Here is a 116182-nt window from a genome sequence, read left to right as displayed (position 1 = left end):
ACTTCTTTTTCTATCACTGCATAGTGTGTCTCTGTACCTGACAAAGTTCTTGACATGTAGAATATTGGTCTTGGAAACCATCAGGCTGCTCTTGAAAAACAACAGTGCTCAAGCCTTCTGTCGAGGCGTCCGCTGCTATCATCATAGGTGTTGTAGGGTTGTAATGTGCCAAGACGTCTGGAGAAATAAGCATCTCTTTAATTTAACTGGAATGCTTGTTCTTGGTGGGCAGCAGAAGTTGTCTTAGTGGATCAATTATTCTTGCTAAGTGAGGTAATTGGTAATGGGTGAGGTAATGGGTGGTTGTTGGTCGGCACAGACTCGGTGGGCGGAAGGGCCTGTTTCAGTGCTGCTGTATCTCTCTCTATCACAATGTGTCCCAAAAAACGAATCGAAGTCTTGGAAAATTCACACTTCTCGTTCAAAGTTAATTCCGCTTCTTGAGGTCTCTGTAGAACCTCTCAAACCCTTTGGTCGTGTTCCTCCACTGACTGTCCATGTATCAGAATATTATCCATGTGGTATATCACTCCTCTGAGCTCTTCTAGGATATTGGACATTGATCGTTGAAAAATCTCTGGTGCGGAGGTTATTCTGAACGGTAACCTACTACAATGAAACCACCCAAAGTGTGTCATAACTGTAGTCAATAGCCTTGAGGTCTCATCTAGGGGTACTTGCCAAAACCCACTATTGGCATCGAGTTTTGTAAACATGGTACTCTGGGAGATATTTGCCAAACTGCCATCCACAGTGGACATTGGGTGAATCTCACTCGCTATTGCTTTGTTGAGCTGTGTTAAGTCCACACATATTCGCAGAGTTCCATATTGGCTTCGGGACAGGAAGCTGGCTGAGCACCAGTCTATTGGTTGTGTTACTGGAGAGATAACATTCTTGTCATCTCCTCCAATTCTTGGACTTAGGTTAATAAGGGATGAAGTATTCTTCTTGTTGTGAAAATACACACTGGCCTGACTCCTTCCTTCAGAGTGATCCTGTACTCCGCCTGTAGTTTTCCAAGCCCTGTGAAAAGCTTTGGGAATTCTGTTTGAAAGGAATTGTTTACCTTTGTTTGCTTGACTTCGTCTATCTTCTGAATCAACTGCAGTTTCAAGCATGTATTCCTACTCAGTAAGGAGAATTCTGATTGTGTAAGACATATAAGGTGTCTACCAGTTGTCTCCCTCTATGCTGAACAGATGCTTTGAGTTTGCCTTTTACTCACAGTTGTGTCCTGCCTGGACCATGCAACTGTATATCTGCCAGTTGTAGGTAATGTCTCCTAACCCAAGGCTCTTGGTCAGACAATACTGTGACGCTAGCCTCTGTGTCAAGCTTAAAATTCGTGAGGTGTCCATTCATGTAGATGTCTGCTGTCCAGAAATCTTGGTCTGGATTACTGATTTCTCCCAAGAACTCTCTCGATGCTTTCTCTTGTGGTATTGCTGTACTTAATTCACTGCTGTTTGCGTGAAGGTTCTGTTTTGTACCTTTAAATGAAGAAATGTTGCTGTGGCACATCTTCTCATAGTGTCCAGTTTTCCCACAATTAAAACACTCAGCTTTACTTGCTGGGCACTGCTCTCGTCTGTGGGTCTTCCTGGCTCCACAACATTGGCATGGTTTTCCTGTGTCAGGCACTTTTTTTTGTGTTCTCCTGGCTTTGGCTTAACAAATTGCATGGGCATTGGACTCCTTCTCATCCACGGCTTGTCTTCAGCTCGTAGAATGTCCCTATTCTGTCTGTGAACTTCAGTCTGTAACAAATTTGAATGGTTTTTTCCAGTGTAAGGCCTTCCTTGGATTGTAACAGGTCTAACAGGGAGACATCCCCAATGTCTTTGATTAGTTCTGCCTTTAATTTACTGTATTCACAACCTTCTGCCAATCTATACAGATCATCAATATAAGAGTCTACAGATTCACCAATCTAATGCACCTGCTTATTAAATTTGGCTCTTTCCAAGATTTTATTGCTGTGAAGGTTAAAATATTTTTCAAAAGCTCAAAGTACCTCTATAAAATTATCGGAAACCTCATAGATCCCTTGTCGGACAATTACATCTTCCGCATTCACACCTACTGAATATAAAAGGGTGATGACCTGTTCAACCTCTGACTTTGCACAGACCAATTTTAAACCTGATTGGGTCCTTCTAGATCTTGAAAACTTTCTGGCATTTCAAATTTTAAATCCATCTTACTTTCTTTGCGTTAGTAAGGCTTTCTAGTGTGTTCCCCTTTGTTTTTAAAATCTTGCAGACTTGAATGGAGGTCTTTTGAGGATTTCCGCACTTTCTGACCTTTCCCGCACTTTCTCTCTGTGATCTGGTTGAGCAATGGTTGCTGATTCCACCCGACTCCTGGGTCGTCTCTTTGCCCAAGATCACCTTCGCTTCTTATGGTTTAGATCCAGTGCACAGTTAACCGTTACTGGCCCCATACAAAACCTTTCACCCAATCCTGGACCATCACCCAGCGCTGAAATTTGGACCCGATCGCTGTACTTGGATGTCCCGTTGCAGACCTCCACACTTCTGTGCTGCAGTTTGTGAGGGTGCAGGGCTTTATCACCGACTGTGTCGTCTGTGGCACCGGAGCAGCTCCTGAGCTCGTTGCAGTCCCTGCCTAGATCTGCTGTTTTCCTGGTGCTTCTCCATGAGGTAGGGCGATCTTCAAATTTTAATGGTCATTTTAACCACTGTTTAATTGCTGTTTTACTGTTGTTTTACCATTGCTTTACCGCTGCCACCAGGTTGCATGTTGTTGTATCAGTACTGTTGCAGGGTGTTCTTGAGAATATCTTAGGCTCAGGTAAAGGTTAACTCCAAACTGTTTATTATTTACATTCTACTATATACGCACCCCTCAAGTCACCTAAGCTAGCAGCCTCTGTGCTGCTCCTTCTTCTTCTTCAGCCTATCTCATATCCTGGTTACATCATCACTCTTACAGTGGGGGGGGGGGGGGGGGTGGTTCTCTGCATTAATCCTTTACATCCTGTCACACCAACTTGCTTTGTTGAATGATAATTTTCTTTAATCCACTGACTGGAGACCTGAATTTATATTTTTTTTAAATTTTAAAAAAGAACAGATAAAAAAGATGACTTTGCTAGCAGCTTAAGATTGGCACCTAATTTGCAACACTGTATCCTACATTGCAAGGCCTGTGAGGAGGGAGACAAAATGTCTGCTCATCTCAGCAAGAACCAAGACTCAGGAAGTTTAAGGGAACTCCTTGTTCTTTTTTCTTTTAGCAAGAGGAAATGCTACTAACTACTATGCTCGAATCACTGAGTGTCTGTCATGTTACAAGCCCCTCCCCATCTGTGGTTTTAAGCTTGTGTTTCTCTGCAGCAGCAGGGAGAAGCATCTGGATCTGACACATTCAGACCCAAGTGGAGGGCTCTCTCTCTCTCTCTCTCTCTCTCCATTCCAGCTTGCAAACTTCAAATCCTGCCTGTTGATTAACCACCTTTGCATAATCCAGCTACAATCAGAAACCCCACTGCAGGAAATCATCTGCATCGTTGTCTTCAAGAGACTCACCAAACCAGTCATCTACCTCTTCCAACTAAAAGCCTCAGGACCACTAAATTCAACTAGAAGCTAGCCAAATCAACAAACCCCCACAGACAGCATACCCATCTTTCTATGGATTCTAACTCAACCAATCTACCTTTCCCCGCTCTGTAACCTATTTGTGTATGTGTGTGTGTGTGTAAACCTCTAGTGTGTGTGTGTCTGAGTGAAAGTTGGCACATAGTTTATTATTTTCATGAGATCAGTTTAGGTACAATTAAGTTAACTTCTTTCTTTGTTAAATTCAAGACAACCTGTCCAATTGGTTCTTGTTATGATCATAGCAAGTGTTATGAGGTTTCTATTTTTTGTTAAAACTTGAGAAACTATATTTTTAAAACTGAAAAGGATTTCATGGACACTGAATCATCTCGAGATTGCTGAACTTTCTGGGTGTTTGCTTTTAAAAGGAAAGTCAATAAAAGGTTGACCAGTAAACAGGTTATTACTGGAAGGCACAATTTCAAGTAAACATAGCAGGGGGTTGTGTTGTGACAAGACAGGATTTATGATTACCATAGGACTTGCATGGAAAAAAGTTGGTTTCATTTTGAACTGTTAAAAGCCAGCTGGTTTTGGACAAAAGAGGCAGTTGGAGTTTGTTTATGGACTTGCAAGATGATCAGAAGAAAATCCAGACCACTGTTATCTCTTTTTGAAGGATCCTTGCTCTTGAAAAGCAAATCCTGTATGAAGTTGTACTGTTGCCTTGTGCATTTTGAAGAAATCCTGAATGTTTACAGAAACCTTGCATCTTTGAAAGAACTTTGCATTGAATGTGTGAGAACTGAAATCTTTGTTGCTTCTGATAGAAGTCCTATATGAAGCCTCTGTAGTTGAATTTCTTTGAATGCCTACCCAAACAGAATGTTCATCAACATTTCCTGGAAGGATTCCTAGCGGCAGCCACCTATTCAACTTTGGGACACCTCACCAGAACAAAGAACTTCATCTCTTCTCTTCAGTGTAAGTGTTTTTTATTCCTTCTATTTCTTTGTAACAGCTGTAAACAAAAATCCATTTTTTCCCAGTTAACTGGCTGTGTATGTCAGTGTGTATTTGAGGGCTAGGATAAAAATAAGGGGCTTTAATATTTCAATTTGCATATATATTTACTTCATTGTTGGTTAAGAATTGGTTTATAATAAACGGATAATTTTGTTTATTAAAGAAAGCAGGTTGGTGTGCTTTATTCTGGGGACAAAAAGAGTATTTAATTGACTGTTTCGGTAAGTAGGAAAATTTATTGATATGTTGTGACATGTGGAGAAGTGGGACTGAATTAACAGTACGCTCCCCCCGCCTCCATCGTAACACAAGTAACTAATCAAATACCTACTGAATTGGCCAGTACATACACTTTAAGAAAGAATTAAACCTGTTGTGGTCAAACAGGGAGAGGGAAGCCCTTCGATCACTCCTCACTTGAACATAACAATTCTTATACTACAATTACCTCACTATTTCATCTCAGTGTTTACCTTTCAACAAATCCCAACAGCTGATTTTTATTACTCACTGCCGCACCCCCTTTACCTACAGAGCTACACCACCTCTACCTTGTCTGAACATTCTATACCACCGTCTGCTGTACTAGATGGGAATCTGTTAGAAACGTCCGTACCCTTTTATAATATGGTGCATTGGCTGGCTTGCAAAAGATTTCTTAATTTGAGTATTGATGGAAATAGAGATATTTTGTCGAAGCTTTTTGGCTTACACTCATCAGGAATTGTCCTGATGAGTGCAAGACAAAAAAAACTTCGACAAAATGTCTCTATTTTCAGCAGTACTCAAGTTCTGTACTACCAAACAATTATTTCCTAATTTATCGTGACTTCCATATTGCATATATTAAAAGTTGCAATCATTAAAGAGTTAATATGATTAGACTTATCTTTTCCACATATAGTTACCATATATCAGCTTGAGGGCATATTCAAAATGATTATCTTTTGTGCCCTTTTTTCTTGTTCAAAGGCCGTCGCGATAGGAGCTGATTTAAACAAACATACTCAGAAAGATAAGGTTCATTTGAGGACTGTGCGAGTCAAAAGAAGAATGATTCTGCACGGGCTGTGCGTTCTGAGCCTCATGGCAGCTACACTTTCCCTTTCACCTGAGGAAGAAGCTGGGAATTTTCTGGACACGTTTAGTGCAACAGCTGAGGATCTAGTCTACAATTCTTCACTGGCATCATGGGAATATAACACTAATATCTCCGATGAAAATGCTGAGAAAATGGTGAGTACTTTGACAACTATGGCTTTAAGCTCTGGACATGAATAACCCACTGGAATATCTGTTTTATTCACTGAGGGCAAAGTGGCAGATTCAAGAGGTATCTGTGCAGATATCAATAATGAACTTTGCTATGTACCTGCCTCATTGTATTCTACACCTCACCTCCTCCCTCAAAGCACTGACTTATGCTGTTGTCTAGTCCCACCAATGCCCACACTAGTGGTCTTCCTTCATGTGCGAACATCGGCAGGCTATTTGAAAATGGTTTGCATCATAGCCTGATCCTGCCTTTACCCAATGTCGACACGAGTGCACTTTCTAACAGATATCACTGAATAATTGCAAAGCCTCTCAAGTTGACATGCTCTAACAGGGATCAAAGCTGGGATCTTCTACCCCTGGTTCTAACCTGGACAGTCCAGTTATCAACAGGGCGGCATAGTGGCGCAGTGGTTAGCACCGCAGCCTCACAGCTCCAGGGACCCGGCTTCGATTCCGGGTACTGCCTGTGTGGAGTGTGCAAGTTCTCCCTGTGTCTGCGTGGGTTTTCTCCGGGTGCTCCTGTTTCCTCCCACAAGCCAAAAGACTTGCAGGTTGATAGGTAAATTGGCCATTATAAATTGTCACTAGTATAGGTAGGTGGTAGGGAAATATAGGGACAGGTGGGGATGTTTGGTAGGAATATGGGATTAGTGTAGGATTAGTATAAATGGGTGGTTGATGTTCGGCACAGACTCGGTGGGCCGAAGGGCCTGTTTCAGTGCTGTATCTCTAATCTAAACAGAGCCACCAGGGTAACAAGATGAGACTTGTCCTCTGAAGTGACCTAGTAAGCAACTCAGTTGTATCAAATTGCTACTACCTGATCAGGGTAAAGGGATGTCCAATAAATGCCAGCAAAGCCCACATCCCGAGGATGGAGTTGAGATACAGATCTCAAGATCTAACTGAATGCTGGAGCTCACTCGGGGTACTGAATGGCTCCCTGCTGCTTCATAATTCTTAAATAACAACAACTTGTAATTACATAGCACCTTTAATGTAATAAAACGTTATATAAGGTTGACAGCCAGAACCAGACTGTTTCCAGTGGTTGAGAAATCTAGAACGCGGGGCTATAGATGCAAGAGATATAAAACAGTGAGTAAGAAAAATATCTTTATATGGAGAGTGGTAACACCAAGAAATTCACTTCCAGGCTTAGTGGTTGAGGCAGAAACTGTCAACATTCAAAATCAGAATGGGTAGATGGTTGAAGGAAAAGGGGAACAGGGCAGGTAAATGTAGTTCAGGTTATTTGCTCAGGTGGAGGGTAAACACAACACTGACTGGTTGGGCCGAATGGCCTGTTCCTGTGCTGTAACTCCTATGTTTTTCAATGTATGTTTCCCTAACCATTGAGCACTGTGACCTGCTGCATAATGCTACTATTGTGCTTTGACCCCGATCCATATTTAAAAGTACACTACCTTGACCATAATGCACTCACCATGCTACTCCTTTAGATTTGCAAAAACCTGGAGGTAAATTTTGGTCTTCAGTGGCTGGTCATTAATTGGACAGAGCAATGACATTTGTTATTGAACCCGCCTGATATTCATTCCATTCTCGTTGGGAACAGTTGGAAGGCCTGTAGCTGTTGGCCTGGTTAGTAGGAAGCAGAATAAAAGGCTGACAGTCACTCCCACCCTTGGACAGGCTGCTGTCAGCAAAACATCATCCACGCTCAGCAATTTCAAATCTTGATAGTGTAATGCAAAGTGTCATAAAATGTCCTTTGAGTGAGTGCTGAAATACATTTCCGCAATACATAGCTATTGAGGATAAAATGACAGTGTCGATTGGCCACAATGCAACGATTACAGAATGATACTGGGGTTAAAAGGTTTGGAGGATAGGCTGCATAGACTAGGATTGCATTCCCTTAAGTATAGACTATGTTGAGGTCTCAACTATTCAGTGTATTCGTTAATGACTTAGATGACAGAATAGAAAGCCCAATATCCAAATTTGCTGATGACCCAAAGATAGGTGGCATTGTATGAACCAGAGATGGAAGTATAAAATTATGAAAGGATATTGATAGATTAACTGAATGGGTGAAACTGTCGCAAACAGATTTCAATGTAGACAAACGTGAACTCGTTCACGTTGGACCTAAAAAGGATAGAACAGGGTCCTTTCTAAATGGTGAAAAGCTAGAAACAGTGGAGCTCCAAAGAGACTAGGGGGTCCAGGAACATAGATTAAAATGTCAGGAACAGATACAGAATATAATCACAAAGGCGAATGAAATGCTGGCTTTTATATCTAGAGGAATAGAACACAAGAGGTAGAAGTCATGCTTCAGCTCTACAAAGCCCTGGTGAGACCAAATCTGTCATACGATGAGCAGTTCTGGGCACCACACCTTAGGAAGGATATATTGTCCTTGGAGGGAGTGCAGCAAAGATTTATTATAATGATACCTTGGCTCCAAGGGTTAAGTTACAAGGTGAGATTAAGCAAATTAGGGAGGCGTTCCCTGGAATTTAGACGGTTAAGGGGTGTTTTGATTGATGTTTTTAAGATATTAACGGGAACAGAGAGGGTAGATTGAGAGAAACTAGTTCCACTGGTTGGGGAGTCTAGGGCTGGGAGGCAAAAATTAGAGCCAGACTTTTCAGGAGTGAAATTAGGAAGCATTTCTTCATGCAAAGGTTGAAAGAAGTTTGGAACTCCCCTCTACAAATGACAATAGATGTGAGATAAATTTAAATTTTAAGATTGTGTTATGGCCAGGTGGTAAGGGGGTGTGGGTGTTTCCCACTGTTCAACTTCCAATTGACCGCAGCAAGTGTTTTTGTCACTAGGGTTTTTACCCCTTTTGCTTTATTTGTCAAAGAAACAGACAGCAACAGGTTTTCTTGTAGGTTTAAAACAGAAAATTAACTATTTATTGAGAAATATTAATTCCCAAAATTGTCGCAAACGCACCCGCACATGCATTCACACTCTCTCACATGCACACATGAGTAGATAAATAGAGAGGAAAAAGGGTAAGTGGTTTGAAGTGAGGTAGATTTTCGGGGTTCACTATAAACCTGTTGAATCGTCTGAGTGGTCAATTTCTCTTTAAAAGTTGCAGGCCTGGGTTGTTTGTAGATTTCTCTGGTGGTTGAGACTTCAATCTGGAGACAGTGATCACTTTCAGTTCTCTGCTGCACAAATTGAAATGTACAATTCACAGCAGGGCACCTTCTTTGGCTTTTGCTGGATCTCTCAGCTGTCGGCTGGACAGGCTTTTGGTGATGTTGTTCTGATTCTCTCCCTCTCTCTTCAGTGAGATATTTGTTGAGGTCACATGTTGCCTCTGTTGGGAGATGTAGAGCCTCCTCCCTGTTGGTGGCCGACAGTGGATTAGGATGTGGCTACTTCATACCTTGTTTGTTTCAGAAGAACCCATTCAATTCTAAAGTGCCTTTTGATGGGATCAGGATGGGTGTAATTGACACCTCTTTGCTTGGAATATATATTTTTGTCTTTAACAGACAGTAAGACAGTTTGAATATACAAGGCCAGGTCGTTTGACCTTTGGTGGCCATTTTGCAGCACACTGTCCACTTTTTAAAGGGAAAATTCAATTTTTATAACTCTTCAGTTTGGGTTCTGTATTTTCCATCACCGCAGTACACATGAGCATGCAAACCGAGATTAATAAGATGTTTTTAACCAAAGGTACTAAGGGATATGGGGCAAAGATCCCATGGAGTTGGAGTTAGAATGCAGAGCAGCCATGATCTCATTGAATGATGGAACAACTCGAGGGGCTAAATGGATTCCTCCTGTTTCTATGTTCTTATCAGGTTGTGATCAGGTTGAGATGTTTAAGGTGATTAAAGGATTTGATTGGGTAGATAGAGAGAAACTATTTCCATGCTGAGAGGAGCATAATAAATTCGAGCCAGGCCATTCAGGAAGCACGTCTTCACACAAAGGGTCTCTGGAACTCTCTTCCTCCAAAAGGCTGCTGAGGCTGCAGGTCAACTAAAAATGTCAAAACTAAGCCTTTTGTAAGGGTACTTATTAAGAGATACGGGACCAAGGGAGATAAATGGAGTCAAGATACAGATCAACCATGATCTAATTGAATGGAGGAACAGGATCCAAGGGCTGAATGGCCTCATCCTGTTCCTATGTAACAGCAAGAAAATATCATTCAGAATGTTCTCGTTTCCCCCTCCAATTAGCTCCTCATGCTAATATTCTGAATCCAGCAATTCACAATTCAGTTCCATGGTACTTCACTCAAATGGCGATATCCATCTGTGCACCTGAGCAATGTGGATTGTTTGGGCCGTAGATCAGTAACAACTGTCACTGATCATACCATCATGCACCATTCACAAAGTTGGGCTTTAGCATGGATCAGTGGGAAATGTCCCAAGCATGACCCGCAACCCGGAGAGGCTAAAGTTTGCAATACCTTGTACATCCTGGCCTAGATGGTTGAATACCATATGCCTCAGAGCATTTACCAACTCTGCTATTCGAACTCAGAATTTTCGGCATCCACCTAGATTCATATATAAAATGGCATGTTCACATGCACTACCAATCTATCCTGTCACATGTCCCATGTCCTGTGTTCTATGTCCCATGTCACATCCTGTACTGGATGAGCAGAAATTTCCTCCAATTAAATATTGGGAAGACTGAAGCCATTGTCATTGTTTCCTGTCACAAGCTCCATTTCCTAGCAATCGGCTCCATCCGTCTCCCCGGCAACTGTCTGAGGTTGAACCAGACCTTGGTTGCCCATTTAAGACGGAGATGAGGAGAAATTCTTTCTCTCAGAAGGTCGTGAGTCTTTGGAATTCTCTTCCTCAGAAGGCGGTGGAAACAGAGTCTTTGAATATTTTTAAGGCAGAGGTAGATAGATTCCTGATAAGCAAGGGGGTGGAAGGTTATCAGGGGTAGGTGATAATGTGGAGTAATCAGATCAGCCATGAACTTATTGGATAGCGGAGCAGGCTTGACGGGTCGAGTGGCCTACTCCTGCTCCTAATTTGTATATTCTTATGTTCATATGTTCACAACCTTCAGCATCTTGCTTGACTCTAAGATGAGTTTCTGACCCCATATCTGCTCTAACACCCTAACCGCCTCTTTCTACCCCTGTAGCATCACCTGACTCCACCCCTGCTTCAGCTCATCTGCTGCTGAGTCCTCATTCATGCCTTTGTGACTTGACTATTGCAATGTCCTCCTGGCTAGTCTCCCACATTCTACCCTCCATAAACTCGAACGCATTCAAAACTCTGCTGCCTGTTTCCCAGCTCGTATCTCGTAGTCCTGTTCACCCATCACCCCCGTGCTCACTGACGTGCATTGGTTCCTGAACGTCTCAAGTTTTCAATTCTCATCCTTGTTTTCAAGTTTCTCTATCACCTCGTCCTTCCCTATCTTTGTAACCTTCTCCAGCCCCGCAACCCGCTGAGATCTCAGCGTTCCTCTAATTCCAGGCTCTTGAGCATCCCTGATTTTAATGGCTCCAGTATTGGTGGCCGTGCCCTCAGCTGCCCGGACCCTAAACTCTGAAATTCCCTCTCTAAACCTCTCTGCCCCTCTACCTCGCTTTCCTCCTTTAAACCCTACCTCTTTGACCAATCTATTGGTCATTTGTCCTGAAAACACTTCTTCACAGAATCGCAGAATCACAGAATAATACAGTGCAGAAGAGGCCCTTCAGCCCATCGAGTCTGCACCGATGCATTAAAACACCTGACCTGTCTACCTGATCCCATTTGCCAGCACTTGGCCCATAGCCTTGAATGTTATGACGTGCCAAGTACTCATCCAGGTACTTTTTAAAGGATGTGAGGCAAATCGCCTCTACCACCCTACCAGGCAGGGATTTCCAGACCGTCACCACCCTCTGGGTAAAAAAGTTATTCCTCAAATCCCCCTTAAACCTCCCGCCCCTCACCTTCAAGTGACCCCTCGTAACTGACCCTTCCTATCTGAACACCTGCTCCCTATCCACCCTGTCCATGCCCCTCATAATCTTGTACACCTCGATCGGGTCACCCTTCAGTCTTCTCTGCTCCAGTGAAAGCAACCCAATCCTATTCAATCTCTCTTCATAGCTTAAATGTTCCATCCCAGGCAACATCCTGGTGAATCGCCTCTGCACCCCCTCCAGTGCAATCACATCCTTCCTATAATGTGGCGACCAGAATTGCACACAGTACTCCAGCTGTGGCCTTACCAAAGTTCTGTACAACTCCAACATGACCTCCCTGCTTTTGTAATCTATGTCTCGATTGATAAAGACAAGTGTCCCATATGCCTTTTTCACCACCCTATTAACCTGCCCTTCTGCCTTCAGAGATCTATGGACAAACACACCAAGGTCCCTTTGTTCCTCGGAACTTCCCAGTGTCAGGCCATTCATTGAATACTTCCGTGTCACATTACTCCTTCCAAAGTATATCACCTCACACTTTTCAGCGTTAAATTCCATCTGCCACTTTTCTGCCCATTTGACCAACCTGTCCATATCTTCCTGTAACCTAAGACACTCCACCTCGCTGTTAACCACTCGGCCAATCTTTGTGTCATCCGCGAACTTCCTGATCCTACCCCCCACATAGTCATCTATGTCGTTTATATAAATGACAAACAATAGGGGACCCAGCACAGATCCCTGTGGTACGCCACTGGACACTGGCTCCCAGTCACTAAAACAGCCGTCTGTCATCACTCTCTGTCTCCTACAGCTAAGCCAATTTTGAATCCACCTTATCAAGTTACCTTGTATCCCATGTGCATTTGCTTTCTTGATAAGTCCCCCATGTGGGACCTTGTCAAAGGCTTTGCTGAAATCCATGTAAACTACATCAACTGCACTACCCTCATCTACACATCTGGTCACATGCTCAAAAAATTCAATCAAATTTGTTAGGCATGACCTCCCTCTGACAAAGCCATGCTGACTATTCCTAATCAAATTTTGCCTCTCCAAGTGGTGATAGATTCTCTCCTTCAGAATTTTCTCTAATAGTTTCCCTACCACTGACGTGAGACTCACTGGTCTATAGTTCCCTGGCTTATCTCTACAACCTTTCTTAAATCTTTCTTAAATAGTGAGACCACATTAGCTGTTCTCCAGTCCTCTGGCACCTCCCCCGTGGCCAGAGAGGAATTAAAAATTAGAGTCAGAGCCCCTGCAATCTCCACCCTCGCCTCCCACAGCATCCTGGGACACAAATCGTCCGGACCAGGAGATTTGTCCACTTTTACGCCTTCCAAAACCTCCAATACCTTGTCACTCCCTATGACAGTTTGCTCAAGAATCTCACAGTCTCTCTCTCTAGGTTCCATATCTACATCCTCTTTCTCTTGGGTGAAGACAGATGTGAAGTATTCGTTCAACATCCTACCAACGTCCTCTGGTTCCACCCACAAATTTCCCCCTTGGTCCCTAATGGGTCCTACTCTTTCCCTGGTTATCCTCTTCCCATTGATATACTTATAGAATATCTTGGGATTTTCCCTACTTTTACCAGCCAGAACTTTCTCATATCCCCTCTTTGCTCTCCTAATTGCTTTCTTAAGCTCCATCCTAACACTTTCTGTACTCCACTAATGCTTCCGTTGATTTGCTCTCCTTGTATTTGCTAAAAGCCTCTCTTTTCCTTCTCATCGTACCCTGAATGTTTCTGGTCATACATGGTTCTCTGGGCTTGTTGCTCCTACCTATTACCCTAGAGGGAACATGTTGGGCCTGTACCCTCCCCATTTCCTTTTTGAATGCCCCCACTGCTCTTCTGTAGATTTCCCGACAAGTAACTCTTTCCAGTCTACCTTGGCCAGATCCTGCCTTATTTTACTAAAATTCGCTCTCCCCCCAATCCAAAACCTTTTTTTGCAACTTGTCTATTTCTTTCTCCATAACAAGCTTAAATTGTACCATGTTGTGGTCGCTATCAACAAAATGCTCCCCCACCAACACATCAACCACCTGTCCGCCTTCATTCCCCAGAATTAGGTCCAGCACTGCACCCTCCCTTGTTGGATCCTCTACATATTGAGCTAAAAAGTTCTCCTGTATACATTTTAAGAACTCCACTCCATCTAAGCCCTTAACACAATGACTATCCCAATTAATGTTGGGAAAGTTGAAATCAACTCATATAATTACCCTATTATTTTTACACACCTCTGCAAATTGAGCACATATTTGCTCCTCAATTTCCCGCTGACTATCTGGGGGTGTCTAATAAACACTTAGCAATGTGGCTGTCCCTTTTTTATTCCTAAACTCTACCCATAAAGCTTCATTTGATGCCCCCTCCAAGAAATCATCTCTCCTTACTGCAGTAACTGACTCCTTAACTAATATTGCAATGCCCCCTCCTCTTTTACCCCCTTCTCTGTCTCGCCTGAAGATTCTTGTGGCTTGACATCAATTTTTGTCTAATTATGCTCCTGTGAAGCACGATGGGGCAATTTACTACATCATAGGCACTATAAAAATGCACGTTTCTGTCCAACAGTAACCAGCACTCCACATGAAACTAATGCTAAGTAAGAGCTCTAGAGTACCCAGCGAGCGTTGGCATTGAATATGAATACACTGCATATCTGTCACTGGTCAAAAATTTGATCCAAATCTTTCTGCACTGTTTCTCTAGAATATAGTGGGTGGTAAGTGGTCCGCATTTTACCAAAAAGCCTCTGATGATGCCAGCAAGTTTAACATCAATGACATAAAGGACAAAAAAATCAAACTGCAACTAAAGATGCTTCAGGACAAAGGATCTGGGATTTTACCTGCAGCAGAATACACCCGTGTAAGTAAATGCGCTGACTCTGCTAGACACTGAATCACTGATATGGTAAAGAGTACTTTGGTCTGTTAATGAGATTGTTGGAAGTGTTTGGAGATACAAGCTAGCGCGAAACATTAATCACCTTCAACTACTTGAGATAAAACCGTTATCTACTCCTAGCAGTTGCTTGATAGTTGAATTAATTATAATAATGATTAAATACTGATTTATTTCACTTGTTAACCAATACCCACGCAACACAGTTTCTAACTTGATGGATGGAGAGGGTGGGGAGTTGGTGCAGGAAGGGTGCAGAACAGGGTAAAGGGAGGTTGACAATGGCTGGGTTGTGTGTGCATCTTAGCGATTTAAATATTTTTCTTCCCTTTTCCTGCTCAGCATCCGGCCAAATAGGTGGTCAGGCAGTGGGTGGAAAACCAATGACAGGGGGCCAAGCTGGGGACTGCCCCCTGCAATCGGGATGGGAGGGGGGGAGGGATCAGAGCTGGAGATCGGAGCTGGGGGAGAGAGCAAAGCGCGATAGGGAGTGGGAAGGCAAAAAGCTTCCTTTAACGGCTGACCAGAGAACTCCTGCTGCTCCTGGCCCACAAGGAGTGCTGGAAAAGGTTCTTGCATTCTGAAGCTGGCAGATTTCACTGACGGGTTTTCTGATCCCTGGGAAACTCACAGTTACAATTGCAATGGGGGAGCCTCATTTAAATATGTTAATGAAGTGTTGCCTCTTCGCGGCAAGACACACACACCATGAAATTCCCGTCATGAAACAGGTGTGTACACAATGTGTTGGGGACCTGTTCCACGTTATTACATTTTTAAACCAATTCCCCACCCCCCGACTCTTTCCTGTCTCCGGTGGGTGGGGATGGCAGTTAATATCGAGTCCATATGGAGACCTCAGTGCTTGAGGAAATCGCAGCCTCTGGTTAATGTGACATTTTCCTGGGCAGTGGGAGAAATGCTCAACATCACAGCTCAACGTCTTGTCATTATTCTGATTACAGCTGAACCAAATTCAGAATGAAATGGCCACTATCTACAGCACTGGAATAGTCTGCGATCCAGACCAACCCTTTCACTGTATGGAGCTGGAGCCAGGTATCTGATAGAATTCTCAGCTCCTTCTCACCCATTGTACACACACATATCACACACATTATACATATACACATAATACGCACACACATCAAACACACACACATCATACATACACACACATTATACACATTGTACACACACATATCAAACACACACATATTATACACATCATGCTTCAACACGACATACACACACTTATCATACAGACACACATCATACACTCACACGTCATACACACACATCATACACATCATACACACACATCATACGCTTACAAACACATCATACACATACAAACATCATACACATCATACACACACATTTAAGGGGGAGGTGGTATTGTGGTATTGTCACTGGATTAGTTACCCAGAGACACAAGGTATTGCTCTGGGGAATCCCACCATGCCAGAAGGTGGAATTTGAATTCAGGTAATAAATCTGGAACTAAAAAGCTAGTCTAATGATGGCCATGAAACCATTGTCGATTGTTGTAAAAACCCATCTGGTTCACTAATGTCCTTTAGGGAAGGAAATTTGCTGTCCTTACCTGGTCTGGCCGACATGTGACTCCAGACCCACAGCAATGTGGTCGACTCATAAATGGCCTCTGAAATGGCCCAGCAAGCCACTCAGTTGTACCTAACCGCTACAAGGTCAAGAAGGAATAGCACTGTGGGTGTACCTACCCCACATGGCCTGCAGCAATTAAAGAAGGCAGCTCACCATCACTTTCTCAAGGGCAATTAGGGATGGGCCATAAATGCTGGCTTAGCCAGCGATGCCCACATCCCACGAATGAATAAAAATAAATCATGCACACCCAGGCACATGAACGTCATACACACACCACACACACACCTGCTGTGGAACGGACAGTTCAAATGTTGCAATATGAGGGCTAAATTACTCCTTGCAGAGCACATCTTCAGATGCTATATGGCACCTAAGGCTCCATTATGGCAGGCAGGAATTATGTACGAATTTCCAGCCAGTGGGTGAGGACGGACAAGGAGCATCTTTACCGATGAGAGAAGGAGACATGAAGCCTTTGCATGTACAAGTAAGGAGCCAAGCTTCTACTCCAGTTCCCCGATTCTGTAGGTTTTTCCCCGAGGCAACCGGCACCATCACACTCAGGGAAACCAACTTTAATGTAGTAAAATGTTGCAACACAATTCACAGGAGAATTTTAAACTAAATGTGACTGAGTCATGTAAGGACTGATTAGGAAATTAACTAAAATCCTGCACAATGAGGTAGGTTTCAAGAAGTGTATTAAAGGACCGAAGAGAGGTAGAGAGCCAAAGAGGTTTAGGGAAGGAATTCCAGAGCTTGGGGCCTCGGTAGCTGAAGGCACGAGACTTAACAGTGAAGCCTCAGAACCCCTGACAAGCAGACAGAATCTCAGCTTAACATGATTCAATGATGGCATTGTAATAATGCAGCACTCCCTCAACACAGACCACGGACAGTGCAGCACTCTCTCAGTACTGACCTTCTGACAGTGCAGCACTCCCTCAGTACTGACCTTCTGACAGTGCAGCACTCCCTCAGTACTGACCTTCTGACAGTGCAGCACCCCCTCAGTACTGACCTTCTGACAGTGCAGCACCCCCTCAGTACTGTCCTTTTGACAGTGCAGCACTCCCTCAGTACTGACCTTCTGACAGTGCAGCACCCCCTCAGTACTGACCTTCTGACAGTGCAGCACCCCCTCAGTACTGTCCTTCTGACAGTGCAGCACTCCCTCAGTACTGACCTTCTGACAGTGCAGCACTCCCTCAGTACTAACCCTCAGACAATGCCGCACATTGCCTCAGTACTGACCTTCTGACAGTGCAGCACCCCCTCAGTACTGTCCTTCTGACAGTGCAGCACCCCCTCAGTACTGACCTTCTGACAGTGCAGCACCCCCTCAGTACTGACCTTCTGACAGTGCAGCACTCCCTCAGTACTGACCTTCTGACAGTGCAGCACTCCCTCAGTACTAACCCTCAGACAATGCCGCACATTGCCTCAGTACTGACCTTCTGACAGTGCAGCACTCCCTCAGTACTAACCCTCAGACAATGAAGCACCCCCTCAGTACTGACCTTCTGACAGTGCAGCACTCCCTCAGTACTGACCTTCTGACAGTGCAGCACCCCCTCAGTACTGACCTTCTGACATAGCAGCACTCCCTCAGTACTGACCACTGACAGTGCACATTGCCTCAGTACTGACCCTCTGACAGTGCAGCACTCCCTCAGTACTGTCCTTCTGACAGTGTAGCACTCCCTCAGTACTGACCCTCAGACATTGCAGAACTCCCTCAGTACTGACCCTCTGACAGTGCAACACTCCCTCAGTACTGACCCTCTGACAGTGCAGCACTCCCTCTGTACTGACCCTCCAACAGTGCAGCACTCCCTCTGTACTGACCCTCAGACATTGCAGAACTCCCTCAGTACTGACACTCCGACAGTGCAGCACTCCCTCAGTACTGACCTTCTGACAGTGCAGCACTCCCTCAGTACTAACCCTCAGACAATGCCGCACATTGCCTCAGTACTGACCTTCTGACAGTGCAGCACTCCCTCAGTACTAACCCTCAGACAATGAAGCACCCCCTCAGTACTGACCTTCTGACAGTGCAGCACTCCCTCAGTACTGACCTTCTGACAGTGCAGCACCCCCTCAGTACTGACCTTCTGACAGTGCAGCACTCCCTCAGTACTGACCACTGACAGTGCACATTGCCTCAGTACTGACCCTCTGACAGTGCAGCACTCCCTCAGTACTGACCCTCTGACAGTGCAGCACTCACTCAGTACTGACCCTCTGACAGTGCAGCACTCCCTCTGTACTGACCCTCTGACAGTGCAGCACTCCCTCAGTACTGACCCTCTGACAGTGCAGCACTCCCTCAGTACTGACCCTCCAACAGTGCAGTACTCCCTCAGTGCAGACCCTCAGACATTGCAGAACTCCCTCAGTACTGACCCTCTGACAGTGCAGCACTCCCTCAGTACTGACCCTCCAACAGTGCAGCACTCCCTCAGTACTGACCCTCCAACAGTGCAGCACTCCCTCTGTACTGACCCTCTGACAGTGCAGCACTCGCTCAGTACTGACCCTCCGACAGTGCAGCACTCCCTCAGTACTGGCCTTCAGACAGTGCAGCACTCCCTCAGTATTGACCTTCAGACAGTGCAGCACTCCCTCAGTACTAACCTTCAGACAGTGCAGCACTCCCTCAGTACTGATCCTCTGACAGTGCAGCACTCCCTCTGTACTGACCCTCTGACAGTGCAGCACTCCCTCAGTACTGACACTCCGACAGTGCAGCACTCCCTCAGTATTGACCTTCAGACAGTACAGCACTCCCTCTGTGCAGACCCTCAGACAGTGCAGCACAGTCTCATTACGTGCTTAATCCCAGTGGGTTATGGGTGAGATGGCTTCACCTCAGAACCTTCTGATTCAGAGGAAGTTATGTTGGCTGGAGCTGCAGTGGCATCTCATAGTCACTCATTCATTACATGCTGCCGAAATCTCTGGAGGTCCCGGAATCAATGTGATATGATTCAGCAGTATTGAAGAGCAGAGCTCCAGAGATCTCTAATAGAGGCAAGTCTGTCACAAATAGATTGACCATCCTCAGACCAGACCAACAATCATAGATTTGGCCATGGTTTTTACTGTGAAGGAAAGTTGAGGGCTAGTCTTTCCTTTGACGATGACCTTTGCAGACTGTTCCTAATTGTGTTCTTTTTATTCAGGGTTGACTGTTCTGATGGCTGAAAGCAAGGATTACAATGAGAGGCTGTGGGCCTGGGAAGGTTGGCGAGTTAACGTGGGAAAAAAGCTCCGACCCCTCTATGAAGGATATACAGATTTGAAGAACAAGGCAGCAAGACTGAATGGTAACTCAGATAACTAAACAATATTTCAGAGTGTGGGCATTTGCATGAGCAATCTGTTATTATAAATTGGCTTGTTTGCTCTGAAGGTTATGAAGACTACGGTGATTATTGGAGGGGAAACTATGAAACTGATGATGTTGGAGAGTATGGCTACCGTCGGGCTGACCTCCTGACAGATGTGGAAAGTCTGCTCAACGAGGTTAAACTTATTTCTTGTATTCATCACATTTTCTGTCTGCACTTTTCACCTGATGTGTGCGATTCTGAAAACTTGTGGTTGTCCTGTTGGCTGCCTGTTTCTTCCAAGCTGTAGGAATATTTAAACAAACAGGTATTTTATCACATACTGAAATAATGAATTGAATACATTGGAAGAAATGGTACCATCCCATCCGCTCCACCACCATGGAGTAGAATTCTGGCTGAAATCTGCCAGAGGGACATCACCACATCCACCACTAGCCTTCTGCTGCTTTTACAGAATGCAGGAAATCCCAATCTGGGGGTGGGGGAGGCACACACCTGCTCTCCCATCCCCCATATCTCAGCTGAAGTTTGGGTTGGACCTGGGCTACTCTGAGAATCCTACCAGACAGACTCAGTAGTATCGACGGGCAGGATTTTCCCTCCGGGGTGGGAAACAGTTATTGGCCCGAATTTTCCCAGGGGTGGCCCTTAATTGGCCTGGAGACGGGTTCGATGTCCAATTAAGGTTGACGGGCAGGCTGTCGAAGTTGGAGGGTAAGTAAGAGAGACGGCACTTCAAAATGGAGGTGCCTTCTCTCCAACCTTCCTAAACTTAAAACAAAGCAATGAATCTTGCAGCCAGGCCACCCCAATGGGGGAGCCCCTCTACAGGGTGACCTGTGGCTGCTCTTACGCCCAGGTCGGGAGGGAGGTCTCTTGGCCTGCCTGGATTGCTGGCTCCCTGACCTGCCAACAGAGGGCACCTCCGGGCACCTAAACTGGCCCCCACTGCCTGCAAGGACATACAGTTCGAATGGAAAATCCCTGTCGGCCTCCTTTAATTGGCTTCAATAGGCTCTTAATGAGCTGTGCCAAGTACCCACCACATGTGGGTGGGTAGCCCCGCTGCCCCCACCATTCCTCATCCCCCTATCCCGCCTCTGTAAGAATGGCCTGGGGGCAGAGTGGAGCTGGGGAACAGGCACGCAGGCTGGCGGGGCTATTTTCGTTGCCCGCTTGCCCACCTCTGATTCCAGCCCCAGCAGGGAATGAAAATCCAGCTCTATATCCCCAACAGTCAGGACTAGATCCCATTCTGGGCTTATAATTGTGAAAGACAAATGTGAATTAGTCCCAGAAGGAATGATTGGCACTGCTATGGGTATCAGATACAGTGCCAACTAAAACTGAAGCTGCCTCGCCATCTTTTAAACAGCAGCCTGAGTGGCCCCTTGCTCTTACCCACCGGACATAGCAGGGTGCCACTCTGCAAGTACAATGAGCCAGCAGGGTAGGTGATCCTGACACACTGCTCCAGGAATGGGCACCCGTCCCTCATAATTAAATTGACAAATCCCAGAGATTTGGGACAGCGTCAGGGTCAGGTCATAGTAGCGGTTGGAGGTTCCGACTCCTTGGACACCAGGCAGTGTGAGTGTCCCGTGGGGCATCTTCGTTGAGAAACTTTTGCATAGAATGTTTCTGGGTGGATTGGTTCAAAAGATCCTTACATATGTGACAAAGATTAAAAAATCAAACTGTTACTGTTAATTCTACCAATTGTTACAAAGTTATCTTTAAGCAAGATTACCCCACTCCTATATATTTTACTTATTAAAAATAGAGGCAGTTAACACTTATACAGTTAGTCCATGAGTTCTGTGATGGGAGGCAGCCATGACTATCACAGGACATGCACTGAAATAAAAACAAGAAATGCTGGAAATACTCAGCAGGTCAGGTAGCATCTGTGGAGAGAGAAGCAGAGTTAACGTTTCAGGTCAGTGACCCTTCTTCAGAACATGGCATGCACGGTACTGATATGCATTTTTACTTAATTGAATGCGAAAAACTGGGACATGAGTGAGGAATTTGAAACCAACACAGCATTTGTTATATCCAGGCAGTTTACTTGTTAGAAGTAAAATGCTGATACAATTACAAACCGAAAAGAAAATTCTTCCATTTATCAAATGGATCCAATTACACGAAACCGACAGTGCTGCAGCAGTTGGAACCAGTTAGTATCTGAGTAATTGCACCATTGACATTGTACACACTATGGACATGAAATTGCCTTGTGTCGTGCCCGGCCCTCTCCGTGTGCCCCCACACCACTGGCCAGTTCCTGCGTGGCCCATGCCATGTTCCACAAGGATAAGGGCACAGTCACGTGTGTCCCCTGCACATTCCAGAAAGTTCTGATTCAGTGCTGTCCCGACATTGCACAGCACAACTGGCTGATCTGATGCCAGGATCCCAAATTTGGAAACGATTATCCAGCTGAGAGAGACGAGGAATAAGGCAGGAAGCTGTCATCATCCTCAACGTTCTCAGTGGTGTTGGATGCCACGGGCTCTGTCACAGCCGGCCTCATGATGCCGAGAACCATCTCCTCCACAGGGTTCGGGGGATGCAGGTGTACTTGTCCAGTAGCTCTGCTCTGCTCCCTTCTATTGTGTGTTACTTCATCCTGCAAGAGAGAGAGAGGGCAGAATGTAAGTGATTGTGTAGCACTGAACGGACAGAGGGCATTCTGAAGGGGGAGGGTGAACAGCCAGAGGTTGTGGTACACATCGGTACCAATGACATAGGCAGGAAGAGTGATGAGGTCCTGCAGGGGGAGTTTAGGGATTTAGGTAGAAAGTTAAAAGTTAGGACCTCTAGGGTTGTAATCTCGGGATTACTCCCTGTGCCACGTGCCAGTGAGGCGAGAAATAGGAAGATAGTGCAGCTAAACACGTGGCTAAGCAGCTGGTGTAGAAGGGAGGGTTTCAGATATCTGGAACATTGGGATCTCTTCAGGGACAGATGGGACCTGTACTAGAAGGACGGGTTGCATCTAAACTGGAAGGGCACTAATATCCTGGCTGCAAGGTTTTCTAGCGTCACTTGGGAGGGTTTAAACTAGTGTGGCAGGGGGTGGGAACCAGAGCAGTAGGACAGCTAGTGAAGTAAATGAGGAGGACATAGTAAATAAGGCCAGTAGGACTAAGAGGAAGAGCAGGCAGGGAGATGTTGCGGAGCACAGCGGGACTGGTGGTCTGAAGTGCATTTGTTTCAATGCGAGAAGTATAACAGGTAAGGCAGATGAACTTAGAGCTTGGATTAGTACTTGGAAATATGATGTTGTTGCTATTACTGAGACTTGGTTGAGGGAAGGGCAGGATTGGCAGCTAAATGTTCCAGGCTTTACAAGCTTCAGGCGGGATAGAGGGGGATGTAAAAGGGGTGGGGGAGTTGCATTACTGGTTAAGGAGAATATCACAGCTGTACTGCGGGAGGACACCTCAGAGGGGGCAATATGGGTGGAGCTCAGGAATAGGAAGGGTGCAGTCACGATGTTGGGGTTTACTACAGGCCTCCCAACAGCCAGCGGGAGGTAGAGGAGCAGATATGTAGACAGATTTTGGAAAGATGTAAGGTAACAGGGTTGTAGTGGTGGGTGATTTTAACTTCCCCAATATTGACTGGGACTCACTTAGTGCTCGGGGCTTGGATGAGGCAGAATTTGTGAGGAGCATCCAGGAGGGCTTCTTGAAACAGTATGTAGATAGTCCAACTAGGGATGGGGCCATTCTGGACCTGGTATTGGGGAATGAGCCCGGCCAGGTGGTCGAAGTTTCAGTGGGGGAGCATTTCGGGAGCAGTGACCATAATTCCATAAGTTTTAAGGTACTTGTGGATAAGAATAAGAGTAGTCCTCGGGTGAAGATGCTAAATTGGGGGAAGGCTAATTATAACAATATTAGGCAGGAACTGAAGAATTTAGATTGGGGGCGGCTGTTTGAGGGTAAATCAACATCTGACATGTGGGAGTCTTTCAAACGTCAGCTGATTAGAATCCAGGACCAGCATGTTCCTGTGAGGAAGAAAGACAAGTTTGGCAAGTTTCGGGAAGCTTGGATAACACGGGATATTGTGAGCCTTGTCAAAAAGAAAAAGGAAGCATTTGTAAGGGCTGGAAGGCTAGGAACAGATGAAGCACTTGAGGAATATAAAGACAGTAGGAACGAACTTAAGCAAGGAGTTAGGAGGGCTAAAAGGGGTCATGAAAAGTCATTGGTAAACAGGATTAAGGAAAATCCCAAGGCTTTTTATACATATATAAAGAGCAAGAGGGTAACCAGGGAAAGGGTTGGCCCACTCAAGGACAGAGATGGGAATCTATGTGTGGAGCCAGAGGAAATGGGCGAGGTGCTAAATGAGGACTTTGCATCAGTATTCACCAAGGAGAAGGACTTGGTGGATGATGAGCCTAGGAAGGGAGTGCAGATAGTCTCAGTCATCTCATTATCAAAAAGGAGGAGGTGTTGGGTGTCTTGCAAAGCATTAAGGTAGATAAGTCCCCAGGGCCTGATGGGATCTACCCTAGAATACTGAGGGAGGCAAGGGAAGAAATTGCTGGGGCCTTGACAGAAATCTTTGCATCCTCAATGGCTACAGGTGAGGTCCCAGAGGACTGGAGAATAGCCAATGTTGTGCCTTTGTTTAAGAAGGGTGGCAAGGATAATCCAGGAAACTATAGGCCGGTGAGCCTTACGTCAGTGGTAGGGAAACTATTAGAGAGGATTCTTCGGGACAGGATTTACTCCCATTTGGAAACAAACAAACTTATTAGCGAGAGACAGCATGGTTTTGTGAAGGGGAGGTCATGTCTTACTAATTTGATTGAGTTTTTTGAGGAAGTGACGAAGATGATTGATGAGGGAAGGGTGGTGGATGTTATCTATCTGGACTTTAGTAAAGCCTTTGACAAGGTCCCGCATGGCAGACTGGTGCAAAAGGTGAAGTCACACGGGATAAGAGGTGAGCTGGCAAGATGGATACAGAACTGGCTCAGTCACAGAAGACAGAGGGTAACAGTGGATGGGTGTTTTTCTGAATGAGGGATATGACTAGTGGTGTTCCGTAGGGATCAGTGCTGGGACCTTTGCTGTTTGTAGTATATATAAATGATTTGGGCGGCACAGTGGCGCAGTGGTTAGCACTGCAGCCTCACAGCTCCAGGGACCCGGGTTCGATTCTGGGTACTGCCTGTGTGGAGTTTGCAAGTTCTCCCTGTGTCTGCGTGGGTTTTCTCCGGGTGCTCCGGTTTCCTCCCACAAGCCAAAAGACTTGCAGGTTGGTCGGTAAATTGGCCATTATAAATTGTCACTAGTATAGGTAGGTGGTAGGGAAATATAGGGACAGGTGGGGATGTTTGGTAGGAATATGGGATTAGTGTAGGATTAGTATAAATGGGTGGTTGATGGTCGGCACAGACTCGGTGGGCCAAAGGGCCTGTTTCCGTGCTGTATCTCTAATCTAATCTAAAAAAAAAATGTAGCTGGTCTGATTAGTAAGTTTGCGGACGACACAAAGGTTGGTGGAGTTGCGGATAATGATGAGGATTGTCAGAGGATACAGCAGGATATAGATCGGTTGGAGACTTGGGCGGAGAAATGGCAGAGGGAGTTTAATCCGGACAAATGTGAGGTAATGCATTTTGGAAGGTCTAATGCAGGTGGGAGGTATACAGTAAATGGCAGAACCCTTAGGAGTATTGACAGGCAGAGAGCTCTGGGCGTACAGGTCCACAGGTCACTGAAAGTGGCAATGCAGGTGGATAAGGTAGTCAAGAAGGCATACGGCATGCTTGCCTTCATCGGTCGGAGCATAGAGTATAAAAATTGGCAAATCATGTTGCAGCTGTACAGAACCTTAGTTAGGCCACACTTACAATATTGCGTGCAATTCTGTCCACACTCCCAGAAGGACGTGGAGGCTTTGGAGAGGGTACAGAGGAGGTTTACCAGGATGTTGCCTGGTCTGGAGGGCATTAGCTATGAGGAGAGGTTGGATAAACTCGGATTGTTTTCACTGGAACGACGGAGGTGGAGGGGCGACATGATAGAGGTTTACAAAGTTATGAGTGGCATGGACAGAGTGGATAGTGAGAAGCTTTTGCCCAGGGTGGAAGAGTCAGTTACTAGGGGACATAGGTTTAAGGTGCGAGGGGCAAAGTTTAGAGGGGATGTGCGAGGCAAGTTTTTTACACAGAGGGTGGTGAGTGCCTGGAACTTGCTGCCAGGGGAGGTGGTGGAAGCAGATATGATAGCGACGTTTAAGAGACATCTTGACAAATACATGAATAGGATGGGAATAGAGGGATATGGGCCCCGGAAGTGCAGAAGCTGTTAGTTTCGGCAGGCATCAAGATTGGCGCAGGCTTGGAGGGCCGAATGGCCTGTTCCTGTGCTGTACTGTTCTTTGTTCTTTGTGTTTAGGTGATGTGCCTGCCATTGCTGTACAGCTGGAGGTATGTGGAGGCAGTGACGGATGGGTGTGAGGCTGGCTGCATTGGTAGCTGTGTGAGGGTGAGGTAGAGTATCTGGATAATAGGCCTGAGTTCTGAGCGCCAGGGGCTGTTGCTGGGTGAGAGATGGTGGTGTGGTACATTGAGCAGGGTGAGAGACTGGTATTGTGGTGGGTAGGAGATGTCACATGAAGATGCATTCACTGACCTTGACCATCCATGTGAGTTCATTAGACTTCTTGTGGCACTGCTGCTAGATCCTCATGTCCAGACTCCAGGAGTTGACCTCCCTGGCCACCTGCTGCCACTCCCTTCTTACAAGGTCCTTGAGGGTCCCCTGGCCTCCCGCAGATACATGACGTCACTCCTCCTGCTCACCTGCACCACTAATACCTCCAGCACCACTTTCCCCTCTCTGCCATGGTGCTCACTTTACACTAATTTACAATGCAGCAATATTGTTAAGGACAGCTTCCCTTTAAGATACAGTCTGCCTTTAGGATGAGCAGGCTGGTTGTTCCATGTGGTCGGCTGTCCGCAGAGGCCACGAGCAGCATTCCGGAGCAGACAGCATTGCGAGACCAATTCAAACCACAATCATTCAGATGAAGTGGGTACACAAAATTTGCATGTTACCCATCATGATCTGAACCAACAGGTCACGAATCACTAACCCTGTGCCCAAAAACAGGGGCTTTCCAACCTCGACCTCATTATCCTGGTCCTTGCCTCATCCTTTCACTGCAGTCTCCTCCACTCCTATACCTCCTGCCAAATGCTCAATTCCTCTGGCCCTTCTTCCCATATGGCCAGTGGAGCTTTTAGACAAGTTGGTTCTGCACTTTAAAAATCTCCTCGAAGCCCATCTCTTTGACTGAGCTTTTGGTTGTTCCTGCCAATCTCTTCTTGACTGGCTCCTCGCCCATTTTATGCCTATTTGTAGAGAGCCTTTGGCCATTTTCTAATCAAAGGTTCTACAGAAATGCAAATTACAACTGTAAGGTCTATTTTCATTTGTTTTCAGTAAATTATCATTTTCGGGAGATATGCCAAAATAATCCATGAATAATTGCCTATCAATTGCAAAATAAAGTACCACATCTGCAGTTCCACATCTGTCTAGGAGTGAGAGGCTCTGAGGTGAAGAGTGCTGGTAGCACAATTGCCCTATTTACACGAGGGAGCTGTTTCTGCACTCAATTACCTTTTAGTATATGTAAATAGCAGACCCTCTGTCCCATGGGGGTCCTATGTGCTAACGCACACACTCCAGTTAAATGCATTGGTTAGCAGAATCCTGCCAGCTTCCCACCATGCTGGCATTTTTCTGCTCCTTTAACCTGCCTCCCAGACAGATATCCGCCCACTCTGACATGCTAAAATTCTCCTCATGGTGTCTGATAAACTCATGCCAGAATTCCAAATGTAGGTGAAAGAGAAAGACTTGCAAAGTTTGCTGCTAAACTTTGACAGATGTGTGTTTAGTAAAGATACATTTACCCGCATTGCATGCAAGACATTTTCTACTAGATTAATGCATGTGACTAAAGCAATAGCGTCGTAGCTACACCTGGGGCTAGTCAGTGATTTCCATTGGGCAACACTGGGCTACACTTATTTCATAGAATGCTGCAAGGAGCTAGCATTCCTGATATCTGCAATATAATCAAGCCTCACGTATAGGACTAATTTAGTCCCGGCGCGGGCTGAGAAGGCAGTGGGAACCCTGCCTCAGTCTTTCACAGCCCCCCTCCAGCTCGATTCTACCAACGCTCAGACCCTTAAATGGGGATCCCGTCTCCAAGAGCTGCTGGCCAATCAGAGGGTGGCAGCTCAGTAGTATCGGCAGCGCCACTGAGTGCAGTGGCCACTGCTGGTGCTGTACCAGGCCCGGGAGAAGGCCCAGCACTGGAGACCCAGATTTAAGCGTAAGTGAGGTAGGGTCGCCGGGGCCAGTCCGGCAGGTCATAGCGGTGGGCCAGGGGCTCTCCATGGGCCACAGATTACCCAGGGAAGAGGGGCCCCCTCAAGCCCACAGGGAAGTTGCCTCATTTCACTGGGCAACCTCCCTGCTTGGGGGAGGCCACCCCCCTCCCCCCACCCCTCGCACCACCACCTCTGGCTTAATTCCAGCGGCGGTGTGAAGAGGGCCTTCATTGGCTAATAATAGGCCTCTTATGGGTCTCAATTGGCCTCTGGGCAGGAAGGCAGCCTTCAGCCTTTCCTCCCCCTGACTTAATCGCATTCCAAGGGAAAGCTAATGGGCCCTCTGCACCCCCTCCCCCCCACCACCACCTCCTGTCGCAATTCTATGGGTCCCCCACCTCATAGCCTGTCCCAATAAATCCAACCCATAGTGTGCATTTCCTGTGAACATCCCAGTTCTATACGGTCACCCATATTATATCAGATAATATCACAGGAGATCTGCTAGTGTATTATATCGTTGTCTCAACTAATCAGTGCCTAAGTCAAAAATATTGATGCAATGCTGAATCAGTTTATATATTTTACTGGATAACCAACCTGGTACTCGATAAATGTAATATTACCGACAATTTGTTCCCATGACATCATTAGATAATGCCTCTGTACAAGGAACTGCATGCGTATGTAAGAGCGAAACTCCGGGATACCTTTGGACCAGAACATATCAGTTCAACAGGATGTCTCCCTGCTCATTTATTAGGTAAGATCATTTGCTATCCCTCTCCACACCTAGGAGTTGTCGGGTTCCTTTAATCTTGTTGAATTAAGAGTAAACTAGCCTATAGTAGCAGCAGGCGGATTAGCTGATATTCTGATATACTTTCCCCATTTACAACCTGCTGAAGACTCACACAGGATACTTTGCCAGAATTTGGTTTAGAATTCTTTGTATTGAATTCTAAGGAACAATTAGATTTAGAACAAACTTGCATTCAGTGCTGCCTGGATGGGGCACTGCCTCAAACCAATCAGCAATCACTGCTTTTTTTGCTATATATAAATGACTTGGATCTTGGAATAATGTGTGATACTCTTGGCAGATGCGATAACAAGACAGTTAGCTGTGTAGCGTCAGCTGTGGCTCTGTGATGGTGCACTGGCTTTTGAGTCTTAAGATTGTGGGTTCATTCCCCCCCACCCCGCCCCCGACCCTGTCCAGAGATTTAAATGCAAATCCATGCAAATAGTTCAGTGCAGGACTGAGGGAGTGCTGCACTATTCAAGGTGTTAAACTGTAAAGTAGTCAGCCCTGTTAGATGGATGTAAAAGTTTCCATGGTACTAATCAAGGAAAAGCAGAGGAGTCATAGAGTTATACAGCACAGAAACAGGCCCTTCGGTGTGCCGGCCATCAAACATCTATCTAGTTTAATCCCATTTTCCAGCACTTGGCCCATATCCCTGTTTGCTATGGTATTTCAAGTGCTCATCTAAATACTTCCTAAATGCTGTAAGTGTTCCTGCCTCTACCACCCCTTCAAGCAGTGTGTTCCAGATTCCAAACACCCTCTGGGTAAAAACATTTTTCCTCAAATCCCCTCTAAACCACCTTACTTTAAATCTATGCCCCCTGGTTATTGACCCCTCCGCTAAGGGAAAATGTTTCTTCCTATCTACTTTATCAATGCCCCTCATAATTTTGTACACCCCAATCAGGTCTCCCCTCAACCTTCTCTGCTCTAAGGAAAACAACCCTAGCCTCTCCCTTGTGTTCTGGCCAATGCCTAGCCCTCAGCCAATGTTATTAAAACACATATTATCTGGTCAGTATGTGGAATCTTATGTCAAAATGTGATTTCCAAATTTTAACAACAACTACATTTTGAAAAAAATGACTCAATTGTCTGTAAAGCACTTTGCAACGTCTTGATGTCATGAAACGTGCTATATAAATGCAATAAAAACAGAAAGTGCTGGAAATACTCAGCAGGTCTGGCAGCATCTCTGGAGAGAGAAGCAAAGTTAACGTTTCAGGTCTATGAACATCAGTTCTGTTGAAAGGTCACTGACCTGAAACGTTAACTTTGCTTCTCTCTCCACAGATGCTGCCAGACCTGCTGAGTATTTTCAGCACTTTTTGTTTTTATTTCAGATTTCCAGCATTTTCAGTATTTTGCTATATAAATGCAAGTCTCTACTTTTTCTTGAATGCATGCCTTGCAGTGAAGGGATGTGAAGGCCTGGCAAGTATAGACAGTTAGGGCTGGATTTTGTGTTGGAAGTGGGCCAGGCCGAAAAGGCAATCCTCCATTTTTTTAAAAATGTAACTTTCAGGAGCTGGGATCTCCGTCCCTTTAAAGATGGGGATACCACCTCCAAGAGCTGCCAGCCTACCAGAGGGCCAGCAGCTCAGCTGTATCGACAGCACCACTAGGAGTGGTGGTCATTGATGATACTGCAAAGGCCTCAGATCCAGGCCCAGCACTGGAACCCTGGACCCATGATGAGTCAGGCAGGGTCACTGAAGCCAGTCTGGATGGCCCTGGCGCAGGGTGGGTGTTCGTGCAGTCCAGCGGGAGGGTGTTCCCAGGGATAAAGTGGTTCCCAACGGGGTTCCTCCATGGGCCAAGGATTGCCCATGGAGGGCGTACCCCCCCCAAACTCACAGGGACTGCATTTCGTGTTACAATGTGCCCTCCCCACATGGTGGAGACCACCCCCCTGCCACTGCTAAGATTCCAGCAGCGACGGGAAGGGGCACTTAATTGGCAGTTACTAGACCACTTAAAGGCCTCAATTGGCCTCTGGGTGGGAAGGCCATCGTCAGCCTATCCCTCCCCCCGGGAACATCGCTTAGCGACAAGGAGGCAACGAGCCCTCTGCCCCCAACAACTGTCATGATACTCCATGCCCTTACTACCTCTGACCCTGCCTCAGGGGGCCTACATAAAATCCCGGCCTAAATGTGGGACTAGTTGAAAGGTAATCTTTTTGTGGTGTGCAATCTTAATGTATGATATTCTTACATAATCTTAACCTTCCCAGGCCCCTTACAGTCTCTAGCCTTTCCTGTATCTGTTCCTGGGTCTTGTAAATATTGTATGTAATGTGCAACTGACTTGGCATAATGCACTGACGTCCTCGGGACTTTCCAATCTAAATTCTATTTCATCTTCAGGTGACATGTGGGGAAGATTTTGGGGAAACCTATATCCTTGGTCAATTCCGTACCCATCACAGGCAGACATCGATGTGACATCTGAAATGGTCAAACAGGTATGTTGACTGCGAAACCCTTCCTAAACTAGGGATGTTATTGGATTTAGTTAAACTATATCAAATACAGTTACCTGAATAGGGTCAGTTGAAAGAATAAAAATACCAATTTTAATTTTTTAAAAAGCTTACATTCTAATAAAGCCTTGGAGTTTTGTAAATAAAAGAGAATGCTGTAAAAGCATGGAGCAGGAAAAGGTCATTCAGCCCTTGTGCCCTGCAGAAGAGACAACGGGGAATACATGAACAGAATGCAGTGTGCAACTCATATGCTGGTATCTAGTTTGGTTAACCTGCTGTGCATGGATACCTATCACCATGTCTGATAGCCTCTAAACCAAAATTCCAGATGGAGTTTTGTTGATACTAAGTGCATGCTCTCTTCCCATAGGGGACACCGCCATTCGCCGAAGTTCAGAGGATGCAGTTGCAAACTAACAGCAGCCAAGGTTTAGGGACTCACCAAGCTGCTGTTGGAGTTTAACCAGCTAAAACTGTGCAGCCCACAAACATAGAGCAGTGGTGGGCTTCCCACTGCTTGTCCAATAAGACCGTGCTGCCTATTAGGACAGTAACTGGCAGGGCTATCTGGATTCAAGGATCCCAGTGTTTAGTGACAGTTTTACCTTTCCAATGGTGCAGACTGTCGGGTCGGGTCATCCCTGGGGTACTGCGGATGTGGCTGCCACATATATCGTTGTCTTTTTACTCAGTCTGTCATGTACCACCAAATTGTATCAGAACTGCAGGCAGTGTGGCTGTTCAACCACAGTGTTGAAATTATAACGTTAATCCTCCTGTATTTAGTTCAATTTTGTTAAAGCTGTTTGTTTCCTAACACTGCATATTCCTTTCATCATTGACATATTCAACTAAGCAGTTTTACCAAACCTGTTAAATGATTCCAGATCCTTGTTCTCTGATATGGGGTGGCACAGTGGCGCAGTGGTTAGCACCGCAGCCTCACAGCTCCAGCGACCTGGGTTCAATTCTGGGTACTGCCTGTGTGGAGTTTGCAAGTTCTCCCTGTGTCTCCCTGTGTCTGCTTGGGTTTTCGCCGGGTGCTCCAGTTTCCTCCCACAGCCAAAAGATTTGCAGGTTGATAGGTAAATTGGCCATTATAAATTGCCCCTAGTATAGGTAGGGGAATATAGGGACAGGTGAGGATGTGGTAGGAATATGGGATGAGTGTAGGATAAGTATAAATGGGTGGTTAATGGTCAGCACAGACTCGGTGGGCTGAAGGGCCTGTTTCAGTGCTGTATCTCTAAATCTAAAATTAAAAAAATCATGTTCACATTTCTACAATAAACAGCCTTGTGTAGCCAATGACTGACTATGGAGACGAGACAGGTTTTTTAATGCCTTGTTACAGTTTTATGAATACTTCCCTTTTCATTGTAGGGGTGGCAGCCAAAAAAAATGTTTGAGAAGGCAGATGCATTCTTTCAATCTTTGGGCCTTCAGCCTATGAATGCTAATTTCTGGAAGAATTCCATGATCGAAAAACCCACAGATGGCCGTAAAGTTGTCTGTCATCCAACTGCTTGGGATATGGGTAATCGAGTGGACTTCAGGTACAGATTGTGTTGAACTGAAACTGCAATAAACTGGAAAAATACTGAGTTCTTGAGCTTACTTTGTGAATATTAACATGCAAATGCTTAACACGTTTCTATTAAATTCCATAGGTTTACGTTAGGCCAAAACCCATCTAAATAAACAGATTTTTTATTTCATGTTGTCAGGTACATATTACAAGCTTCCACTCTGGTGCAGAGTGTGGTAAATATTGGCAAAACCAATCCCATTGTCTTAGGAATGTGGGAAATAGGAGCAGGAGTAGGCCATTCGGCCCCTCGAGCCTGCTCTGCCATTCAATTAGATCATGGCTGATCTTCTACCTCAATGCCATTTTCCCACACTATCCCCATATCCCATAATATCTTTAATATCTAGAAATCTATCGATCCCTGTCTTGAAGATACTCAATGACTGAGCTTCCAAAGTCCTCTGGGGTAGAAAATTCCAAAGATTCGCCACCTTCTGTGTGAAGAAATTCCTCCGCATCTCAGTCCTAAATGGCCTATCTCTTATTCTGAGACTGTGTCCCCTGGTTCTGGACACCCCCCAGCCAGGGGAAACATCCTTCCTGTATCCAACCTGTTGAGCCCTGGAAGAATTTTATATGTCTCAATGAGATCACCTCTCATTCTTCTAAACTCTAGAGAATACAGGCCCAGTCTCCTCAATCTCCCCTCATAGGAAAATCCCACCATCCCAGGGATCAGCCTGATGAATCTTTGATCCATGGTGCTAACCCCATTCCCTAGCCACCGACACCATCCGTCCCTCTGGCCACTGCCCGAGGCCGAACCAAACAGTCCACAGCCTTGGTGTTATATTTGACCTTGAGATGAGCTTTTGATGCCATATCTGCTCCATCACCAAGGTTGCTTATTTTCACGTCTGTAACATTGCTAGTCTCTGCCCTGCCTCACCTCATCTGCTGCTGAAACCCTCATCCATACACCTTTGTTGCCTCGAGACTCAACTATTCCAATGCTATCCTCGATGCCAACCATCTTCCACCCTCTGTAAACCTGAGAATATCCAAAACTCTGCTGCCCGTGTCCTAACTCACACCAAGTACCGTTCACCTACCACCCCTGTGCTCACTGACCTACATTGGCTCCCGGCCCAACAAACCCCTTGATTTTCAAACTCTCATCTTGGTTTTCAAAGACTTTCAATGACATTGTCCTTCTGTGAAACCTCCTCTAGCTCTACACCCGCCCCGCCGAGATCACTACACTCCTCCCATTCTGGACTCTTGCGCATCCCTGATTTTAATTATGCCACCGTTGGTAACTTAGTAGCTCAGTCATTCAGCTGACAAGATAATTACAGTTAGGAAACCAACATTTGCCACCATGTGTCTACCGTAATGTTATGTATACCTGCAACATATGAGTGGACATTTTGCGGTCAGCAAGTGAGGCAGAGTTGGTAGATGATGTCACTCTGCCAATGCTCACCCTTCCACTGATGCCAGCACAATGGGGAGTGGCATGGATGCTAGAGGGACCTGTCCCTACCTCTGTCAGACAAGCAGAGACCCAACAGAGACAGGTCCTCTCCCACCCGGCAGTCCTACCTGACCTACACATTATAAGTGCCCCTCTAGATCAAAGAATTTTGGGCCCTATGTGTTTCAATCCTGTCTCTAAATTTACTGAGTTCACTGGGGTGAGTTCTATTTTAACACAGATGTGAAAGTGAGGTGTTCCATTTTTGGTGTGGGATAACCGATTATCAGTTCGTCATACCAAAAATGAACCATTTACCACCCAGTGAGGAAGGGGCAATGATTAAGGCCATGGTAGACACCAAAAATAGCATCATGGAGGAGATTCTACAACAATAAACAGGAATGGGGAGAAAAATTCAAACTAAAATGCTATAATAAATATCTTTTTTTTTAACTGCAGGATTAAAATGTGCACTAAAGTTGCCATGGAAGACTTCTTAACTGTCCACCATGAAATGGGCCATATACAGTATGACATGGAATATGCAAACCTAACCTACTTATTGCGAGATGGGGCCAATGAAGGCTTCCATGAAGGTGTAGGGGAGATCATGTCACTCTCAGCAGCTACTCCCAAACATCTGAAGTCATTGGGTCTTCTTCCAGATTCTTTTGTTGAAAATAATGGTGGGTACCTAACCTGGCTTCTTTTAGGTATTTGAAATTATATCCAGTCATGCTATTTTTATGGTTAAAGTGAACATTACTGTGAGGAGAGTCCTGATAATGTAAATTATCTGCCCATTTATGTCCCTGCATTTGCCTGTACCTTGATGGGAAACTATCACTTGACCTTGCAAAGCTGGTGAAGAGATGCCTAGCTGACATCAATGACCAATCTGCAGTGAGCAAATCTCACTGAGATAATGCCAATTGGCTTCTTCTTGGTCCCCACTTCAATTCATGAGTTTCATAGGAACTTAGGAACAGGAGGAGACCACTTTCCCCTCGAGCCTGTTCCACCATTCAATTAGATCATGGCTAATCTACAACCTAACTCCACATATGTGCCTTTGCCCCGTATCCTGTTATACCATTAGATAACAAAAAAAACCTTTTAATCTCAGATTTAAAATTAACAATCAATCCAGCATCAATTGCCATTTGTGAAAGAAAGTTTCAACTTTGACCACCCTTAACATGTAGAAATGTTTCTTAATTTCACTCTGGAAAGGTCTGCCTCTAACGTTTAGATTACACCTCCCAGTTCTAGACTTTCCAACCGGTGGAAATAGTTTCTCCCAATCTACTCCATCGGTTCCCCTTAATAACTTGAGAAGTTGTTGCAAATGTTCAATGCAAACTGGGTTTTGCTGTGTTCCCTTCATCTCAATTTTCAGTGAAATTTGAGGCATAAGAATAATTCAAGTAAACAAGGTAAGAGATTTCATTGCTGTCCATTCTGACTGTGCTACACCATTGGTGCTGTGGGGGACTTATAAAGCAAATCTCCATAGTTTCACATATCACAGATCCATCTGATTCTGCCTGGGATGGGAACTTCACAGTGTTTGGAATTCTGGTAGATTAGTGGCTGAAAATAATAAACTTTGAAAGGCAACTCTTCCAATGTAAGACTCAGGTTAATGTTCTGAAACCAAAAGTAATAAGAGGCTAAAATAAAGACATTTAAAAAAATCGAAATCATACTTAGAATAGTGAATATGCGGGAAATTATATAAAAGTAAACTCGGCATGCTAAGTATGGAGTTAGGAGAGAAATGTAGGAAAAGGGCAGGTATGGTGAGCAATATCTAAAATGTTTTGTTATTTAAGATTCTTAATGCGTATGTTTTGAGATATGGTGTTAAAATTACAGTAATGGAGCTATTTAGGACATCTTAGTTTGTGTTTCAGCAACATCATAATGAGTGAGCTGAATACCTCAGTAAAGCTTCAGAAAATATTTTTCCAATATTATTGATTCTAATGTTGTTCCTTCTAACAAAATTGTATTACTCCCAGTCTGCCATCACTCCAACACTCTGCCGTCACTTTGACAGTCCCCTATTACTTCCACAGTCCTCTTTGTAAAAGTAACAATTGCCAAGGAGTTATAACAATTGTGATACCTTCTACCCTAGAAATTGACATCAATTTCCTATTGAAGCAAGCACTGACTATTGTTGGCACTCTGCCTTTTACATTCATGTTGGAACAGTGGAGGTGGAAAATGTTCAGAGGAGAAATACCCAAAGATCAGTGGATGAAAAAATTTTGGGAAATGAAGTAAGTGTTCACCCAGTTCAACACTGAACTCAAGTATTCTGATTAAGATTCTAATTGAGAAAAATAACCAATGTATGTTTCTGACTTTAGATTGTATTCCTCTGCTTAAATCAAAGAAAATATCGATCGTTCTGGTCAACATGAAAATGCTGCAGAGATGGGCTTTTGGTTTAGTTTTTCGACCTTTCTGTTCATAAAGCATTAAATTAAGAATTGTTTTGTAGTGCAACCTGGAAAGACTGAGGTTGGAGCATGCTGAGGTTAGAGAGTCTTGTTCATTATAATGTCCTTCAGGATAGCTGGTGGGAAATATTTGTCTGTTCAGCTGTCAGTCGCAGCTCAGTGAGTTGCACTGTTATCTGTGAGTCAGAAGGACATGGGCGTAAGTCCCACACCGGAGACTAGAGCACAATATTAGACTGACACTCCCAGTGCGGTACTGAGGAAGGTGCCATCTTTTGGATGGGATTTAAAACTGACTTCTCAGGCGAATGTAAAAGATCCTTTGACACTATTTTGAAGAAGAACAGGGGAATTATCCCCCATGTCCTGGCCAATATTTATTCCTCAACCAACATCACTACAGAAACAGATTATTTGGTCATTATCCTGTTGCTGTTCTTGGGAGCTTGCTGTGCACAAATTAGCTGCCATGCTTCCCTACATTACAACAGTGGCTACATTTCAAAAAGTGAATACACTTAACTGTAAAGTGCTTTGGGACATCCCGAGGTGGTAAAAGGTGCTATAGAAATGCAAGTTCTTTCATTCCCCCAATGGCAGGGCTTACTGCTACCTTTTTGTATTATCATCACTCTTGTACTGACTCTCAACCTTATTGTTTTTCATCAATGTGCTGAATAAATTGAAGCAATTCATTCTTTTTTCAAATCCAGGAAGAGTAATGCAGACCTAGGTTTTAACTGCTAGCAGTTTCCTGGCATGAAACCACACTGGCCAATTAATTTCCCATTCACAAGCAGCAGAATGAGACATGGACAATATTAGGGACCAATCCTCAATAAAATCACCTGCCACACATTTCCTGATCATTATAACCTTAATAACTATGTTGTTATGGTTACTGATTTCATCAAATTTAAAATGCTTGTCCTCATCTCCAAGGCTCAGCCTCACTCTATTTGCATCATCTCCTCTGCCCTTGTAGCCCTATGTCCATCCTCCACTCATCCAGTTTTCCAGATCATTCTCTCCTTTCTTCCCACCAACCTTTGCTGGCAGAGCCTTCATCCTTCGTAATCATTGGAATTGCTTCCCTAAGCACATCTCACTGTCCAGTTCACTCTCAACCTACGGGCACCTCCTCAAAGCCCACTTTTTGCGTTCAATTACCAGTCTGAGTTTGGTTCAATGTCCATCCCTTTTAGTTAGTTATTTTACTCCTTTTCTCTGCAAATCACCTTGGGACATTTTCCTAAATTTTGCTACATCATCGTTTGATTATAATTTAATTCTACTGTTCTTCGAAAACCACCTTTTTCGTGCTAAAGTGCAAAGATCTGAATTCATATCTTTAATATTTATTTTGCATACATCACTTTTAAAATACACTGTTCTGGTAGAAATGGCTCCTTTTTTTGCTTTTTAGGTGAAACCTTTTATTTTAATAGAAAGACCTGCATTTATATGATTGCAGAATGTCCCAGAGCACTTTATAGTGAATGACATACTTTTGTAATGTAGTCACTGTTGTAATGTAGGAAATGCAACAGAGTGTGATAAAGTAATGTTTTCACTGATGTTGGCTGCTAAGCGATAACAACACTTGCATTTAAATAGCATCTTTAATGTAGAAAAACATTGAGGGATAAATATTGGCTAGGACACTGGGGAGAGCTTCCCCTGCTCATCTTCAAAATAATGCCCTATGGGATCTCTTATGTCCACCTGAGAGGACAGGTGGGGCATTGGCTTAATTTATTTATTTAGAGATACAGCACTGAAACAGGCCCTTCGGCCCACCGAGTCTGTGCCGACCATCGGCCACCCATTTATACTAATCCTACATTAATCCCATATTCCTACCACATCCCCTCAATTCCCCTACCACTTACACTAGGGGCAATTTACAATGGCCAATTCACCTATCATCCTGCAAGTCTTTGGCTGTGGGAGGAAACCGGAGCACCCGGCGGAAACCCACGCAGTCACAGGGAGAACTTGCAAACTCCACACAGACAGTACCCAGAATCGAACCCAGGTTACTGGAGCTGTGAGGCTGCGGTGCTAACCACTGTGATGCCCTTTTTTTCTCTCATTTTTCAGCCCACTGAGTCTATGCCTACCAACAACCACCCATTTATACTAATCCAACATTAATCCCATATTCCTACCATATCCCCACCTTCCCTCAATTCCCCTACCTATACTAGGGGCAATTTACAATAGCCAATTTACCTATCAACCTGCAAGTCTTTGGCTGTGGGAGGAAACCGGAACACCCGGCGGAAACCCACACGGTCACAGGGAGAACTTGCAAACTCTGCACAGGCAGTACCCGGAATCGAACCCGGGTCGCTGGAGCTGTGAGGCTGCAATGCTAACCACTGCGCCATCGTGCCATCCTGTGTCTTAGCCGAAAGATGACACCTCTGACAGTGCAGCATTCCCTCTGTTCTGCTCTAGAGGTCGTTCCCCACATCCACGGAGAGTTCAGATGATACGAAACAGATGGCCGTCCGGCAGGGTAGGAAGAAACAGGCAGTGCAGGACTCCTCCAGGACTGTGGCACTCTCAAACCAGTTATCAGCACTGAATATCAGATTTGGTGACAACATCTTGGGGAAATGCAGTCTGGAGCATATCCATGGCACTGTGAAGCAAAAGACAGCACAAAGTGGGGACAGAGCAAAATGTAGGAATGCAGTTATCATTGGGGATTCAATAGTAAGGAGGACAAGCAGATGTTTCTGTAAACGTCAATGTGAGTCCCTCATGGGATGTTGCCTCCCAGTGCCAGGGGAAAGGACATCACTGAGAGGCTGCAGGACATTCTGCAGCAGGGGGTGGGGGTAGGGGTGGGGGGGGGTGGTGGGTGGTGGTGCGGGGAGGGGTAGCAGCCAGAAGTTATGGTCTATGTGGGAAACAATGATATAGGAAGGAAAAAGATTGAGGTTCTGCAGTCAGACTTTCAGGAGCTCAAGAGAAAATTAAAGAACAGTACTTCAAAGGCAGTAATCTCTAGATTACTCGCAGTACCATGTGCTAGCGTATAATGGAATAGCAGGACAAGGCAGGTTAATGCAGGGCTGGAGAAATGGTGCGTGGAGGAGGACTTCAGATTCCTGGGGCATTGGGACCAGTTCTGAGGCAGGAGGGACCTGTTCAAGATGCACGGCTCACAGCTCAACATAGCTGGCACCAATGCCCTCATAAAGGGTTTAACTAGTGCTGTGGGGGAGGGGTTAAACTAATTTAGCAGTGGGTGGGCACCAGGATGAAAGATTAGAGGAGAAAGAAGATGCACAGAAGACTGGAAGAGACAAAAAGCATTAGAATAAAATGTAATTCAGAAATAGGAAGGATTAGACAGGGACAAATGGGAGGCAGCCTAAAGTGTAACTGCACTGAATGTGGTAAATAAACTTGGTAAGCTGAAGGTAGAAATCACCACATGGGAATATGATATAGTGGCAATAACAGAGGCCTGACCTAAAGAAGGTGAGGATGGGGAACTTAATATTCCTGTCTACAAGATATTCAAGGAAGATAGGGAAGGAAGAAAAGATGTGGGCTGGCTGTATTGATCAGAATTGTTAGAGCCCTGGACAGGGATGATACACTGAGCATTCAAGGCCAGACTCTATTTAGTTAGAATTAAGGAGCAATAGAGGAACTGTTTTGCTACTGGTTCTATACTATAGGCCATCAAATGCTGGGAAAGAGATGGTAGAGAAAATGTTCAGGCAAAATACAGAAAGATGCAAGCAGGAGAATAGTCATAATATGGGACCTCAATTCTCCTAACATAGACTGGGACAGGAACCGTGTAAAAGGCAAGGAGAGGGAGGAATTCCCAAAATGTGTTTTAGAGAACCCATGAGGGGGGAAGGAAGGGCATTCAAAACTATTGGGATGACTAAAAATATAGAGATTAAAATGAAACATATAAAGGGGACTTGTGACAAATGTAAGTTTCATATTACAGTGGTAAAGCAAACAGAATACAGAAAGTACAGAGGAAATGTAAAAGAGGGAATTAGATAGACAAAGAGAGGGTATGCGATTGGATTACTGGCTAATATAAAGGGAACCCTAAAGTCTTTTATAAACATTTAAATAGTCAAAAGGTAGTCAATGGAATGGTTGTTCCCATAGGGACCAAAAAGAAACTACTCTTATGGAGGCAGAGGGGATGGCTGAGGTACTAAATGGATACTTTTAATCTTCCTTCACTAGATTCGAGGATACTGCCAATTTGGCAGTAAAGGAGGAGGTATAGAGATATTGGATAGGATAAAAATAGATAAAGAGGTGGCACTTAAAAGATTGGCAATCATCCATGTGGAAGTCACCTAGGGTGAAGTGCATCCTAGGTTATTGAGGGAAGTAAGGATGGAGATAGTGAAGGCTCTGACCACAATCTTTCAATCCTGCTTGGATATAGGAGTGATTCCAGAGGACTGCAGGTTTGCAACTGTTATACCAGTGTTTAAAAGAGGGGTGAGGGATAAACCGGCAACAACAGTGCAGTCAGCCTAACATCATGAATGGGGAAACATTTAGAGACCATGAGCTATAAATCCAGCTCCATAGTGCCCCGTTTTTGGTGCTGCAGGTGCCTTTTGTGTCCAAAATGATCTATGCAACATGCACACACAATTCTGCTTCTACTTCCTCTTTTAACTGTGGCCTGCACCCGTGGCAGCCAGCATCGGTGCTGGTTAGCTCCAGGAAAACTAACACTAAGCAGCACTGAAAGAATGAAAAAGAAGTTAGCACTCACTTTAATCATTGCTGCTCCTGGTCTCAAGATGTCTGGCCTCATTCCTGACTCCCACCTCCAGGCACCCCAACCCAACCCAGTCTCTCCCCTTGCCCTAGCCTTGACCCCGATCTCCAATTCCCCATCACTTCCTGAATTGCACTCTGAGGCCCAGCCAATAGTATTGCAGACCACTGCCATGTTCATTCCCAATCTCCTAGCTCACAGTAGGTTGGCACAGTGGTGCAGTGGCTAGCACCACAGCTCCAAAGATCTGGGTTCAGTTCTGGGTACTGTCTGTGTGGAGTTTGCAAGTTCTCCCTATGACTGTGTGGGTTTCTGCTGGGTGCTCTGGTTTCCTCCCACAGTCAAAGACTTGCAGGTTGATAGGTAGATTGTAAATTGCCCCTAGTGTAGGTAGGTGGTAGGAGAATTGTGGGGATGTGGTAGGGAATATGGGGTTAATGTAGGATTAATATAAATGGGTGGCTGTTGGTTGGCACAGACTTGGTGGGTCGAAGGGCCTGTTTCAGTGCTGTATCTCTCTATGACTATGACTCACTCTGAGGCCTAAATGTACCTCCTCCAGCACCCTGTGATCTTACTCAATTGCTTACCTGAACAGTGATGTACAAACCTGTGCAGGCTCTGACTGCTGCACATTCCACATGATAATGAGGCCTGAGACTGAAAATTCTGGGCTCCTTGGACCTCTCTGTTTGGGCATGTGCTGTTAGCACTCTGTGGGTGGAGAGTCCTAAAACAGATGCTGCTGGCTACTTCGTCCAATGATTGCAAAAAATATTATTTGTCACTTGGAAAAACATGGGTTAATACTTGACAGCAACATTCCCTGTATGCTGTGTGGCCGCACAGAAATCCGAAGGTTCCGGCACAGACTATGCACAGTTTGGCTCTTTTAAGTTACCATGCATACGTGGCCACGCAACACAAATTAAAGGGGTCGTGTAACAAAATAAATCACTCGCACACTCCAAAAATATAATTAGAGGGAATGTTGCATGACAGCCAGCATAGTCTATTAATGGAAAATCATGTTTGACCAGCTTGATTGAGTACTTTGATGAAGTAATGGAAAAGGTTGATGAAAATAGTGTCATTGTGATCATATGGATTTTTATAATGCGTTTGATAAAGTACCACATAATACACTTGCTAGCAACATTAAAGCCTATAGGATTAAAGGAGCAGTGGCAGCGAAGATATGAAATTGACTAAAGGACAGAAAGTGGAGAGTAAGGGTATATGGTTATTTCTCAGACTGGAGGGAAGTATTCCGTGATGTTCCCAAGGGTCGGCCTTAGAACCTCTGCTCGTTTTGATGTATTAATAACCTTGATTTGGAATGCAGGGCATAATTTCAAAGTTTTCATATAAGACAAAACTTGAAAATGAAGTAAACAGTGGGGAGGATAGTAACAGAATTCAGGAGGACATAAACAGGCTCATAAAATAGGCAGAAACTTAGCAGATAAAATTTAATGAGAAGTGAGAAGTGATGCATTTTAGTAGGAAAAATGAGGAGTGGCAATATAAACTATGCCTTTTTATCCAGAGGAATAGAATACAAGAACACGGAGTCTTGCTTCAGCTGTACAAAGCCCTGGTTAATTCACATCTGTGAACAATCTGGGCACCACACATTAGGAAGGACATTGGCCTTGGAGGCAGTGCAGAGTAGATTTGCCAGAATGATATCTGGACTCCAAAGGTTAAGTTACAAGGAGAGATTAAGCAAACTAGGGTTGTGTTCCCTGAAATTTAGAAGATTAAGGGGTTATTTGATTGAAGTTCTCAAGATATTAAGGGAAACTGGTAGGATAGATTGGGAGAAATTAATTCCATGAGTTGGGCAGTCGAGGACTAGGAGACATCGCCTAAAAGTGAGAGCCAGACCTTTCAGGAGTGAAATTAGAAAATATGTCTTCATGCAAAGGGTGGTAGAAATTTGGAATTCTTTTCTGCACACGGCAACTGATTCTGGATCAGTTGTTAATTTTAAATCTGAGATTGATAGATTAATACAAAGGTATTAATGGTATGAGACAAAGGCAGGTATATAGAGTTAGGTCAAAATCAGCCATGATCACATTGAATGGTGGAGCAGGCCAAGGGTCTAAATGGCCTCCTCCTGTTGCTATGCTCCTCAACCTAATGGTACAATTTAAAAGGGCGGGTGCAGGAATAGAGAAACCTGAGATGTATGCACACAAATTTTTGAAGGTGGCAGGACAAGTTGAGATGCTGTTAAAAAAGCAGCTGTGATCCTGGGCTTTATAAATGGAGGCATAGATTCCAAAAGCAAGGAGGTTATGCTAAACCTTATAAAACACTAGTTCGACCCCAGCTGGAGTATTGTGTTCAATTCTGGGCATCACACTTTAACATGGATGTCAAGGCCTTGGTGAGGGCACAGGGGGGATTTATTAGAATGGTACCAGCAACAGGGGTCTTCAGTTATGTGGAGAGACTGGAGAGGCTGGGCTTGATCTTACAGCAAAGAAGATTAGGAGAACATTTAAATAGAGGTGTTCACAATCATGAAGGGTTTTGCCAGAGTAAATAATAACCTGTTTCCACTGGCAGGGGAGTCAGTAACCAGAGAATGCAGATTTAAGATAACTGGCCAAAAAACGGAGAGGAGATGAGGAGTTTTTTTCTAATACAGTGAGTTGTTATGATCTGGACACACAGCCTGAAAGGTTGGTGGTAGTAGATTCAATAATAACTTTCAAAAGGGGAAAAAAATTGCAAGACTCTGGGGAAAGAGCAAGGGAGTGGGAATAATTGGATAGCTCTTTCAAAGTGCCAGCACAGGCATGATGGGCTGAATGGTCTCCATCTGTGCTGTATCATTCTAGAAGGGTGATTAATCTTTATAGTTCATTCAACAGTTAAGAACTATTATGATTTGTACTTTTCTTCAGACGAGAGATTATTGGTGTTGTCGAACCTCTCCCCCATGATGAGACCTACTGTGATCCAGCTGCTCTGTACCATATTTCCAATGACTATTCCTTCATAAGGTATATATACAACTTTCAATACTCTCACAACACTGCTCATTGACGTAAGGTTTTCTTGATGCTTGCAACTTTTGCGACAGTGTCATTTGAAGAGTCCCGAAAGTTTTTGGTCTTGTTATTGCTTGCCTTTGATGTCTGCATCAATGCAAATGTGAGTATTAAAGTTCACGTTTACCCAAATATTTCTCAAGATTTGTTCATTTGTTTTTCCTTTTTTGCCTGATATTGGTTGTTGGGTGAGAGTTTCCCAGACTGTTGATGTATATATTCCACTATGGTGTGAATGTATCTCTTTGGGAGAAATGCCTTGTATGAAAGAACTCGAATTTCCAATCAGTGGAAGAGGCAGTTAAGATCCATCAATTTTGAAACCTGAAATTCCCAACATTTAGGAACACACTCCTGACAGTTTGTCATTTTTAACTTCCTCTTGTCTGTTTCACGGGCCAACCTATGAAAATTTAGTTCCTAGCCAGGCCCATAGCCCTATGGCAATGCCAGAAGCAGCCTCGAAGGGATCTGAGGTGAGCACTACCCTCAATTCCTCCTACTACAGTATCCTAAGGCCTTTCCTCTTCCCAATACCCATAATTAGTTTGTCAAAGTAATGAGAGGCCAGCTTCCTGGGGAATACTCCTCCTGGAATACTGACATGAGCTACCTTGCTTGTGGTGGGTCATTCCTGCCAAATATAGGTGAGAAAACTTGAATTCTGATTCATGTTGGTGGATTGTTAATGCAGCATACTTATTGATTGGAATGTTTCTATTCTGCTAACTACAGCTTTTGTAAAGAGCAGAATGATGTGTGTTAGTTACTGCATGACTTACTTACAGTATAAAATGAAAGACTCCCTGCCATTCTCTTTAGGTACTACACAAGAACATTTTACCAGTTCCAGTTCCAAGCAGCGCTCTGTAAAATTGCTGGCCATACTGGTGAACTGCACAAGTGTGATATCACCAACGCCACAGACGCAGGCAAGAAACTCAGGCAAGTTTTCAATCCCTTGGGTGGCCTGGTATAGAGGAACTAACGTGGGGGTACTCAATTCACAGGAAATACCAGACAATGTATCAAAGTTACTTCTCAAAGCAAACAGTGCATGCTTTACACCTTATCCCATCTACTTACTTGCAGAAGAATTAATATAATGCCAGATATCAGTTGTATATTCAAGGTTTTGTTTTTAGCGTATACCTCCCGTTACAGTTTTTTAAACAATTCTTCTATGGGATGTGGGCGTCACTGGCAAGACCAGCATTTGTTACCCATCCTTAATTGCCCTTGACAATTGAGTGACTTGCTGGGCCACTTCGGCGGGCTGTTCAGTGTCAACTGTGGGTCTGGAGTCACATGTAGGCCAGACCAAGTAAGGACAGCAGATTTCCTTCCCTGAAGGACATGAACCAGATGGGTTTTTAACGACTACCGATGGTAGTTCATGGCACCTTTACTGATAGTAGTTTTCAATTGCAGATTTTTATTAAGTAATTTTAAATTCTACCAGCTGCGGTGGTGGGATTTAAACGCGTTTCCCCAAGGCATTAACCTAGGCCTCTGGATTACTAGTTCAGTGACAATACCATCACGCCACCATCACCCCTTTGTATGTGATAATTCACGATGCAGAGAGAGTTTTTGAAGTTATAGTCCTTTTCCTTTTGAAGTATAATCACTGCTGTAATATAGGAAACACAGCAGCCAGTTTACTCACAGCACAATTTCACAAACAGCTGTGTGATAATGACCAGATAGTCTATTTTTGTGATGTTGATTGAAGGATAAATATTGGCCAGGAGACCAGGAAGAACTCCCCTGCTCTTCTTTAATATAATGCAATAGGATCTGTACGTCCACGTGAGAAGATAGACAGGGCCTTGGTTTAATATCTTATCCAACAGTGCAGCACACCAGCAGTAATGCACTGGAAAGTCAGCCCTGACATCTGAGCTTAAGTCTCTGGAGTGGAACCTAAATCCACACCTTGTGACTTCAGAAGCAAGTGAGCCACGACTGACACACTCCTCCTTTAAAAGCATCCTTAAAACCTCCCATGACCAGGCTTTGAGTCCCCCAACTACTTTCTCCTCTTTGGCTCAGAGTCAACGGTCTTTTTGATTTTGCTGCTGTGCATCATGGGATGTTTTCCTACGTTAAAGGCGCATATAAATGTAAGTTGTTGTTGTTATCTCCACAAAGTATGGTTACATCTGAGACAAAGCAAACATCTATGTGTGAGAAATAATTCATGACACTATTCTTTACCATGTTCAGCACATCAATTGTCAGATTAGAAGCCCCTGGACAGGGGCAATTCAGTCCTTTAGTTCTCGATACTTCCGTTTTGCAGGAAGGATGAGCTATCGCCATGGGCAACCACATGCTGCCATTAAGCAGAGCAGCTCTTTGTAAAATTATGATTCACTCAGATAAAGACCTAGTTGATACTATAATGTAGTTTTCTCTCTCATACAGTGACATGCTTAAATTAGGGAAATCTGAACCCTGGACCAGAGCGCTTTGGCAAGTAACTGGAGAAACCAGAATGAATGCCTCACCTCTGCTAAATTATTTTGCACCTTTGTATACCTGGCTGAAGAATAATAATGTGGCGAATGGGAGAATGGTCGGTTGGGACCCTAACTGGAGTCCATGTAAGTAAAGTGCCTATTTATCCAGCAATTCTTCAGATAGTTATCAAATTTTCATGGTTCATGGATAATTTTGTGCGGTATGTACTTGTTAATGTTATGAATATGAGCAATCTGAGGAAATGCTGATCTGGAACAAATGCAACTCTTTCCCAAGCATCTTCTTCTTCAGATAAGGAACAGAAGGATACAGGGATAGTGTGGGACAATGGATTTGAGGTAAAAGATTACATTGAATGGCAGAGCAGTTGCGAGAGGTCAAATGGCCTACTCCTGTTTCTACTTATTTTTTTATTGTGCTGAATGAGAGAAATTTACAGGGGCTATGAGGAAAAGGGCGTGGAACTAATTGGATATCTCTTTCAAAGAGCCAGCACAGGCTCAATGGGCCAAAAGGCCTCCTTCTATGCTGCATGATTCTATGGCCCTGTTACTATCTGAGAGGAGGGGAGCCTTTTTTGTGGTCGTCAAATCCTGCCAAATTTGACGGCAGGACCTGATTCGCACTTTTTGTCTCCATTTCCCGGTTGCAGCCAGTTAGAAAGAGAGGCTGGCTATCTGTCCAGTGGGTAGGCCTGCAACACCAAGCCACAGCTGGGGTGCAGAGTAGAGAGGAGGGAGGGATCAGAAGCGTCGGGGGTAAATCAGAAGGGCCGGTGGTGGAGGAAAATGGACATGTTGGGTAGGGGGTGTGGAGGAGGCAGGGGCCTTAGGGGAGAGATCAGAAAGGGCCTCGGGGCTGATCGGAGGCCATGGGGATCCTTAGATCTGAGGCCCACAGCATCATTATGTGGAAGCTTAGAGCGAGAACAAACAGAGTTGTTATCTCTGGGTTGTTGCCCGTGCCACGTGATAGCGAAGCGAGGAATAGGGAGAGAGAGGAGTTGAACACGTGGCTGCAGGGATGGTGCAGGAGGGAGGGTTTTGGTTTCCTGGATAATTGGGGCTCTTTCTGGGGTAGGTGGGACCTCTACAAACAGGATGGTCTTCACCTGAACCAGAGGGGTACCAATATCCTGGGGGGGAGATTTGCTAGTGCTCTTCGGGGGGGTTTAAACTAATTCAGCAGGGGAATGGGAACCTAAATTGTAGTGCCAGTGTACAGGATGTTGAGAGTAGTGAGGTCAGGGATAAGGTTACAAGGACGCAAGAGGGCACTGGCAAGCAAGAACCTGGTTTAAAGTGTGTCTACTTCAACGCCAGGAGCATCCGGAATAAGGTGGGTGAGCTTGCAGCATGGGTTGGTACCTGGGATCTCGATGTCGTGGCCATTTCGGAGACATGGGTAGAGCAGGGGCAGGAATGGATGTTGCAGGTTCCGGGATTTAGATGTTTCAGTAAGAACAGAGAAGATGGTAAAAGAGGGGGGGGGGGGTGTGGCATTGTTAATCAAGGAGAGTATTACAGCGACAGAAAGGACATTTGAGGACTCGTCTACTGAGGTAGTATGGGCCGAGGTTAGAAACGGGAGAGGTGAGGTTACCCTGTTGGGAGTCTTTTATAGACCTCCAAATAGTTCCAGAGATGTAGAGGAAAGGATAGCGAAGATTATTCTCGACAGGGGCGAGAGTAACAGGGTAGTTGTTATGGGGGACTTTAACTTTCCAAATATCGACTGGAAATACTATAGTTCGAGTACTTTAGATGGGTCAGTTTTTGTCCAGTGTGTGCAGGAGGGTTTTCTGACACAGTATGTAGACAGGCCAACCAGGGGCGATGCCACATTGGATTTGGTACTGGGTAATGAACCCGGCCAGGTGTTAGATTTAGATGTAGGTGAGCACTTTGGTGATAGTGACCACAATTCGGTTAAATTTACCTTAGCGATGGGCAGGGACAGGTATATACCGCAGGGCAAAAATTATAGCTGGGGGAAAGGAAATTACGATGCGATTAGGCAAGATTTAGGATGCGTAGGATGGGGAAGGAAACTGCAGGGGATGGGAACAATCGAAATGTGGAGCTTATTCAAGGAGCAGCTACTGCGTGTCCTTGATAAGTATGTACCTGTGAGGCAGGGAGGAAGTTGTCGAGCGAGGGAGCCGTGGTTTACTAAAGAAGTTGAAGCGCTTGTCAAGAGGAAGAAGAAGGCTTATGTTAGGATGAAACGTGAAGGCTCAGTTAGGGCGCTTGAGAGTTACAAGCTAGCCAGGAAGGATCTAAAGGGAGAGCTAAGAAGAGCAAGGAGAGGACACGAGAAGTCATTGGCGGATAGGATCAGGGAAAACCCTAAGGCTTTCTATAGGTATATCAGGAATAAAAGAATGACTAGAGTTAGATTAGGGCCAATCAAGGATAGTAGTGGGAAGTTGTGTGTGGAATCAGAGGAGGTAGGGGAAGTGTTAAATGAATATTTTGCGTCAGTATTTACAGTAGAGAAAGAAAATGTTGTCGAGGAGAATACTGAGATTCAGGCTACTAGGCTAGATGGGATTGAGGTTCACAAGGAGGAGGTGTTATCAATTTTGGAAAGTGTGAAAATAGATAAGTCCCCTGGGCCAGATGGGATTTACCCTAGGATTCTCTGGGAAGCTAGGGAGGAGATTGCAGAGCCTTTGTCCTTGATCTTTATGTCATCATTGTCGACAGGAATAGTGCCGGAAGACTGGAGGATAGCAAATGTTGTCCCCTTGTTCAAGAAGGGGAGTAGAGACAGCCCTGGTAATTATAGACCTGTGAGCCTTACTTTGGTTGTGGGTAAAATGTTGGAAAAGGTTATAAGAGACAGGATTTATAATCATCTTGAAAAGAATAAGTTCATTAGCGATAGTCAGCACGGTTTTGTGACGGGTAGGTCGTGCCTCACAAACCTTATTGAGTTTTTCGAGAAGGTGACCAAACAGGTGGATGAGGGTAAAGCAGTGGATGTGGTGTATATGGATTTCAGTAAGGCGTTTGGTAAGGTTCCCCATGGTAGGCTATTGCAGAAAATACGGAAGTATGGGGTTGAAGGTGATTTAGAGCTTTGGATCAGAAATTGGCTAGCTGAAAGAAGACAGAGGGTGGTGGTTGATGGCAAATGTTCATCCTGGAGTTTAGTTACTAGTGGTGTACCGCAAGGATCTGTTTTGGGGCCACTGCTGTTTGTCATTATTATAAATGACCTGGAAGAGGGTGTAGAAGGGTGGGTTAGTAAATTTGCGGATGACACTAAGGTCGGTGGAGTTGTGTATAGTGCCGAAGGATGTTGTAGGGTACAGAGGGACATAGATAGGCTGCAGAGCTGGGCTGAGAGATGGCAAATGGAGTTTAATGCGGAAAAGTGCGAGGTGATTCACTTTGGAAGGAGTAACAGGAATGCAGAGTACTGGGCTAATGGGAAGATTCTTGGTAGTGTAGATGAACAGAGAGATCTTGGTGTCCAGGTACATAAATCCCTGAAAGTTGCTACCCAGGTTAATAGGGCTGTTAAGAAGGCATATGGTGTGTTAGCTTTTATTAGTAGGGGGATCGAGTTTCGGAGCCACGAGGTCATGCTGCAGCTGTACAAAACTCTGGTGAGACCGCACCTGGAGTATTGCGTGCAGTTCTGGTCACCGCATTATAGGAAGGATGTGGAAGCTATGGAAAGGGTGCAGAGGAGATTTACTAGGATGTTGCCTGGTATGGAGGGAAGGTCTTACGAGGAAAGGCTGAGGGACTTGAGGTTGTTTTCGTTGGAGAGAAGGAGGAGGAGAGGTGACTTAATAGAGACATATAAGATAATCAGAGGGTTAGATAGGGTGGATAGTGAGAGTCTTTTTCCTCGGATGGTGATGGCAAACACGAGGGGACATAGCTTTAAGTTGAGGGGTAATAGATATAGGACAGATGTCAGAGGTAGTTTCTTTACTCAGAGAGTAGTAGGGGCGTGGAACGCCCTGCCTGCAACAGTAGTAGATTCGCCAACTTTAAGGGCATTTAAGTGGTCATTGGATAGACATATGGATGAAAATGGAATAGTGTAGGTCAGATGGTTTCACAGGTCGGCGCAACATTGAGGGCCGAAGGGCCTGTACTGCGCTGTAATGTTCTAATTCTAATTCTAATTCTAATTATAATATTTAAATGAGCAACCCAAGTCCTGGGCCTGCACCCCAGATCCACTCAATTAAAGGCGGAAGTGGCTGGCTTTGAGACGTTACTGGAGATGCTCTGACTGTGATTGGATAGATCAGAGCAGAACCAAGTGAGGACAATCCCACCAAGCTGGACATTGGAGGAAAGGCATTGAAGGAGGATGGTGGGGTCAACCATGTCAAAGGCTGCAAGGAGGTCAAGGAGGATGAGGCGGAACAGTGCACCTCAGTCACAAGGGTGTTACCAGTGAGTTTAGTTCGGGCTGCATCAGTGCTGTGGCCAGGGAGGAAACTTGATTGGAGAGGTTCAAACATGCAGTTCCAGGAAAGATGGGCACAGATTTGGGAGGTGACATGTTCAAGAATTTTGGAGAAAGATAGGAGTGTGTGTGGGGGTGTTGGTTTGGGGGGAAGAAGGAAAGTACTGAGCCGAATGATCTTGGGCTGCTCGCTGCAGACTCTCACTCTTAGTCAGCAGAAGTCCTGTACAAGCCCTACCACCCGGTTTCTACAGACACCAGTAGCCATCTAATGGGGAAGGTGAGGAAGAAGCAGGGAGCTCCCAGCTCAAGTGCAGGTCCAGTTTCTTCAGGGAATCCCAGTGTTAGTGGAGAAACTGTAATTGCTCTCTGCCACACTTTCCTTTTCACTGTAATTGGGAACTGAGCAATCTCGAGTCACTGCAATCAGGAAGATCCAATAGTCTTTAAACTGCTGCAAATCACAAATAATGTCGATGTAGACACAGGTTTGACTTAAGCTGTGATTCCTGCACAGTGTTTGGAAGGAAAGTTGATAACATTTTCCAGATCAGGGTGAGAGCAGGAAGTGGCACCAATGTAGTCATCAAAGTACTGGGAAAAGAGGTGAGGAAAGGGCTCTGAGTAGGACTGGAACAAGGAATGTTCCATGTATCCCACCAAAGGCAGGAATAGCTAGGACCCATACGGAATAGCGACACCTTTTATTTGGAGAAGGTGCGTGGAGTCAAAGTAGAGGTTGTTTAACATAACAACAACATATATTGATATAGCACCTGTAACACAATAAAGCATCCCAAGGTGCTTCACGGCAGCATTATAAAGCAAAATTAGACACAAGGTCACATAAGGTAATAATATGCCAGATGCCAAAATCTTGGTCAAAGAGGTAGATTTTAAGGAGTGTCTTGAAGGAGGGAAGTGAGGTAGAGAGTTGAAGAGGTTTAGGGAGGGAATTCTAGAGCTTAGGGCCAAGGCAGCAGAAGGCATGGCTGCCAATAATGCAGCAATTAATATCGGGGATGCTCAAGAGGCCAGAATTAGATGAGCACAGATATATCGGAGGGTTGAGCGCATGGAGGCGATTACAGAGATAGGGAGGGGCAAAGCCATGGAGCGACTTGAAAACAAGGATGAGAATTTTAAAACTGAGGTGTTGCTTGACTGGGAGCCAATGTCGGTCAGCGAGCAGAGGGGAAAGTGAATGGGGCTTGGTGTGAGTAATGACAGATGTAGCAGAGTTTTGGATGACCTCAAATTTAGGGAGGATAGAATGTGGGAGGGCAGCCAGGAGTGCATTGGAGTAGTGAAATCTAGAGTAGTCAATGTGAGAACAAGCTCAACCAGGCAGAGGAGGCTGGTGGGGGATCGGGACTGGTTGGGCCTCCATTCAAGGGCAAAGTGGAGAGCCTTCAGGCTGTCCTGGTGAGGGATCAAGGTGAAGAGGGATTGGTTGTCCATAGTGAAAAAGAGGCGGTTATAGTCAGGAAACTGGAAATTGTTAAAGTGGTGGAGGGCAATGGAAGGTAGGAAGAGACTCAATAGGGGAGAAAAGTACTGGACTTGAGATATGAAGAAATAAATTCCATGGGGCAAGATCAGGCTTAAATGATGGGTCTACCAATGCAGTCCTGCTTGTGGATTTTGGGGAGGAGGAACATAAGAAACAGGAGCAGGAGTAGGCCATTTGGCCCCTCGAGCCTACTCTGCCATTTAATAAGATCATGGCTGATCTGATTGTAGCATAAACTCCACTTTCCTGCCTTCCCCACATAACCCTTGGCACCCTTGTATAACAAAATCTGTCTAACTTAGCGTTGAATATATTCAATGGCCCACCCTCCACTGCTCTCTGGAGAAGAGAATTCCAAATACTAATGACCCTCTGAGAGAAGAAAGTCCTCCTCATCTCCATTTTAAATGGGAGACCCCATATTTTGAAACTGTGCCCCCTAGTTATTGATTCACCCACGAGGGGAAACATCTCAGCATCTACCCTGTCAAGTCCCCTCAGAATATTATAGAAGCAGACAGTTGGGATTAAGGAACTATGAGGTTGGTAGCTGTGGATGGAAGATCTCCGGAGGACATGAGGTCAGTGACAGTTTTGGAAAGGATGGCTTGATGTTCAGTGGCAGTCATGGTCCAGGGGTAGGTAGAAAGGGGTGTCGGAGAGTTGGCGTTCAGCCACTGCTAAGTAGAAGTTGGTTCGCCAAACAGTAACAGTGCCAACCTTATCAGCAGATTTAATGACAATGTTAGGGTTGGACTGGAGAAAATGGAGGGTGTGTTCAGAGGGGGACAGGTTAGAAAGAGTGAGGGAAGTAGAGAAATTGAGACAACTAATGTCACGCTGGCAGTTCCCAATAACAAGACCTAGAGAGGGTGAAAGCAGAATACCGAAGACAGGACAAAGTGTCCACTATGCAGGGAGGAAACTTGGCCAAAGAAATGGGCGCAGAGGCAAAGGAGAGGGAATAAAACCTCAGCATTCTATATATTTAAATATATAGAAAGTATACAATTAAATATTTCGAATCATAGGTTTCTGATTTTTACATTGACTTTCAAGCTCTTGTTTAAGGTTCTGAATCAAACTGGTGGACATCTTTTTCCTTCTTTCTATTTTCAGATATAAAAGATGCAATTAAAGTACGGATTAGTCTGAAGACTGCACTTGGAGAAAATGCTGTAAGATTAATTTTCTTCCCAGATAGATAGCAGAGTCCCATCACTGTACGATTTCCATTCCCAATATTCAATAACATTTGACAAAGCTCCTCAGGGTTTAGTTACTTTCACTGTTGAATAGTTAATTAAACTGATTAGGCAATAACGAATAGTAATGTTTATGTGTATGAGGTGTCTTCCTGCCATCAATCAATTTACAAAAGCAATCAAAATCATTTGCAGAAGAAATTGAAAAAAAATCATAGTAGGCAGTGGGTATAACAGGGGGTGATACAGCATGGTAGATAATGGGTATAACAGTGGGAGATACAGCATGGCAGACAATGGGTATAACAGGGGGTGATACAGCATGGTAGATAATGGGTATAACAGTGGGAGATACAGCATGGCAGACAATGGGTATAACGGGGGTGATACAGCATGGTAGACAGTGGGTACAACAGTGGGTGATACAGCATGGTAGACAGTGCGTATAACAGTGGGTGATACAGCATGGTGACAGTGGGTATAACAGTGGGTGATACAGCATGGTAGACAGTGCGTATAACAGTGGGTGATACAGCATGGTGACAGTGGGTATAACAGTGGGTGATACAGCATGCAAGACAGTGCGTATAACAGTGGGTGATACAGCATGGTAGACAGTGGGTTATTCAGCATGATGACAGTGGGTATAACAGTGGGTGATACAGCATGGTGACAGTGGATATAACAATGGGCGATACAGCATGTGTGACAGTGGGCATAACAGTGGGTGATAGAGCATAGTAGACAGTGGGTTATACAGCATGATGACAGTGGGTATAACAGTGGGTGATACATCATGTGTGACAGTGGGCATAACAGTGGATGATACAGCATGGTAGACAGTGGGTATAACAGTGGGTAATACAGCATGGTAGACAGTGGGTATGACAGTGGATAATACAGCATGGTACACAGTGGGTATAACAGTGGGTAATACAGCATGGTAGACAGTGGGTATGACAGTGGATAATACAGCTTGGTAGACAGTGGGTATAACAGTGGGTGATACAGCATGGTAGACAGTGCGTATAACAGTGGGTGATACAGCATGGTAGACAGTGGGCATGACAGTGGGTGATACAGCATGGTAGACAGCGGGTGATACAGCATGGTAGACAGTGGGTATAACAATGGGTAATACAGCATGGTAGACAGTGGGCATGACAGTGGGTGCTACAGCATGGTAGACAGCGGGTGATACAGCGTGGTAGACAGTGGGTATGACAATGGGTGATACAGCATGGCAGACAGTGGGCATGACAGTGGGTGATACAGCATGTTAGACAGCGGGTGATACAGCGTGGTAGACAGTGGGTATAACAATGGGTGATACATCATGGTAGACAGTGGGTATAACAGTGGGTGATACAGCATGGTAGACAGCGGGTGATACAGCATGGTAGACAGTGGGTATGACAGTGGGTGACACAGCATGGTAGACAGTGGGTAAAACAGTGGGTGATACAGCATTGTAGACAGTGGATATAACAATGGGTGATACATCATGGTAGACAGTGGGTATAACAGTGGGTGATACAGCATGGTAGACAGTGGATAAAACAGTGGGTGACACAGCATGGTAGACAGTGGATATAACAATGGGTGATACATCATGGTAGACAGTGGGTATGACAGTGGGTGACACAGCATGGTAGACAGTGGGTAAAACAGTGGGCGATACAGCATGGTAGACAGTGGGTATAACAATGGGTGATACATCATGGTAGACAGTGGGTATAACAGTGGGTGATACAGCATGGTAGACAGCGGGTGATACAGCGTGGTAGACAGTGGGTATAACAATGGGTGATACATCATGTGTGACAGTGGGCATAACAGTGAGTGATACAGCATGGTAGACAGTGCGTATAACAGTGGGTGATACAGCATGGTAGACAGTAGGTATGACAGTGGGATATACAGCGTGGTAGACAGTGGGTATAACAGTGGGTGATACAGTATGGTAGACAGTGGGTGATACAGCATGGTAGACAGTGGGTATAACAGTGGGATATACAGCATGGTAGACAGTGGGTATAACAGTGGGTGATACAGCATGGCAGACAGTGGGTATGACAGTGGGTGATACAGCATGGTAGACAGTGGGTGATACAGCATGGTAGACAGTGGGTATAACAGTGGGTGATACAGCATGGTAGACAGTGGGTATAACAGTGGGTGATACAGCATGGTAGACAGTGGGTATGACAGTGGGTGATACAGCATGGTAGACAGTGGGTGATACAGCATGGTAGACAGTGGGTATAACAGTGGGTGATACAGCATGGTAGACAGTGGGTGATACAGCATGGTAGACAGTGCATATAACAGTGGGTGATACAGCGTGGTAGACAGTGGGTATAATAGTGGGTGATACAGCATGGTAGACAGTGGGTGATACAGCATGGTAGACAGTGCGTATAACAGTGGGTGATACAGCATGGTAGACAGTGGGTGATACAGCGTGGTAGACAGTGGGTATAACAGTGGGTGATACAGCGTGGTAGACAGTGGGTATAACAGTGGGTGATACAGCATGGTAGACAGTGCATATAACAGTGGGTGATACAGCGTGGTAGACAGTGGGTATAACAGTGGGTGATACAGCATGGTAGACAGTGGGTATAACAGTGGGTGATACAGCATGGTAGACAGTGCGTATAACAGTGGGTGATACAGCGTGGTAGACAGTGGGTATAACAGTGGGTGATACAGCATGGTAGATAGTGGGTATAACAATGGGTGATACATCATGTGTGACAGTGGGCATAAGAGTGAGTGATACAGCATGGTAGACAGTGCGTATAGCAGTGGGTGATACAGCATGGTAGACAGTAGGTATGACAATGGGTGATACAGCATGTTGACAGTGGGTATAACAATGGGTGATACAGCATGTTGACAGTGGGTATAACAGTGGGTGATACAGCATGGTGACAGTGGGTATAACAGTGGGTGATACAGCATGGTAAACAGTGGGTATAACAGTGGGTGATACAGCATGGTAGACAGTGGATATAACAGTGGGTGATACAGCATGGTAGACAGTGGGTATAACAGTGGGTGATACAGCATGGTAGATAGTGGGTGATACAGCATGGTAAACAGTGGGTGATACTGCATGGTAGACAGTGGGTATCACAGTGGGTGATACAGCATGATAGACAGTGCGTATAACAGTGGGTGATACAGCATGATAGACAGTGCATATAACAGTGGGTGATACAGCGTGGTAGACAGTGGGTATAACAGTGGGTGATACAGCATGGTAGACAGTGGGTATAACAGTGGGTGATACAGTATGGTAGACAGTGCATATAACAGTGGGTGATACAGCGTGGTAGACAGTGGGTATAACAGTGGGTGATACAGCATGGTAGACAGTGGGTATAACAGTGGGTGATACATCATGTGTGACAGTGGGCATAACAGTGAGTGATACAGCATGGTAGACAGTAGGTATGACAATGGGTGATACAGCATGTTGACAGTGGGTATAACAATGGGTCTTACAGCATGTTGACAGTGGGTATAACAGTGGGTGATACAGCATGGTAGACAATGGGTATAACAGTGGGTGATACAGCATGATAGACAGTGGGTATAACAGTGGGTGATACAGCATGGTAGACAGTGGGTATAACAGTGGGTGATACAGCATGGTAGACAGTGGGTATAACAATGGGTGATGCAGCATGTTGACAGTGGGTATAACAATGGGTGATACAGCATGGTGACAGTGGGTATAACAGTGGGTGATACAGCATGGTAGACAGTGGGTATAACAATGGGTGATACAGCATGGTAGACAATGGGTATAACAGTGGGTGATACAGCATGATAGACAATGGGTATAACAGTGGGTGATACAGCATGGTAGACAGTGGGTATAACAATGGGTGATACAGCATGGTAGACAATGGGTATAACAGTGGGTGATACAGCATGATAGACAGTGGGTATAACAATGGGTGATACAGCATGGTGACAGTGGGAATAACAGTGGGTGATACAGCATGGTGACAGTGGGAATAACAGTGGGTGATACAGCATGGTAGACAGTGGGTATAACAATGGGTGATGCAGCATGTTGACAGTGGGTATAACAATGGGTGATACAGCATGGTAGACAGTGGGTATAACAGTGGGTGATACAGCATGGTAGATAGTGGGTGATACAGCATGGTAGACAGTGCATATAACAGTGGGTGATACAGCGTGGTAGACAGTGGGTATAACAGTGGGTGATACAGTATGGTAGACAGTGCGTATAACAGTGGGTGATACAGCGTGGTAGACAGTGGGTATAACAGTGGGTGATACAGCATGGTGACAGTGGGAATAACAGTGGGTGATACAGCATGGTAAACAGTGGGTGATACTGCATGGTAGACAGTGGGTATCACAGTGGGTGATACAGCATGATAGTGCGTATAACAGTGGGTGATACAGCATGATAGACAGTGCGTATAACAATGGGTGATACAGCATGGTAAACAGTGGGTGATACAGCATGGTAGACAGTGGGTATAACAATGGGTGATACAGCATGGTGACAGTAGGTATAACAATGGGTGATACAGCATGGTGACAGTGGGTATAACAGTGGGTTATACAGCATGGTGACAGTGGATATAACAATGGGTGATACAGCATGGTGACAGTAGGTATAACAATGGGTGATACAGCATGGTAGACAGTGGGTATGACAGTGGGTGATACATCATGTGTGACAGTGTGCATAACAATGGGTTATACAGCGTGGTAGACAGTGCGGATAACAATGGGTGATGCAGCATGGTAGACAGTGGGTATAACAGTGGATGATACAGCATGGTAGACAGTGGGTATAACAGTGGGTAATACAGCATGGTAGACAGTGGGTATGACAGTGGATAATACAGCATGGTAGACAGTGTGTATAACAGTGGGTGATACAGCGTGGTAGACAGTGGGTATAACAGTGGGTGATCCAGCATGGTAGACAGTGGGTATAACAGTGGGTGATACATCATGTGTGACAGTGGGCATAACAGTGAGTGATACAGCATGGTAGACAGTGCGTATAGCAGTGGGTGATACAGCATGGTAGACAGTGGGTGATACAGCATGGTAGACAGTGGGTATAACAGTGGGTGATACAGCATGGTAGACAGTGCGTATAACAGTGGGTGATACAGCATGGTAGACAGTGGGTGATACAGCGTGGTAGACAGTGGGTATAACAGTGGGTGATACAGCATGGTAGACAGTGGGTATAACAGTGGGTGATACAGCATGGTAGACAGTGGGTGATACAGCATGGTAGACAGTGCATATAACAGTGGGTGATACAGCATGGTAGACAGTGGGTATAACAGTGGGTGATACAGCATGGTAGACAGTGGGTATAACAGTGGGTGATACAGCATGGTAGACAGTGTGTATAACAGTGGGTGATACAGCGTGGTAGACAGTGGGTATAACAGTGGGTGATCCAGCATGGTAGACAGTGGGTATAACAGTGGGTGATACATCATGTGTGACAGTGGGCATAACAGTGAGTGATACAGCATGGTAGACAGTGCGTATAGCAGTGGGTGATACAGCATGGTTGACAGTAGGTATGACAATGGGTGATACAGCATGTTGACAGTGGGTATAACAATGGGTGATAAAGCATGTTGACAGTGGGTATCACAGTGGGTGATACAGCATGATAGACAGTGCGTATAACAGTGGGTGATACAGCATGATAGACAGTGCGTATAACAATGGGTGATACATCATGGTAGACAGTGGGTATAACAATGGGTGATACAGCATGGTGACAGTAGATATAACAATGGGTGATACAGCATGGTGACAGTAGGTATAACAATGGGTGATATAGCATGGTAGACAGTGGGTATGACAGTGGGTGATACATCATGTGTGACAGTGGGTATGACAGTGGATAATACAGCATGGTAGACAGTGGGTATAACAGTGGGTGATACAGCATGGTAGACAGTGCGTATAACAATGGGTTATACAGCGTGGTAGACAGTGCGGATAACAATGGGTGATGCAGCATAGTAGACAGTGGGTATAACAGTGGATGATACAGCATGGTAGACAGTGGGTATAACAGTGGGTAATACAGCATGGTAGACAGTGGGTATGACAGTGGATAATACAGCATGGTAGACAGTGCGTATAACAGTGGGTAATACAACATGGTAGACAGTGGGTATGACAGTGGATAATACAGCATGGTAGACAGTGGGTATAACAGTGGGTGATACAGCATGGTAGACAGTGCGTATAACAGTGGGTGATACAGCATGGTAGACAGTGGGCATGACAGTGGGTGATACAGCATGGTAGACAGTGGGTGATACAGCATGGTAGACAGTGGGTATAACAATGGGTGATACAGCATGGTAGACAGTGGGCATGACAGTGGGTGATACAGCATGGTAGACAGCGGGTGATACAGCGTGGTAGACAGTGGGTATGACAATGGGTGATACAGCATGGTAGACAGTGGGTATGACAATGGGTGATACAGCATGGTAGACAGTGGGCATGACAGTGGGTGATACAGCATGGTAGACAGCGGGTGATACAGCGTGGTAGACAGTGGGTATGACAATGGGTGATACAGCATGGTAGACAGTGGATAAAACAGTGGGCGATACAGCATGGTAGACAGCGGGTGATACAGCGTGGTAGACAGTGGGTATAACAATGGGTGATACATCATGGTAGACAGTGGGTATAACAGTGGATGATACAGCATGGTAGACAGCGGGTGATACAGCATGGTAGACAGTGGGTATGACAGTGGGTGACACAGCATGGTAGACAGTGGGTAAAACAGTGGGTGATACAGCATGGTAGACAGTGGGTATAACAATGGGTGATACATCATGGTAGACAGTGGGTATAACAGTGGGTGATACAGCATGGTAGACAGTGGATAAAACAGTGGGCGATACAGCATGGTAGACAGTGGGTATAACAATGGGTGATACATCATGGTAGACAGTGGGTATGACAGTGGGTGACACAGCATGGTAGACAGTGGGTAAAACAGTGGGCGATACAGCATGGTAGACAGTGGGTATAACAATGGGTGATACATCATGGTAGATAGTGGGTATAACAGTGGGTGATACAGCATGGTAGACAGCGGGTGATACAGCGTGGTAGACAGTGGGTATAACAATGGGTGATACATCATGGTAGACAGTGCGTATAACAGTGGGTGATACATCATGTGTGACAGTGGGCATAACAGTGAGTGATACAGCATGGTAGACAGTGCGTATAACAGTGGGTGATACAGCATGTTGACAGTGGGTATAACAATGGGTGATACAGCATGGTAGACAGTGGATAAAACAGTGGGCGATACAGCATGGTAGACAGTGGGTATAACAATGGGTGATACAGCGTGGTAGACAGTGCGTATAACAGTGGGTGATACAGCATGGTAGACAGTGGGTGATACAGCATGGTAGACAGTGGGTATAACAGTGGGTGATACAGCATGGTAGACAGTGGGTATAACAGTGGGTGATACAGCATGGTAGACAGTGGGTGATACAGCATGGTAGACAGTGGGTATAACAGTGGGTGATACAGCATGGTAGACAGTGGGTATAACAGTGGGTGATACAGCATGGTAGACAGTGGGTATGACAGTGGGTGATACAGCATGGTAGACAGTGGGTGATACAGCATGGTAGACAGTGGGTATAACAGTGGGTGATACAGCATGGTAGACAGTGGGTATAACAGTGGGTGATACAGCATGGTAGACAGTGGGTATGACAGTGGGTGATACAGCATGGTAGACAGTGGGTGAAACAGCATGGTAGACAGTGCATATAACAGTGGGTGATACAGCGTGGTAGACAGTGGGTATAATAGTGGGTGATACAGCATGGTAGACAGTGGGTGATACAGCGTGGTAGACAGTGGGTATAACAGTGGGTGATACAGCATGGTAGACAGTGGGTGATACAGCATGATAGACAGTGGGTATAACAGTGGGTGATACAGCATGGTAGACAGTGCGTATAACAGTGGGTGATACAGCATGGTAGACAGTGGGTGATACAGCGTGGTAGACAGTGGGTATAACAGTGGGTGATACAGCATGGTAGACAGTGGGTATAACAGTGGGTGATACAGCATGGTAGACAGTGGGTGATACAGCATGGTAGACAGTGCATATAACAGTGGGTGATACAGCATGGTAGACAGTGGGTATAACAGTGGGTGATACAGCATGGTAGACAGTGGGTATAACAGTGGGTGATACAGCATGGTAGACAGTGTGTATAACAGTGGGTGATACAGCGTGGTAGACAGTGGGTATAACAGTGGGTGATCCAGCATGGTAGACAGTGGGTATAACAGTGGGTGATACATCATGTGTGACAGTGGGCATAACAGTGAGTGATACAGCATGGTAGACAGTGCGTATAACAGTGGGTGATACAGCATGTTGACACTGGGTATAACAATGGGTGGTACAGCATGTTGACAGTGGGTATAACAGTGGGTGATACAGCATGTTGACAGTGGGTATAACAATGGGTGATACAGCATGTTGACAGTGGGTATAACAGTGGGTGATACAGCATGTTGACAGTGGGTATAACAATGGGTGGTACAGCATGTTGACAGTGGGTATAACAATGGGTGATACAGCATGTTGACAGTGAATATAACAATGGGTGATACAGCATGTTGACAGTGGGTATAACAATGGGTGATACAGCATGTTGACAGTGGGTATAACAGTGGGTGATACAGCATGGTGACAGTGGGTATAACAGTGGGTGATACAGCATGGTAAACAGTGGGTATAACAGTGGGTGATACAGCATGGTAGACAGTGGGTATAACAGTGGGTGATACAGCATGGTAGACAGTGGGTATAACAGTGGGTGATACAGCATGGTAGATAGTGGGTGATACAGCATGGTAGACAGTGGGTATAACAGTGGGTGATACAGCATGGTAGACAGTGCGTGTAACAGTGGGTGATACAGCGTGGTAGACAGTGGGTATAACAGTGGGTGATACAGCATGGTAGACAGTAGGTATGACAATGGGTGACACAGCATGTTGACAGTGGGTATAACAGTGTGTGATACAGCATGTTGACAGTGGGTATAACAATGGGTGATACAGCATGTTGACAGTGGGTATAACAATGGGTGATACAGCATGTTGACAGTGGGTATAACAGTGGGTGATACAGCATGGTAGACAGTGGGTGATACAGCATGGTAGACAGTGCATATAACAGTGGGTGATACAGCATGGTAGACAGTGCATATAACAGTGGGTGATACAGCATGGTAGACAGTGGGTATAACAGTGGGTGATACAGCATGGTAGACAGTGGGTATAACAGTGGGTGATAAAGCATGGTAGACAGTGCGTATAACAGTGGGTGATACAGCGTGGTAGACAGTGGGTATAACAGTGGGTGATACAGCATGGTAGACAGTGGGTATAACAGTGGGTGATACATCATGTGTGACAGTGGGCATAACAGTGAGTGATACAGCATGTTGACAGTGGGTATAACAGTGGGTGTTACAGCATGTTGACAGTGGGTATAACAATGGGTGATACAGCATGTTGACAGTGGGTATAACAGTGGGTGATACAGCATGGTGACAGTGGGTATAACAATGGGTGATACAGCATGTTGACAGTGGGTATACAGTGGGTGATACAGCATGGTGACAGTGGGTATAACAGTGGGTGATACAGCATGGTAAACAGTGGGTATAACAGTGGGTGATACAGCATGGTAGACAGTGGGTATAACAGTGGGTGATACAGCATGGTAGACAGTGGGTATAACAGTGGGTGATACAGCATGGTAGATAGTGGGTGATACAGCATGGTAGACAGTGCATATGACAGTGGGTGATACAGCGTGGTAGACAGTGGGTATAACAGTGGGTGATACAGCATGGTAGACAGTGGGTATAACAGTGGGTGATACAGCATGGTAGACAGTGCGTGTAACAGTGGGTGATACAGCGTGGTAGACAGTGGGTATAACAGTGGGTGATACAGCATGGTAGACAGTAGGTATGACAATGGGTGATACAGCATGTTGACAGTGGGTATAACAATGGGTGATACAGCATGTTGACAGTGGGTATAACAGTGGGTGATACAGCATGGTGACAGTGGGTATAACAGTGTGTGATACAGCATGGTAAACAGTGGGTGATACTGCATGGTAGACAGTGGGTATCACAGTGGGTGATACAGCATGATAGACAGTGCGTATAACAATGGGTGATACAGCATGGTAAACAGTGGGTGATACAGCATGGTAGACAGTGGGTATAACAATGGGTGATACAGCATGGTGACAGTGGGTATAACAATGGGTAATACAGCATGGTGACAGTGGGTATAACAGTGGGTTATACAGCATGGTGACAGTGGATATAACAATGGGTGATACAGCATGGTGACAGTAGGTATAACAATGGGTGATACAGCTTGGTCGACAGTGTGTATGACAGTGGGTGATACAGCATGGTAGACAGTGGGTATAACAGTGGGTGATACAGCATGGTAGACAGTGGGTATAACAGTGGGTGATACAGCATGGTAGACAGTGGGTATGACAGTGGGTGATAAGCATGATAGACAGTGCGTATAACAGTGGGTGATACAGCATGGTAGACAGTGGTTTAAAATTCATTGAATACTTCATCTACACAACAATGTTTTTCACAGTTTGTTGCAAAACACCACTCACTAACAGAGATTGTGGTCAAGTAACAATCCTAGGATTCTGCAATCCTGTGCTGGAAGGAACGATGAAGAGGTCCATGCAAAAGATACTGTCCATTGAGACTTCCCTCCTCCCTTCCTTAGGTGTACTGTCTGACTTAGAATAATAGACAGTCATCGAGTCAGTATGACACAGAAGAAGGCCATTCGGGCCATCGAGTGAATGTCTGTTCTCTGTGGAGCAATCTCGTCAGTCCAATGCCCTCGCCCTTTCCCTGTACCCCGAAAGTTTATTTCCTTTAAGTGCCAATCCAAATCCCTTTTGAAATCATTTATTGTCTCTGCTTCCAACACCCTTGTAGGTCGCGAGTTCCAGCTCATTACCACTTGCTGCGTAACAAAGATCTTCCTCACATCCCTTCTGCATCTTTTGCCCAAAACCTTAAATCTCTTAGACCTGGTCCTTGTACCTTCAACTTTATCTACCTTATCTAAACTTGTCATAATCTTGTACACCTCTATCAAATCTCCCATCAATCTCCTTTGCTCCAAGGAGAACAATCCCAGTTGATCCAATATAACCTTGTAGCTAAAATCCCTCATCCCTGGAACCATTCTACTAAATCTCTTCCGCATCTTCTCTAACACCTTCACATCCTTCCTAAAGTGTGGTGATCAGAACTGGATGCAATACTCTGGTTGGGTCCTGACCAGAGCTTTATAAAGTATAACTTCCCTGCTTTTGCACCTCTATTTATGAAGCCCAAGATCTCATATGCTTTGCTAATTACTCTCTCAATGTGTCCTGCCACCTTCAAAGGTCTATGCACATAACTCCCCCAGACCCTCTGTCCCTGTACACTCTTTAGAACTGCACTATTAAGTCTATATAGCCTCTCCCTAACCCTTCTGCCAAAATGCCTTCTGTATTAAATTCCATCTAGCACTTGTCTGCCCATTCTGCAAGCCTAGGAACTCATGATCTTGTTCCACCACTTTGCGGTACAGTGAATCAGCATAATGACACAGTGCAATACTGAATGCACTTGATAAACACATTGTCACATGCCTCAATCAAAAGCACTATCGCTTTACCTGTTTTGATTAAAGGTCAGAGGTAATTATATTTGGAGCAATATTGGCCTTATTTACATGAAGCAGTCGTCTTGACTAATCTGCAGTTGCCAGTTTTGCTGACAAGTTTTATGACTTTGATTGTCTTTTTTAATAGCGCAGTAACATAGCCAGGTTCACTTGATTACTTGGCGATAAAATTTTAACCTTATTCAGCACAAAATGAAATCACAATTAACACTTCTAGCACTGTGGATGAGCTTACTCATTCAGGAATCGTGTTTTATGTGTCACTGAGAGATGGCTTGATGGGCAACACCTTTCATGGTATGCTATATAATGTGTCACAAATCGTTACGGTGATGTCATAAGGTGGATATGTCTTTCATATCCAGACTTCTGATTGCCTGATAAATCTAACTATAATTCTGCTTTTAAGACAATAAAGCTCATTATTTAAAATTAAAGCTCTTTTTAGTGATGTTACTTCAGGGAGGAATATTAGCCTGGTCACCAGGAAGAATGCAACCTGTGCTCTTCGAAATAGTGCCAAGAGATCTTTTACTTCCACCTGTAAGGGCAGACAGTTTAATACCTCAGTTGAAAGGCAGCTCACCCTCCGTTCTGCACTGGGAGTATCAAGCTCGATTATATCCTCATGTACTTGGAGTGGAACTTGAACCCACAGCCGTGAATCAGAGACAAATGAGCTACCTACCCACTGAGCCACAGCTGACACATGGCTGACTGCTGTATTCTTTCCGCTGAAAACATGTAAATAGAAATAACATTTTCACCCATAAACTTTGTCACTGAGCACATTGTCTAGTTTTTGTATTATGCTGACTTGTACTGGTTAGGTTTATGAATTAATGATAGTGTTATTGTACAAGCACTAATGTTGAATTGTTAATTTGAGGCACTGAAATTGGTCAACAGCAGCTTAGTTCTGTAAAAATGGCTTTTAAAGAATTTATTATATCTGGCTGAATGTGATAGGTCTGGATCCAATAATAGTTTGCTGCATCCTCTGCCAGTGTTTTGGAAAGATCTGCTCTGTGGGGAACACTAACTCAATGCATTCTTATTTGATTTCAGTATATCTGGGATGCAAGTGAGAAATATTTTTTCCAATCAGCAGTAGCCTTTTCCATGAGAAAACACTGGGAAGAATATAAAGCTCAGCTTATTGACTTTGTGTAAGTTATTTTGTTTGTCTGTCTCTTCACGCTACTCTTTGTAACACTGTAGACTTTGCTGTGGTGTCGATGTAATATCAGTTAACCCACGTGATATTCCTTGCCATGCTAATGGTGTTGGTCTAAGTAATGCAGCATAAACCTAACAAAAGGACAAACTGACAATCTTTTATTTCGTTTTTATTTTTTTATTTAGAGATACAGCACTGAAACAGGCCCTTTGGCCCACCGAGTCTGTGCCGACCATCAACCACCCATTTATACTAATCCTACACTAATCCCATATTCCTACCACATCCCCACCTGTCCCTATATTTCCCTATCACCTACCTATACTAGGGACAATTTATAATGGCCAATTTACCTATCAACCTGCAAGTCTTTTGGCATGTGGGAGGAAACCGGAGCACCCGGAGGAAACCCACACAGACACAGGGAGAACTTGCAAACTCCGCACAGGCCACAGGGAGAACTTGCAAACTCCGCACAGGCAGTACCCAGAATCGAACCCGGGTCCCTGGAGCTGTGAGGCTGTGGTGCTAACCACTGTGCCACTGTGCCGCCCCTTTCAACTTCAAGGAGATACATGTAAAAAGGACATTTCCAAATACAAGTAGTGTGATTGGTGTAATTGTATCTGTCCTTACAGTGTAAAAATATTACACTTACCTGCACTTCTTGTTTAATGAACTTTACTTTTCATTTTTATGTTTTGTATTTTTGTGTTGATTTTTCATTACAGCAATTTTACAATGGAAATGACCTATGTAAATGTGTCACGTTGTGATTACACTTGCCTGCCAGGGGTGGTGCTGCAATATCTCAGTTGTGTCACACTCAGCTCCACAGCCTGTATGAGACTCCTATGCTTCAACTGACTCTACTTTGCTTCTCAAACTACTCTAAGGTTTCCTAGTTGACAATAAACTTACCTATATTTTAATAAAAGTCTATAGACTAGAATTGCAGCCACACAGTAGGTGTTTTGTGGGTGCAACCTGACCGACTAATGTTCTAATGTGGTGAGCAGGAAATGCGTGCACATTTCCAGCCAGAAATGTGCCGGCTGCCATGTTAGATAAAGTGCATGTGCTGATGTCAGGAGCACATGGCCAGAATAGTCAAAGGGATGAATAATTTATTCAAATGAACATCATGGGCCCATGCCAAAACCTGATTTGAATACTTGAAGCTCCCAGTCATCACATGCTGAACTTGCTCAGGGCGAGTGGCACCAACTGGCAGGAAGGATCCCACACCAAGACTTCCAGGTTAGTTGCTCGTTTGTCATCCAGCACGGAAGGAAGCCATTCAGCCTGTTACATCTGTGCTGGCTCTTTGAAAGAGCTTTCCAATTTAGTCCCACACTCAGCTTTTTCCACAAAACCCTGCAAATTAATCCTTTTCAAGAACATGCTCAATCGCCTTTTGAAAGTTCCGACGGAATCTGATTCCACCATCCTTTCAGGTCATGCATTCCAAATCATATCAATCTGGGTGTGAAATTATTTCTCCACACTTCCCTCTAGTTCTTTTACCAATTATTATATTTTATATCTATGATGTCTGGTTATAGCCCTCTTGTCAGAGAAAACAGTTTTTCCCCACTTGCTCTATCAGAAGCCCTGATAATTTTTGAATATGTATTTATTCTTATCCCTAGAATAAATTGAAATGTTTTACACTAACGATATGTATATTAGACATAATTCCTTAATTGCCCAATCTTAATAACCCTCTGTGTCGAGAAATTTCTCCTCATTTCCCCTCTAGTTCTTTTGCCAATTATTTTACATCTATGATGTTGGTTACCGACCTACTTGTCAAAGGAAAGTTTCTCCCTACTTGCTCTATCAAAGCTCCTCATTACTTTGAATACATCCATTAGTTCACTCCTTAACCTTGCCTACTCTGAAGAGAACGATTCCAGTTTCTCCAATCTCTCAATACAACTGAAGTCCCTCATCCCTGATATCATCCTGGTGACCCTCCTCTGTACTCTCTCCAGGGCCTTGACATCCTTCCTCTGGTGTGGAGCCCAGAATTATACACAAAACCCCAGCTGAGGCTTAACCAGAGATTTGCAAAGGTATATCATGGCATCATTGTTTTTGTATTCAATGCCACCATTTACAAAGCCAAGTATCACATAGACTTTCTTAACAGCCTTATCAACTTGCCCTGTCACTTTTAAGATTGTGAATATGCCCTCCCAGGCCTCTCTGCTCTCATACCCACCTCAAAATTGAACCACTTAGATTATACTGCCACTCCATTTTGAATGCTGCCTCTCCATTTAGATTAACTTGCCTCACCATGTTTTGCTCTCAAAGTCTACCACTTCACAATTATCCACTTTCAACTGCATCTGCCATGTGTCTGCCCAGTTCACCAGTCTGTCTATGTCCTCCTGAAGTCTGCTATTGTCCTGCTCACTTTTACAATGTTGTCAAGTTTGGTTTAATCTGCAAACTTTGAAATTGTACTCCCTAGACCCAAATCCAGGTCATTTACATATAACAAAGAAAACAATGGTCCTAATACTGACCCCTGGAGGACCCTAGGGTATACTTCTGTCCATTCAGAAAAACATCCATTCGTCACGACTCTCTGCCTCCTATCCCTTAGGCAACACGTACCCAAATTATCACTGCTCCTTTAATACCAACTGCTTCTATTTTCTGAATGAGGCTGTTATCTGGTATTTTATCAAATTCCTTTTCAAAATCCTTCTATGCAATTTATACTGCACCACCTTCATCAACCCTCTCTGTTACTTAATCAATGAACTCAATCAGGTTAGTCAGACACAATTAGCCTTTAACAGATATGTGCTGGCTGCCCCTCATTAGCCCATCTTGCTGCAAGTAAAATCAATTTTGTTCTTGACAATGTTCTCAAGTATTTTTCCCACTACTGATGTTAGACTGAATGGCTTGTAGTTACCAGGTTTATCCATCTCCCCTTATTTAAACAGAGATGTAACATTTTCAATCCTCCAGTCCTCTGGCACCATTCCCGTATCCAAGGAGGATTGAAAGATTGTGGTCAAACCTTCTGCTACCTCCACACTAGCTTTCCTCAGTAACCTAGAATGCATCTTGTCTGGATTGGGTGACTTGTTAATTTTGAGTGGCGCTAACCTATTTAACACCTCATTTCTCCCAATTCTTGTTCTATCCAATATCTCTACTCCCCACTCCTCTACTATGATGTTACCTTCATCCTCTTCTTTTGTGAAGACAGATGCAAAGTATTCCTTCTGTACCTCAGTCAAGCCCTCTGCCATGAGGTTTTCTTTTTTTTTGTCCCTAATCATTCCTTTAATTATCCTTTTACTTTTTATCTGTATATAAGAGGCTTTTGTGTTCCCTTTTATGTTACCTGGTAATCTTTGCTCATACATTCTCTTATCGCCTTTTTCAATTTCTCCCTGCACTCTTTGCATTCTGCCTGACAATTGGGCATTTTTTGGTGTGTTTTATTACTCACAAGCATTCGCTGTGTCCACAGAGCAGGATTGGACTGGTTTTGCACGTTGTAGCACTTGGCCTCATTTTCCCAATGGTGAGACCAGAGGAGGCGAGGCTGCCTGCTCCAAGGCGGGGGCCAGTCAATTTCTATAATTAATTTTGCAGAACCGCTGGTATTTTGCTGATGAGAGGGCGACTCCCACCCACCCCCTGCCATGTTGGGAGGCCACCAGCGTAATGGAGGCAGTCTCCCAGTTGCAGCCCGGGGTTCCATCAGACCCAGAAACTCCATGGCCCAAAGAGGGGGCCAAATGTGAGGAAGGCAGCCCCGCAACCTCAACGATCCCCCTGGAGGGGTTTCCCCTCTGAACCTCAGCCCCCTGAATTTTTCATTTTCTTTCACTTAACCCTCCGAGGCTTAAGATCTCTGATCGAGGGGGGACAGACCTGCCTCTCCCAGTGACGCTGCTGAGGCTTCAGAGCAGCCACCCTGAACTTGGGGTCCGGAAGCCTGCGGTAAAATTCAGGCCCAAGTGATGGGTCAAACAGTTTGTATCCAATGGAATTCAGTGTTATCTGAATGGTGCAGAATATTGATCATTCCAACAAATGGTTCCTTACTGCTAACAATGTGTACACCAGCCAGTGTAAATATGTGGGAATAATTGAGATTTATGTCATAGTATGTTACAGGGAAATACTGAACTTCATGAAAATTTTAACAGGTGTCCTGGGCTGGAGCTCCTTTACATTAATTGGTCATATTCTTGTCTTCCACACAGGGCAGAAAATGTTTATATATTCAAGGAAACAGAAAGGATCTCCTTTTATTTCCTTGTTGTGAACCCAACGAACATCTCAGATATTATTCCAAAAGCAGAAGTAGAGCAAGCTATCAGGTATCATCCGAAACTCTTTGGAATTAAAGGGTTGGGCTGCTAGTATTTTTTCGGCCGGCACAGACACGAAGGGCTGAATGGCCCCCTTCTGCGCCGTAATTTTTCAATGGTTCTATGGTGATTAGTATTTAACATTTTAACAATTGCAAGGTACTTGGCCAGATCTACAGGCACAGTCACTAATGTGACAGTGAAGTGATGAAGAGAAAATGTCACTTTTCTGTGTCTACCACAAAATTATATAACTTGTAAGTTGTTGAAATGCCACACAATAATGTATAGATCGGGGTTGTCCAACGTAAGGCCCGCAGGCCCGGTCATGGCCTGCCAAAGCTTTCCATCCAGCCTGCGGAGGTAAACTATACCCAGCCATTCCTCGTTCTTGCCAGGGGTCCGTGACTGGTAATTTCACAGATGCGAAATTTCCCATTGGTTTCTTACATATGAACATACGAATTAGAAGCAGGAGTAGGCCACTCGGCCCTTCAAACCTGCTCTGCCATTCAATAAGATCATGGGGGTGAGCAGATTATAACCTCAACTTACTCTTCTAAGCTCCAGCGGATAAAAGCCTAGCCTGACCAACCTTTCCTCATAAGACAACCTGCCCTTTCCAGATATTAGTCTAGTAAACCTTCGCTGAACTACTTCCAACGCATTTACATCCTTCCTTAAATAAGGAGACCAATACTGTACACAATGCTCTATATGAGTTGTCACCAATTCCCTGTATAACTGAAGCATAACCTCCCTACTTTTGTATTCAATTCCCCTCGCAATCAATGATAACATTTTATTAGCTTTCCTAATTACGTGCTGTACCTGCATACTAACCTTTTGCGATTCATGCACTAGGACACCCAGATCCCTCTGCATCTCAGAGCTCCGCAGTCTCTCACCATTTAGATAATATACTTCTTTATTATTCTTCCTGCCAAAATGGCAATTGCCATTTTTTCTATGTTCTATCATACTCCATTTACTAGCTCTTTGCCCACTCACTTAACCTATCTATATTTTTTTGTAGCCTCCTTATGCCCCCTTCATAACTTACTTTCCTACCTACCTTTGTGTCATCAGCAAATTTAGCAAACATACCTTTGGTCCCTTCATCCAAGTCATTTATATAAATTGTAAAACGTTGAGGCCCCAGCACAGATCCCTGTGGCACACCACTCATTACAACTTGCCAACCAGAAAATGACCATTTAGGCCTACTCTCTGTTTCTTGTTAACAAGCAAATTTTCTATTCATGCCAAAATATTACCCCCCACACCAGGAGCTTTTATTTTCTGCAATAACCTTTGATGTGGCAGTACATCCACCAGTTCCCCTTTATCCACAGCACATGTTATTTCTTCAAAAAAACTCCAATAAATTGGTTAAACATGATTTCCCTTTCACAAAACCATATTGACACTGCATGATTACCTTGAATTTTTCTAATTGCCCTGCTATAACATCTTTAATAATAGCTTCTAACATTTCTTCTTCCAGACCGGCTTATAAAAAAAAATTTGCAATGTCAGTTTCACAGCTGACAGGTGCTGGGAGCGGGAACAGTGGTTTCCTAACTTCGCACAGATTCACGTTTTCTCGGTGGGTTCTGGCATTTTTTTAAAAGCTCGCCGGAAAATACTGAATCTGTCTGAAATTCAGAAACTACATTTCCCGCCCCCAGCACCTGTCAGCTGTGAAACTGACTTGTGAGTTTAAAAAAAAACTGAGCAACCACAAAGCTGCTTTGCTGAGCTTTTCCATTCTCTGCAACTGTCAGAGAGAGGGGAACAGATAGGGAGAGAGAGGGGGGAACAGAAAGAGAGTGGGGGGCACAGAGAGGGAGCAGGGGGGACAGAGAGAGAGGGGGACAGGGAGTCAGAGAGGGGTGCAGAGAGAAAGAGGGACAGAGAGAGAGAGAGAAGGGCCAGAGAGAGAGAGGGGGGCAGACAGAGAGAGAGAAGGGGGACAGAGGGAGAGAGAGAGACAGAAAGAGAGGGGACGGCAGAGAGAGAGGGACAGAGAGAGAGAGGGGGTACGGAGAGAAAGACGGGGGCAGAGAGAGAGAGAGGGGGTGACAGAGAGAGAAAGAGAGAAGGGGACAGAGGGAGAGAGAGACAGAAAAAGAGGGGTGTCAGAGAGAGAGAGAGGATGGACCGAGAGAGAGAGGGGTGGTACAGAGAGACAGAGGTGGGAGGACAGTGAGAGAGAGAGGGAGTAGAGGCAGGGAGAGAGCGAGGGGAGACAGAGAGAGAGACTGAGAGAGAATAAGAGGGAGAACAAGAGTGAGGGGCGGACAGAAAGAGAGACAAGGGGGACAGAGGGAGAGAGAGAGGGAAAGAGAGGGGGTGGTCAGAGAGAGAGCAAGAGAGAGTAGATCGAGAGAGAGAGTGGTGGGACAGAGACAGAGGGAGGAAAGAGAGAGAAAGGGGGACAGAGAGGGATACACAGAGAATGAGGGGGACACAGAGAGGGGTGAACAACACAGAGAGGGAACACAGAGAAGGGAACACAGAGAGGAAGGACACAGAGGGAGAGGGAAAGAGAGAGAGAGAGAAAGAGAGAGAAAGAGAAGGGAGAGTGAGCGATTAAGATCATTCCTGACAGATGGACATCTATCCAGAATACTCCGCATTGCTGTCCGGGCAAATATTTATGACTTGTGCAAGCAGAAAACTGCCAGGTATCTCACTAAATTAGTGTCCTACATAGTGACAAGGAAGTAAGTCAATAAATTAATCCTCTCATTTACAGCTTTGTAACAAAAATGCACATTTGTTGTTGTTTTGATTAATAGTAGGATCATTTTTTAATGCCTTTGTCTTTCCAAAATTGTCTCAATGGCCCCCTATGCAAGACAAAAGTTGTAATGTGCCCCTCAAATGAAAAGGCTGGTCACCACTAGGATGGAGTGGAGTGCATGGATATAAGCGACAACTTTGTACTGCCCCTCCTTTCAAGTGCATTGTAATGATATGGTGGACTTGATTTAAATCTAGTTCACAGTTAGATGACAATCTCATCACTCTCCGGTACAGGGCACCTTTCCAGAACTTAGCCGACTCATTTTCTAGAATTAAAGTATAGGACCATAGAATAAAAAGGAGGCTATTCAGCCAATGATGTTTGTACCAGCTCTCTGAAAGAGTAATCAATTTAGTCCCATTCTCCTCCTCTTTTTCCAGGCTCTTTAACATTTCATACAAATGTTCAATATGCTGTTCGAAGCACCTTAAACCTATGCATGATAGTATAGCTCACTCTCATTGCCAGGTTAATATTAAATCATCTTTATCAACTCACTGTTAGTTGGAACTTTTCTTGCACCAGTTCCGTGTGTTGAAGGAATGTTGGAGTCTTCCAGTGCAAATTGCGAATCGTTATTCTGATGATGAATAGAAATTTATTGCACATGGTTTGAGATTCTCAAACATGAGTCAGATTAAAATGTTATTTCCTGTTGCAGAAAGAACAAAGCGAGGTTCAACAATGCATTTTTATTGACTGATGACACACTCGAGTTTGTGGGTATTCAAGCCACTTTTGCACCAAGAACAGAACCCCCAGTAACGGTCTGGCTGATCGTGTTTGGGATTGTCATCAGCCTGGTTTGCATTGGATTAATTATCTTGATTATTAGTGGAGTTCGAGCTAGAAAGCGGTAAGTACATAAACAATGAATGCCATTGATATCAGTATTTACAAGGGGGTGTGGCAAATGTAGGGCTGATAGTAAGAGATATTTGTTTGCACAGATGGTGAACAGCATCTGACTGGGATTCACAGTCAGCTTGGTTGAAATCCGGCCACTTGGCTCATTTATGAAAGAGACAGATGCTGTAATGGAAGGTGATAAAGCTGGTCTTCCCGAGGATGAGATGGAATGGGCTACAGGGCCTGCTTCATCAAAACCTATTTTGCACATTTCCAGCATAGGCTGTATTTAAGTTCAACTAAGAGTGCCCATTTAAGATTAACTAATACATGTATGATGCACATGGATAAATGTCACAAACTATGTGACCGTTAATTGTGCTTTTGTGAAAGATAAACATCGATACAGACTATTCCATACAAAAATGAATGGATGTAAAATCATGGGCAGTGTACCAGTGATTTTTGTGAGTCACATTTCCTTGAAGCAACAGTTTGCCAAATTACCTCTATAATTCTTACCTAATAATATAGTCATTTCATCCTCATATATAGAGGTAGAGGTCACGGGTTTAGAAGGTGCTGTTGAAGGAGCCTTGGTGAGTTGCTGCAGTGCATCTTGTAGATGGTACACACTGCTGCCACTGTGCGTCGGTGGTGGAGGGAGTGAATGTTGAAGGTGGTGGATGGGGTGACAATCAAGCAGGCTGCTTTGTCCTGCGTGGTGTCGAGCTTCTTGAGTGTTGTTGGAGCTGCACACATCCAGGCGAGTGGAAAGTATTCCATAACACTCCTGACTTGTAGATGGTGGACAGGCTTTGGGGAGACAGGAGGTGAGTTACTTGTTGCAGAATTCCCAGCCTCTGACCTGCTCTTGTAGCCACAGCATTTATGTGGCTGGTACAGTTCAGTTTCTGGTCAATGGTGACCCCCAGGATGTTGATAGTGGGGGATTCAGTGATGGAAATGCCATTGACAATCAAGGGGAGATGGTTAGATTCTCTCTTGTTTGAGATGGTCATTGCCTTATGTGGTGTGAATGTTACTTGCCACTTATCAGCCAAGCCTAGATATTGTCCAGGTCTTGCTGCATCTGGACATGGGCTGCTTCAGTATCTGAGAAGTTGCAAATGGTGCTGAACATTGTGCAATCATCAGCGAATATCCTCACTTCTGACCTTATGATGGAGGGAAGGTCACTAATGAAGCAGCTGAAGATGGTTGGGCCTAGGACACTACCCTGAGGAACTCCTGCAGTGAAGGCCTGGAGCTGAGATGATTGAACTCCAACAACCACAACCATCTTCCTTTACACTAGGTCTGACTCCAACCAACGGAGATTTTTCCCCCTGATTCTCATTGACTCCAGTTTTGCTCGGGCTCCTTGATTTCATACTTGGTCAAATGCTGCCTTGATGTCAAGTGCAGTCACTCTCACTTCACCTCTGGAATTCAGCTCTTGTTTGGACCAAGGTTGTAATGAGGTCAGGAGCTGAGTGGCCCTGGTGGAACCCAAACTGAGCGTCAGTGAGCAGGTTATTGCTAAGCAAGTGCCACTTGATACCAATGTCCACGAAACCTTCCATCACTTTGCTCATGATCAGTAGACAGTAATTGACCGGATTAGATGTAGAGTCATAGAGTCATAGAGAGATACAGCACTGAAACAGGCCCTTCGGCCCACCGAGTCCATGCCGACCATCAACCACCCATTTATACTAATCCTATATTAATCCCATTTTTCCCTCTCACATCCCCACCTCAATTCTCCTACCGCCTACCTACGCTAGGGGCAATTTTTTACAATGCTTTTTGTGCACAGGGCATATCTGGGCAATTTTCCACATTGCTGGGTAGATGCCAGTGTTGTAGCTGTACTGGAACAGCTTGGCTAGGGCCCATAGCCTTTGCAGTATCCAGTGCCTTCAGCCATTTCTTGATATCATGTGAAGTCAATTGAATTGGCTGAAGACTGGCATCTGATGATGCTGGGGACTTCAGGAGGAGGCTGAGATGGATCATCCACTCGGCACTTCTGGCTGAAGATGTTATTGATGGGGGAAGTCATTCTCCATTCTGGTTGGGAAATAGTGGTGTCATTATATGCAGCCTAGATAAAACATTAAAGAGACAGTATCTTCTGATTTTTGAATTTGTGCAGACGTTCAAGCCCTGAAACAGTGCATTGTTAAATGCTGCACTATTGATCTGCCACGTTGGTTGGTGGCAGCATTTCAAATTCTAAATCACAGTCATGGTGAAGTAGATGTTTGCTATGTAAAATTTGTTCATTCTGAACTAAAAAACAATTTTACTGTTTATTCCCCAACAACAGTCAGGCGAGGACAAAAGGAGCAGAAAGAGATAATGACGTTTACGAAACTAATGATACAGGTACAACTATTCATGAGAAGATGGAGTTTGAAAAAGAGATAAAGAACGAAGCTTTCACCATAGAAGAGTCAGTGAATACAGAGATGTAAAATAACCACGTGTTTAGACTTCTTCCTCAAACCACAGACTTTGTTGATTACCCTTAGGCTAACTTTGGAACTTATGGAAATTATACTGAATTATTTAATCAAGTTTAATTATCACAAGTAGTATTTGCTATTTCAAGAAACAGAATTAACCCACATTTTGCAAAGGTCTGTCTTCTTATTCTGGACTTTACAAGCCCAACTAGCCTACCTATTCCATCTCAAATAGAGAACATTTCCTATCTGAAAATGCTCAAATATGTCCTCAGAAATCTAGAAACAAGCAATGTTAATGTGAAATATATGGTCACTTTTCAGAAGCAGTGTAAACTTTCCAGTATCTCATCTAGAGCATTAATAATGCTTTCCCTTTACTATGGAGTTCACCTTGATGGGGAAAGAAGCAGCAAGCACTGTGTCCTGATCAGACGGCTCTCTCTACTTGCATTGATCGGGACATATTGTCCACATGCTTGATTATACAATTCCTGAAGCTGTCTTTCAGGCTCAGCTACAGTCTGGACATTGCAACTGAGGTGGGAAGATGAGATGCTATAAAGACACACTAAATACCAGCTCAAAATCTTGCAGTATTTACCCCAACCCCAGGGAAAACACAGGCACTGATACAGCACAATGGCAACATGTCAGCTGAGTTACTTCGAATGAATTTCGGGTTGTAGGATCTGGCTGACATGCACTGGCTGACATCGTCAACCTCACTTCACTCCCAATGCAGTACCTGCAGCCAGAATCAGGCTGTTCTCCCACAATCACCGAGACTCGTCCATTATTTGATGGTAGACTCTCTATAAGGCACTTTAGAGAAGGGTTACGTAAGCCCATAAAGTGCTGATACCTGCCACACATAAGTCCCCTGTTTTGGTTTGTGCAGTAAGGATAAGTGAGGTAAAATGAGGATGATGCCCCTAAAATGTTCGATGCTGGAGTTTAAGCTAGGATCAAAGCGGCACAGTGGCGCAGTGGTTAGCACCGCAGCCTCACAGCTCCAGCGACCCGGGTTCAATTCTGGGTACTGCCTGTGTGGAGTTTGCAAGTTCTCCCTGTGTTTGCGTGGGTTTCCTCCGGGTGCTCCGGTTTCCTCCCACATGCCAAAGACTTGCAGGTTGATAGGTAAATTGGCCAATAGCAATTGCCCCTAGTGTAGGTAGGTGGTAGGGAAATATAGGGACAGGTGGGGATGTGGTAGGAATATGGGATTAGTGTAGCATTAGTATAAATGGGTGGTTGATGGTCGGCACAGACTCGGTGGGCCAAAGGGCCTGTTTCAGTGCTGTATCTCTAAACTAACTTGCCCATCCATAGAATACACAGGGTGTTCATGCTGGCTTATTTACAACAGTCTTTTCATTATAGCCATGTTCCCTGAATTTACTGTAATGGTTCCAAACAAATAAAGATGCAAAGTGCCCCATTCTTTTGTTTACCCTGGTAATGTTTTACTTTATCTATTGGCAAGTGAACACAGTCTGCACACCCATTCTTTCATGGCTGTTACAACAATGTAAGTGAGCTAAATTGGGGGTGTGCATCATCAATTGTTTAGGCATTATCAGGTAACGTAAAGCTCAAAAGTGGGATCCGAGCTCTAACGGGAAGTGTGCGGGACACCATTTTGGTAAAGGGGTTAGTGCGCATGCTGTCCTAGTGACCACCAGCAGCATGCAAAGCAGCATGATGAAAACATGCACCAGTGCATTACTCTGCTATTTGCCAGCTCCATATTCCAGTCAATGTCCTTGCACAGCTGAATGGCATGAAGGGACACCACCCCACCTTGCCATCACGCCTCCGCCCCGCCCCCACCCGGCGTCCCCCAAATCCACTCCCCTGCCTGCCACCAGCATTATTTAAAGGAGTAATGAACTACTTACAGGTTAGGTGCTGGATTACTTCTTCTGGCTGCTGGTCCAATTGTATGTATTCTTGAAGCATTCCTATATTTAGCTCGAGTTACAACCAGGTGAGAAAGAGATCTAGGGTTCCCTCTCAGCCTTCACCTGATCTTATAGTTTACAGGGTTTAATTTTAAACACATTTTGTATTGACTCCCCCTTGGTGAATCCTTGTTCACTGCTTTCCAATTATAAGGCAAAGAAACCAGCACAAACAGGTTTTCTTAGGTTTAAAGAAGAAAGTTTGAAATTTATTAAACTTAAACTCTAATTCGCTTAATGCCTACGGATACACGACGTGCCAACGCTAGCATGCATACGCAATACATACATGCAAATAGAGACAGAAAGAGCAGAAGAAAAAGTAAAGTGGGAATGTTTGAGGCAATATCTGAAGAGTTTTTGTTACGGTTCTTTGAGCTCACGGTCGAGCCCTTGATTGTAGCTGGATCTTACTTTCCGTTGGGGCCCAGTATTCTTCTTAAACCTTGTTCGCTGTAGGAGACTTTTCTCTCTTGGGGTTCATGTGTCTTCAGTGGATTCAGAAGCTTGTGAGAAAGAGATGGGAGCAGACAGGAGAGATCTTCTCAGTCCAGGAGCAAACAGACTTTCTGAGTTCAAACTGTTTGTACAATTCAGAAAAAACCCAGGTTGCCAAGCAGGTTAGTCATGTGACCACGTCTTGGCTCTGTGGATTGTATCATTTTAGCAGGCCATATAATGCTCCTCTTACATACAATACCTGGTGATCAAGGTCCATTGTGGATTGAATGTGTCAGGGAATGGTCCTTTGTCCTTCCAAGCACTGTCTGTTAATATGCAAATGTCTTTTCCAGCCATAGCTGATCTGTTTAACAAGTTATTTCAATTTAAAATCAATGTTTCTGACAAAATTGATGTGCTTCATTCTTGGCAGGTAGGGGCCTAGCATGCCACCCCCACACCCAGTGGAATGAAATGTGATTTGAGAAAAGCGCATTTCATTAAAAGGGTTGAGAAAAAATATGATACAGAAAAAAAACATGCATTTCTCTCATTCATTCACAAATTCTAAAACTTATTAAAATCGCCCATTTTTGGCATCCCAATAAACATGTGGTTGTTTTTTGGGGAAGTTTCTCTTTCGTTTGCCCATTTCCATGGCTGCCGAGGGTCTTTGTTCTTGTTGAGGTATGAAAAGTGGGGGAGTGGGGGGAGGGGTTAGATTTAATTAGCCTTAAGCTGGATTTTTTTTCCCTCGGGAATCAGTAATGGGTGGGTCTATCCGGAATTCTCTTTCAGGGCTTGGCTGAATCATGCAAAGGCTTTTGACTTTAGGGGGATGGGTGTTTTTTTTTCTGACTGTGGCAGAGGATTCTTTGCTAATCTCCCCTTTGTACTCTGGGTAACTGCTGCCTGCAGGTATTTGTGCAGACTCCACTGCACTTCCCTGTGGCACTTGGACTAGGTGAGGCATCACCCTCATGGTTTCTATGTCCCCTAGAGGTCTTTGACTCTGCAGGTTCCTGTAAATGCTGTTAGCAACTCTGGTGGGGTGCTTCTAGTGCCTGCATTTACATAGGAGGATGTGGGGTCTAACTTTTCATATTTATCAGGGTTGGCTGACCAGACAGTAGAGGGTTTCATCCGGAATTCCTCTCGGACTTCCTTTAACCTGCCCTCATTGGTCTCTTTTTCCCCTTCCCTTTCTAAACTTTTGCCAGCCATGTGCCTGCCTGTCCCCTTTTGTTCCCGGCGGGGCCCCTTACAGTTCACTAGCCCTCTGCTGGAGGGTCCTCCTCAGACCAGTGGTGCAGGTTTCACTGTAGGTTGGGGTTTCCCCTCAATCTCGCACATGTGGCAACTCCTGCAGTACTCCACCACATCTTTGTGGAGTTTTGGCCAGTCAAACAGTTGTCTTAGGCAGGTTTTGGTCTTTTGTATACTGGCATGTACAGCCACTGTAGTCTCGTAGGCCCTTCTTAATATTTCTCTCCGGTACCTCTGCAGCACCATTAACTGGTGAACTACTGTCCACTCCTTACTCTCAGGTTTGTGAGGAGAACTCCACTTCCTCATCAATACCTCATTCTTTAAATAATAGCAATCAGGGACTCCCTCTGCTTCACTTTCAGATTGGGCAGCCTGTGCTAACTCTTGCAATACTGGGTCGGCTCACTAAGCCTCAGCTAGGGAAGATTCATTTAATTCATTCCCTGGGTCGCCTAGCTTTCCGAAGAAAATCTCAGACAGACAGACCTGGTCATCTGCCTGCAGTGCCAATGCAGTCTCCTCTGGGGGAGCTGGTTTGATCATAGCCTGATCCACTACACATGCAGGGAAACTGCAGGGTTCTGTCTCCTGCCACCACCCTGTCTCTCCGACCTCTGATGGTCTTTCTGTCACTACTGGAGCGGCTAGCGCCTTCACCCCCACCAGATCATTACCTAGGAGCAGGTCAGCCCGGCCACAGGCAAATGAGGGACAATCCCTACAGTCACTGGTCCGGAAACTGGGTCGCACTCCAGGTGCACAGATACAGGTACAGACATACGCTGCCCTCCAATAACATTCACCACCATTCTGGTGTTCACTGCACTCCCTGGGGGAAATGTCAGGCCTTTTCCCAGTAAAACGGATCTAGTGGCCCCGGGTGTCCCTGAGAATTACTATGGGATTACTTGCCCCACTTGAGGGGTATGGGGTTACTCTCCCTTCAAACACAAAACCCTAATAACCCTCAGGAATCTAATAAATTTTCCTGCACTTGCAGCCATAAACTTCCTGGGTCTCACTCTTACTGCAGTTAAAGCCACAGCTTGTTCTGCTGTGCTTTCCATCAGAGTCCCGTCTTCATTGAGCAGGTGTGCCCTGATTAACCCTACCAGTTTCCCCTTTAGTTTCCAGCAGTCAGCTTTTAAATGCCCTGCTTTATTACAATGGAAGGACACAGGTCTCCGGGTCTCACTCTTGCTCACAGCACCGTCCTTTTTGGCGAGAGGAAGGCCCCCTGTGTTTCCTGCTTTCCTTTCTCTCCCAGATCTCCTTGGGCTTCTATCAGCTTCCCACGCTTTGTCCTTTTCAGATTTGTTGGGGTGATTAGGAAAGGTTCTCCCCTGGGAAACCGACTTATAAATTAAAGCAAACTCATCGGCCAGAATGACCGCTTGCCGAGCTCTCTGGACCCGCTGCTCCTCTACATGAGTCTTTATTGAGAGTGGGGGAGAGTTTTTAAATTCCTCTAACAGAACTACTTCCCTGAGATTCTCATAGCTGAGCTGTACTTTAAGAGCCCCCAGCCACTGGTCAAAATCCAGTTGCCTACTTCCTGCAAATTCCATATAGGTTTGATTAGCTTGCTTCTTGAGGGTTCTAAACTTTCGACGACAGGCTTCGGGTACTAATTCAAATGCCCTGAGGATAGCATGTTTTGTCAGTTCATAATTTGTTCAGCTCTCATTTGGCAACAGGGAATAGACCTCATGGGCTTTTCCAGTTAGCTTGCTTTGCAGTAAAAGAGAGCAGGTCTCAACTGGCCATTTTAGCTGCCTTGCCAGTTTCTCAAAGGACACAAAATTTCTTCTACATCTTCCTTATTGAATTTTCGAATCAGTTGAGCGCGTTTTAATAATTCTGTACCCAGTCCTGAATTCTGCTCCTCCATATTGGCCATGCTTTCACTGGCATTACTCTGTCACCCCCCTAGTTAACTCAAGCCACTTCAGCTCTCTTTCTTCACATTCTTTCCGGAATGTTCTTTTTCTCTATCTCTCTCTCTCTCCTGTTCCTTCTCCTGTCTATCTCTCTCTTCATATTCCTTCTGGAAGGCTCTTTCTTTCTCCCTCTCCTCTAATTCAAGTTTCCTCTGTTCCAATTGTATCTTTGCTAACAATACCCTGTCGGTTTCTGCTTCTAACCCTGTTTCTGCTCCTTCAGATTCAAGGGAAAAATGGTTGTCCACTAATCTTAGGAGTTCAGACTTCTTAGCTTTGCCATGTACAGTGATCCCACACTGCTCAGCCATTTTCCTCAACTCCTCCATAGACAGTGCTTTTAACTTATCCCAAGTTACTTCATCCTGGCTTGGGGAGTTACTAGCTTCAGTCACAGACATGTTAGTATTCAAGCACACACAACCACAAGAAAACCTGTATTGAAAGCTTGCTTTTCTTTGATTGAGAACAATTTGGCTTCCCACTTCTAATTTCTCTTGTTTGTCTGTGGGTAAAATTTTGTACCAGGTGAGAAAGAGGTCTAGGGTTCCCTTTCAGCCTTCACCTGGTCTTACCGCAACAGGGTTTAATTTTTAACACACCATGTTTTTAGCTCCCCCTTGTTCACCGCTTTCCAATTATAAGGCAAAGAAACCAGCACAAACAGGTTTTCTTAGGTTTAAAGAAGAAAGATTGAAATTTATGAAACTTAAACTTAAACTCTAATTCGGTTGACGCCGACAGATATACGACATGCTCACGCTAGCATGCATACACGATACACACATGCAAATAGAGACAGAAAAGAGCAGAAGAAAAAATAAAGTAGAAAAATTTGAGGCAATATCTGAAGAGTTTTTGTTACGATTCTTCGAGCTCACTTGATTGTAGGTAGATCTTGCTTTTCATTGGGGCCCAGTATCCTTCTTAAACCTTGTTCGCTGTAGCAGACTTTTCTCTCTTGGGGTTCATGTGTCCTCGGTGGATTCAAAGGCTTGTGAGAAAGAGATGGGAGCAGACAGGAGAGATCTTCTCAGTCCAGGAGCAAACAGACTTTCTGATTTCAAACTGTTTCTACAATTCAGAAAAAACCCAGGTTGCCAAGCAGGTTATGTCTTTTCCAGCTACGGCTGATCTGTTTAACAAGTCATTTCCTCGCTCCACCAACAATTTAAAATCAACGCACATGACAAAATTAATGTGCCTCATTCTTGGCAGGTCCTAGCATGACACTAGAGTATGAATAATCTACAGGGAGTGGTCTGGCTTGTAATGAAATACTTCTCTGTTCATTTAAAATCTTTTACTGAAACGAGTTGCTTCTAGAGATGGGTGACCTGGTAGGCCTACCTCTGAAAATTGCGTATCGCTGGGAGGATAAAGAGAGGCCACGAAGATCAGGACAAACGGTCAGAAGAGAGAGAAGGAGGAAGGGAAAAAGGACTCTCAGCTGGAAGCCATAGCCACTGAGGAATATAGCATGTAGGCATATAGGAGGAGGCATTTAACCCCCTGAGCCTGTTGCACCATTCAATGAGATCAGGCTGATCTGTAACCTAACTCCATAATACCTGTGTTTGCCCGATATTCCTAAATACCTTTGGAGAACAAAATATCTATCAATCTCAGATTTAAAAATTACAACTGATCCAGCATCAATTGCTATTTGCAGAAGAGAGTTCCAAACTTCTATCATCGTGTGTACGCAGAGACGTTTGCTAATTTTACTTCTGACAGGTTTTTAGACTATTTTTCAGACTATGCCCCCTCGTTCTGGACTTCCCAATCAACAGAAATAGTTTCCTCTAATCTACCTATTAGTTCCTCTTAATATCTTGACAAGTTTGATTAAACCACCCTATAACCTGCTAATTTCCAGGGACTACCACCCTAGTTTGTTTAATCTGTCTCTATAGCTTAACCCTTGGAGTCCAGGTATAGAACAAAGAACAAAGAACAGTACAGCACAGGAACAGGCCATTCGGCCCTCCAAGCCTGTGCCGATCTTGATGCCCGTCTAAACTAAAACCTTCTGTACTTCTGGGGTCCATATCCCTCTATTCCCATCCTATTCATGTATTTGTCAAGATGCCTCTTAAACGTCTCTATGGTACCTGCTTCCACCACCTCCCCCGGCAACAAGTTTCAGGCACTCACCACCCTCTGTGTAAAGAACTTGCCTCGCACATCCCCTCTAAACTTTGCACCTCTCACCTTAAACCTATGTCCCCCAGTAACTGACTCTTCCACCCTGGGAAAAAGCTTCTGACTATCCACTCTGTCCAGGCCACTCATAACTTTGTAAACCTCTATCATTTTCCCCCTCCACCTCCGTCGTTCCAGTGAAAACAATCCGAGTTTATCCAACCTCTCCTCATAGCTAATGCCCTCCAGACCAGGCAACATCCTGGTAAACCTCTTCTGAACCATCTCCAAAGCCTCCACGTCCTTCTGGTAGTGTGGCGACCAGAATTACACGCAATATTCTAAGTGTGGCCTAACTAAAGTTCTGTACAGCTGCAGCATGACTTTCCAATTTTTATACTCTATGCCCCGACCAATGAAGGCAAGCATGCCGTATGCCTTCTTGACTACCTTATCCACCTGCGTTGCCACCTTCAGTGACCTGTGGACCTGTACGCCCAGATCTCTCTGCCTGTCAATACTCCTAAGGGTTCTCCCATTTACTATATACTTCCCACCTGCATTAGACCTTCCAAAATGCATTACCTCACATTTGTCATTCTGATAAATCTACGCTGCCAATGCCAATGTCTTTCCAATTATGTGGTGCCCAGAATTGCTCACCGGTCTGGTTTAACCAAGGCTTTGCATAGCTGTAGCATAACTCCAACCCCCTTATATTCTATTCCTCTAGATACAAAGGCCAGTATTCCATTAGCTTTCTTGATTATCTTCTGTACCTGCTCAGGATATTTTAATGATCTCTGTACCTGGACTCCCAAATCTCTTTGGACCTCCACTGTTGCTTGCTTTTCATCATTTGGAAAGTACCCTGTTCTATGCTTTGTAGGTCCAAACTGGATGATCTCACATTTGCCTACATTGAAATCCATTTGCCACAGTTTTGCCCATTCACTTTATTGATATTTCTTTGTAATTTCTTGCTTCCATCTGCACTGTTTACGATACCACCTATCTTTGTGTTATCAGCAAATTTGGATATGGGTATTTCTATTTCATCATGTAAGTTGTTAATAAATACTGTGAATATTTGAGACCACAGCAGAGATCCTTGTGGGACAAGACGAGTCACGTGCTGCCAATTGGAGTACCTGCCCGATATCCATACTCTCAGTCTCCTGCCACTAATCAGGTCAATAATATGCCTTCAGTTCCGTCAGCTTCAACTTCAGCCAAAGGTCTGCTGTGAGAGACTTTGTAAAATGCCGCTGTAAATCCACGCAAATAACTTCCACAGATATTCTCTGTCAACTATTTTAATTACCTCTTTAAAAAAATGTAATCAGTTTGTCAAGCATGACTTACTCTTTACAAATCCATGCTGGTTCTCTCTGATCAGCTGAAAATTTTCAAGCTGTTCAGTCACCCTGTCCTTAATTATAGACACTAGTAATTTGCTAACAGAAATTAGTCTAGCTGCTCTATAATTCCCTGGTTTCCCTTTCTCACATTTCTGAAATAGGGGAGGGATATATGCAATTTTATAATCTAAAGGAGCAGATCTTTCATTGAAAGAACTTTGGACGATTATAGTTCGGGTAAGTTCTCACCTACTTCCCTCAAACCCTGGGATTGAAACCAACTGGTGCAGTGGATTTGCCACTCATCAGTGTCACTGTTTCCTTCATTACTGTTATCTTGGTTATGTTAATTTTGTTTTTGTTGAGTCCCTGTCCCTGATCCAATAATAGTTTCCTTGGGATGTCCGGCATGCTGACCTCTTCCTCTATTGTAAAAACTGATACAAAGTAATTATTCAACATGTGCACCATTTCCTTATTTTCATGGACAATATCACAGTCATCAGTTTTCAATGGGGCCACATCGTTCTCCTGACCACTCTCTTTTACCTAATACCAAAGACACATTGTACAGCGAGCTCGCCACTGGTATCAGACCCACCGGCCGTCCATGTCTCCGCTTTAAAGACATCTGCAAACGCGACATGAAATCCTGTGACATTGATCACAAGTCGTGGGAGTCAGTTGCCAGCGTTCGCCAGAGCTGGCGGGCAGCCATAAAGACAGGGCTAAAATGTGGCGAGTCGAAGAGACTTAGTAGTTGGCAGGAAAAAAGACAGAGGCACAAGGGGAGAGCTGTTGGAGAAAATCCAGATTGTGCCCAATTGTTGAACAAATTCTCCGGACTCAGACGTTGCGAATCAAACACTTTATTGCATGATATCATGGGGGAGCACACCTTACCTAAAGGCGGTCCAGTGCTACTCCCAAGAGCTACAGGTCGCCGTGGATTTATATAGTATAACAGAGGCAGAGCTAACAATTTCACAATTAGATAAACGCCCACAAGATGATCACAACACCGTCTACTTGACTGTGCACCATGCAGAGTCCGAGGTCAGTAGAGCGTTAGTTTGAGCATAACAAGCTATTGTTCCCTATTTAACGTACACACTCCAGGTACTATATTTGGCCGTTACTTCTGGCTAGGTTGCACAAACATGATAAAAGCGGAAGAGTCAGCAACGAACAGTCTGCGTTCACTTCCCCAAAATCCATCATTAGCTCTGTCTCATCCTAAGCCAGATGATTGTGGTCAGTTGCTCTGTCGACATTTTATGACCATTGGTTAGGTTAGCTACAAGCTGCGTCCTGTTTTTCTGCTTCTACAAAGTTAAGTAATAATTAGCAAAGCTCAGAAGATTCTCCAACAAGAGCCAACTGTGCAACAGCCCCGACAAACAAATTTCTCTGCAGCACCTGTGGAAGAGCCCGTCACTCTAGAATTGGCCTTTATAGCCACTCCAGGCACTGCTTCACAAACCACTGACCACCTCCAGGCGCGTATCCATTGTCTCTCGAGATAAGGAGGCCCAAAAGAAATTATAAAGTGCATTTTTGCTGATTTTGATATCCCTTGCAAGATTCTTTTCATGCTTCCTTTTTCTCGCTCCAACTATCTGCTTAATAGCCCTTTGGTGGTTCTTAAGCTGTTGATTCCCAACAAGGGAGAGTGGGGTGGGGGTCTCGCACTGACTGTTCCCAGTAACACATGGTGGGGGGGGTTTCACACTGTCTGTTACCAGTAATACAGGGGCAGTCTCACACTGTCTGCTCCCAGTAACACAGCGGGGTCTCACACTATCTGTTCCAGGTAACACAGGGGGGTCTCACACTGTCTGCTCCAGGTAACACAGGGGGGTCTCGCACTATCTGTTCCAGGTAACATAGGGTGGGTGGAGATCTTGCACTGTCCTTTCCCAGTACCACAGAGAGGTCTCGCACTGTCCATTCCCAGTAACACAGGGGGTTCTCGCTCTGTTCGTTCCCAGTAACACAGGGGGGGTCTTGCACTGCCCGTTCGGAGTAACACAGGGGGGGGGTCTCTCACTGTCCATTCCCAGTAACACAGGGGGGTCTCACACTGTCCGTTCCCAGGAACATAGGGGGGTCTCACACTGTCTGTTCCCAGTAACACAGGGGGGTCTCACACTGTCCGTTCCCAGGAACATAGGGGGGTCTCACACTGTCCGTTCCCAGGAACATAGGGGGGTCTCACACTGTCCGTTTCCAGTAACACAGGTGGGTCTAACACTGTCTGTTCCCAGTGACACAGGGGGGTCTCACACTGTCCGTTCCCAGGAACACAGGGGGGTCTCACACTGTCTGTTCCCAGTAACACAGGAGGGTCTAACACTGTCTGTTCCCAGTAACACAGGGGGGGTCTCACACTGTCCGTTCCCAGGAACACAGGGGGTTCTCACACTGTCTGTTCCCAGTAACACAGGAGGGTCTAACACTGTCTGTTCCCAGTAACACAGGGGGGTCTCACACTGTCTGTTCCCAGTAACACAGGGGGTTCTCACACTGTCTGTTCCCAGTAACACAGGGGGGTCTCACACTGTCTGTTCCCAGTAACACAGGGGGGTCTCACACTGTCTGTTCCCAGTAACACAGGGGGGTCTCACACTGTCTGTTCCCAGTAACACAGGAGGGTCTCACACTGTCTGTTCCCAGTAACACAGGGGGTTCTCACACTGTCTGTTCCCAGTAACACAGGGGGGTCTCACACTGTCTGTTCCCAGTAACACAGGGGGTTCTCACACTGTCTGTTCCCAGTAACACAGGAGGGTCTAACACTGTCTGTTCCCAGTAACACAGGGGGGTCTCACACTGTCTGTTCCCAGGAACACAGGGGGTTCTCACACTGTCTGTTCCCAGGAACACAGGGGGGTCTCACACTGTCTGTTCCCAGTAACACAGGGGGGTCTAACACTGTCTGTTCCCAGTAACACAGGAGGGTCTAACACTGTCTGTTCCCAGTAACACAGGAGGGTCTAACACTGTCTGTTCCCAGTAACACAGGGGGTTCTCACACTGTCTGTTCCCAGTAACACAGGGGGGTCTAACACTGTCTGTTCCCAGTAACACAGGGGGGTCTAACACTGTCTGTTCCCAGTAACACAGGAGGGTCTAACACTGTCTGTTCCCAGTAACACAGGGGGTTCTCACACTGTCTGTTCCCAGTAACACAGGGGGGTCTAACACTGTCTGTTCCCAGTAACACAGGGGGGTCTAACACTGTCTGTTCCCAGTAACACAGGGGGGTCTAACACTGTCTGTTCCCAGTAACACAGGAGGGTCTAACACTGTCTGTTCCCAGTAACACAGGGGGTTCTCACACTGTCTGTTCCCAGTAACACAGGGGGGTCTCACACTGTCTGTTCCCAGTAACACAGGGGGGTCTCACACTGTCTGTTCCCAGTAACACAGGAGGGTCTCACACTGTCTGTTCCCAGTAACACAGGGGGGGTCTCACACTGTCTGTTCCCAGTAACACAGGGGGGGTCTCACACTGTCTGTTCCCAGTAACACAGGGGGGTCTCACACTGTCTGTTCCCAGTAACACAGGGGGGGTCTCACACTGTCTGTTCCCAGTAACACAGGGGGGGTCTCACACTGTCTGTTCCCAGTAACACAGGGGGGGTCTCACACTGTCTGTTCCCAGTAACACAGGAGGGTCTAACACTGTCTGTTCCCAGTAACACAGGGGGTTCTCACACTGTCTGTTCCCAGTAACACAGGGGGGTCTCACACTGTCTGTTCCCAGTAACACAGGAGGGTCTCACACTGTCTGTTCCCAGTAACACAGGGGGGGTCTCACACTGTCTGTTCCCAGTAACACAGGGGGGGTCTCACACTGTCTGTTCCCAGTAACACAGGGGGGTCTCACACTGTCTGTTCCCAGTAACACAGGGGGGTCTCACACTGTCTGTTCCCAGTAACACAGGGGGGGTCTCACACTGTCTGTTCCCAGTAACACAGGAGGGTCTAACACTGTCTGTTCCCAGTAACACAGGGGGTTCTCACACTGTCTGTTCCCAGTAACACAGGGGGGTCTCACACTGTCTGTTCCCAGTAACACAGGAGGGTCTCACACTGTCTGTTCCCAGTAACACAGGGGGGGTCTCACACTGTCTGTTCCCAGTAACACAGGGGGGGTCTCACACTGTCTGTTCCCAGTAACACAGGGGGGTCTCACACTGTCTGTTCCCAGTAACACAGGGGGGTCTCACACTGTCTGTTCCCAGTAACACAGGGGGGGTCTCACACTGTCTGTTCCCAGTAACACAGGGGGGGTCTCACACTGTCTGTTCCCAGTAACACAGGGGGGTCTCACACTGTCCGTTCCCAGTAACACAGGGGGGTCTCACACTGTCCGTTCCCAGTAACACAGGAGGGTCTCACACTGTCTGTTCCCAGTAACACAGGGGGGTCTCACACTGTCCGTTCCCAGTAACACAGGGGGGGTCTCACACTGTCTGTTCCCAGTAACACAGGGGGGTCTCACACTGTCCGTTCCCAGTAACACAGGGGGGTCTCACACTGTCTGTTCCCAGTAACACAGGAGGGTCTAACACTGTCCGTTCCCAGTAACACAGGGGGGTCTCACACTGTCTGTTCCCAGTAACACAGGAGGGTCTAACACTGTCTGTTCCCAGTAACACAGGGGGGTCTCACACTGTCCGTTCCCAGTAACACAGGGGGGTCTCACACTGTCTGTTCCCAGTAACACAGGGGGGTCTCACACTGTCCGTTCCCAGTAACACAGGGGGGTCTCACACTGTCCGTTCCCAGTAACACAGGGGGGTCTCACACTGTCTGTTCCCAGTAACACAGGGGGGTCTCACACTGTCTGTTCCCAGTAACACAGGGGGGTCTAACACTGTCTGTTCCCAGTAACACAGGAGGGTCTAACACTGTCTGTTCCCAGTAACACAGGGGGTTCTCACACTGTCCGTTCCCAGTAACACAGGGGGGTCTCACACTGTCCGTTCCCAGTAACACAGGAGGGTCTCACACTGTCCGTTCCCAGTAACACAGGGGGGTCTCACACTGTCCGTTCCCAGTAACACAGGAGGGTCTCACACTGTCTGTTCCCAGTAACACAGGGGGGGTCTAACACTGTCTGTTCCCAGTAACACAGGAGGGTCTAACACTGTCTGTTCCCAGTAACACAGGGGGTTCTCACACTGTCCGTTCCCAGTAACACAGGGGGTTCTCACACTGTCCGTTCCCAGTAACACAGGAGGGTCTCACACTGTCCGTTCCCAGTAACACAGGGGGGTCTAACACTGTCCGTTCCCAGTAACACAGGGGGGGTCTAACACTGTCTGTTCCCAGTAACACAGGAGGGTCTAACACTGTCTGTTCCCAGTAACACAGGGGGTTCTCACACTGTCCGTTCCCAGTAACACAGGGGGTTCTCACACTGTCCGTTCCCAGTAACACAGGAGGGTCTCACACTGTCCGTTCCCAGTAACACAGGGGGGTCTAACACTGTCTGTTCCCAGTAACACAGGGAGGGTCTCACACTGTCTGTTCCCAGTAACACAGGGGGGTCTAACACTGTCCGTTCCCAGTAACACAGGAGGGTCTAACACTGTCCGTTCCCAGTAACACAGGAGGGTCTCACACTGTCTGTTCCCAGTAACACAGGGAGGGTCTCACACTGTCTGTTCCCAGTGACACAGGAGGGTCTCACACTGTCCGTTCCCAGTAACACAGGGGGGTCTAACACTGTCTGTTCCCAGTAACACAGGGGGGTCTAACACTGTCTGTTCCCAGTAACACAGGAGGGTCTCACACTGTCTGTTCCCAGTAACACAGGGAGGGTCTCACACTGTCTGTTCCCAGTAACACAGGGGGTTCTCACACTGTCCGTTCCCAGTAACACAGGAGGGTCTCACACTGTCCGTTCCCAGTAACACAGGGGGGTCTAACACTGTCCGTTCCCAGTAACACAGGGGGGTCTAACACTGTCTGTTCGCAGTAACACAGGGAGGGTCTCACACTGTCTGTTCCCAGTAACACAGGGGGGTCTAACACTGTCCGTTCCCAGTAACACAGGAGGGTCTAACACTGTCCGTTCCCAGTAACACAGGAGGGTCTCACACTGTCTGTTCCCAGTAACACAGGGAGGGTCTCACACTGTCTGTTCCCAGTAACACAGGGGGGTCTAACACTGTCCGTTCCCAGTAACACAGGAGGGTCTAACACTGTCTGTTCCCAGTAACACAGGGGGGTCTCACACTGTCTGTTCCCAGTAACACAGGAGGGTCTCACACTGTCTGTTCCCAGTAACACGGGGAATTATGGACATTGAATTATCTGCAGATTGCTGATATTTGTGTTTTTTTAAAAAAAGGAACGTCAACAGAAGGTTTTGGACTGAGTGAAATGTAAACAGACTGCAAGGCACCTCTGTCCAAATAACCCATCAGGGATTTTGCTTTTAGTTTAGAGATACAGCACTGAAACAGGCCCTTCGGCCTACCGAGTCTATGCCGACCATCAACCACCCATTTATACTAATCCTACACTAATCCCATATTCCTACCACATCCCCATCTGTCCCTATATTTTCCCTAACACCTACCTATACTAGGGGCAATTTATAATGGTCAATTTACCTATCAACCTGCAAGTCTTTGGCATGTGGGAGGAAACCGGAGCACCCGGAGGAAAACCACGCGGACACAGGGAGAACTTGCAAACTCCACACAGGCAGTACCCGGAATTGAACCCGGGTCGCTGGAGCTGTGGGGCTGCAGTGCTAACCACTGCGCCACTGTGCCGCCCACAGTGATTTGGGAAAAAATGTTTGCAAAGGCGTGGCAGGCCAAGATTTGTGGTTGTCATGTGACTTACTTCTGAAGAATTTTGGTTTCATTTTGAACTGTTACGTTATGTCAGTTGCTGCATGCCTGCCAGGAGAAGACAGCTGATATCTTACTCTCTTGAAAAAAATTCCTGCATCAAGTGTGTTTCCTGTTGCCTCCTCTATTTGAAGAAACCTTTCATGCTACAATGCTGCAATAAGACCTAAGAAAATCCATGTTGCTGCTTCCTGCTGTAAAGCCTGACTGGAGCTTTCTGTGCTGCATCTCTTGGACAGACTACCTAGAGTGATCATCCACATTGCCTGGAAAGAACAGTTCGAGGAAGATTCCATTGACAGCCACCAATTTGCCTTTGGGACACTTCACCAAAACAAAAGACTTCCTTCCATACCTTCTTTTCAGCCGAAGTGTTTTTTTTATTCCTTCTATTTCTTTGTAACAGCTGTAAACAAAAATCCTTTTTTTTATTCATTCATGGGATGCGGGTATCACTGGCTATGCCAGCATTTATTGCCCATCCCTAATTACCCTTGAGAAGGTGGTAGTGAGCTGCCTTCTTGAACCGCTGCAGTCTATGCGGAGTAGGTATACCCACAGTGCTGTTAGGAAGGGAGTTCCAGGATTTTGACCCAGCAGCGGTGAAGGAATGGCGATATAGTTCCAAGTCAGGATGGTGTGTGAATTGGAGGGGAACTTGCAGGTGGTGGTGTTCCCATGTATTTGCTGCCCTTGTCCTTCTAGTTGGTAGAGTTTGCAGGTTTGGAAGGTGCTGTCTAAGGAGCCTTGGTGCATTGCTGCAGTGCATCTTGTAGATGGTACACACTGCTGCCACTGTGTGTCGGTGGTGGAGGGAGTGAATGTTTGTCGGTGGGGTGCCAATCAAGTGGGCTGCTTTGTCCTGGATGGTGTCAAGGTTCTTGAGTGTTGTCCTGCTCTTGTAGCCATGGTATTTATATGACTACTCCAGTTCAGTTTCTGGTCAATGGTAGCCCCTAGTTTGTTGATAGTGGGGGATTCAGTGATGGTAATGCTATTGAATGTCAAGGGGAGATAGTTAGATTCTCTCTTGTTTGAGATCGTCATTGCCTGGCACTTGTGTGGGGCAAATTTTACTGAGGAGTCTCGAATGGTGCTGAACATTATGCAATCATCAGTGAACATCCCCACTTCTGACCTTATGATGGAAGGAAGGTGATTGATGAAGCAGCTGAAGATGGTTGGGCCTAGGACATTACCCTGAGGATTTACTGCAGTGATGTCCTGGAGCTCAGATGATTGACCTCCAAAAACCACAACCATCTTCCCTTGCAATAAGTATGACTCCAGCCAGCGGAGGGTATTCCCCTGATTCCCATTGACCTCAGTTTTGCTTGAGCTCCTTGATACCATACTCGGTCAAATGCTGCCTTGATGTCAAGGGCAGTCACTCTCACCTCACCTCTTGAGTTCAGCTCTTTTGTCCATGTTTGAACCAAGGCTATAATGAGGTCAGGAGCTGAGTGGCCCTGGCGGAACCCATACTGAGTGTCTATGAGCAGGTTATTGCTAAGCAAGTGCCGCTTGATAGCACTGTTGATCACACCTTCCATCACTTTACTGATGATTGAAAGTAGACTGATGGGGCGGTAATTGGCCGGGTTGGAATTGTCCTGCTTTTCGTGTACAGGACATAACTGGGCAATTTTCCACATTGCAGGGTAGATGTCCGTGTTGTAGCTGTACTGGAACAGCTTGGCTATGGGCGCGGCAAGTTCTGGAGCACAGGTCTTCAGTACTATTGCTGGAATATTGTCAGGGCCCATAGCCTTTGCAGTATCCAGTGCCTTCAGTCGTTTCTTGATATCACACGGAGTAAATCGAATTGGCTGAAGTCTGGCATCTGTGATGCTGGGGACTTCAGGAGGAGGCCGACATGGATCATCAACTCAGCACTTCTGGCTGAAGATTGTTGCAAATGCTTCAGCCTTATCTTTCGCACTGATGTGCTGGGCTCCCCCATCATTGAGGATGGGGATATTTGTGGAGCCACCTCCTCCAGTTAGTTGTTTAATTGTTCACCACCATTCACGGCTGAATGTGGCAGGACTGCAGAGCTTAGATCTGATCCGTTGGTTATGGGATCACTTAGCTCTGTCTATCGCATGCTGCTTATGCAGTTTGGCACACAAGTAGTCCTGGGTTGTAGCTTCACCAGGTTGACACCTCATTTTGAGGTACGCCTGGTGCTGCTCCTGGCATGCCCTCCTGCACTCTTCATTGAACTAGGGTTGGTCTTTTGGCTTGATGGTAATGGTAGAATGGGGGATATGCCGGGCCATGAGGTTACAGATTGTGGTTGAGTACAATTCTGCTGCTGCTGATGGCCCACAGCACCTGATGGATGCCCAGATTTGCATTGCTAGATCTGTTCGAAATCTATCCCATTTAGCATGGTGGTAGTGCCACACAACATGATAGAGGGTATCCTCAATGTGAAGATGGGACTTTGTCCACAAGGACTGTGCGGTGGTCACTGCTACCAATAGTGTCATGGACAGATGCATCTGCAGCAGGCAGATTGGTGAGGACGAGGTCAAGTATGTTTTTCCCTCTTGTTGGTTTTTCTGGTTAACTGGTTGTGTATGTATGAGCGTGTGCCTAAGGGCTCAGATAAATAAGGGGCTTTAGCATTTCAATTTGCATGTATGTTTCACTTTATTATTGGTTAAGACTTGGTTTACAATAAGCTGATAATTATATTGTTTATTGAAGAAACCTGGTTGCTGTGCTTTATTCTGGGGAAAAATAGAGTATCTGATTGACTGTTTCAGTAAGTGGGAAAATGTAAATATATGCTGTGACCTGTGGGACTGAATTAACAGTGCACTCCTCTCACCTTGGTCGTAACAGCACTCTCTGTTCCCAGTAACACAGCGGGGTCTCGCATTGTCTGTTCCTGGAAACATAGGAGGGCCTCACACTGTCTGCTTTCAGTTACACAGACAGGGGAGGGGGTCTCGCACTGTCTGTTTAGGAAATACAGGGGAGTCTCACTCTGTCTGTTCCTGGGATGGACACCGGTAACACTTGTGTTAAGGAGGATTTTCCCCAGTGACACTGGTGTTAATGGGGATTCCCTCGTGATGCTGGTGTGAATGAGGATGCCTTTCGGTGTTGCCTGTGTTAAAGAGGATCTCTCCCAGGGAGACTGGTTATAATGAGGTTCTCATATTTTGCAGTTTTTGGATAAAGTATTTGTGAAGTTTTTGCAGCTCTTCAGTCTCCTAACTGTCTCTGAAAATACTTCAATAATATCATTCTTGATGCAACATTAACTGATTACTCTGAGCCTGGCTGTTTGATAGGCTGCAATCATCAGCTCCACTTTTATTATTCAGTTCCAGATTAAGTTGGGTCTGAAGCAGATGCCTGCATCAGTTTGAACGGGACATCTAATTCCTCAGTTTCAATGTATCTCTGTCAATTCATTCTCAGAATAAATTACACTACACGCCGTGATAACACATGCAAATGGTCAGTCTCTGATCTCACTCAAATTGGAAAACTGCAGCCTCTCTCGGTGGGCACACAAAAAGAGAAAAAAGAGAACTTAAACAAGAGACTAAGAGCAGTGCGTTGAGTAACTACACTTCTCACTGAAACAGTGAATAAAGATTGAGGGCACAAATACATCACAAGAGTTCAAATGAAATGCTGAGAACAGCTGTAGCATAGTTTACAGTAATTAGCCCTGTCACCTCGCCGATCACATTACATTTTACAGTAACTAGCACTGTCACCTTGCTGTCCATCATGTTATGATTTACAGTAACTAGCACTGTCACCTTGCTGTCTGTCATGTTATGATTTACAGTAAGGAGCACTGTCACCTTGCTGTCTGTCATGTTATGATTTACAGTAACTAGCACTGTCACCTTGCTGTCCATCATGTTATGATTTACAGTAACTAGCACTGTCACCTTGCTGTCTGTCATGTTATGATTTACAGTAACTAGCACTGTCACCTTGCTGTCTGTCATGTTATGATTTACAGTAACTAGCACTGTCACCTTGCTGCCCATCATGTTATGATTTACAGTAACTAGCACTGTCACCTTGCTGCCCATCATGTTATGATTTACAGTAACTAGCACTGTCACCTTGCTGCCCATCATGTTATGATTTACAGTAACTAGCACTGTCACCTTGCTGCCTGTCATGTTATGATTTACAGTAACTAGCACTGTCACCTTGCTGCCCATCATGTTATGATTTACAGTAACTAGCACTGTCACCTTGCTGTCTGTCATGTTATGATTTACAGTAACTAGCACTGTCACCTTGCTGTCTGTCATGTTATGATTTACAGTAACTAGCACTGTCACCTTGCTGTCTGTCATGTTATGATTTACAGTAACTAGCACTGTCACCTTGCTGCCCATCATGTTATGATTTACAGTAACTAGCACTGTCACCTTGCTGCCTGTCATGTTATGATTTACAGTAACTAGCACTGTCACCTTGCTGCCCATCATGTTATGATTTACAGTAACTAGCACTGTCACCTTGCTGTCTGTCATGTTATGATTTACAGTAACTAGCACTGTCACCTTGCTGTCTGTCATGTTATGATTTACAGTAACTAGCACTGTCACCTTGCTGTCTGTCATGTTATGATTTACAGTAACTAGCACTGTCACCTTGCTGTCCATCATGTTATGATTTACAGTAACTAGCACTGTCACCTTGCTGCCGGTCATGTTATGATTTACAGTAACTAGCACTGTCACCTTGCTGCCCATCATGTTATGATTTACAGTAACTAGCACTGTCACCTTGCTGCCCGTCATGTTATGATTTACAGTAACTAGCACTGTCACCTTGCTGCCCATCATGTTATGATTTACAGTAACTAGCACTGTCACCTTGCTGTCCATCATGTTATGATTTACAGTAACTAGCACTGTCACCTTGCTGCCCGTCATGTTATGATTTACAGTAACTAGCACTGTCACCTTGCTGCCCATCATGTTATGATTTACAGTAACTAGCACTGTCACCTTGCTGTCTGTCATGTTATGATTTACAGTAACTAGCACTGTCACCTTGCTGCCCATCATGTTATGATTTACAGTAACTAGCACTGTCACCTTGCTGCCCATCATGTTATGATTTACAGTAACTAGCACTGTCACCTTGCTGTCTGTCATGTTATGATTTACAGTAACTAGCACTGTCACCTTGCTGCCCATCATGTTATGATTTACAGTAACTAGCACTGTCACCTTGCTGCCCATCATGTTATGATTTACATAACTAGCACTGTCACCTTGCTGTCTGTCATGTTATGATTTACAGTAACTAGCACTGTCACCTTGGTGCCCATCATGTTATGATTTACATAAACTAGCACTGTCACCTTGCTGCCCATCATGTTATGATTTACAGTAACTGGCACTGTCACCTTGCTGTCTGTCATGTTATGATTTACAGTAACTAGCACTGTCACCTTGCTGCACATCATGTTATGATTTACAGTAACTAGCACTGTCACCTTGCTGCCCATCATGTTATGATTTACAGTAACTAGCACTGTCACCTTGCTGCACATCATGTTATGATTTACAGTAACTAGCACTGTCACCTTGCTGTCTGTCATGTTATGATTTACAGTAACTAGCACTGTCACCTTGCTGCCCATCATGTTATGATTTACAGTAACTAGCACTGTCACCTTGCTGCCCATCATGTTATGATTTACAGTAACTAGCACTGTCACCTTGCTGCCCATCATGTTATGATTTACAGTAACTGGCACTGTCACCTTGCTGCCCATCATGTTATGATTTACAGTAACTAGCACTGTCACCTTGCTGTCCATCATGTTATGATTTACAGTAACTAGCACTGTCACCTTGCTGTCTGTCATGTTATGATTTACAGTAACTAGCACTGTCACCTTGCTGCCCATCATGTTATGATTTACAGTAACTAGCACTGTCACCTTGCTGCCCATCATGTTATGATTTACAGTAACTAGCACTGTCACCTTGCTGTCTGTCATGTTATGGTTTACAGTAACTAGCACTGTCACCTTGCTGCCCATCATGTTATGATTTACATAACTAGCACTGTCACCTTGCTGCCCATAATGTTATGATTTACAGTAACTAGCACTGTCACCTTGCTGCCCATCAGGTTATGATTTACATAACTAGCACTGTCACCTTGCTGCCCATCATGTTATGATTTACAGTAACTAGCACTGTCACCTTGCTGCCCATCATGTTATGATTTACAGTAACTAGCACTGTCACCTTGCTGTCCATCATGTTATGATTTACAGTAACTAGCACTGTCACCTTGCTGCCCATCATGTTATGATTTACAGTAACTAGCACTGTCACCTTGCTGTCTGTCATGTTATGATTTACAGTAACTAGCACTGTCACCTTGCTGTCTGTCATGTTATGATTTACAGTAACTAGCACTGTCACCTTGCTGCCCATCATGTTATGATTTACAGTAACTAGCACTGTCACCTTGCTGCCCATCATGTTATGATTTACAGTAACTAGCACTGTCACCTTGCTGTCGGTCATGTTATGATTTACAGTAACTAGCACTGTCACCTTGCTGCCCATCATGTTATGATTTACAGTAACTAGCACTGTCACCTTGCTGCCCATCATGTTATGATTTACAGTAACTAGCACTGTCACCTTGCTGCCCATCATGTTATGATTTACAGTAACTAGCACTGTCACCTTGCTGTCTGTCATGTTATGATTTACAGTAACTAGCACTGTCACCTTGCTGCCCATCATGTTATGATTTACAGTAACTAGCACTGTCACCTTGCTGTCCATCATGTTATGATTTACAGTAACTAGCACTGTCACCTTGCTGCCCATCATGTTATGATTTACAGTAACTAGCACTGTCACCTTGCTGCCCGTCATGTTATGATTTACAGTAACTAGCACTGTCACCTTGCTGTCCATCATGTTATGATTTACAGTAACTAGCACTGTCACCTTGCTGCCCATCATGTTATGATTTACAGTAACTAGCACTGTCACCTTGCTGTCTGTCATGTTATGATTTACAGTAACTAGCACTGTCACCTTGCTGCCCATCATGTTATGATTTACAGTAACTGGCACTGTCACCTTGCTGCCCATCATGTTATGATTTACAGTAACTAGCACTGTCACCTTGCTGCCCATCATGTTATGATTTACATAACTAGCACTGTCACCTTGCTGTCTGTCATGTTATGATTTACAGTAACTAGCACTGTCACCTTGCTGTCTGTCATGTTATGATTTACAGTAACTGGCACTGTCACCTTGCTGTCCATCATGTTATGATTTACAGTAACTAGCACTGTCACCTTGCTGTCTGTCATGTTATGATTTACAGTAACTAGCACTGTCACCTTGCTGTCTGTCATGTTATGATTTACAGTAACTAGCACTGTCACCTTGGTGCCCATCATGTTATGATTTACATAACTAGCACTGTCACCTTGCTGCCCATCATGTTATGATTTACAGTAACTAGCACTGTCACCTTGCTGTCTGTCATGTTATGATTTACAGTAACTAGCACTGTCACCTTGCTGTCTGTCATGTTATGATTTACAGTAACTAGCACTGTCACCTTGGTGCCCATCATGTTATGATTTACATAACTAGCACTGTCACCTTGCTGCCCATCATGTTATGATTTACAGTAACTAGCACTGTCACCTTGCTGTCTGTCATGTTATGATTTACAGTAACTAGCACTGTCACCTTGCTGTCTGTCATGTTATGATTTACAGTAACTAGCACTGTCACCTTGCTGTCTGTCATGTTATGATTTACAGTAACTAGCACTGTCACCTTGCTGTCTGTCATGTTATGATTTACAGTAACTAGCACTGTCACCTTGCTGTCTGTCATGTTATGATTTACAGTAACTGGCACTGTCACCTTGCTGCCCATCATGTTATGATTTACAGTAACTAGCACTGTCACCTTGCTGCCCATCATGTTATGATTTACAGTAACTAGCACTGTCACCTTGCTGTCCGTCATGTTATGATTTACAGTAACTAGCACTGTCACCTTGCTGCCCATCATGTTATGATTTACAGTAACTAGCACTGTCACCTTGCTGCCCATCATGTTATGATTTACAGTAACTAGCACTGTCACCTTGCTGCCCATCATGTTATGATTTACAGTAACTAGCACTGTCACCTTGCTGTCTGTCATGTTATGATTTACAGTAACTAGCACTGTCACCTTGCTGTCCATCATGTTATGGTTTACAGTAACTAGCACTGTCACCTTGCTGCCCATCATGTTATGATTTACAGTAACTAGCACTGTCACCTTGCTGCCCATCATGTTATGATTTACAGTAACTAGCACTGTCACCTTGCTGTCTGTCATGTTATGATTTACAGTAACTAGCACTGTCACCTTGCTGTCCATCATGTTATGATTTACAGTAACTAGCACTGTCACCTTGCTGTCCATCATGTTATGATTTACAGTAACTAGCACTGTCACCTTGCTGCCCATCATGTTATGATTTACAGTAACTAGCACTGTCACCTTGCTGCCCATCATGTTATGATTTACAGTAACTAGCACTGTCACCTTGCTGCCCATCATGTTATGATTTACAGTAACTAGCACTGTCACCTTGCTGCCCATCATGTTATGATTTACAGTAACTAGCACTGTCACCTTGCTGTCCATCATGTTATGATTTACAGTAACTAGCACTGTCACCTTGCTGTCTGTCATGTTATGATTTACAGTAACTAGCACTGTCACCTTGCTGTCTGTCATGTTATGATTTACAGTAACTAGCACTGTCACCTTGCTGTCTGTCATGTTATGATTTACAGTAACTAGCACTGTCACCTTGCTGTCTGTCATGTTATGATTTACAGTAACTAGCACTGTCACCTTGCTGCCCGACATGTTATGATTTACAGTAACTAGCACTGTCACCTTGCTGCCCATCATGTTATGATTTACAGTAACTAGCACTGTCACCTTGCTGTCTGTCATGTTATGATTTACAGTAACTAGCACTGTCACCTTGCTGTCTGTCATGTTATGATTTACAGTAACTAGCACTGTCACCTTGCTGTCTGTCATGTTATGATTTACAGTAACTAGCACTGTCACCTTGCTGCCCGACATGTTATGATTTACAGTAACTAGCACTGTCACCTTGCTGCCCATCATGTTATGATTTACAGTAACTAGCACTGTCACCTTGCTGTCTGTCATGTTATGATTTACAGTAACTAGCACTGTCACCTTGCTGTCTGTCATGTTATGATTTACAGTAACTAGCACTGTCACCTTGCTGTCCATCATGTTATGGTTTACAGTAACTAGCACTGTCACCTTGCTGCCCATCATGTTATGATTTACAGTAACTAGCACTGTCACCTTGCTGCCCATCATGTTATGATTTACAGTAACTAGCACTGTCACCTTGCTGTCTGTCATGTTATGATTTACAGTAACTAGCACTGTCACCTTGCTGTCCATCATGTTATGATTTACAGTAACTAGCACTGTCACCTTGCTGTCCATCATGTTATGATTTACAGTAACTAGCACTGTCACCTTGCTGCCCATCATGTTATGATTTACAGTAACTAGCACTGTCACCTTGCTGCCCATCATGTTATGATTTACAGTAACTAGCACTGTCACCTTGCTGCCCATCATGTTATGATTTACAGTAACTAGCACTGTCACCTTGCTGCCCATCATGTTATGATTTACAGTAACTAGCACTGTCACCTTGCTGTCCATCATGTTATGATTTACAGTAACTAGCACTGTCACCTTGCTGTCTGTCATGTTATGATTTACAGTAACTAGCACTGTCACCTTGCTGTCTGTCATGTTATGATTTACAGTAACTAGCACTGTCACCTTGCTGCCCATCATGTTATGATTTACAGTAACTAGCACTGTCACCTTGCTGTCTGTCATGTTATGATTTACAGTAACTAGCACTGTCACCTTGCTGCCCATCATGTTATGATTTACAGTAACTAGCACTGTCACCTTGCTGCCCATCATGTTATGATTTACAGTAACTAGCACTGTCACCTTGCTGTCCATCATGTTATGATTTACAGTAACTAGCACTGTCACCTTGCTGTCCATCATGTTATGATTTACAGTAACTAGCACTGTCACCTTGCTGCCCATCATGTTATGATTTACAGTAACTAGCACTGTCACCTTGCTGTCCATCATGTTATGATTTACAGTAACTAGCACTGTCACCTTGCTGTCCATCATGTTATGATTTACAGTAACTAGCACTGTCACCTTGCTGTCCGTCATGTTATGATTTACAGTAACTAGCACTGTCACCTTGCTGTCTGTCATGTTATGATTTACAGTAACTAGCACTGTCACCTTGCTGTCTGTCATGTTATGGTTTACAGTAACTAGCACTGTCACCTTGCTGTCTGTCATGTTATGATTTACAGTAACTAGCACTGTCACCATGCTGTCTGTCATGTTATGATTTACAGTAACTAGCACTGTCACCTTGCTGTCCATCATGTTATGATTTACAGTAACTAGCACTGTCACCTTGCTCTCCATCATGTTATGATTTACAGTAACTAGCACTGTCACCTTGCTGCCGGTCATGTTATGATTTACAGTAACTAGCACTGTCACCTTGCTGTCTGTCATGTTATGATTTACAGTAACTAGCACTGTCACCTTGCTGTCCATCATGTTATGATTTACAGTAACTAGCACTGTCACCTTGCTGCCGGTCATGTTATGATTTACAGTAACTAGCACTGTCACCTTGCTGTCTGTCATGTTATGATTTACAGTAACTAGCACTGTCACCTTGCTGTCCATCATGTTATGATTTACAGTAACTAGCACTGTCACCTTGCTGCCGGTCATGTTATGATTTACAGTAACTAGCACTGTCACCTTGCTGTCTGTCATGTTATGATTTACAGTAACTAGCACTGTCACCATGCTGTCTGTCATGTTATGATTTACAGTAACTAGCACTGTCACCTTGCTGCCCATCATGTTATGATTTACAGTAACTAGCACTGTCACCTTGCTGTCTGTCATGTTATGATTTACAGTAACTAGCAATGTCACCTTGCTGTCTGTCATGTTATGATTTACAGTAACTAGCACTGTCACCTTGCTGCCCATCATGTTATGATTTACAGTAACTAGCACTGTCACCTTGCTGCCCATCATGTTATGATTTACAGTAACTAGCACTGTCACCTTGCTGCCCATCATGTTATGATTTACAGTAACTAGCACTGTCACCTTGCTGCCCATCATGTTATGATTTACAGTAACTAGCACTGTCACCTTGCTGTCCATCATGTTATGATTTACAGTAACTAGCACTGTCACCTTGCTGTCCGTCATGTTATGATTTACAGTAACTAGCACTGTCACCTTGCTGTCTGTCATGTTATGATTTACAGTAACTGGCACTGTCACCTTGCTGCCCATCATGTTATGATTTACAGTAACTAGCACTGTCACCTTGCTGTCTGTCATGTTATGATTTACAGTAACTAGCACTGTCACCTTGCTGCCCATCATGTTATGATTTACAGTAACTAGCACTGTCACCTTGCTGCCCATCATGTTATGATTTACAGTAACTAGCACTGTCACCTTGCTGTCCATCATGTTATGATTTACAGTAACTAGCACTGTCACCTTGCTGTCCATCATGTTATGATTTACAGTAACTAGCACTGTCACCTTGCTGCCCATCATGTTATGATTTACAGTAACTAGCACTGTCACCTTGCTGTCCATCATGTTATGATTTACAGTAACTAGCACTGTCACCTTGCTGTCCATCATGTTATGATTTACAGTAACTAGCACTGTCACCTTGCTGTCCATCATGTTATGATTTACAGTAACTAGCACTGTCACCTTGCTGTCTGTCATGTTATGATTTACAGTAACTAGCACTGTCACCTTGCTGTCTGTCATGTTATGGTTTACAGTAACTAGCACTGTCACCTTGCTGTCTGTCATGTTATGATTTACAGTAACTAGCACTGTCACCTTGCTGTCTGTCATGTTATGATTTACAGTAACTAGCACTGTCACCTTGCTGTCCATCATGTTATGATTTACAGTAACTAGCACTGTCACCTTGCTGTCCATCATGTTATGATTTACAGTAACTAGCACTGTCACCTTGCTGCCGGTCATGTTATGATTTACAGTAACTAGCACTGTCACCTTGCTGTCTGTCATGTTATGATTTACAGTAACTAGCACTGTCACCTTGCTGTCCATCATGTTATGATTTACAGTAACTAGCACTGTCACCTTGCTGCCGGTCATGTTATGATTTACAGTAACTAGCACTGTCACCTTGCTGTCTGTCATGTTATGATTTACAGTAACTAGCACTGTCACCTTGCTGTCCATCATGTTATGATTTACAGTAACTAGCACTGTCACCTTGCTGCCGGTCATGTTATGATTTACAGTAACTAGCACTGTCACCTTGCTGTCTGTCATGTTATGATTTACAGTAACTAGCACTGTCACCATGCTGTCTGTCATGTTATGATTTACAGTAACTAGCACTGTCACCTTGCTGCCCATCATGTTATGATTTACAGTAACTAGCACTGTCACCTTGCTGTCTGTCATGTTATGATTTACAGTAACTAGCACTGTCACCTTGCTGTCTGTCATGTTATGATTTACAGTAACTAGCACTGTCACCTTGCTGTCTGTCATGTTATGATTCACAGTAACTAGCACTGTCACCTTGCTGCCCATCATGTTATGATTTACAGTAACTAGCACTGTCACCTTGCTGCCCATCATGTTATGATTCACAGTAACTAGCACTGTCACCTTGCTGTCTGTCATGTTATGATTTACAGTAACTAGCACTGTCACCTTGCTGTCCATCATGTTATGATTTAACGTAACTAGCACTGTCACCTTGCTGCCAATCATGTTATGATTCACAGTAACTAGCACTGTCACCTTGCTGCCCATCATGTTATGATTTACAGTAACTAGCACTGTCACTTTGCTGTCTGTCATGTTATGATTTACAGTAACTAGCACTGTCACCTTGCTGCCCATCATGTTATGATTTACAGTAACTAGCACTGTCACCTTGCTGTCCGTCATGTTATGATTTACAGTAACTAGCACTGTCACCTTGCTGCCCATCATGTTATGATTTACAGTAACTAGCACTGTCACCTTGCTGCCCATCATGTTATGATTTACAGTAACTAGCACTGTCAACTTGCTGTCTGTCATGTTATGATTTACAGTAACTAGCACTGTCACCTTGCTGCCCATCATGTTATGATTTACAGTAACTAGCACTGTCACCTTGCTGTCTGTCATGTTATGATTTACAGTAACTAGCACTGTCACCTTGCTGCCCGTCATGTTATGATTTACAGTAACTAGCACTGTCACCTTGCTGTCTGTCATGTTATGATTTACAGTAACTAGCACTGTCACCTTGCTGCCCATCATGTTATGATTTACAGTAACTAGCACTGTCACCTTGCTGTCCATCATGTTATGATTTACAGTAACTAGCACTGTCACCTTGCTGCCCATCATGTTATGATTTACAGTAACTAGCACTGTCACCTTGCTGCCCATCATGTTATGATTTACAGTAACTGGCACTGTCACCTTGCTGTCCATCATGTTATGATTTACAGTAACTAGCACTGTCACCTTGCTGCCCATCATGTTATGATTTACAGTAACTGGCACTGTCACCTTGCTGTCCATCATGTTATGATTTACAGTAACTAGCACTGTCACCTTGCTGTCTGTCATGTTATGATTTACAGTAACTAGCACTGTCACCTTGCTGCCCATCATGTTATGATTTACAGTAACTAGCACTGTCACCTTGCTGTCCATCATGTTATGATTTACAGTAACTAGCACTGTCACCTTGCTGCCCATCATGTTATGATTTACAGTAACTAGCACTGTCACCTTGCTGCCCATCATGTTATGATTTACAGTAACTGGCACTGTCACCTTGCTGCCCATCATGTTATGATTTACAGTAACTAGCACTGTCACCTTGCTGTCCATCATGTTATGATTTACAGTAACTAGCACTGTCACCTTGCAGCCCATCATGTTATGATTTACAGTAACTAGCACTGTCACCTTGCTGTCTGTCATGTTATGATTTACAGTAACTAGCACTGTCACCTTGCTGCCCATCATGTTATGATTTACAGTAACTAGCACTGTCACCTTGCTGCCCATCATGTTATGATTTACAGTAACTAGCACTGTCACCTTGCAGCCCATCATGTTATGATTTACAGTAACTAGCACTGTCACCTTGCTGTCTGTCATGTTATGATTTACAGTAACTAGCACTGTCACCTTGCTGCCCATCATGTTATGATTTACAGTAACTAGCACTGTCACCTTGCTGTCCATCATGTTATGATTTACAGTTACTAGCACTGTCACCTTGCAGCCCATCATGTTATGATTTACAGTAACTAGCACTGTCACCTTGCTGCCCATCATGTTATGATTTACAGTAACTAGCACTGTCACCTTGCTGCCCATCATGTTATGATTTACAGTAACTAGCACTGTCACCTTGCAGCCCATCATGTTATGATTTACAGTAACTAGCACTGTCACCTTGCTGTCCATCATGTTATGATTTACAGTTACTAGCACTGTCACCTTGCAGCCCATCATGTTATGATTTACAGTAACTAGCACTGTCACCTTGCTGCCCGTCATGTTATGATTTACAGTAACTAGCACTGTCACCTTGCTGTCCATCATGTTATGGTTTACAGTAACTAGCACTGTCACCTTGCTGTCGGTCATGTTATGGTTTACAGTAACTAGCACTGTCACCTTGCTGTCCATCATGTTATGGTTTACAGTAACTAGCACTGTCACCTTGCTGTCGGTCATGTTATGATTTACAGTAACTAGCACTGTCACCTTGCTGCCCATCATGTTATGGTTTACAGTAACTAGCACTGTCACCTTGCTGCCCATCATGTTATGATTTACAGTAACTAGCACTGTCACCTTGCTGCCCATCATGTTATGGTTTACAGTAACTAGCACTGTCACCTTGCTGCCCATCATGTTATGATTTACAGTAACTAGCACTGTCACCTTGCTGTCTGTCATGTTATGATTTACAGTAACTAGCACTGTCACCTTGCTGTCCATCATGTTATGGTTTACAGTAACTAGCACTGTCACCTTGCTGTCTGTCATGTTATGATTTACAGTAACTAGCACTGTCACCTTGCTGTCCATCATGTTATGATTTACAGTAACTAGCACTGTCACCTTGCTGCCCATCATGTTATGATTTACAGTAACTAGCACTGTCACCTTACTGCCCATCATGTTATGATTTACAGTAACTAGCACTGTCACCTTGCTGTCTGTCATGTTATGATTTACAGTAACTAGCACTGTCACCTTGCTGTCGGTCATGTTATGATTTACAGTAACTAGCACTGTCACCTTGCTGCCCATCATGTTATGGTTTACAGTAACTAGCACTGTCACCTTGCTGCCCATCATGTTATGATTTACAGTAACTAGCACTGTCACCTTGCTGCCCATCATGTTATGGTTTACAGTAACTAGCACTGTCACCTTGCTGCCCATCATGTTATGATTTACAGTAACTAGCACTGTCACCTTGCTGTCTGTCATGTTATGATTTACAGTAACTAGCACTGTCACCTTGCTGTCCATCATGTTATGATTTACAGTAACTGGCACTGTCACCTTGCTGCCGGTCATGTTATGATTTACAGTAACTGGCACTGTCACCTTGCTGTCCATCATGTTATGATTTACAGTAACTAGCACTGTCACCTTGCTGTCCATCATGTTATGGTTTACAGTAACTAGCACTGTCACCTTGCTGTCGGTCATGTTATGGTTTACAGTAACTAGCACTGTCACCTTGCTGCCCATCATGTTATGATTTACAGTAACTAGCACTGTCACCTTGCTGTCTGTCATGTTATGATTTACAGTAACTAGCACTGTCACCTTGCTGTCTGTCATGTTATGATTTACAGTAACTAGCACTGTCACCTTGCTGCCCATCATGTTATGATTTACAGTAACTAGCACTGTCACCTTGCTGTCCATCATGTTATGGTTTACAGTAACTAGCACTGTCACCTTGCTGTCTGTCATGTTATCATTTACAGTAACTAGCACTGTCACCTTGCTGCCGGTCATGTTATGATTTACAGTAACTAGCACTGTCACCTTGCTGTCCATCATGTTATGGTTTACAGTAACTAGCACTGTCACCTTGCTGCCGGTCATGTTATGATTTACAGTAACTAGCACTGTCACCTTGCTGTCCATCATGTTATGGTTTACAGTAACTAGCACTGTCACCTTGCTGCCGGTCATGTTATGATTTACAGTAACTAGCACTGTCACCTTGCTGTCCATCATGTTATGGTTTACAGTAACTAGCACTGTCACCTTGCTGCCCATCATGTTATGATTTACAGTAACTAGCACTGTCACCTTGCTGTCTGTCATGTTATGATTTACAGTAACTAGCACTGTCACCTTGCTGTCCATCATGTTATGGTTTACAGTAACTAGCACTGTCACCTTGCTGTCCATCATGTTATGGTTTACAGTAACTAGCACTGTCACCTTGCTGTCTGTCTTGTTATGATTTACAGTAACTAGCACTGTCACCTTGCTGCCGGTCATGTTATGATTTACAGTAACTGGCACTGTCACCTTGCTGTCCATCATGTTATGATTTACAGTAACTAGCACTGTCACCTTGCTGTCTGTCATGTTATGATTTACAGTAACTAGCACTGTCACCTTGCTGCCGGTCATGTTATGATTTACAGTAACTAGCACTGTCACCTTGCTGTCTGTCATGTTATGATTTACAGTAACTAGCACTGTCACCTTGCTGTCCATCATGTTATGATTTACAGTAACTAGCACTGTCACCTTGCTGTCTGTCATGTTATGATTTACAGTAACTAGCACTGTCACCTTGCTGCCGGTCATGTTATGATTTACAGTAACTAGCACTGTCACCTTGCTGTCCATCATGTTATGGTTTACAGTAACTAGCACTGTCACCTTGCTGTCCATCATGTTATGGTTTACAGTAACTAGCACTGTCACCTTGCTGTCTGTCTTGTTATGATTTACAGTAACTAGCACTGTCACCTTGCTGTCCATCATGTTATGATTTACAGTAACTAGCACTGTCACCTTGCTGTCCATCATGTTATGGTTTACAGTAACTAGCACTGTCACCTTGCTGTCCATCATGTTATGGTTTACAGTAACTAGCACTGTCACCTTGCTGTCTGTCTTGTTATGATTTACAGTAACTAGCACTGTCACCTTGCTGCCGGTCATGTTATGATTTACAGTAACTGGCACTGTCACCTTGCTGTCCATCATGTTATGATTTACAGTAACTAGCACTGTCACCTTGCTGTCTGTCATGTTATGATTTACAGTAACTAGCACTGTCACCTTGCTGCCGTTCATGTTAAGATTTACAGTAACTAGCACTGTCACCTTGCTGTCTGTCATGTTATGATTTACAGTAACTAGCACTGTCACCTTGCTGTCCATCATGTTATGATTTACAGTAACTAGCACTGTCACCTTGCTGCCCATCATGTTATGATTTACAGTAACTAGCACTGTCACCTTGCTGCCCATCATGTTATGATTTACAGTAACTAGCACTGTCACCTTGCTGCCGGTCATGTTATGGTTTACAGTAACTAGCACTGTCACCTTGCTGTCTGTCATGTTATGGTTTACAGTAACTAGCACTGTCACCTTGCTGTCCATCATGTTATGGTTTACAGTAACTAGCACTGTCACCTTGCTGTCTGTCATGTTATGATTTACAGTAACTAGCACTGTCACCTTGCTGTCGGTCATGTTATGGTTTACAGTAACTAGCACTGTCACCTTGCTGCCGGTCATGTTATGATTTACAGTAACTAGCACTGTCACCTTGCTGCCCATCATGTTATGATTTACAGTAACTAGCACTGTCACCTTGCTGTCTGTCATGTTATGATTTACAGTAACTAGCACTGTCACCTTGCTGCCCATCATGTTATGATTTACAGTAACTAGCACTGTCACCTTGCTGTCTGTCATGTTATGATTTACAGTAACTAGCACTGTCACCTTGCTGCCCATCATGTTATGATTTACAGTAACTAGCACTGTCACCTTGCTGTCCATCATGTTATGATTTACAGTAACTAGCACTGTCACCTTGCTGTCTGTCATGTTATGGTTTACAGTAACTAGCACTGTCACCTTGCTGTCCATCATGTTATGGTTTACAGTAACTAGCACTGTCACCTTGCTGTCCATCATGTTATGATTTTCAGTAACTGGCACTGTCACCTTGCTGTCTGTCATGTTATGATTTACAGTAACTAGCACTGTCACCTTGCTGCCCATCATGTTATGATTTACAGTAACTAGCACTGTCACCTTGCTGTCCATCATGTTATGGTTTACAGTAACTAGCACTGTCACCTTGCTGTCCATCATGTTATGATTTACAGTAACTAGCACTGTCACCTTGCTGCCCATCATGTTATGATTTACAGTAACTAGCACTGTCACCTTGCTGTCCATCATGTTATGATTTACAGTAACTAGCACTGTCACCTTGCTGTCTGTCATGTTATGGTTTACAGTAACTAGCACTGTCACCTTGCTGTCCATCATGTTATGGTTTACAGTAACTAGCACTGTCACCTTGCTGTCCATCATGTTATGATTTACAGTAACTGGCACTGTCACCTTGCTGTCTGTCATGTTATGATTTACAGTAACTAGCACTGTCACCTTGCTGCCCATCATGTTATGATTTACAGTAACTAGCACTGTCACCTTGCTGTCCATCATGTTATGGTTTACATTAACTAGCACTGTCACCTTGCTGTCTGTCATGTTATGATTTACAGTAACTAGCACTGTCACCTTGCTGTCCATCATGTTATGGTTTACAGTAACTAGCACTGTCACCTTGCTGTCCATCATGTTATGGTTTACAGTAACTAGCACTGTCACCTTGCTGTCCATCATGTTATGATTTACAGTAACTAGCACTGTCACCTTGCTGTCCATCATGTTATGATTTACAGTAACTAGCACTGTCACCTTGCTGTCTGTCATGTTATGATTTACAGTAACTAGCACTGTCACCTTGCTGTCCATCATGTTATGGTTTACAGTAACTAGCACTGTCACCTTGCTGTCCATCATGTTATGGTTTACAGTAACTAGCACTGTCACCTTGCTGTCGGTCATGTTATGGTTTACAGTAACTAGCACTGTCACCTTGCTGTCCATCATGTTATGGTTTACAGTAACTAGCACTGTCACCTTGCTGTCGGTCATGTTATGATTTACAGTAACTAGCACTGTCACCTTGCTGTCTGTCATGTTATGATTTACAGTAACTAGCACTGTCACCTTGCTGCCCATCATGTTATGATTTACAGTAACTAGCACTGTCACCTTGCTGCCCATCATGTTATGATTTACAGTAACTAGCACTGTCACCTTGCTGCCCATCATGTTATGGTTTACAGTAACTAGCACTGTCACCTTGCTGTCCATCATGTTATGGTTTACAGTAACTAGCACTGTCACCTTGCTGTCGGTCATGTTATGGTTTACAGTAACTAGCACTGTCACCTTGCTGTCCATCATGTTATGGTTTACAGTAACTAGCACTGTCACCTTGCTGTCCATCATGTTATGGTTGACAGTAACTAGCACTGTCACCTTGCTGTCCATCATGTTATGAATTACAGTAACTAGCACTGTCACCTTGCTGTCTGTCATGTTATGATTTACAGTAACTAGCACTGTCACCTTGCTGTCCATCATGTTATGGTTTACAGTAACTAGCACTGTCACCTTGCTGTCCATCATGTTATGGTTTACAGTAACTAGCACTGTCACCTTGCTGTCGGTCATGTTATGGTTTACAGTAACTAGCACTGTCACCTTGCTGTCCATCATGTTATGGTTTACAGTAACTAGCACTGTCACCTTGCTGTCGGTCATGTTATGATTTACAGTAACTAGCACTGTCACCTTGCTGCCCATCATGTTATGATTTACAGTAACTAGCACTGTCACCTTGCTGTCTGTCATGTTATGGTTTACAGTAACTAGCACTGTCACCTCGCTGCCCATCATGTTATGATTTACAGTAACTAGCACTGTCACCTTGCTGCCCATCATGTTATGATTTACAGTAACTAGCACTGTCACCTTGCTGTCTGTCATGTTATGATTTACAGTAACTAGCACTGTCACCTTGCTGTCTGTCATGTTATGATTTACAGTAACTAGCACTGTCACCTTGCTGCCCATCATGTTATGATTTACAGTAACTAGCACTGTCACCTTGCTGCCCATCATGTTATGATTTACAGTAACTAGCACTGTCACCTTGCTGCCCATCATGTTATGATTTACAGTAACTAGCACTGTCACCTTGCTGCCCATCATGTTATGATTTACAGTAACTAGCACTGTCACCTTGCTGCCCATCATGTTATGATTTACAGTAACTAGCACTGTCACCTTGCTGTCCATCATGTTATGATTTACAGTAACTAGCACTGTCACCTTGCTGTCTGTCATGTTATGATTTACAGTAACTAGCACTGTCACCTTGCTGCCCATCATGTTATGGTTTACAGTAACTAGCACTGTCACCTTGCTGTCTGTCATGTTATGATTTACAGTAACTAGCACTGTCACCTTGCTGCCCATCATGTTATGGTTTACAGTAACTAGCACTGTCACCTTGCTGTCCATCATGTTATGGTTTACAGTAACTAGCACTGTCACCTTGCTGTCGGTCATGTTATGGTTTACAGTAACTAGCACTGTCACCTTGCTGTCCATCATGTTATGGTTTACAGTAACTAGCACTGTCACCTTGCTGTCCATCATGTTATGGTTTACAGTAACTAGCACTGTCACTTTGCTGTCGGTCATGTTATGGTTTACAGTAACTAGCACTGTCACCTTGCTGCCGATCGTGTTATGATTTACAGTAACTAGCACTGTCACTTTGCTGTCTGTCATGTTATGATTTACAGTAACTAGCACTGTCACCTTGCTGCCCATCATGTTATGATTTACAGTAACTAGCACTGTCACCTTGCTGCCCATCATGATATGATTTACAGTAACTAGCACTGTCACTTTGCTGTCTGTCATGTTATGATTTACAGTAACTAGCACTGTCACCTTGCTGCCCATCATGTTATGATTTACAGTAACTAGCACTGTCACCTTGCTGTCTGTCATGTTATGATTTACAGTAACTAGCACTGTCACCTTGCTGTCTGTCATGTTATGATTTACAGTAACTAGCACTGTCACCTTGCTGCCCATCATGTTATGATTTACAGTAACTAGCACTGTCACCTTGCTGTCTGTCATGTTATGATTTACAGTAACTAGCACTGTCACCTTGCTGTCTGTCATGTTATGATTTACAGTAACTAGCACTGTCACCTTGCTGCCCATCATGTTATGATTTACAGTAACTAGCACTGTCACCTTGCTGCCCATCATGTTATGGTTTACAGTAACTAGCACTGTCACCTTGCTGTCCATCATGTTATGATTTACAGTAACTAGCACTGTCACCTTGCTGTCGGTCATGTTATGGTTTACAGTAACTAGCACTGTCACCTTGCTGCCCATCATGTTATGATTTACAGTAACTAGCACTGTCACCTTGCTGCCCATCATGTTATGGTTTACAGTAACTAGCACTGTCACCTTGCTGTCCATCATGTTATGATTTACAGTAACTAGCACTGTCACCTTGCTGTCGGTCATGTTATGGTTTACAGTAACTAGCACTGTCACCTTGCTGTCTGTCATGTTATGATTTACAGTAACTAGCACTGTCACCTTGCTGTCTGTCATGTTATGGTTTAAAGTAACTAGCACTGTCACCTTGCTGTCTGTCATGTTATGATTTACAGTAACTGGCACTGTCACCTTGCTGTCCATCATGTTATGATTTACAGTAACTAGCACTGTCACCTTGCTGCCCATCATGTTATGATTTACAGTAACTAGCACTGTCACCTTGCTGTCTGTCATGTTATGATTTACAGTAACTAGCACTGTCACCTTGCTGCCCGTCATGTTATGATTTACAGTAACTAGCACTGTCACCTTGCTGCCCATCATGTTATGATTTACAG

At 44.6% G+C, this 116182-nt stretch overlaps 1 protein-coding gene across 1 annotated transcript; it reads left to right on the top strand.

The window, feature by feature from the left end:
- Window positions 1-5648: 5648 nt before the first annotated feature.
- ace2 (angiotensin I converting enzyme 2) lies at window positions 5649-78203 on the top strand. The gene is made up of 18 exons (XM_068026176.1): window positions 5649-5831; window positions 14510-14668; window positions 15670-15763; window positions 19525-19668; window positions 19755-19867; window positions 28733-28841; window positions 31259-31356; window positions 32761-32933; window positions 34848-35074; window positions 36532-36676; window positions 44570-44668; window positions 45539-45661; window positions 47147-47325; window positions 54273-54331; window positions 67280-67380; window positions 71636-71752; window positions 75217-75411; window positions 77740-78203. The coding sequence occupies exons 1-18, from the start codon at window positions 5649-5651 to the stop codon at window positions 77885-77887; spliced, it is 2466 nt and encodes an 821-aa protein (XP_067882277.1). The 3' UTR covers window positions 77888-78203.
- The last annotated feature ends 37979 nt before the right edge of the window (window positions 78204-116182 follow it).

This window comes from Heterodontus francisci, unplaced genomic scaffold (assembly GCF_036365525.1).
Source record: "Heterodontus francisci isolate sHetFra1 unplaced genomic scaffold, sHetFra1.hap1 HAP1_SCAFFOLD_742, whole genome shotgun sequence".
In the NCBI taxonomy this organism is placed as follows: Eukaryota; Metazoa; Chordata; class Chondrichthyes; order Heterodontiformes; family Heterodontidae; genus Heterodontus; species Heterodontus francisci.
The sequence above is the reverse complement of the archived record's forward strand: the minus strand, read 5'-3'. Positions and strand labels throughout refer to the sequence as shown.

Bases quoted from the DNA above. Each gene is read 5' to 3' on its own strand.
- ace2 (XM_068026176.1), top strand. From the start codon at position 5,649: ATGATTCTGCACGGGCTGTGCGTTCTGAGCCTCATGGCAGCTACACTT. The intron at 19,669-19,754 runs GTAACTCAGATA...TTTGCTCTGAAG, and splicing joins CAAGGCAGCAAGACTGAATG to GTTATGAAGACTACGGTGAT. The intron at 36,677-44,569 runs GTAAGTGTTCAC...ACTTTTCTTCAG, and splicing joins AAAAAATTTTGGGAAATGAA to ACGAGAGATTATTGGTGTTG.